This window comes from Pelobates fuscus, chromosome 6, assembly GCF_036172605.1.
Source record: "Pelobates fuscus isolate aPelFus1 chromosome 6, aPelFus1.pri, whole genome shotgun sequence".
Classification (NCBI taxonomy): Eukaryota; Metazoa; Chordata; class Amphibia; order Anura; family Pelobatidae; genus Pelobates; species Pelobates fuscus.
The window spans coordinates 296,917,706-297,058,534 of NC_086322.1; the positions used below are offsets into that span (position 1 = coordinate 296,917,706).

At 43.5% G+C, this 140,829-nt stretch overlaps 1 protein-coding gene across 6 annotated transcripts; it reads left to right on the forward strand.

Annotated features, from left to right (window-relative positions):
- Window positions 1-5,599: 5,599 nt before the first annotated feature.
- Window positions 5,600-66,854, forward strand: KCNQ2 (potassium voltage-gated channel subfamily Q member 2). Of its 6 annotated transcripts, none has more exons than XM_063459555.1 (17): window positions 5,600-6,095; window positions 23,583-23,673; window positions 23,756-23,882; window positions 27,771-27,946; window positions 31,169-31,294; window positions 31,932-32,042; window positions 33,553-33,648; window positions 33,951-34,045; window positions 43,553-43,576; window positions 45,233-45,301; window positions 51,246-51,275; window positions 58,158-58,381; window positions 58,851-58,959; window positions 60,372-60,503; window positions 61,883-61,990; window positions 64,814-64,937; window positions 65,194-66,853. In XM_063459555.1, exons 1-17 carry the CDS (start codon window positions 5,803-5,805, stop codon window positions 65,920-65,922), a joined length of 2,664 nt encoding a protein of 887 aa, XP_063315625.1. In that variant the 5' UTR covers window positions 5,600-5,802; the 3' UTR covers window positions 65,923-66,853. The 6 variants fall into 6 exon arrangements, with proteins under 6 accessions (XP_063315625.1, XP_063315627.1, XP_063315628.1 ...); XM_063459556.1 differs by having other exon boundaries at window positions 5,601-6,095; window positions 58,854-58,959; XM_063459557.1 differs by lacking the exon at window positions 43,553-43,576 and having other exon boundaries at window positions 65,194-66,854.
- Window positions 66,855-140,829: the final 73,975 nt, after the last annotated feature.

Genomic DNA, 140,829 nt, shown 5'->3' on the forward strand with positions numbered 1-140,829 from the left:
CCGGCTGGGGCAGTTACAGAAATATCCCCAGCTGGGGCAGTTACAGAAATATCCCCAGCTGGGGCAGTTACAGAGATATCCCCGACTGGGGCAGTTACAGAGATAGCTCAGGCTGGGACAGTTACATTGATATCCCCGGCTGGGGCAGTTACACAGATATCCCCGACTGGGGCAGTTACAGAGATATCCCCGACTGGGGCAGTTACAGAAATATCCCCAGCTGAGGCAGTTACAGAGATATCCCCGGATGGGGCAGTTACAGAGATATCCCCGACTGGGGCAGTTACAGAGATATCCCCGGCTGGGGCAGTTACAGAGATATCCCCGGCTGGGGAAGTTACAGAGGTATCCACGGCTGGGGCAGTTACAGAGGTAACCCCGGTTGGGGCAGTTACAGAGATATCTCCGGCTGGGGCAGTTACAGAGGTATCCCCGGTTGGGGCAGTTACAGAGATATCCAAGGCTGGGGCAGTTACAGAGATATCCCTAGCTGGGGCAGTTACAGAGATATATCCAAAGCTAGGGCAGTTACAGGGATATATCCAGCCGGGGCAGTTATAGATATATCCCCAGTTGGGGCAGTTACAGAGATATCCCCGGCTGGGGCAGTTATAGATATATCCCCGGTTGGGGCAGTTACAGATATATCCAAGGCTGGGGCAGTTACAGAGGTATCCCTGGCTGGGGCAGTTACAGAGTTAGAATTTACAGTAGGTATTATAATAAGAAGCAAGGTGTGGTGCTGAATGGACAGCTCCCTGCAATGAACACATTGTCCCTCTTATTGCCTACTCATCTATAATGTATAGACTGGAAAGGGCCATAAATGGGGGTCCTGGGACTCCTTTATAGACGCTCCGGTTACAGTAACCAAATTATTTAATCTTACATCTTTGTATATTCCTCACTGTGTCAGGGGCTGAGGATAATATTAACAAATTCACCGGTATTCAAGCAGGAAATGAGCTGGAATAGCAAGCGACAGAGTAATTAGAAGAGTAATTTAAGATGTATGTAACAATGCAGAGCGTCAGCTAAAGACCAGAGGTAACCCTGTGAATCAGCCAGTTCATTCTCTCACCCTGAGAATCTGCCTATTCACTCCCACGATCTTTAGAATCTGTTAATTCACCCTTAGAATCTACCCACTCACCCTGAGAATCTGCTCATTCATCATAAGAATCTGCCCATTCACCCCCAGAATCTGCTCATGTAACCTGAGAATCTGCTCATTCGCCATGAGAATCTATCCTTTCACTCTGAAAATCTGCCCATTCACCCCGAGAATCTGTCCATTCACTCCAAGAATCTGCCCATTCGCCATAAGAATCTATCCATTCACCCCGATAATCTGCCCATTTACCCCGATAATCTGCCCAATCACCCCGAAAATCTGGTAATTTACCATGAGAATCTGCCCATTCACCCAGAGAATCTGCCCATTCACCCCGCGAATCTGGTCATTCACCATGAGATTAGGGTAAAGCCCTAACAGTGAAGATGATTCAGTAGGAACCTGCCTGGAATTAAAGCATTATTAAGCATTTTATTCAGTCATGATAAACCACCAGCCATTCCATGGGTGGCATTGGGCTAGGAGATTTAGTTTTTGGCTCAGGGAGCTGTCCATGGGTGGCATTGGGCTAGGAGATTTGTTTTTTGGCTCAGGGAGCTGTCCATGGGTGTCACTGGGCTAGCAGATTTGGTTTTTGGCTCAGAGAGCTGTCCGTGGGTGGCATTGGGCTAGGAGATTTGTTTTTTGGCTCAGAGAGGTGTCCATGGGTGGCATTGGGCTAGGAGATTTGTTTTTTGTCTCAGAGAGCTGTCCATGGGTGGCATTGGGCTAGGAGATTTGTTTTTTGGCTCAGAGAGCTGTCCATGGGTGGAATTCGGCTAGGAGATTTGTTTTTTGGCTCAGAGAGCTGTCCATGGGTGGCATTCGGCTAGCAGATTTGGTTTCTGGCTCAGAGAGCTGTCCATGGGTGGCATTGGGCTAGGAGATTTGTTTTTTGGCTCAGAGAGCTGTCCATGGGTGGCATTGGGCTAGGAGATTTGTTTTTTGTCTCAGAGAGCTGTCCATGGGTGGCATTGAGCTAGGAGATTTGTTTTTTGGCTCAGAGAGCTGTCCATGGGTGGCATTGGGCTAGGAGATTTATATTTTGGCTCAGAGAACTGTCCATGGGGGGCATTGGGCTAGGAGATTTAGATTTTGGTCAGGGAGCTGTCCATGGGTGGCATTGGGCTAGCAGATTTAGATTTTGGTTTAGGGAGCAGTCCATGGGTGGCATTGGGCTAGGAGATTTGGTTTTTGGCTCAGGGAGTTGTCCATGGGTGGCATTGGGCTAGCAGATTTAGTTTTTGGCTCAGGGAGCTGTCCATGGGTGGCATTGGGCTAGGAGATTTAGATTTTGGCTCAGGGAGCTGTCCATGGGTGGCATTGGGCTAGCAGATTTGGTTTTTGGCTCAGAGAGCTGTCCATGGGTGGCATTGGGCTAGGAGATTTGTTTATTGTCTCAGAGAGCTGTCCATGGGTGGCATTGGGCTAGGAGATTTGTTTTTTGTCTCAGAGAGCTGTCCATGGGTAGCATCGGGCTAGAAGATTTGTTTTTTGGCTCAGAGAGCTGTCCATGGGTGGAATTGGACTAGGAGATTTGGTTTTTGGCTCAGAGAGCTGTCCATGGGTGGCATTGGGCTAGGAGATTTGGTTTTTGGCTTAGAGAGCTGTCCATGGGTGGCATTGGGCTAGGAGATTTGTGTTTTGGCTCAGAGAGCTGTCCATGGGTGGCATTGGGCTAGGATATTTAGATTTTGGCTCAGAGAGCTGTCCATGGGTGTCACTGGGCTAGGATATTTAGATTTTGGCTCAGAGAGCTGTCCATGGGTGCCATTGGGCTAGGAGATTTGTTTTTGGGCTCAGAGAGTTGTCCATGGGTGGCATTGGGCTAGGAGATTTAGATTTTGGCTCAGGGAGCTGTCCATGGGTGGCATTGGGCTAGCAGATTTGTTTTTTGGCTCAGGGAGCTGTCCATGGGTGGCATTGGGCTAGAAGATTTAGATTTTGGCTAAGGGAGCTGTCCATGGGTGGCATTGGGCTAGGAGATTTGGGTTTTGGCTCAGAGAGCTGTCCATGGGTGGCATTGGGCTAGGAGATTAGATTTTGGCTCAGAGAGCTGTCCATGGGTGGCATTGGGCTAGGAGATTGGGTTTTGGCTCAGAGAGCTGTCCATGGGTGGCATTGGACTAGGAGATTAGATTTTTGGCTCAGGGAGCTGTCCATGGGTGGCATTGGGCTAGGAGATTTAGATTTTGGCTCAGGGAGCTGTCCATTGGGTGGCATTGGGCTAGGAGATTTAGATTTTGGCTCAGGGAGCTGTCCATGGGTGGCATTGGGCTAGCAGATTTGGTTTTTGGCTCAGGGAGCTGTCCATGGGTGGCATTGGGCTAGCAGATTTGGTTTTTGGCTCAGGGAGCTGTCCATGGGTGGTATTGGGCTAGGAGATTTAGATTTTGGCTCAGGGAGCTGTCCATGGGTGGCATTGGGCTAGCAGATTTGTTTTTTGGCTCAGAGAGCTGTCCATGGGTGGCATTGGGCTAGGAGATTTGGTTTTTGGCTCAGAGAGCTGTCCATGGGTGGCATTGGGCTAGGAGATTTGGTTTTTGGCTCAGAGAGCTGTCCATGGGTGGCATTGGGCTAGGAGATTTGGTTTTTGGCTCAGAGAGCTGTCCATGGGTGGCATTGGGCTTGGAGATTTGGTTTTTGGCTCAGAGAGCTGTCCATGGGTGGCATTGGGCTAGGAGATTTGGTTTTTGGCTCAGAGAGCTGTCCATGGGTGTCATTGGGCTAGCAGATTTGTTTTTTGGCTCAGAGAGCTGTCCATGGGTGGCATTCGGCTAGCAGATTTGGTTTCTGGCTCAGAGAGCTGTCCATGGGTGGCATTGGGCTAGGAGATTTGGTTTTTGGCTCAGAGAGCTGTCCATGGGTGGCATTGGGCTAGGAGATTTGTTTTTTGGCTCAGAGAGCTGTCCATGGGTGGCATTTGGCTAGAAGATTTAGATTTTGGCTCAGAGAGCTGTCCATGGGTGGCATTGGGCTAGCAGATTTAGATTTTGGCTCAGAGAGCTGTCCATGGGTGGCATTGGGCTAGGAGATTTAGATTTTGGCTCAGAGAGCTGTCCAACGGTGGCATTGGGCTAGAAGATTTAGATTTTGGCTCAGAGAGCTGTCCAACGGTGGCATTGGGCTAGCAGATTTAGATTTTGGCTCAGAGAGCTGTCCATGGGTGGCATTGGGCTAGCAGATTTAGATTTTGGCTCAGAGAGCTGTCCATGGGTGGCATTGGGCTAGCAGATTTAGATTTTGGCTCAGAGAGCTGTCCATGGGTGGCATTGGGCTAGCAGATTTAGATTTTGGCTCAGAGAGCTGTCTTACTGGGATTTCTGTGGTGTCACAGAGGGTTAAATGGAAATATTACATCCTGTTTGCTATGAAGGCCTCTCTGGGTGCCTTATTACTGTACATTGTGTAGGTCTGATGGGAAAGAGGTGTTGCAGCAGCTGAGGTCATCGCATCATTCCGTCTTCTTTGATAAATACCTTCCTTCTCCTCTCCTTTCAGTTCAGCTTGGCGAGGGAAGGGTTAAGGGAGGGCGTGGTTTACCTAGACTGGGCGGAGCCTGAGACCCAGAGAGCTGGCTGCAGAGGATGAATGATGTTCCTTGTTTGCATTGAGGAGCTGCAGAGAATGGAAGCCATGAGCCCCCCCACCCTGAGCCCTCCAATCTGAGACAGACATCCACACTGAGCCCCCCCACCTTGAGATAGACCCCCACCCTGAGCCAGACATCCACACTGAGCCCTCCACTCTGAGACAGACATCCACCCTGAGCCCCTCCACCCTGAGACCCCCACCCTGAGCCCCCCCACCTTGAGACAGACCCCCACCTGACCCCCCCCCCACCCTGAGCCCTCTACTCAGAGACAGACATCCACACTGAGCCCCCCCACCTTGAGACAGACCCCCACCCTGAGCCCCCCCACCTTGAGACAGACCCCCACCCTGAGCCTTCTACTCTGAAACAGACCCCCCCTCCTGAGACAGACCCCAACCCTGAGCCCTCTACTCTGAGACAGCCACCTGAGCCCCCTCACCCTGAGCCCCCCATCCAGACCACCCCCACCCTGAGAGACACCCACCCTGAGCCCTCCACTCTGTGACAACCCCCCCACCCTGAGACAGACATCCACACTGAGCACCCCCCCCCCCAAGCTGAGCCAGACCCCTACCCTAAGCCCCTCCCCCTTCCCACAAGCCACTCCATTTTGATATAAACACCCACCCTGAGCCCCCCATCCCGAGATAGACACTGACGCTGAGCCCCCCACACACCTGGGACAGACCCCCAATTTGAGACCTGTACCTTGAGCCCCCCATCCTGATCCCCAAATCCTGAGACAGACCCCCACCCTGATCCCTTCACTCTGAACCCCCATCCTGAGCCAGGCTCCCATCCTGATCCCCCCCACCCTGCAAACAATGATCCCCCACCCTGAGACAGACCCCCACACTGAGCCCCCTACCCTTACACAGCCTTCCATCCTCAGCCACCCATCCTGATCCAGCCCCCCATCCTAAAACAGCCCCCTATCCTGATCCCCCCACCTGAGCCAGCCCTCCATCTTGAGCCCCTCCACCTTGAGACAGACCCCACCCTGAGATAGCCCCCCCCCCCTTCCTGAGCCCCCCAGTCTGCCAGCCATGGTGCCCCCCACTAGCAGTGTGGTTTTGCGGTGAGACCCCCCATCATGGTGCAGAAATCTCGCAATGGGGGGGTGTACCCCGCCCCCCCCGCAGAGAAGAAGCTGAAGGTGGGCTTCGTGGGGCTGGACCCGGGGGCCCCGGAATCCAGCCGGGATGGGGCCCTTCTCATAGATGGCTCCGAGCTGAAGCGGGGCAGAATCCTCAGCAAGCCCAGGTCGGGGGTCTGCGGCACCGGGAAGCCCCCCAAACGGAATGCCTTCTACCGCAAACTACAGAACTTCCTCTACAACGTCCTGGAGAGACCCCGGGGCTGGGCCTTCATCTACCATGCCTATGTGTGAGTACAAAGAGGGGGGCTGCACCCCATTAATAACTGTGTGAGTACAAAGAGGGGGGCTGCACCCCATTAATAACTGTGTGAGTACAAAGAGGGGGGGCTGCACCCCAATAATAACTGTGTGATTACAAAGAGGGGGGCTGCACCCCAATAATAACTGTGTGAGTACAAAAAGGGGGGCTGCACCCCAATAATAACTGTGTGAGTACAAAGAGAGGGGCTGCACCCCAATAATTACTGTGTGAGTACAAAGAGGGGGGCTGCACCCCAATAATAACTGTGTGATTACAAAGAGGGGGGCTGCACCCCAATAATAACTGTGTGAGTACAAAAAGGGGGGCTGCACCCAAATAATAACTGTGTGAGTACAAAGAGAGGGGCTGCACCCCAATAATTACTGTGTGAGTACAAAGAGGGGGCTGTACCCCAATAATAACTGAGTACAAAGAGGGGGGCTGTACCCCAATAATAACTGTGTGAACACAAAAGGGGGGGGGGGCTGTACCGAAATGATAACTGTGAGTACAAAGAGGGAGCTGCACCCCAATAATATGCCTAAAATAGAATAGAAAAGTTGTGTAGAGCTCCAAATAAACTGGCAATGTCTGTTGGCCTAATTACATGATATATTATATACATACATACATACTGTGCTGGTAGCATGTAGAGGGCCCCAATAATATGACAATTATGCAATGCCAATTGGTGATTCTGAAGAGGGGTGCCAGCCTCAATAATGTGACAAATCTGCAATGCCAATTGGGGAGTATGGAGAGGGCTGCTAAGCCCCAATAATGTGACAATTATGCAATGCCAATGGGGAGTATGGAGAGCAGTTCTGATCCCCAATAATATGACAGTTATGCAATGCTAATTGGGGATTCCGGAGAGGGGTGCCAAGCCCCAATAATGTGACAGTTATACAATGTTATTTGGGGGGCATGGAGAGGGGTGCTGAGCCCCAATATTGGAACAGTTATACTAGTCCACTTAATAGAATGATGGGCGCAGGGCTATGGCAATATGAGTTATGTGATGTAGCTGTTGGTGTGGGTACAGTAACCCCAATATTGTGTCATTACATAATGTTTACATTTCCAGCTTGTATCTCGATAGTCCGAGTCCCCTGTATGGGTAACCCCACATTATAGACTGACACGTTGCTGTGAGCTGCGCTCCTCTGTGTTTGCTTTTATTGGAAGTTGTGTAAGAGAATCGCAAAGGGTTAATCCCATAATACAGCTCTGAATGTAACATTTAACCCTTTTGTCACCGTTCTGGATTTGTGTGGCTGACTTACTGGAGACCAATATAGAAAAACAGAGTAATTTCACATCAAAAATTCTATAGCGCAATATGTGCTGCCACAAACAACCCAAACGCCTGGCGTTTTATGTTAGCTTATATGTTGCATACCTATATATACATAACTATAACCACTTCACTGGCTGGTGTTTGCGTGACCATCATATATTATTAATCCTTTACCCATCATTGGACTACATTTCATAGCACTCTCAGCTAGCCTGCTGATGGGAGTTGCCTTACACTTTGTGCCCCGGTTAATGCTATATTAAGTAGAATGCCCCATCTCTCCATCTGACATCTGTACAATACACCATACATCCCGATTAGTGACATTTACAGACTTTAAGGCTCCATTTGTGTCGTTGCCCAAAGCATTTTCTGGAGTGACTGCTGCTTTCCTCGACCGGAGGCTTTTTTTTTTTTTTTTTATAAATCTCCAGTTTTTCCCACTTACTGGAAGCATCCGTCCCTAGCAATGGATAACCAGATTCTTAAACATTGAGCCAAGATTCCTAGCCATGGATTTCCAGATTCCTAGCCATAGATCACCAGATTTTTCTTAGCCATGGATCACCAGTTTCTGAGCCGTGGAAAACAGACCAGTACCTGCTATGTACAGTATTGCACCTATAGAGAATATCTGTAGCCATCCAAAAATATCCGATTGCCATTGATACAGCAAATCGTGCACATAGCCAGATCTCAGTGCAGCCAGCGACTGATAACCCACCAGTTCACTTCACTTGGGCCCTAAACCTCCTATGTACGAAGACATCTGTGGAATCACTTTCGTCTTAATATTACTGCTTTGTATGGTGTCCAGATCGTGGCTGTACCTTTAATACCACACTACATCTCCGTGGCACAGGGTGGACTATGGTTCGTGCAGTTTGGAAGTAGCAGAAAACATTAATCATTCTCAAAGAAACCCTCCAAACGCCATAACCACTACAGTGAGCTCCCTTTGGAAGTAGTCAAACATTTTGGAACAGTTTGACTTTTCATCTGGGTTTCGCGAGGCGCTACTCCCTACCACCACTACAGCTACAGGAGAACCCTGCTTAGAGCTAGCTCATTGGCTGGGAGTATCTGCTGATCGCTTTCAACCAGTGAGCTAAGCCCCGCACTGCCAAGCTTAGCTCAGGCAGAACACGTCTGGATCTCCTGTAGTTGTAGTGGAGGCAGGGAGCTGCAGTCTGCAGGTAAGATGCAAATAGGACATGCATAATATTCAGGGATATCATTTTTAATATGTGCGGTAATAGCTTCTTGATCCCAGCAGAGATCTGACTGCCATTTTAGGGTCGAGAAGGACATTTATCCTAGTTTGTTGTAAAATTTTAAAACGTGCTACAAACTCGTTTTCCAGCCGTCTTTTGGATCAGCAGCACAAACATGCGAGGAAGGCTGAACTTGATGGACGCAGGTCTCTGTTCAGTTTATGTAACTATGATGTAATAAAAACGCTCGGTGCGCCTTCCCCGATGATGTGGAGGCCAGAAGAACCTTGCTTTTAAATTTTGGCTCCTTGGGAAGTCCGGACAAAGCCAGCAATTTGTTTTACTGTTTCTTTTGACACAATACTATATATTTTTTTTAACTTACCAAGAGTCTCTGTCAGCCGCAAATTGAATTTATTTTTGGGTTCTTCTGGTCCAAATGATCACTGGGAGAGACACACAGAGCGTCTATATTACATCTTCAAAATGGGAGTTCATTCCAACACCAATTACTTTACATGACATAACAATATTATTATATTATTGTTTTACAGCTACACCCCCTATTTGTATACAAGGTATGGTGCTTTTTTGGGGCGCGTCTCCTAGGTCGATGTTTTCTATAGCAGTGTTTGGCTTTATACCATGGGTGGTGGAGGGTCTTTTTGTAAATACGTCCTAAAACAATTCGACTACATACAATAGAGGAGAGCCAGGGTTTGCCTGGCACCATCACCACTGCAGCACACTGCAGTGGTTAGTGTATTTTGAATATTCTTTCAACAACGAAATCCTGCGTTGGTTGTCTACATATCTTGCGTGATGTACAATGAGAACTTAGCAGGCTTTTTCACCAACGTGCAACTTTTTTTTAGCAATTTAAAGTAAGTTTTTCCATTTCAGACCAAAGCTAGCAGTGCTAATCGTTTTGATTTCTGTATGTTGCCATTGATGACCTCAACAAAAATCACTTAAGGCAAATAGAAAAAAAAAACAAAAAAAGGCTAAAATAGGGGATTTGAACTTTTGAAGAATTTTTCCAGTCTACTTTCTGTGGTTTAATATCTCGTTAAGTTAATAAGCCCTATAGCATGTAAAGCCGTCGCCGTGTCACAATGAACTACTCATTGAACATAGCAGTGGAGTATATCTATTAATGTAAACGAAAGCGGTTATTTCTTACATAGTGACAATTTACGTAGATAGTAGTTTTTAAGGTTTTACTGTTTGGTTTGAATGCAGTGTTCTTTCTGATCTCCTTTCACTTTTATATTTGTCTTCATTCAAAAAATAAAAAATAAATTTCAACTGCTCCAATTTAAAAATGAGTAGACACGGATCTTCATGCAAATTTAAATTTCCCATCATTCCCTGATACAAGAAAATTGTGTAAGTGAAATTATTTAGCGTCAAATTCTCTCGGTGGACCTTCTCAGTTAGCAGTTGAGATACCATGTTGTTTTATTAATACATTTTTTTTTTTTAAAAAAAGAGACAATTAATAACAAAAGTAAATTAAACGTGTCAAATTCGCTTTAAATTGAAAAATCAGTGCTAGTCATTTAACTCTTGTATTGCTCAACAAAAAGATCAAAGTGTACAAAGGCTTGTGTGGCACTTCATGGGTTACAAACTGGAATTGTGCTTGGCTGAGATTACAGCTGGGTTAGGTGGACAAATGTGATCTCTTTTTTTACACGTTAAACAGAATATTGAGGAATGTGCGCAATGAATTTATGTCACAGACTTAGACCGGCTGCAGCTATTGAAAATGTCCAGTTCCATCCATTAGCAAAGCTCTAGCGAAAATGTTCTTTCTGATTAATAATGTATAGGGGAAAGGAAACACATTGAGATTGGGTCTCACTTCCATTCCAGGGAGACTCTGAATATGGAGGAAATTGTGTGATTTTTGTGGTAGAATTTAATTTAAAACCAATAAAAGCTAACATCGTAAAGGAATTGAAGAATGCTCAGGATGTGTATAAGGCTAACGCAGTAAAGGAATTGAAGAATGCTCGGGATGTGTATAAGGCTAACACAGTATAGGAATTGAAGAATGCTCAGGATGTGTATAAGGCTAACACAGTAAAGGAATTGAAGAATGCTCAGGATGTGTATAAGGCTAATGCAGTAAAGGAATTGAAGAATGCTCAGGATTTGTATAAGGCTAACGCAGTAAAGGAATCAAAGAATGCTCAGGATGTGTATAAGGCTAACGCAGTAAAGGAATTGAAGAATGCTCGGGATGTGTGTAAGGCTAACACAGTAAAGGAATTGAAGAATGCTCAGGATGTGTATAAGGCTAACGCAGTAAAGGAATTGAAGAATGCTCGGGATGTGTATAAGGCTAATGCAGTAAAGGAATTGAAGAATGCTCAGGATTTGTATAAGGCTAACGCAGTAAAGGAATCGAAGAATGCTCAGGATGTGTATAAGGCTAACGCAGTAAAGGAATTGAAGAATGCTCAGGATGTGTATAAGGCTAACGCAGTAAAGGAATTGAATAATGCTCAGGATGTGTATAAGACTGATTTGGTAAAGGAAAAGTTAAATATTAAAATGCGTCCAAACCTATAACCCCTTCCCTCCCAACCATATGTATACATGGGTGAATATTCATTTTGCATTGCACTATGCAGTATAATACAGATGCCTGGTGTAACAGTACTTACTGTTTGAAGGATTTATGGCCACACAGGCTTTGCAACATTTGTGTATCTTTCTACAAAATCGATATCAGTATTTCTGCCTATATGCAAATATTTAACCATTCCAAAATAATGCATATATCCACTTATATATCCGTAACAGATTTTGTTTATCAACCCCTTAAGGACACATGACATGTGTGACATGTCATGTTTCCCTTTTATTCCAGAAGTTTGGTCCTTAAGGGGTTAAGGACACCACCTCCCCAGTCTGTTTCTTACTATTTATGTGTCTTTTCACAAAACAAAATAAAGATTAAGCAGGCCTATACTTGAGGGTCCATTTGATAAGTCTTAGGTCAAAATCGCCAAGTTGGGAAAACTTTTTTTGTAAATATAATTTTTATTGTTTTATCAACAGTAATTTGCATATTCTCAAGAAATACAGAACATACAGTGCGGGGCTCGCAGGTCCCTTTATATAACTAAGAGGAGATAGTGCAATAGCCATAGAAAATCACAACAGTATGTGAGCACGCAGGCCCCAAGCATCCGAGGACTCGCAGGTCCTTTATTGAATCACATTTCCAGTATAGCAATGGTAGTTTATTGCTGGGGTTTTGGTATTCTCTCCCCGCACTTTCCTTTTTGAGAGTTGGATGTTTATTATAGCCCGGAATTTCAGGTGTGTGTCAGCGCGGGACTCGTAGGTCCCCAGAGGGCCGTGCAAGGGTTAGCGATGGTCTTATACATTTGTGCTTGCAGGCCCCCTACCTCACCTTGTGACACTCTGTCATGTTTGCTAGGCATGTCTCAGATCCCAGGATCCCCACATTTGATTCTCCTAACTGCCGCACTGAAAGAGTCCTGCCAGCTGATCTCTCTGGCTGGTCCCTGCCCCTCAGCCGTCTTCTGAGTGTATGGGTATAGTATAAAGGGGGAAACGGGGTACATGGGTGGATACTGGGGCGTCGGGTAGTCGTCAGTGTCCTGCGTCTTTGTTGTGATTAAATTTGTGGTCCGTCCATGTCATTCAGTACTGTAGCTTGTCAGCAAAGTCTGGTTTCGTCATCGTCAGCAGCCATTGTGTCCATGTGTTTAAATATGATTGGTGAATGCCCGCTGTGCTGGTGTGAAGGTCAGTGGTGTATCCTGGTTTTGTGCTGCCCTAGGGGTCAAGTGGGCCAGTGACTGCAGGCGACAAGGGAGCACTGATCCTCCTGTTCAGCTCCCTCGCGCGCCACAGAGTGATGCCGGGAGCTGGAATATGACATCATATTCCGGCTCCCGGCATCACTCTGGGGCGCGCGAGGGAGCTGAGCAGAGAGCTCACTAATCAGTTCTCCCTCGCCAGCGCCGGAATGTTAGTTAGCCGCCAGGCTAACAAGACATTTGCCTAGGCATTTGGGGGCGGCTTTTTTTGCCGCCCCCTGGAAAGTGCCGCCCAAGGCAAATGAGAGTGAGTATATACACTATTCTATACAATTCTTGCAAAGAGAGAAATACTCCACACTTAAAGTATTACAGATTTCTGAAGTTTGTCATTTTCTTGAATGTTGAACATTTCAATAGAAATCGATCCTTTTATAATTTTTGGCAGAAACACCTTCCTGTCTGTCACAGACAGGGACCTTTTCAGTGAGCTAAACTAGAGCTCAATGGGGAACATAGTAAAGCCGTGATCGAGTCAGCATGCGCACACTTGCAGATCCAGCTCAGAAACATCTCAATGAGAAGCCTCTGATTGGAGTATTCCATGGCACAGAAAATAAAAGCACATTTTCTTTGGGAGTACATCCACTAGATTGTTAAAAAAAATTAATGGGGGGCGGAGCCAGCGCCCAAACAAGCCAGACGTGTTTCGGAGCTGCTCCGCAAACAGGCCCGAGAATGGAGGCATACAAGCCGACACTGCCCGCAGCAGCATATAGGCCACTGTCCTCGGAGGAAGACAGCAGCTCAGCTGATATCTCACCTCAACCGAGGCGGCGAACAGGACCACCACCAACGACCACAGCACAGGGGGACTCAGTACCAGCCACCAGGGCAGATATTAAAGCCCTAGTAACGGAGATCCAGGCCATGTTTACAGCAGACCTAGCTCCAATACGGGACGCAGTGTCCTCCCTCACTACATCAGGGTCAGGGGAGTGCCAGAAACAGTCTCAGGAGCAGAACTCCCTCATTACTGTAGGAGGCTCCTTGCCACTCTCCTTGTGCCCAAACAGGCCAAACAGATGGTAGTGGATTCCTGCTTCAGACTCAAAAAGGCGACCAATGCAGCCCAAGAGGTACCCAGGGATGTCCTACTAAAACTAGTTCGGGACTCCGACCGTGGAGTTATAATGGGGGCAGTCAGAGGCACCCCCACGGTGTCCTTTGAAGGAGCACAACTTGCATTTTTTCAGGACTTCTCCAGACACACCTTATCCTGGCGGAGATCCCTCAAGCCTATCACCCAGCTTCTCCAAGAAAACTCCATCGCATGCAAGTGGGGCCCCCGCCGACTGCTTGCCGAAAAAGCGGGGAAGACACACGCCATATCACACCCTGCTGAAGCGCCATCTTTCCCACAAGCTCTAGGCCTGCCAGTGGCACAGACAAGGGCAGTGGTTCACCCAACCTGGAACGTAGCAGACATTACCCCATTTGTACCCAGAGAGGGAGCACCCGCGGCGGCAGAACCGCCACCCTGAACTTTGGGACTGTACATACTTGTATACCACCAAAAATCGTTAATTGTTACCTTTCTTCACTGTTTAACTATATACCATACCTCTGTAGTAATATTGTTGGCTCTGTAAGCTTAAGGTACAGCGCTAACGTAGAGTAACCATGATCCCCCTCCCCCCCATCCTAACAGCACAGGGTCCACAAGCGACACCAACGCACAACACAGCCGATCTCTGAACACACCGCACACGACTCCAGCCACCTGTACCAGCACCAACATTCAAACATATAGCAAAGCCTTGGGAAGCTAAAGACCCGCTTAAACCCCAAAATAAGCGCCTTGTTGAAGCGTACATATCAGGGCGCACTGCGACCTAGTCACAAGGCGTGAAAAGCCTGTTACCAGCACCCCCCATACCACAAGCCGTAGGTCCACCTACAGAAGAGCCTGGGCGCACTAGTACCCAGCTAATAAAAAATGAGTAGGTCCAGCTAGGTGATGTATGTATAACTGTACTGTCTAAATCATATACCTGCTACTCACAAAATATGTGGTGTTATATGCCATTACTCACAAAAATAAAGAATTAAAAAAAAAAAAAAATGAGTGGAACACATGTGAGAAATACTGAACTTGATTGATGCATGTCTCTTTTCAGCTAAATACTTGTGATTCAATGGAACTATCTTATGAGCGGGCAGCAAAATGGATCTTTGCCCAGGGCGGCAGAATTCCTTGCACCGGCCCTGGCTATATATGTTTTACTTAATTATTAAAATGAGGCCTACTAACTCCATGAGTGACATACCACATACCATTGTGCACTTAATGCTTTGTGTTGATCCTGCACTATTTTGGTTGCGTATGGAGATTACTATTATTGATAAAAAAAAATTTTTGTGTGTGGTGTTGTCACCGTTGTGATAAATGTTTTTTTATGATTCATGCCCCAATCAAAATTTTGATTGTCAAAAAAAAAATGTTAATGTTTAATTCTTACACATTTTCTATGCACTATTTCACGTTAGCGCTATTATATTCCCATTTTTTTAATCTTTTCTTCACACAAGCTATTTAAATGAAAATATGATGGAAGTATCCTTTGTTTCTCGGGGTTAGTGGTAAATCCATTGTATCGTTGCTGTGGTTTGATTAGATAGAGACATACATGCTTACATAGATATGTAATGGACACTCAAATGGCGACTAAAAGATCATAAATATTGAGCAAGCGGTGAGTGTTTATGGAACATCGATTGACATCGCAGTATTCCAGGGCCTGCTCCACACACAATGTACATTCTTTAATTGCTCAGAACGCTGGCTATTTTACATTGAAAGCAGCCTTTTATACATATTTCTCTCCCCGGGGTCTGACAAATCCTGTAATGTTGCTTTTTCCCCTGAATTTGCTGACGCTATGTTCTTCTTTCTAATCTCTTGTCCGCATAGAATATGTCAATACCAGAAGAAAGGCTGCTTTAAAGGGAAATTTTCGTTTCAAGGGAACAGTCACTAGAGATTATAGCATTGGATGAAACCTTGAGAAATCACCTATAAATTGTGTTATCGTTGCCTTTTCATGTAAGGCTCCGACAGGTCACTCATTGAAAAACAGAGAGACATGCCTATTATGTGGCGATGAGCAACGCTTTGTTGTCTGCCGACATTGCAATTCTATGCTTATAAGGGAGAGTTGTCTCAGTTATAAGGGAAAAAGATAAAAATGAAGGGGAGTAGAAAGACGCCCCTCCAACCCTCAGTCTAGAATCCACCCAGGGCCATCGAAGCCTTTAGTATATTCAAGGCCTACAGTATGCAGACATCCATCCAAATCTCAGCCTAAAGTCCATCCAGGGCCATCGAAGCCTTTAGTATATTCAGGGCCTACAGTATGCAGACATCCATCCAAATCTCTGCCTAGAGTCCATCCAGGGCCATCGAAGCCTTTAGTATATTTAGGGCCTACAGTATGCAGACATCCATCCAAATCTCTGCCTAGAGTCCATCCAGGGCCATCGAAGCCTTTAGTATATTCAGGGCCTACAGTATGCAGACATCCATCCAAATCTCAGCCTAGAGTCCATCCAGAGCCATCGAAGCCTTTAGTATTTTCAGATCCTGAAGTAGGCAGTAGCCCCTCCAACCCTGAGTCTAGATTCCGTCCAGGGCCATCGAAGCCTTAATTATTTTCAGATCCTGGTGTAGGCAGTCGCCCCTCCAGCCCTGAGTCTAGAGTCCGTCCAGGGCCATTGAAGCCTTTCATATGTCCAGGTACACTCCTAAACAATTCCCTTATTTTTCATTTATTTTTTCTGTGCGAATTTAATATGGAGAAGGACCAATGCAGATTTTGCAGCGAGCCTTTTAATAATGTGTTAGCAGTGATTCTGTCCTTTCCCAATAAGAAGTTACTCAAAGATCGCTGCTCCTCCTGTAGGGTTAATGTATGTATGTAATGTTAAGTGTCTAATGAACGTTTCCAGTGTATAATGGTGATAGAAACAATTGTGCTTGAATTACAAATGTAGTGTACATAAACGATATACAAGTCAGTACATAGTTTATGAGGAAAAAGTCTATACAATGTATAGATTACAACAGACCATCCCACATATGTTTAAATAAGTATTTCACTATTTTCCCCTTATATTGGGATAATGTCATCTGAAGGGTTAATTGTCAGCATCACTTTTAATGATGAGGTTGAGAATGAAACTTGACAGCAAGTAACCGCCCACAACGCGGATCGCAACTTTGGTACCTGAGAGGCTGCAGCTGATCGAAGGTGGGTTTAATCACCATTATACACCTATATATACTGGAAACTTTAATTATGGAAGTTTTCTCCCCTGACGAAGGTGCCTCTCTGAGCACCGAAACGCGCGTCAGGATTTCCTTATTTTAATCACTTCACTATGCACTGATTTATTTTTCCACTTAGTTATTTATTTATTTTTCTCTTTACGAGGAGGACGGGGGGTTTATTTGGAGATCGGGGGGATGTGTTCCTACTACCAGGGGAATCTACTTAATCGAGGGATACTTGCAAGGACATTTTATTTAAGACATTATATATTAATAACAACCAATATTGTTTGTAGTAATAATTAACTCCACCAAGATACGTTTTTTTTTTTTATCTATTCTTTGAACGTGTTGAGCTAATATTTATACCAAAGTGTTATACTGCATCATTTTATATTGAGAGGTTAAGATTTTCTACCTTTCACTATACACTACCCTTCTCTACTCCACTTAGTGTAAATTTATGATATATTAACTCAGTAGATATCGTCCTGTACTAACGCTTCATTGACCTGTGTTAAGATATAGGTCTTATAATTATGTGCGTTATACTCCTCCATATTAATCTCATTTTCTCCTGTTCTAAGCCTTTAACATCTTAGCGAGTCTCTCCCTTATTTGTCTTTTTCATCCAATGTCTGTTGATATAAACCCACCTCTTTAAGGTCTAAGTGGGACTATATTATAAGGGGCTCTCTTCGGACATAGACATTGGTAACTTGAGAGACTACATGCTTTAACATATCACTAGGATGATAAGCAATAGATTTGTCTATGCTTTACGAATGGCACTAAGTATGGGTAGTACATTTTGGTAAAATCAATAAAGCCGATTTGTTTATCCATCACAAACATCCCTATTACAAATTTCTAGCGAATATATAGTTATCCTCCTCCTCGTCTATGGTTATATGTTTGTTAGTTTAATTTTTTAACCAATTATCTTTTTTTTTTTTTTTTTTTATACTTAATAGGGACTCCTCAAGGGAGATTTCCCCTGATTTTTGCTAACAAATAACGTGTGTTTATGTAAATAGCAGGAGGTGATGGGCAATCATTTTGTTTGACGTATTGTTACAATGTAGGATGTGAAGCATACCTCCCAAGTGCCCCTATTTAGGAGGACTCAAATCCCACCTTTTCTAGAAGCTCCATATTGTTGGTGTGTCTGGGTGTATAACAGAGCTCCACAGCAATAATACTCCCAGTAATGTGTCTGAGTGTATAACAGAGCTCCACAGCAATAATACTCCCAGTAATGTGTCTGAGTGTATAACAGAACTCCACAGCGATAATACTCCCAGTACTGTATCTGAGTGTATAACAGAGCTCCACAGCAATAATACTCCCAGTAATGTGTCTGAGCGTATAACAGAGCTCCACAGCAATAATACTCCCAGTAATGTGTCTGCGTGTATCACAGAGCTCCACAGAAATAATACTCCCAGTAATGTGTCTGGGTATATAACAGAGCTCCACAGCAATAATACTCCCAGTAATGTGTCTGGGTGTATAACAGAGCTTCACAGCAATAATACTCCCAGTAATGTGTCTGAGAGTATAACAGAGCTCCACAGCGATAATACTCCAAGTAATGTGTCTGGGTGTATAACAGAGCTCCACAGCAATAATACTCCCAGTAATGTGTCTGAGTGTATAACAGAGCTCCACAGCAATAATACTCCCAGTAATGTGTCTGTGTGTATAACAGAGCCCCACAGTAATAATACTCCCAGTAATGTGTCTGAGTATATAACAGAGCTCCACAGCAATAATACTCCCAGTAATGTGTCTGTGTGTATAACAGAGCCCCACAGTAATAATACTCCCAGTAATGTGTCTGAGTGTATAACAGAGCTCCACAGCAATAATACTCCCAGTAATGTGTCTGTGTGTATAACAGAGCCCCACAGCAATAATACTCCCAGTAATGTGTCTGAGTGTATAACAGAGCTCCACAGCAATAATACTCCCAGTAATGTGTCTGAGTGTATAACAGAGCTCCACAGCAATAATACTCCCAGTAATGTGTCTGAGTGTATAACAGAGCTCCACAGCAATAATACTCCCAGTAATGTGTCTGAGTGTATAACAGAGCTCCACAGCAATAATACTCCCAGTAATGTGTCTGAGTGTATAACAGAGCTCCACAGCAATAATACTCCCAGTAATGTGTCTGTGTGTATAACAGAGCCCCACAGCAATAATACTCCCAGTAATGTGTCTGTGTGTATAACAGAGCCCCACAGCAATAATACTCCCAGTAATGTGTCTGGGTGTCTAACAGAGCTCCACAGTAATAATACTCCCAGTAATGTGTATTTAAACTACAGTAATACATTTAGAAATCAGTCTGTGGAAATAAGATACGTTGTTCTTCTTATAATTTGTAAAATTATATTTTCTAAAAACATTTAATTATATTGTATAAATCATATTTTAGTTGCATTAAATGATTGAAACAAACATTATAGTTCCATGGTGGCCGTTTAGGTGCCCGGCATTCTTCTGCAGGGCGACGATTTCATCCAATCCAATCTATACCCATTGCAAAAATGCCACACTGCGCCAATCAGACCTTGTGATAGAAATTAAAGAGTTAGTGGCTGAGTGGCAGCCATTAGTGGCATCAGGCACTTGCAGAGTTAAAATGGGGGTGAGGGGGAGACGGGGGGATATAGCACCCAGTCAAAATTATTTAAATGAAGTGGTCTGGGTGCCTCTAGTGTGCCTTTAATTGTTGTTAGTATGTAATCTAAAATTTCTCAAATCAACCCCTTCCCCGGACTACACCCCTAAAATTAAAGTGTCTCTCTTTGCCGGTTTGAAATGTTAGGCGGTATGAAGGAGGTGTAACCAGATTACATACCAGGCTGTGCGTAATTTTTATTTTCTTTGCCCCATCACACCCTGGTGCTCTTTGAATCGTGTTTCATGTCTGAATACAGCCTTATAAAAATAAACTGGTCCTGGCCTGCAGAATTGGATTTTAAATAAAGTTCTTTGTCAGATGTGGCAGATTTGTGTAAGGAAGGGGATTGGACTAAACCTGCTGACGCGCAGTGTTCACCTCCTGCTCCCATCAATGAGTCGCTCGGGATGGCTCCCAAGATATAGATCAGCAGAAATGGCCGGGATTCTGCTCATCACATGCAGACACATTCATGTTCGGCAGTTAAAAGCCTTCTGTAAATTAAGTGAGATTTTATTGCAGCTGATTTCAGATATGCGGCTGTAACACTTCCTACTATGGGGTTTCATTTTCCAAAATCAATCTGTGTTTTATTCCCTCCTGGTCCCCTACATCAGAGATCTGACAGTATACTTCTAGGAACTTAATCTGTGGATCGGGACTGACTGGATACACTGCAAACACCCCAGATAAATAGCGCTAAGTGAAAAATCACCCATTTAACCCCTTAAGGACCAAACTTCTGGAATAAAAGGGAATCATGACATGTCACACATGTCATGTGTCCTTAAGGGGATAAAAACTCACAGTAATGTGCAGTGTGTATGAGTGTATCACAGAGCTCCACGGCCAACAAACTCACAGTAATATGCAGTGTAACAAACACACGGACACTCGTGAAGAAAAATATATAATAAAAAAACTTAGCTGATAGGTACACTGCTTCCCAGGGTTATCTCCCAGCTGATAACCGTATAACAGAACTGTGTAATTGATGGGCTATTTTGGGTATCTGCTAGTATACCTATAAAGAAGGACAAAACATAGTGCAAATATTGCTACAAAACTTATTTAAAACTTTCGGTGATTAATATGCACTCACATATTCCAGGCAAATCAAGCGTGTTATGGGTGCCTCCCCTTGGTGGAAATGGTTTTTTTTTTTTAATATGCAGTGTGTATGAATGTATCACAGAGCTCCACAGCAATAAAACTTGCAATGTGCAGTGTGTATCACATAGCTCCACTGTAATAAAACGCACAGTAATGTGCAGTGTGTATGAGTATCACAGAGCTCTACAGTAATATACGGATACTTCTAAAATTCTTAATTTGGTTAAAAAAAACAAAACAAAAAAAAACAGAAAACGGATGCTGATAAACCCATTGATTATGTGTATAAATCAGTCCAGCATGTTATCTCGTTACATCCTACAAGAAACACAACAACTTCATGGTAACCAACCTCTGAGGAGTAAAGTCCCGTGTGACACAGTTAGTTGTCATAGTGTTGAGCTGCCAATGACACACCGGGATATACATTGTTTTTGCTGCTGGAACTTGTTGGTGAATTGCAGTCTAGAGTTAGTAAATAGGTCGCATTGTAGGTGTTTTTTTAGTTGACCATTAAAAGGACTTACCAGGCCGAAACTGACCCATTCCCTGTAGATAAACCTTTAAATTATAGGTGAAAACAAGCATACTTGTTGTTTCTTCATGTGTTGTAAATCCTTTGGATTTGTGTCTTTGATAATGAGCTCTGCTCACACCAGGAAGTAATCCAGCCAATCAGGATGCTCTCTTACAGTTGGCTGGAGTATTTGCTAAAGGTTAATATAAAGTGGAGTTACCATTACTTGACACGATGATGTCATTGCCCCATAATGCTCAGGGCCTTCAAATGTCCTCTTGAGTGTATGTAAGGAAATTAAGTATATTTGCATAGTATGCCCTAGCTGTGCCAGGACGGGCAGTCATACAATGTATATTATGAAATAAAAAATGAACTCTCAGATGTGACCATTCCGCTTTAACTTATCTGTAGCAAAGTTTATCCCACATGTCCCAGCACAGCTATGCGTTATGATTCCTACGTGTCGGCAGCCTGTGTACCAGCACACCTTCCCTTATCTGTCTGTGCTGTTTTAATGTGTGTTAATCAAGTGACTCAGATTACACAGCTTGTTCTGTGAAACCGCAAATTAATTTCCTTCTGGTGATCTCATTATTTGTTCTCCAGATATCCAGGGAGCTATCTGGTTTTAAAGGCATTTCTAACACGTCGGGTTTACCAGCAGTAAAATCGCTTCATGGTGACAACAGAATGCTGGCCTAAAGGATGCTTAGCATAATAATGTGTGAACAAGGAATGCACAATGTGGCTGAGGATACTGAGAGTTGCTGACAGGTGTCAAGTGCTGAATATTCTGTACTCAAGACAGAGTTATACACTCCGAATGGCTCAGAACCGAATGGGACAAAACCATCTGGCTTCATATGGGGCCAATCGGACTTCAAAATCCGAACATTGTTCATGGAATTCTTCAATGTCCGGATTTTGTAATTCAGAACTCAAATGGGCCAGAACTTGGTCCAGAGTTCATCCAAACGAACACTGGCGGACGGCTAAAATCTGGAGCAAGTAAAATAAATCTGGCCCTGGAGGCTTTAACTCCGGGTCCAGATTAGAAACAAAAATCTGAACTATTTGAATGCTGGCCGAGCTGTTATTGTTTAATTAGTGACATATGTTATTATGGCTTTTTATTTGGCCATTTTTGGGGCTGAAGAAAAGAAGAATGAAAAGAAAAAAGACTTTGTATGGGAAGTAATTTTTTTTAACAGGTGTTAAAGTCTCCCCCATTAATATTTAAAGTAGCCCCCACCCAATGCCCACAGGGACGGGACCTTATCTAGTAAATGGGCAGTAATTGCCCACTCCTGACATGCTGCCATTGGTAAATCTCCGATTCCGATATGCTGTAAATTGGGTCAGATGCTGATTTTACCGAACGCTTCCGAACGAATGTTACAGTATTGGTAAGACCAATCGAATCCTGACTGCACTTGGCTTTAGTAAAGACGCTTATTTATAATGCGGTTGGAATTCAGTCATTTTCACCGGATTTTGTCCAAACCCAGTGTTTAGTGAATACCTCTGAGAGTATTGAGATTGAGCAGATCTCTGTGATTCTGTTCTAAAAGCTTATATTTTAAATCCTGCCATCACTCAGCACTAAGAAATGAACGTATCAGGGAGGCGCAGTGCAATCTGGGATTTTGGCAGCTCGGTTTCTCTGATATGTGCATGAGCTGATCTCTGTGTACAAGGATGGAGTGGGTGGTACTTGTTCAGCTGTCTTTCAGTAGAAAGGGAGAGGTAGGTGCCTGTATGTAAAATGAGTCATATTGTATCAAAATACTTCCAATAACCTTACTTATAATTTAAAGTAAACAAAATAGCTATTCCAGAAGGTGAGACAAATGATCTCTATGGACAATGAATACAGAGTAAGATCTCTATTCTTGCAGAGAACAAAAAGAATATTAGAGGGATACTATAGTGCCAGGAATACAAAGCTGTTTTTCTGGCAGTATAGCTCCCCCTGTCGCCTCGCGCGCCCCCCTCCCAGTGATTAAAGGGTTAAAGACCTTTTATTTACTTACCATATCCCAGCGCTGATATCCCTCAGTGCTGGTCGAAACTCCTCCTTCGTCCTGCGACAAGCGGGCTCTAATGTGCATTCGCGGCAAATGCTGCGCACTCATTAGACCTCCCAATAGGAAAGCATTGAATCAATACTTTCCTATGGGGAAAAAATCTGACGCTGGAGGTCCTCATGCAGAGCGTGAGGACGTCCAGCGTCAGATACCGGACTAGAGGTCCGTTTCAAACCAGGAAGCCCTCTAGTAGCTGTCTGTTAGACGGCCACTAGAGGCAGACGTAGTGCTGCAATGTAAACATTGCAGTTTCTCTGGAACTTGTTTAACATTGCAGCACTGAGGGCAATAGGAACACTGTACCCAAACCACTTCAATGCGCTGAAGTGGTCTGTGTGCCCACAGTGTCCCTTTAAGGGGTGTGCTGTGGGTATAAAAGATGTGTAACTGAATGTGTTGTCTTGTGTCTTCCAGATTCCTGCTGGTTTTTTCCTGTTTGGTTCTGTCCGTCTTCTCCACAATCAAAGAGTATGAGAGCAGCTCGGAGGGCGCACTCTACATTCTGGTAAATGAGAAGTGCTTTCTTTCTGTTGGTGACAGTGTCTCGCTGCCTGGCTGTTAAACATGCTCTCTGATGTATCTTGCAGGAGATCATAACCATTGTGGTCTTTGGGGTGGAATATTTTGTCCGAATTTGGGCTGCCGGCTGCTGCTGTCGTTATCGCGGCTGGAGGGGGCGCTTAAAGTTTGCCCGCAAGCCATTCTGTGTGATTGGTAAGAGAAAGCAATGCACTGGGCGATGGAGTTTCCGTGTGCCAGGAATTCTAAAACCGTTTATACTGGAGATACAAAACATTTGTTGACATATGTTAAAAACTAGCTCATAATAGGCTGTAGGAAAAAGGGACGTTTGAGCTATTCCTGGACTTGAAAACCAAATGGATTGGCTAATACTTATCCTGTGTCCTTATTTGGAAATAATACATAGTAGCACAGGAATCTAGGTTGAAAAAAGTCTCAAGTCCATCAAGTTCAACCGTCCACACATCAGTTTCTCCAGTTTATCCAAAAGAAGACTAAAAACCCAGTTTGAAGCCACGTCCAATTATGACACAAACAGGGAAGATTCCTGGATCCATACGCTGTTATCACCTACATTAACCCCTTAAGGACCAAACTTCTGAAATAAAAGGGAATCATGACGTGTCAGACATGTCATGTGTCCTTAAGGGGTTAAAGGGACAGGCATCTCTTTCAGACAATTGTCTTCTTCAAAGGCTTTAGCTTTGAATGAGACAGTCCCCTCACTCTGCAGGCTGAACAATGCTGGTAAATATGATTTGTTTCATATTTATTTGGTTGTTCTGGCTTATGCTTCCCACACCCTCTCGGGGGGAGGGGGCTACTGATCTAATGTGTAACAGATACAGCAAACATACTGCAATGTGGATGACAACTAAATCGCGCTTTGCTCTGCGGTACAATGTTTGCATCCACTTGCCGAGGGGACTTATCTACGAGGGGGTCCAACCTCATATTTCACATATATAAACGAAAGAATGAAGACATTGTGTCCCATTATCAAAAATATACTGTTGCCAATCTATTAAAAAATATATATATTTAGTTTATTTCAAACAGATTTAAACAATTCATCCTGTATCCTGAAATTTGTCTTTTCTCAGAGCCCCTATCAGCTGAGCACTCTTGTAGGATATAGTATACAAATTGTACTTGTTGCATTTATGTGACAAACTCTCCCCAACTACTGTGGACAAATTGTCTTTGTTTGACAAATCTACTTGATCCCACACCATAAAAAAACCAAAAAATAATTTATCCCATAAAGCAAACATTAATGGCTTAAAGGACCACTATAGGCACCTAGACCACTTCAGCTCAATGAAGTGGTCTGGGTGCCAAGTCCCTCTAGTTTTAACCCTGCAGATGAAAACATAGAAGTTTTAGAGAAACTGCTATGTTTCACTGAGGGTTAATCCAGCCTCTAGTGTCTGTCTCACTGACAGCCGCTAGAGGCGCTTCCCCGATTCTCACTGTGAAAATTACAGTGAGAAGACGCTGGACATCCATAGCAAAGCATTGAGTAATGCTTCCATATTGGCTGTTTAAATGCGCGCGCGGCTCTTGCCGCGCATGCGCATTCGGATCTGACGTCGGCAGAGGGAGGAGAGTTCCCCAGCACAGAGGGAGCCTGGCGCTGGAGAAAGGTAAGTGGCTGAAGGGGTTTTAAGGTAAGTGGCCCTGAGGGTGGGGGGGACCTAATGACTCTATAGTGCCAGGAATATGAGTTCTCTGCCATATAGGAGTTAAATCACTTTGTTTATGCAGGCCAGGCCACACCTTTATGCATGTGACTTGCACAGCCTTCCTAAACACTTCCTGTAAAAAAAACATCTAATGTTTACACTTCCTTTAGTGCACAGTCTGTTTAATCAGGAATTTCTTATCTCCTGCTTTGTTAATATCCTTCTAGAGCAGGGATAGGCAACCTTCGTCACTCCAGATGTTGTGGACTACTTTTCCCATGATGCTCTTACAGCCTTATTGTTGGCAAAGAATCATGGGAGATGTAGTCCAGAACATCTGGAGTGCCTAATTATGCCCACCCCTGTCCAGTGTGTAATTAAAGTTCAATTTACAGAGTAGGAGATACAAACTTCTAAAGTAAGTTAACCCGAACATTTTTTTCATGCATGCTGCATAAACAGAAACAAAAGTGATTTAACTCCTAAACGGACGATAACTGAGCAGTGAGACTGCGGGTGCATGATCTATACACCAAAACTGCATCATTAAGCTAAAGTTGTTTTTGGTGCCTATAGTGTTCATTTAAATCTGCAATGTAATCATTGCAGGGTTAAAGGGGCAGAATATGAAGAGGTCTGGATGCGTATAGTGTCCCTTTAATTGTGCTTTAAATACTCTCACTTTATTGCTGATCTTTACCTGCATGTTGTGTTATTAATTAATGCATTTATTAAAAAAAATTCTCATTCCATTTTATATTTTTTTTGTTTGAGTTCAAGTATAATGTTGTAGTTTTTTTATGATGCATTAGATTATATGTATTTATCATGTTTCCTCTGTAAATGAATGGATACTCTGTGTATAGTAGGAATGAATCATTATTGATCCATATGCAGCTATAAAATCCCGCCACAATGGAACTCGAGTGATCTTCGAAAAAATACGTTGTATACGAAATGCATTGATCTGTGTGAGTCTATAAGCCATTACCGTTTGCCTTATGGGATGAATAGTTTTTAATCTTTTTGGAATAAAGGTAATATATTATTTTAATTGGCATTTGGGGTGAAACTGAGAGGCGTGCCCAACAATGCAATCTGACAAAGTTTATAGTAAGTTTATAAAATGTTCTCCTTCTTTACATGTTTTTTTTGCTTTGTATATTTGTTTAGAAGTGTTTGCTGTAAAAGCCTGATTTTCCTAAATATCATAATTATCTTTAGAATCTGATACACAACCTATTTAGGCAAACAAATACACAGCCTTTTTGTTTTTATTGTTTCCACTGCTGTAGGTAAGCTTTCCTTACTTCAAGTCTCAAAGAATGACCTCTTGTCCTATGTACATTCCTGTTAATAAACAGATGACCAGACAGCTGTTTGTATTGATCCTGTATATATTTGTTTAGGGTTATAATATCCCCTCTTAGACACCTTTTTTCTAAAAGACACAATTTCACATTTTCTAGCCTTTCTGCATAACTCAAATTTTCCATTCCCCTTAATAATTGTGTAGGCTACATTGGACATTTTCTAATTCCCCCCCTTTATTTTCTTTAAACAATGCCTAAATTTGCATCGCATATTTAAGATGGTGTCCTACCACGGTACCCCTTTTTATGCAAGAATGGACATTACTGTCCTTTGGAACTGCTGACCGACATTGCACATTGTTGCCCAGTTTCTTGCTTATAATTATTCCCAAGTCATTCTCTTTGATCCCCAACTCAACCCCCTTTTAGGGAATAAGCTGCTTGTGGGTTCCTCACCCCAAAATGCATAACTTTGTTCCGAGAAATCCTCTTTTTCCTGATAATGTGCCAATGGGTGTGAAATGCATTGGGCATCTTACACCCGCCCCACCCTTCTTGCTCAGCTAGCATTTAGGAATAAAATAACATTTTCCATTATTCAAGGTATTTATTCTCCAGCATGAATTGTACCTACTCCTACCTCTTGACCTTTACCCAGAGTTAATCTACTAAGGCTTCTGACCATATTTAATTCATGTGCTTGTGTTTGATCTCCTGACATTATTTCTACGATGATGTATTGCAGCTGTAGGGGTCTTGTTTTTTCCTCCCATGATAATCGCCTGGTTCGTTTCTGGTCCTCAAGGGCTGTTTGAGAAGCTTTGATCTCTGGTTTTGATGGGAATTACCTTTTATAAAAGTCAGAACAGGATGAGCTTAGTTTAGACCCAGAGTTATTGGAGATGTGGGTCAGCATTGCCTTACACATGGTTGCTGTCACTAAGACATTTTTGTCCAAGATGTTCTTGTTCCTGAATAATTTTTCCAATTCCTGCTGTGCGGTTAGTCTGATGTTACGTTGAAGGTCAAGACGAGGCAATGGGAACCTAAAAAAAAAGTGACCGGTTTCTCTCTCCATGCAGACATCATGGTTCTTGTGGCCTCCATCGCAGTCCTGGCTGCAGGTTCCCAGGGGAATGTCTTTGCTACATCTGCCCTTAGAAGTCTGAGATTCTTGCAGATTCTGCGCATGATTCGTATGGACCGGAGAGGAGGGACATGGAAACTTCTGGGCTCAGTGGTGTATGCACACAGCAAGGTAAATATATTGTTCAAATGCGTATGTGTCTTGGTGACGCCATTAACATGTCTACAATACATGGTCACAAGTCGTCACACACACACAGCAAGATAAATTCACATATTGTAACCACTTTACTCATCCTCTAGAGGCTCTATTTCTGCACAGTCCAAGGAGGGAGTCAATCTGAAAGTCACTGTTTAGGAGAGCTCTAGCTGGGTTTTTAGTAGAGAGCACCATGGCTACGCAGCACTAGTGATGGACTTATCACTAATATTATTGAAGTGTTCTCTCACTATATAGCTTTTTAAAAAAACATTATCGTTGGGAGAAGCTACCCCTCGTGGGTAAAGACCTGCCGAGGTCCTTACTCCTGCTCATACAGGAGCAGAGTTGTGATTAAATTAATGAGCAGGGTTTTTGAGGATTTCTTCTCGGTTTCTTCCCCTCTAACTCCTTTGTTAATCTAGAATTAGACAACTTTCCTAACCTCAACATCTGAGGAAAGGGATTTAGGGGTGATTATTTCTGATGACTTAAAGGTAGGCAGACAATGTAATATAGCAGCAGGAAATGCTAGCAGAATGCTTGGTTGTATAGGGAGAGGTATTAGCAGTAGAAAGAGGGAAGTGCTCATGCCATTGTACAGAACACTGGTGAGACCTCACTTGGAGTATTGTACGCAGTACTGGAGACCATATCTTCAGAAGGATATTGATACCTTAGAGAGAGTTCAAAGAAAGGCTACTAAACTGGTTCATGGATTGCAGGATAAAACTTACCAGGAAAGCTTGGAGGAAAGACGAGACAGGGGGGATATGATAGAAACATATAAATACATAAAGGGAATCAACACAGTAAAGGAGGAGACTATATTTAAAAGAAGAAAAACTACCACAACAAGAGGACATAGTCTTAAATTAGAGGGACACGGGTTTAAAAATAATATCAGGAAGTATTACTTTACTGAGAGGGTAGTGGATGCATGGAATAGCCTTCCAGCTGAAGTGGTAGAGGTTAAAGGGACACTATAGTCACCTGAACAACTTTAGCTTAATTAAGCAGTATTGGTGTATAGCACATGCCACTGCAGCCTCACTGCTCAATCCTCTGCCATTTAGGAGTTAAATCCCTTTGTTTATGAACCCTAGTCACACCTCTCTGCATGTGACTTGCACAGCCTTCCATAAACACTTCCTGTAAAGAGAGCCCTATTTAGCAAGTTCTGTTTAATTAAGATTTTCTTATCCCCTGCTGTGTTAATAGCTTGCTAGACCCTGCAAGAGCCTCCTGTATGTGATTAAAGTTCAATTTAGAGATTGAGATACAATTATTTAAGGTAAATTACATCTGTTTGAAAGTGAAACCAGTTTTTTTTTTCATGCAGGCTCTGTCAATCATAGCCAGGGGAGGTGTGGCTAGGGCTGCATAAACAGAGCAGTGAAATTGCAGGGGAGTGATCTATACACTAAAACTGCTTTATTTAGTTAAAGTAATTTAGGTGACTATAGTGTTCCTTTAACACAGTAAAGGAGTTTAAAGGACCACTCTAGTGCCAGGAAAACATACTCGTTTTCCTGGCACTAGAGTGCCCTGAGGGTGCCCCCTCCCGCCCGGCTCTGGAAAGGGGAAAAGGGTTAAAACTTACCTTTTTCCAGCGCTGGGCGGAGAGCTCTCCTCCTCCTCTCCGCCTCCGTTCCGCCCCGTCGGCTGAATGCGCACGCGCGGCAAGAGCTGCGCGCGCATTCAGCCGGTCGCATAGGAAAGCATTTACAATGCTTTACTATGGACGCTTGCGTGCTCTCACTGTGATTTTCACAGTGAGAATCACGCAAGCGCCTCTAGCGGCTGTCAATGACAGCCACTAGAGGCTTTGGGGGAAGGCTTAACCAATTTATAAACATAGCAGTTTCTCTGAAACTGCTATGTTTATAAAAAAATGGGTTAACCCTAGCTGGACCTGGCACCAAGACCACTTCATTAAGCTGAAGTGGTCTGGGTGCCTAGAGTGGTCCTTTAAGCATGCGTGGGATAGGCATAAGGCTATCCTAACTATAAGATAAGGCTAGGGACTAATGAAAGTATTTAGAATACTGGGCAGACTAGACGGGCCGATTGGTTCTTATCTGCCGTCACATTCTATGTTTCTATTTAAGCTGATGCTGGTTTGCTGGAGGTTTAATCGGAATTGGAGCATTTGAAATATAATATTGACGTTCCACGTTACTTTCACTGATTGGCATCTCACTACTTAGTAGATCAGCCTCTTTTATTTTGACCATCGATGGGCAGACTTTAGGATTAGCTGCAAGTTGGCATACGTTGATTGACCTGGGGGGAAGTTTAACCTCCCACTTAAATAAGTCAGAGGCGGTGGAGTTATTCCTGACGAAGGTGCATTAAGCACCGAAACGTGCGTTGGGCGTTTGATTGTAATTACAGTGTAATATATAGTCCCTTGTGTACGTATGACCCTTCAGCTCAGGTATCGCCGGCATGTCATGGTAGGCAGGTAACAATCACTCTTAAAGGCACTCAAATGCCACTCCTGATTATTTTAGAGATACCTGAATCTCTGAATCTTATCATTGATCAAAGCGCCCACGGAATTCCACAGATCGTTCTCCTGAGACACTGATACCCCACTGTGTGTGTGACTTACACTTCTCCTAAACAGCCGTTTTCACCAGTTTATTTTTCATTTTTTTTATTTGTTAAACAAACGTGTGTAACTAGACAGAATGGGACAGATGTACAGACAGGAGCATTTAGCTAAAAATGGAAAAGGGGGGGTAAGGGCTGCGCTAGAAACTAAAACACAGTAGTAAATATCAATAAAAACCAGACCAAATGGTCACAATAAAATGGTAACAGCAAAATAAGTCTCTAGAAAAGTCTATGTAAAATAGATAAAAAGAGTGCTTTGGAGTGGTAAAAGTATTGAATAAAAGCACCATCGGCTCTTACATGAGTCCTTAAAATGTGTTCTATTCCTGGCACACACATAATAATAATATTTAGTACCTGTCAATTCACCAGTAATGATGACACCAAAAAATGATCATATCCTATCACTCAGCACCACAAACAAATGTGCAGATATTACTAATAATACAAATATACATTTTAAATTGTGTATGGGTTTTTATGCTATGAACCAGAATATTGACATCACACAATTTTATTTAATTTTTTTGATTGTTGGCAACCCTTGTGATTGTTGTTTGCTCTCATTTGAAGGAGCTGATAACTGCCTGGTACATTGGATTCCTGTGCCTTATCCTGGCTTCCTTCCTGGTATACCTGGCAGAGAAGGAGGAGAATAACATGTTTGATACCTATGCAGATGCCTTGTGGTGGGGACTGGTGAGTTCCGATGCCATTACTGGAATAATGCAGATTAATAGAACTCTAAACCTGGCGATTTCGTTTTTATCGTTTCTCTCTTTAGATTTTTAGCCTTCACTTGCTCCTTTAGTAATGCAAACCTTTCAAAACTCTAGTACCACAACCCTGGGCTCCTCAAACATTTCCTCACTTGAGCATTCCATCCTCCGTGTCTCCAATCTTTAGAGCCCCAAACTACTCCAGTCACTATTATCGGCATTCTCTAGATCACAAACCTCATGGTTTTCCTCCTCAAATAAATAAAATGTTGATATACTCACAACAGGCAAGGGTTTAATGACTCCAGTAAAGCATTGGAGTAAGATCAGGTCTGCTCACACTGGCTAGGAGGTCCAAAGTGAAGGTCGGTCTCGTACTGTTAGTAACTTGACAAAATCCTGATGCATTCCTTTATCATACGGCCTTAAGTGCCCCGGGTCAATCCTTCTAACCAATTATATATTGCATTCATGAATCTGGGCCCTTCCTTAGATTTTGTGCAGAATAATAAATATTTGATATTCCTAGTTTAATAACTCATGTCAGTTTAATTTCAGTCATGTTTTTGGTAATGATAAGGTAATTATGTGCATTATTTTCTTTATCTGTTCTCCAGATTACACTCACCACAATCGGTTATGGAGATAAATATCCCAAGACGTGGAACGGCCGACTTCTCGCTGCTACCTTCACTCTGATTGGAGTCTCCTTTTTTGCTCTTCCTGCTGTAAGTATTTCAGGGTCATGGTGGACTGTACACAGATATTAATACATTTATTGCAGGGTTTATAATTCAGTGTTTGTTTGTTTTTTGCACCATTTGGTTTTCGTTTTATATATGTTTTTGGATGTGTATTTATATAAAGGACGCTCTACTTTGTTGGCAGCACCTATTTATTTGTTGGTTTTATTTGCTAATTTTTTTGCTGTACTTTATTTTGTCAATACTCACTGTATATTGAACGTGTGGGCAAGACATTTGCAGGATCAGATTCTTTCTCAAAGTTTGCACTTTACTTTAACTAACTTTAACTTGTCCTCTTGCTCATTTTGACTGGTCCTTGTCCTCCTCCTCAGTTTTTCCGTTCTGTGTCCCCTTGCTCAGTTTTTGCCGGTCCTTGTCCCGTTGCTCAGTTTTTGCAGGTCTTTGTTCCCTTGCTCAGTTTTTGCCGGTCCTTGTTGCTTGTTTTTTGCAGGATCTTGTCCTCTTGCTCATTTTCTTTGACGGTTCTTATCCCCTTGCTCAGCTTTTGCCAGTTCTTATCTCCTTGCTCATTTTGTGCAGGTCCTTATCTCTTTGCCTGTTTTTTTGCCGGTCTTTGTCCTCTTGCTCCTTTTTACAGGTCCTTATCTCTTTGCTAGTTTTTGCAGGTTCTTGTCCCCTTGCTCAGTTGTTGACGGTCCATGTCCCCTTGCTTGGTTTTTGCAGGACATTGCCCTCTTACTCAGTTTTTGCAGGTCCATGTCTTATCGCTCAGTTTTTACAGGTCCTTAACTCTTTGCTCATTTTTTGCAGATTCTTGTCCCTTTGATTGGTTTTTGCAGGACCTTATCCTCTTACTCAGTTTTTGCAAGTCCATATCCCATCGCTCAGTTTTTGCAGGTCCATATCCCATCGCTCAGTTTTTGCAGGTCCATATCATATCGCTCAGTTTTTGCAAGTCCATATCCCATCGCTCAGTTTTTGCAGGTCCATATCCCATCGCTCAGTTTTTGCAGGTCCATATCCCATCGCTCAGTTTTTGCAGGTCCATATCCCATCGCTCAGTTTTTGCAGGTCCATATCCCATCGCTCAATTTTTGCAGGTCCATATCCCATCGCTCAGTTTTTGCAGTTATGGAGCACTGAGATGCTAGATGTCACTTATCTCTTTGCTAGTTTTTGCAGGTTCTTGTCCCCTCGCTCAGTTATTGACGGTCCATTTCCCTTTGCTTGGTTTTTGCAGGACCTTGTCCTCTTACTCAGTATTTGCAAGTCCATATCCCATCACTCAGTTTTTCAGGTATCTCTTTGCTAGTTTTTGCAGGTTCTTGTCCACATGCTCAGTTTTTCCACGTCTGTGTCCCTTTGCTTGGTTTTTGCCAGTCATTGTCCCCCTTAGTTTTTGAAGGTCTCGTTTTTTTGCCGGTCCTTGCACACTAGTGCTTTTGATCAGGTCTCCCCTTCACAGTTCTGTAAGTTCATAAATCTTTCTTTCTGGCATAGTACCAATGTTTTACATAGTGTACTCTTACAGGGAATTCTTGGATCGGGGTTTGCACTTAAAGTTCAAGAGCAGCATCGACAGAAACATTTTGAAAAGAGGCGCAACCCAGCGGCAGGATTAATTCAGGTAAGATATTACTAAACATTGAGCCTATTGGTCCTATCCTGCTTAGCCTGTGTTGGACATTGTGTAGGAGACGCTATGTCTATACCAAGACTCTGCCCACCACTGTCACACAGCAGGCACTCCTTGCAAATGGTCAGAAAATAGTGTTTTTAAACAAAAGGTGACAAGGATTTGGGAAAGTTGATAACAGATCAATTAGAATGAGCTACACGCTTGATAAACTCTGTCTAAAACCAAATATAAATTGACGCAGTGAGACCATTGTATAATTCAAGAGTTTTTCTGCCTATTTTCCGTTTCAGTCTGCCTGGAGATTCTACGCCACCAATCTGTCCCGGTTAGATCTCCACTCTACCTGGCAGTATTACGAGCGGACAGTCACGGTGCCCATGTACAGGTATCACATCACATGTATGACATCATCATTCCATCTCTGACATGGTTTCCCAAGTGCAGTGTGCAGGCAATGCCCCTTTGTGTCATCGTTTAACTATTTTAAGTTGTTTTATTTTAACTATAGTTGTTTTATTTTAATTCCATATTTTTCATTTTGCGTTATTCTAAATTCCTGTTAATTTTGCATTAATTTTGTTCTTTTTTTGTGTGTGTGTTTTCCTTGTTTTCTTTTTTTATTATTTTTTTCACACTCATCCTACTCATCTCTCCCCATTACACCTAGCCTTATATTGTGTCATATCTACACCTGAAGACGGCTTGCACCCAATGGATACATGGTAACTACTTTTTAAATAATGGTGTGATGTGGAGTGTGGTGTGATTTTGCTGAAATCAGGTGATGTTTTTAAATTCATTGAGAATTATACCCACTGCAATATTTGATCCTACTTAACTGCCAAGAATTGTTATGACTGCACTGAGCACTTACAAGGAAGTTAGTTGTCCCTGTCCTAGATCACGGGCCTGCCTAGATGTCATCATCATATGGCACTGAAAAGGTTAGATTTGACTGTGAATGGGCACAAAAAATGTAATGGAGCACTGAGATGGTTAGTTATCACTGTCATGGAGCACTGAGAAGGTTAGATGTCACTGTTATAGAGCACCGAGAAGGCTAGATTTCACTGTTATAGAACACTGAGAAGGTTAGATGTCACTGTCAGAGAGCACTGAGAAGGCTAGATTTTACTATGGAGCATTGAGAAGGTTAGATGTCACAGTTATGGGGCACTGAGAATGCTAGATGTCACTATGGAGCACTGTGAAGGTTAGATGTCACTGTCAGAGAGCACTGAGAAGGCTAGATTTTACTATGGAGCATTGAGAAGGTTAGATGTCACAGTTATGGGGCACTGAGAAGGCTAGATGTCACTATGGGGCACTGTGAAGGTTAGATGTCACTGTTATGGAGCACTGCGAAGGTTAGATGTCACTGTTATGGAGCACTGAGAAGGTGAGCTATCACTGTCATGGAGCACTGAGATGGTTAGTTGTCACTGTCATGGAGCACTGAGAAGGCTAGATGTCACAGTTATGGAGCACTGAGAAGGCTAGATGTCACTGTCATAGAGCACTGAGAAGGTTAGATGTCACTGTCATAGAGCACTGTGAAGGTTAGATGTCACTGTCATAGAGCACTGAGAAGGTTAGATGTCACTGTTATGGATCACTGAGAAGGTTAGACGTCACTGTCATGGAGCACTGAGAAGGTTAGACATCACTGTCATAGAGCACTGCGAAGGTTAGATGTGACTGTCATAGAGCACTGCGAAGGTTAGATGTGACTGTCATAGAGCACTGAGAAGGTTAGATATCACTGTCATAGAGCACTGAGAAGGTTAGATATCACTGTCATAGAGCACTGAGAAGGTTAGATGTCACTATGGAGCACTGTGAAGGTTAGATGTCAGTGTCATGGACCACTGAGAAGGTTAGACGTCACTGTCATGGAGCACTGCGAAGGTTAGCTGTCACTGTTATAGAGCACTGAGAAGGTTAGATGTCACAGTTATGGAGCACTGAGAAGGCTAGATGTCACTGTCATAGAGCACTGAGAAGGTGAGATATCACTGTCATAGAGCACTGAGAAGGTTAGATGTCACTGTCATAGAGCACTGAGAAGGTGAGATGTCACTGTCATAGAGCACTGAGAAGGTGAGATGTCACTGTCATAGAGCACTGAGAAGGTTAGATGTCACTGTTATGGAGCACTGAGAAGGTTAGACGTCACTGTCATAGAGCACTGAGAAGGTTAGATATCACTGTCATAGAGCACTGCGAAGGTTAGATGTCACAGTTATGTAGCACTGAGAAGGTTAGATGTCACAGTTATGTAGCACTGAGAAGGCTAGATGTCACTGTCATAGAGCACTGAGAAGGTGAGATATCACTGTTATGGAGCACTGAGAAGGTTAGACGTCACTGTCATGGAGCACTGAGAAGGTTAGACGTCATGGTCATGAAGCACTGAGAAGGTTAGACATCACTGTCATGGAGCACTGCGAAGGTTAGATGGTACTGTCATGGAGCACTGAGAAGGTTAGACAACACTGTCATGGAGCACTGAGAAGGTTAGATGTCACTGTTATAAAGCACTGAGAAGGCTAGATTTCACTGTTATAGAACACTGAGAAGGTTAGATGTCACTGTCATAGAGCACTGAGAAGGTGAGATATCACTGTCATGGAGCACTGAGAAGGTTAGACGTCACTGTTATAGAGCACTGAGAAGGTTAGATGTCAGTGTCATGGACCACTGAGAAGGTTAGACGTCACTGTCATGGAGCACTGAGAAGGTTAGATGTCACAGTTATGGAGCACTGAGAAGGCTAGATGTCACTGTCATAGAGCACTGAGAAGGTGAGATATCACTGTCATAGAGCACTGAGAAGGTTAGATGTCACAGTTATGTAGCACTGAGAAGGCTAGATGTCACTGTCATAGAGCACTGAGAAGGTGAGATATCACTGTCATAGAGCACTGAGAAGGTGAGATATCACTGTTATGGAGCACTGAGAAGGTTATATGTCACTGTTATAGAGCACTGAAAAGGTTAGATGGTACTCTCATGGAACACTGAGAAGGTTAGACCACACTGTCATGGAGCACTGAGAAGGTTAGATGTCACTGTCATAGAGCACTGAGAAGGCTAGATTTCACTATGGAGCATTGAGAAGGTTAGATGTCACTGTTATAGAGCACTGAGAAGGTTAGATGTCACTGTCATAGAGCACTGAGAAGGCTAGATTTTTACTATGGAGCATTGAGAAGGTTAGATGTCACTGTTATAGAGCACTGAGAAGGTTAGATGTCACTGTTATGGATCACTGAGAAGGTTAGACGTCACCGTCATGGAGCACTGAGAAGGCTAGATGTCACAGTTATGGAGCACTGAGAAGGCTAGATGTCACTGTCATAGAGCACTGAGAAGGTTAGATGTCACTGTCATAGAGCACTGAGAAGGTTAGATGTCACTGTCATAGAGCACTGAGAAGGTTAGATGTCACTGTTATGGATCACTGAGAAGGTTAGACGTCACTGTCATGGAGCACTGAGAAGGTTAGACATCACTGTCATAGAGCACTGCGAAGGTTAGATGTGACTGTCATAGAGCACTGCGAAGGTTAGATGTGACTGTCATAGAGCACTGAGAAGGTTAGATATCACTGTCATAGAGCACTGAGAAGGTTAGATATCACTGTCATAGAGCACTGAGAAGGTTAGATGTCACTATGGAGCACTGTGAAGGTTAGATGTCAGTGTCATGGACCACTGAGAAGGTTAGACGTCACTGTCATGGAGCACTGAGAAGGTTAGCTGTCACTGTTATAGAGCACTGAGAAGGTTAGATGTCACAGTTATGGAGCACTGAGAAGGCTAGATGTCACTGTCATAGAGCACTGAGAAGGTTAGATATCACTGTCATAGAGCACTGAGAAGGTTAGATATCACTGTCATAGAGCACTGAGAAGGTTAGATGTCACTGTCATAGAGCACTGAGAAGGTTAGATGTCACTGTTATGGAGCACTGAGAAGGTTAGACGTCACTGGCATGGAGCACTGAGAAGGTTAGACGTCACTGTCATAGAGCACTGAGAAGGTTAGATATCACTGTCATAGAGCACTGCGAAGGTTAGATGTCACAGTTATGTAGCACTGAGAAGGTTAGATGTCACAGTTATGTAGCACTGAGAAGGCTAGATGTCACTGTCATAGAGCACTGAGAAGGTGAGATATCACTGTTATGGAGCACTGAGAAGGTTAGATGTCACGTTTATAGAGCACTGAGAAGGTTAGACGTCACTGTCATGGAGCACTGAGAAGGTTAGACGTCACGGTCATGAAGCACTGAGAAGGTTAGACGTCACTGTCATGGAGCACTGCGAAGGTTAGATGGTACTGTCATGGAGCACTGAGAAGGTTAGACAACACTGTCATGGAGCACTGAGAAGGTTAGATGTCACTGTCATGGAGCACTGAGAAGGTTAGACGTCACGGTCATGAAGCACTGAGAAGGTTAGACGTCACTGTCATGGAGCACTGCGAAGGTTAGATGGTACTGTCATGGAGCACTGAGAAGGCTAGATTTCACTGTTATAGTACACTGAGAAGGTTAGATGTCACTGTCATAGAGCACTGAGAAGGTGAGATATCACTGTCATGGAGCACTGAGAAGGTTAGACGTCACTGTTATAGAGCACTGAGAAGGTTAGATGTCAGTGTCATGGACCACTGAGAAGGTTAGACGTCACTGTCATGGAGCACTGAGAAGGTTAGCTGTCACTGTTATAGAGCACTGAGAAGGTTAGATGTCAGTGTCATGGACCACTGAGAAGGTTAGACGTCACTGTCATGGAGCACTGAGAAGGTGAGATATCACTGTCATAGAGCACTGAGAAGGTTAGATGTCACAGTTATGGAGCACTGAGAAGGCTAGATGTCACTGTCATAGAGCACTGAGAAGGTGAGATATCACTGTCATAGAGCACTGAGAAGGTTAGATGTCACAGTTATGTAGCACTGAGAAGGCTAGATGTCACTGTCATAGAGCACTGAGAAGGTGAGATATCACTGTCATAGAGCACTGAGAAGGTGAGATATCACTGTTATGGAGCACTGAGAAGGTTATATGTCACTGTTATAGAGCACTGAGAAGGTTAGATGGTACTCTCATGGAACACTGAGAAGGTTAGACCACACTGTCATGGAGCACTGAGAAGGCTAGATTTCACTATGGAGCATTGAGAAGGTTAGATGTCACTGTTATAGAGCACTGAGAAGGTGAGATATCACCGTTATGGAGCACTGAGAAGGCTAGATGTCACAGTTATGGAGCACTGAGAAGGCTAGATGTCACTGTTATAGAGCACTGAGAAGGCTAGATGTCACTGTCATAGAGCACTGAGAAGGTTAGATGTCACTGTCATAGAGCACTGAGAAGGTTAGATGTCACTGTCATAGAGCACTGAGAAGGTTAGATGTCACTGTTATGGATCACTGAGAAGGTTAGACGTCACTGTCATGGAGCACTGAGAAGGTTAGACATCACTGTCATAGAGCACTGCGAAGGTTAGATGTGACTGTCATAGAGCACTGCGAAGGTTAGATGTGACTGTCATAGAGCACTGAGAAGGTTAGATATCACTGTCATAGAGCACTGAGAAGGTTAGATATCACTGTCATAGAGCACTGAGAAGGTTAGATGTCACTATGGAGCACTGTGAAGGTTAGATGTCAGTGTCATGGACCACTGAGAAGGTTAGACGTCACTGTTATAGAGCACTGAGAAGGTTAGATGTCACAGTTATGGAGCACTGAGAAGGCTAGATGTCACTGTCATAGAGCACTGAGAAGGTGAGATATCACTGTCATAGAGCACTGAGAAGGTTAGATGTCACTGTCATAGAGCACTGAGAAGGTTAGATGTCACTGTCATAGAGCACTGAGAAGGTTAGATGTCACTGTTATGGAGCACTGAGAAGGTTAGACGTCACTGGCATGGAGCACTGAGAAGGTTAGACGTCACTGTCATAGAGCACTGAGAAGGTTAGATATCACTGTCATAGAGCACTGCGAAGGTTAGATGTCACAATTATGTAGCACTGAGAAGGTTAGATGTCACAGTTATGTAGCACTGAGAAGGCTAGATGTCACTGTTATGGAGCACTGAGAAGGTGAGATATCACTGTTATGGAGCACTGAGAAGGTTAGATGTCACGTTTATAGAGCACTGAGAAGGTTAGACGTCACTGTCATGGAGCACTGAGAAGGTTAGACGTCACGGTCATGAAGCACTGAGAAGGTTAGACGTCACTGTCATGGAGCACTGCGAAGGTTAGATGGTACTGTCATGGAGCACTGAGAAGGTTAGACAACACTGTCATGGAGCACTGAGAAGGCTAGATTTCACTGTTATAGAACACTGAGAAGGTTAGATGTCACTGTCATAGAGCACTGAGAAGGTGAGATATCACTGTCATGGAGCACTGAGAAGGTTAGACGTCACTGTTATAGAGCACTGAGAAGGTTAGATGTCAGTTTCATGGACCACTGAGAAGGTTAGACGTCACTGTCATGGAGCACTGAGAAGGTTAGCTGTCACTGTTATAGAGCACTGAGAAGGTTAGATGTCAGTGTCATGGACCACTGAGAAGGTTAGACGTCACTGTCATGGAGCACTGAGAAGGTTAGATATCACTGTCATAGAGCACTGAGAAGGTTAGATGTCACAGTTATGGAGCACTGAGAAGGCTAGATGTCACTGTCATAGAGCACTGAGAAGGTGAGATATCACTGTCATAGAGCACTGAGAAGGTTAGATGTCACAGTTATGTAGCACTGAGAAGGCTAGATGTCACTGTCATAGAGCACTGAGAAGGTGAGATATCACTGTCATAGAGCACTGAGAAGGTGAGATATCACTGTTATGGAGCACTGAGAAGGTTATATGTCACTGTTATAGAGCACTGAGAAGGTTAGATGGTACTCTCATGGAACACTGAGAAGGTTAGACCACACTGTCATGGAGCACTGAGAAGGTTAGATGTCACTGTCATAGAGCACTGAGAAGGCTAGATTTCACTATGGAGCATTGAGAAGGTTAGATGTCACTGTTATAGAGCACTGAGAAGGTGAGATATCACCGTCATGGAGCACTGAGAAGGCTAGATGTCACAGTTATGGAGCACTGAGAAGGCTAGATGTCACTGTCATAGAGCACTGAGAAGGTTAGATGTCACTGTTATGGAGCACTGAGAAGGTTAGACGTCACTGTCATGGAGCACTGAGAAGGTTAGACGTCACTGTCATAGAGCACTGAGAAGGTTAGATATCACTGTCATAGAGCACTGCGAAGGTTAGATGTCACTGTCATAGAGCACTGAGAAGGTTAGATATCACTGTCATAGAGCACTGAGAAGGTTAGATGTCACAGTTATGGAGCACTGAGAAGGCTAGATGTCACTGTCATAGAGCACTGAGAAGGTGAGATATCACTGTTATGGAGCACTGAGAAGGTTAGATGTCACTGTTATGGAGCACTGAGAAGGCTAGATTTCACTGTTATAGAGCACTGAGAAGGTTAGACAACACTGTCATGGAGCACAGAGAAGGTTAGACAACACTGTCATGGAGCACTGAGAAGGTTAGATGTCACTGTCATAGAGCACTGAGAAGGCTAGATTTCACTATGGAGCATTGAGAAGGTTAGATGTCACAGTTATGGAACACTGAGAAGGTTAGATGTCACTGTTATGGAGCACTGCGAAGGTTAGATGTCACTGTTATGGAGCACTGAGAAGGTTAGACGTCACTGTTATAGAGCACTTAGTTAGTTGTGGTTAGTTGTGAATATTGTTGTGAACCATTTCAGAGTTTAACCGCTGGAAGAACAGGCTAAAGACATTGAAGAAACTGGTCAGAATGACATTAGTTAGACTTGCAAGCTGAGGAATTCATGCCTTGTTGCCTCTCGTTGCTTAGCAACCATTATTCACCATCAGTGCTGATAGAGCAGATGTGGTTTAGACTTTTGTTCTACTGTTGAACATTAGTAGGTATACAGTAACGTCAATAAAGTCAATAAAAGATATGTCGTAACTCGACAAAGTTTCTGCAACGTCTACCAATGTGGAGAGATAACTCCGGAGCTATACAGTGTCTACAAATATTGAGAGATTTCTGCTAAGAGATAACTGTTGATGTGTTCACATAGTTGCTGGTGTGTAGATCTGAACTGATCCAGGTGAGTGTGCAGAGAATGCCTCCTGTGCTGATGGCTGATGAGGTGTATTAACTTCTGAGTTCCTGGCAGCAAACATTATTGCTTAGACCTTGAACTGTCTTAGTTTAGTGAAATACTGCCTAAATGAATGTACAATGATTGGTACATCCAGCTCAGTAGCCAAATTCTCATACTTTACTACATTTCAGGCAGGCATGTTCAGTGTTTAGAAGGTCCTTTTTGGTTTTTAAGATTCTTGTAGGACCCTTCTTCTTGGGTGGTTTAAGACCCAGATAGCCACTTTGCATGAACCCTGACAGCCTAGCTGCCATATTCCCAGTCATATAGTAAATATGCCCACAGTCTAGAAGCATGTCTTACTTTGTTTCTGGGCATTAATTGACCCTGCTTAACCTGCAGGCAGACCCATGGCTCTACTTAGTGGGTAACATTGTGACTATCTTGTATATTGACAAATATTTTTTTACTAATGATTTCAGTAGAATTGGTGCTTCTCATAAAAGTGAAACAATCACCGTGGAAACAAATGGCATGTCTTGTCGATTGCTCCAATTCTAGATCGATGAAGAGTTGACCCGTTGGAGTGATTTTCCTTCTTATTCTAATAGCCACAAATGTACTGCAGTGTGCAAAATCTCTCCAGCAAAGCACTCTAAGCACCATAACTACTGCAGCTCATTGTTACTTTTATATTGGAATGATTAAACAAACCGGTCTCTCTCAGTACCTAAAGCAGACACCACTTCATTACCAATCCAACCTTAGACTAGTAAATGCAGAAGTGAAACAGTCAAGCCACAGAAGAGGGTCCTGACTTTTGATGCTGGAGAGTCAAACAGTTTGATAAAATCCAGTGGGACCAAAAATCTATTAGCACCATAACCACTACACTGAGTTCTAAGCATGTCCCTTTGACATTTATATATTTGTCAGGGCTAGCATTCTGTAGCTGACATTAGATGACCACTCCCCTCTACTTGAAGAAGCTGAATCTTACGTTTAACAAAACAATTCTCTCACTGTCTCATCTAGATGTCAAGTGAAGATAGGATTTATGGTTTGCAAGGTCTGAATATAACCCTCATCTACTATGTCCCCTGTAGGTTACCCAGTGCTGACATATCTGCTTTTGAGTATCTGCCCCTCATATAGTTTCTATAGATTGCCCACCCCATACCTATCCGCTATAGATTGCCAACCCCATAAATACCCTCTATATATTGCTTATCCCTTATATCTCCGATATAGATTTCTGGTTCCATATGTAACTTCTATAGATTACATACATCATCCCATATTTAATATAGATTGCCTATTCCATATCTACCTGCTATAGATTGTCATTTCTTATATACCCGCTATAGGTTTTCTGTCCTTGCAGGAACTTCAAGATTATTAATTAGCAAATATTTGTGGATAGTTTGTCTCATGAATGAAACACACATTAGTAAATGTCCTTCAGAAGATACCATCTTGCCATCCTCATACTTCTAGGCTGTCACCAATTGTTTGTCTTCCTGTTGTCCACACTGAATCCTAATGAGAGGGTACCCGTTTCCGTAGGATTTCTATAAGTAAATGTTTCTAGGGTGGTCAGAACATTCAATCCATTGCCTGACCACTGAAACCAAAGCCTCCTCAAAAAAGGTTTGATGTTTTCTGTTTTTTCCCCTCTTCTCCCCATTCCTGTTGTTTCGGAGAACAGCTCCCAAGCTTACGGAGCCTCCAGGTAGGCAGTGATTGTCTGTAGCAGTGACTGTCCCCATCCTACCTGGCGTCGTGCTTGTGTTGTATTGTAACAACTGTGGTATGTGTACGCACAAGTATTGCAAACATTTTGTGATGAATCTATCTAAATATTTGTTAATGTAGACTTTCCAAACCATCATCCACCATTCGACATGGCTCACCAGATCAACTTATTTCTTTCCTTGTTCAGATCTGAAAGAAAACTGCTTCTTATAGCATTGCCAGACTAAACAAGTCTCTTTTATATCCTTTATTTTCAGGGGTTCAAAGACAAACTCAGAGATGCCTAATGTTTACTTAAATAAGGCGTTTGGCATCGGAGAATTAGGAGAATATATAAATTAAAAAAACACCCAAACCCTATTTTTTGTAATTGCTAGTAAATAAATGGCTGTTTAGTTGGGCTTGAAGACCATTTATTAGTTGCTTCCTATACAAACCGTCCTTTATTAATGATTTGCTTTGCCTGTTATGCGTATTATTGGAGTATGGGGATTTAGTACCCTTTTAATTGTAGAAATATGGTAAGAAGTAAATTGTGTTTCTTCATAACCTGGTGAGCAACGAGACACAGTCTTGTTCAAAGGAATTAAATACAAAGATGGCCGCTCACTAATTTTGTATTCAGAACTTTTCTTCAGGGTTAATTGTCGGTAATTCGAAGAAAATTTAATTTTTATGCAAAACTAGTTCAACTGAAAACCAAGCTGAATTGGCGGTTTGAACAGAATTTTGGACAATTCACATAACATTGTGAATTGAGTGTGAAACTAAGCTTACTTTGAGATTAGACGAGAGGGGAGCTAGGGTTAATATAACGCCACTGACAATGAAATTACCACCAAGAAGAAACGTTTGTTTAAATACCGTCACAGTTAACACATTCTCATTCCCAGGAGTGGGAACGTAAGGGCGGACAAAAAAACAACAACACATTCACATAACTGATCCTGTGTTTCTTTTCTCACAGATCAATTAACAGTAGTTAAATATTCCGGCCATAAAAAGTGAGCTATTAAAATGAACATATCATATAATGACACTTTTATCTGAAAAAACTGTAAATGTCGACTCTTTTATTTAAAGGAAAATCCTCCGCTTGACCTTTTAACCCTAAAATAACGCCAATACTGACTCGTTGCTAGTTTTATCCGTAACCAATATCAAACAAATTGCAAAACACACAGCCAGACGTGGTAGGGTGCCATTGTTTTGTTTACACTATTGGAAGAATACAGATAACTAGAAATAAGTGTACACAGCGTTTACAAACCCTTTACTGTTCGGCAATGCTTCTGCACGTTGAAATGCAGCTTTGGTTGTGGTGTTTTGTAATCAGTGTTGAGATGTGTTACTGTGAATTCTGATGTATCTTGTTTGTTGTGTTACAATGTGTCTTGTCGGCTTGTGGTTCACTTCGTGGTTGTGGTCCTGTATTTGAGAATCTGCTTCTTGGTCAACCCTGATCAAAACCATCATTGTAAAAAAAAAAAAAGAACATTTTAGTTCTCGCTGTAACATCCCACATAGCTCACTCTCAGACTTTCCGTGTGATATTATCTCTCTGTATATAACATCCCTGATTGCCAAATTCCTACAGCCTTGGTGCTAATTTTGTTTTTTTTGCTATTTATAGACTGATCCCTCCTCTTAACCAGCTGGATCTTCTGAGGAACCTAAAGAGCAAATCAGGACTCACTTTCAGGTCAGATGTGCCGATGAGGGCAGTGATTATTGCGATTGACTTGCAGAATGCCAAGATTTTGTCAGATAATTCCTATGCTCATATTTTCCACTGTAAACAATGTTTCTCGAGACTATAGATAAGCACCAGTTTTTAATTGGTTTTGTTATTACCCTGTGTTTTAAATTTTGAACTTGATCCCTCGTAATAATAGTGAAGGGAAAGCCAGGCATTATGAAATATTTTTGGGATAATCTTGTATTTTCCATTTTGTTCACTTCTTACCCTCTCCTGATTTTTAGTGTAAGGGGAATTTTCGTGGACAAACATATATACCATTTTTAAAAACGTAACTGTAATTCCTTACTGTGCTCCTCAAGGGTGGAATAAATTTAGCCACACCCATGAGTAGAGAGGGAGGAACAACACTGGATAATATGGTAACCTGTAAAATATATGTAAGATCTTCAGACAGGGCACTTCTTTAACCCCTTAAGGACCAAACTTCTGGAATAAAAGGGAATCATGACATGTCACACATGTCATGTGTCCTTAAGGGGTTAAAAACTAGAATGACAGAGCTTTAAAAAGATCAGAAAATCTGTGATAACTTAATTTATTATTATTTCCTTAAATATTACAAAAATATATCTCCCAGGAATTTGGATTATACAATTAGTTTATTATAGAATTAGTTTGCATAAATCATACATTTAAAAAAAAGTGGTTTTTTTTTTTTGTGTACCCCGCCGAAGCGTCCCCACAAAAAAATTGTGGGACATGTAGGTCTTATCTGGATTTTTTAATTTTAATGGCAACATGATTGGAGGGGAGAAACTGCCTCTAGAGGTACACAGTGTGGCTTGGCTTTAACTTATTGATCAGCTTTTAAAATGATCTCAACCTAAAAAAGTTCCAAATGATTTACCTACACAAGTCACCATTACTGGCTATAGGGAGATTTGTAGATAAATAATTTGGGACGTTTTTCTAGCAATATTGAATCGTTTGGAAGGCTCACTAAATCAAAGCCATAGCTAATTTGTTAAATCAGGAAATTACAAAAAAGAAAGATTAGCAAATTTTGGGCCACTAGAGCCACAAAAAAAACAATAAAAAATCTCCAGCTCTATAATTTTCCTTTTTTGGCCTAAAGTTTGCCATTTGCATTGTGAGTTAAATCCCCAGTGGGAGACATAGAAGGTTGATGTAGATCGGCACAGCAACGCCCAAAGTCCACCACACCCCAAACCCAGGCTGTTCCTGGAACCCTCGTCCCACAGATCCTTCCACTCCTGGTAGCAGGGTCTCGAGAGAGAAGGTTTTGCTTCTCCAGGTTGTGGACGGCAGATAGGGGTAACAACCTTCTGGGTTCTCAGTTTAGAAGGACAGCAGTTGTCATGGACACCACCAGCTAGTTGGGTGAGTTTTTGGTTTCGTTGTGAAATTCTGTGCCAGAATGCAAATGCAGCATTAAATCTTATTTCCCATCTTCATCGAGACCCCCCCATCACAGGACTGACTCGGGAGTCATCGTAAAACATCCACATGGATTTTAAGTTTCCATTATGTCACGGGGTCGTACCCTGACTTACAGGAATTGCAAATCATACAAACAGAGGTTCTAAATAGATGTATCACCGGGCCTTAGAGTGGCCGGAGTTAACGTAAGAAAGATAAAGACAGAGTCAGTAATAGCCAAGGTCAGAATTATAGAAATACAGATAAACTGAGTAAGAAGTCAGGTCATTATACCAGAAATACACAAAGTCTGAACAAGCCACGGTCAATGTCAGAATCCATATCAAGAGCGATTTACTATAAACACGTGTTTTAACGTGTATCATGGCAGGAACCACGATAGGGCAAGATAAGAGCCCAAATTAGCATTATATAGGCCACCAATGTCTTTGCTTGGTCCACTTTAAGGGTGGGTGTGATGTCACAGCATTTGAATTAATAAAAGACTCACCATTAAAACGGGCAGCATCTAATATTATGCAACGAAAGAAATGGCTAAGAGGATTTCGGCCGGTGCGAACCAGCAGAGGGAGCTGTTCTCCAGGCCAAATGGGAAGTATGAAGCATTCACTGTTCAGGCTGCATGGCCAAATGGAGCGTTCGGGCTGCGCAACCCGAGGAAGGGGACAGCACAGGCTTGCAAAGCTTTTGGCTTGCACGGCCCTATGAGGGGAGCAGTGTGGGCGTCAGGAGCAGGTAGGTACGTTACATATACAAGAGGGTGACTAGATAGAGAGCAAGCTTTAGATATCCCCCACCGGTCCAGAGGGGGGTAACGGGGCACTAATAGCGTATCACATCGTCTAGCCCATACTGAGCCACAAGATCAGCCACCGCCCCCGGCTTCAGAGCCAGACAGACTTGGCTGCAAGGTAGCTCTTGGCATCTACTTCATGATAAGTCGTGCGTCGCGGTATTAGAATGTACCCAGAGGTACTAGGCCGCTGTCAGGGAAGTATAGAGAAAGCGACTATAAATGTCCAGGAATGCAGAGCTTGAGAATGTTGGGACTTTTTATTTTTCTTAACTACTATGTTATATTTAATATGTTATATTTTTAGATACTGGGATCCAGTGCGATTAAAACTGAAACCAGAAACTGTGCTCTCTCAGTAAGAATCTGTGTCTCCCTAAACCTCTCCCTGAGCCCAGTCCTAATCGCTAACGTTCTATTAATCACATAGAGACACCAAATATTTCAATCAATTCAGAATATTAAATAAACCTAATAAACTCCACACCTGCTACTAACCCCAAATCGGTCTTTATTAACACAAAGCCGCGCTGTATTAACCCCTCCCGACACTGTATTAACCCCCGAGCTGCGCTGTATTAACCACAAACCGTGCTTTATTAACCCCTGAGCTGCGCTGTATTAACCCCAATGTATTAACCCCCGAGCTGCGCTGTATTAACCCCACCCGACACGGTATTAACCCCAAGTCATGCTGTGTTAACGAACCCTGCACCTCACAGCATTAAATACTGCAGCCATAGCAATTCAGTTCGTTATAACAAGGTGTGTTAAAGTGGCCCTATCGCTAATTATGTAACTGCAGATGTTGGCGCAATGGGAGAAGATATCTCTGATAAAATCGCAGGAAATATTGCACAGCGCTGAGCTGGCCAATTTCTAAACTGAAAGATTTAACCTTAAAGCATGGTGGAATGGGGGGTTCTGGGATATTAAAGCTGCACTGTGACCGTCTGGGGATTTTGCAGATTTCGCAAAGACCCCCGGAACGTGACATTGCTGCTGGGGGTCTTTTTCCATTGCGTCCTCTTAAGCTCCTGTCCATTCACCACCAGGAGTTGGCGTCACTGCTGTACTCTCGCGCATTGAGCATTGAGGGGACCTCCATAGACAGAGCCAGTTCCCCGCAGCCACTGGGGACGGTTGTCAGGATTGACACTGTAGCTCCGCCCAGAGGTGGAGGAAGTCCCCACTTTGTCTCAGTATATCTCTTAAATGGGTAAGAATTTCAGTGACATTGCAACACAGTCAATACTAGTATTTCATAAAGATTCTATCTTCATGAAAAAGTAATCTTTCAATGGGGGGGGGGTGACAATGACGCTTTAACTCCTTTCTCCCCACAGTAAAACCGTGTAGGATACACCTCCTATCTTCCTGGGTAAGGAATCCCCTTAGCTAAGACTTCATCTTACTTCCCAGAGGACATTACGTCCCACCCTTCCAGACATCGGCAAAGCAATATGGCTACGAAGGAGATCACAGGACTGTTTATTAAACCATGGCATAGTTATTGGGGAGCCAATGAAATGGGAATCCACACTGAGTTATTCAGGGCTCCAGGATTCCTGCTGCTGGGTGACTGAGACGGAGGTGGTTCTCTCCTAATTTATTTAGCTCGAGTGATTAACCCTTCCTCTCCCTGCGCTATGTATTGTCTTGGAAACAGCACAGCAAGCAGCACACAGAGTTATTCACCAGCAGCGGGACTAGTATCAGAGCTGACTTGGAGAATATTTCCAGTTCAGTTTATTTCGGTCTTAAATTTTAAATTCACTATTGATTCCAGAAACGTCTAATTTTACTGAATAACCCCTCATTTAATTTGCTGAAATGTTTACACCCAGTCCAGACGTGCCCCGATTCCATTGGGTTCCGTTTTGTAGGATGCACTATTAAGAAAATAACACAGCCATGCTATTAGGGTGAATAATTCATTGCACGAGGGACCCGTCGCTGCTCAAGCACTTTCTATGTGGATGCTCTGTTTTAGGCTTTCAATGGTTGCTGTGACTACCATGTATTCCTGTTTCCATAGCAACCCCATTATGTCCCCATGGTGAGTCATGTTTTCGAGAAGTGCAGACAGAGTGACTGATATATCATGTGAATACACCTGATACACCAAGCCTCCTCATCCCTTGCACAAAAGGCAGGATTGTGAGAGTTGTAGTGTGCAAGTAGTCTGTATTAAAGCTTGTCCACCCCTATGCCATTTAAAACAATAAAAATAAAGATATGACAGATTTTCCGACCTTTTATTTTTTTTTAATGCTCTTTCTTACTGCTACGAACCTGCTAACCCCCTCAGTCCCTTGGCCAATGTCCCCTTTTAGTAATTTAGATGGGAAGCTGTTAATGAAAAATGGTAAAGAGCAGTCGATGGATGCTAAACCTTGATAACAAGACATGAAGAGTCAGAGTCCCAGATATGTCATCTGTGCGGTGGGAGAGAGATGGAGCGTGATACAATCTTGCAAATATATCCAGGATGGGATCCATAAACTCCTAATTATAGTGAATGGAAATTCCCGTCACAGAACTTGGCTGTAACTGAGTTAGAGGTTTTCTCCCGAATGAGCAATTATTTAAAAAATTTAGTAATTTGGTTTTAATTCACTGCAAATTAAAATTTATTGAATAAATCCCCTAGTGAAATCTATGTTTTGTAAGTTAGAACTACAGGATATCACCTAAATACAGTGGAGTTAAGCTCACTGGCACAAAGTGCCTCATTGCACTGAGGGAGCTGTAGACCCATAGAATCGTCTACCAGCAAAGGTGTACCACAAGAGTATGGGGGGAAAAAAACAATGCTGTCCTACTTAGAGAATCAAGTCCAGATTAATCGAGGTGCTTTCACATAGAGAATCAGTGCTAGCTAGGGCTTTCTGTCAAACCTTTTGGGGGTAAACTTACTAAACTGTAAATTGCTGAGGATTAACAAGAATTGAATTTTAGGACAAAATGACCTGTTTGGGATAAAAATAAATGGCAGCTGAGTAATTATTATTACCTTTGGTTACTTTGATCTAAAACATCCCTTGTCAATGCTCGGATTGGATTACATTCACGGAGTTACATTGTAATCCCAGATTTAAAAAAAAAAGACACAAGTCTATTGATTTTAACTCTTTATTCTTAATTTAAATTGTTTTCAAATTCTTCGTTTCCTGTTGTTCGGCACACGGAAGGCTCGGTAGCTCATGGTTTGAAATACTAGACTATTAAAGATCCTTAGCAAGTCACAGATTCAAAAACAAGATAAACTTGCAATAAAGTTGTTATGATAACCACACGTTTTGTTTTTTAACTTACATTTTATTGCTTTACTTATCTTTAATAACCGTTTCTTTTTCTGCTAAATATTATTAGGATTTTTGTACATTTTAATTTTAAGGTAATACCCTTATTTCCTTTGAAAGTATGATAAATTCTAACAATATGAGGATCATTGTCTTTCATCTCTTTGAGGTTTAAATTAGCAGCGTTAGAGTATTACTGTCAGAATTTTGCTTAAAGGGAACGTCACCACATTTAACCATGAGCACATCCTTACATTGCCTGCCTGGCTTCCCCCCGCTCATGCTTGTAGCTGACGGGAAATATAGAGCTGAATATTAACAGAGAATGTATCACCTCCTTATCACAAGACATCACATCTAACACAATATTGCTTCTTGTTTTAAGGAAAGACCAGCAGGCTGAGCCATCTCCCAGGTTTGTAATTTGGAGTGCGTCATTCATCCTCCATTACTGTGTCTCCTTCATATTAACCTCTGATTAATCTCCCGGCGGCTGGATGCTCTGCTTTAAACCTTCCATGTAATAAATGCTAATGTCTCACTGAGTGTGTGACGTAATCAGGGCGTCCTGTCCTTCACACTCGCTTCTCATCCAATTCCACGCTTCCATTCTTACCTGCTATTGCCCACCCGCAGTCCCCTATGAATTGTGTGCGCGCATGTATACTGCATCATTCTTCACAATGTCAGCCTGCTCCCCCATCGAGCTGGAGTTGTATTGTCAGTGCGGCTGTTGGCGTCCGTCTGATAGAGGCTGGACAGACACGGTGATCATGTCAACTGGATTTTCTCAGTGTCGATAGGATCTCCAGACCTGTGTGAGTCATGACATCACTCTTAATAAACAATAGTAGTGTCCATTAATGATGTTGCTGCATTGATGATGTCATCAAACTCATTAAGATGGACACGTTGTGATGACGTTAGAAGGTTCCTGCTGAAGTTGTAGTGATGTCATCAGAAGGTTAGTGTTGCAGTGGTAGTGATGTCATCGGAAGGTTCATATCATTGGAAGGTGGTAGTGATTTGATCACAAAATTAAAGCGGCAGTGGTAGTGATGTCATTGGAAGATTTACATGGCGGTTGTAGTGATGTCATTGGTAGATTAATTTGGCGGTGGTAATGATGACATCAGAAAGGTTGAGATAGTAGTGATATTATCAGTTTCATTAACCACGTACGAGCCAATGCCATTATAAGGTAAAAATGTATTCTCTATTTGGTACGTTAGCCCTGGTACCTTCTTCTGTGATCTCCCTCCAACTACTAACGTAACGACAGACTGAAAAGGTCTCGGGGGAGGGGGTATCGGCCGCCTCAACAGAAAAGTAATTGGGGATCGGTTGTGGGGGGTGGGGGGGCGGGGGGGGGGGGGGCGCATGTCATTAAACTGTGACTAAACCAAAGTTACAAACTCTACTGCGTTTTTCATTTTCATGTGTAGATTTATACAGCAAGTCCCAGACAAGACAGATAATAATCAAGTAAAATGTTACAGAATATCATGTTAGACATAAAATAAAAGAATCTCTGGAACTGTGACTACCATTAGACATATCTGCAGTTCGCTGGACTACCAGTAGACAGGCCCAAGATGATGGCATCGCACAGCTTTCTCTGGTTTAGCGCAGGAAATGAATCGGTCGTGCATTTTATTAATAACTACATTCTGTGGCTTCAATTAAATCGCTGTCAGGGTTATACAAAGTGTGATTTTTTTTGGGGGGGGGGCAATGTAGCTTAAAAATTCCCCAAAAATGTAAAATTCACTTTGAATTCTCAAAATGCAGACTTGTGCGATGAATTAGTTGTGAGGTATTCTTTATTCTTTATGTGTTTACGTGTGATTTTTATTTGTTGATTTGTTTTTACAGAGCCGTAGACTTTTAACTAAATCTCCCGGCTGTACTCTTCCAATTTCCACATTTGTAGCGTTTATTCCCCAAACTCCCGGCGGCGGTGAATTGAATTTCCGATGGCAGAATTTAGGCCGGCATTGCTGATCAGAAAATATTCTGCAATCCAGCTAAAGTCCCAGTTTGGCTATTTTAGAATAAATGGTGCCCTTTAGTGAATTACCCTATAGGTGACTTTAGATCTTGGATTCCTTGATTTTTCCCGTCGCATCCTAGTCTTTCAGACTAATATCCCCTCTCCCTGATTTTCAGTAAAGGGCGAACTCTCTGCAGTTGCTGCTCGGGGGAAAATAGGTACAAATTGTCAGAACAAAGATTGCTGCATGTCTGGACCTGTCCCCTAACCCCCTCGCCCCGCAAATTTCCTGGACTAATATTGTAACCGCTTGGTAGAGCTGCCGGAAGTCACTGGATAAAGTATCGGTTATCCTCTGCGGGATATCTCTACATACTGTTATTGAAAACTCTGCTAAATAAAGATTAACTAAAAATATCAATTGCTGGTTTTCAAGGAATTTGAAACTTTATTTAGCTTTTCATTCCTCTGTAGCAAGTTCGGCCATGTTGGTCTAAAATCAGAGAGCACTATAGTACAGGGCTATATTATTGTGGAAATATCCCTGAAGATTACTTTTTTCAGAGACCCACCGGAAAAGTGAAAGGGAGATAAATTGCCCAAAACTCTCCCTCGCGCCTGCCTGCATCTCCCCTTTGGCGACTGGGCACAAGAGTAGAGATTGTAGGATAGTCGATAGAATAACTTTCGCGATGTGGAATAAACCAGGAAACCTCATTGGTAAAGGCTGTGGCAGTTGACAAAAGTTGACGTTAGCATAAAACGAATTATTTCTAGATTTGTCTTGTGATATATTTTTATGCGTTGGAATATCTGTGACATCACAACGCAATCAACATGCTCCAAAAAGATGAATCGATATGAAAGCGACAGTCGTCTATTGTATAAGTGACACAATTAAAGTAAGGAATTCAGATTTGGTGACCTCCTGAGACTTCAGGCAGCTCCACTACTCAAACAGCCCAAAGGTTTTCCTTAGGGTCATTTATTTTCTATCGACAGACAGCAGACACACAGAAGGATTGCTTGAGATATTCAGATGCGTGGAGGCTGGAAATGGTGCAAAACCAGCAAATACTGAATTTTGGTTAGTTTTTTGGGGAGGTCGGTTAGCCCATTGGGAGATATGCGCTCTTAATAATATCACAATTTCACAGATTTTTTTTTTCTAGACATGACTTGCTAAACTTTTTTTAATTCAATGAAATAAATAAAGATACCGCACTCAGAAACATTTGAATATTCAAAAAGTATTTTTATTTTTTATAATTATATATTTTTATGATTTTTAGAAAGATTAAACATATATATTTAACAGCATATTTTAAGTTACTTCATAATAATGTAGTAAATTGTATTATTCCAGTGTATTCCCATACAAATCTAATCTTAGATAGATAAGTTATTACGCAAGAATATCTGGGAAATTAATATAGTCTTGAATTAAGTTACATTTCTAAAATACTGCCGTAAAAAGGGTATACACACAACAAAATACACAAATAAAACACAAGGACATCTATAGAGAACAGGGAGAGCGGACAATTCCAGTAACGATTCTTTAATAATATTGGATCGACATAGAGCCACCTTAGGGATTCGATTGTCGGTATATTACCAAGTAGATGTGTCTATGTCAGGGTTTTATTTATTTGGAGAAACCAATCCTATTATTTATAGTAATTAAACCGGTTTGCCCATATCTTGTTATGGGCATCAATATTGCTGTCTTTAAAATAAACAGCCTTTTCCATTATACTTTGATATTGGATTTGGGCTTTGGTATCTATTAAGGTGTGAGGTATCTTTTTTCTCCAGTTCTCCATACATAATTTGACAGCATTTAAAACATGGATGGTTAAATATAAAGATGGTTTAGCCATTTTTTGGCATATGTAGGTGAGATAAGAATCTTTCTGGGGTCAAAGTGATATTTAATCAAAAAGTAATTTTTATTAGTGTGCAAAAATATGCTTAGAAAAAAGATCACTCCAAAATAAAAATAAATAAAAATCCTTTAGACTATAAATTCTAAACTCTCAGGAATCCAATCCATAAAAAAGTAAGCATGTGTTAAACCTATATCAGCAGCAGCAGCTCCTCACGCGTCATGCGAGAGTGTTGATGCGGGTTGCTTTGGCAACGCTCCGCGGGGTGCAATGAATGCCAGAGCATGGACACGGCAACGCTCGCGAGAGGAGCTGCTGCTGATATAGATTTAAAAACGGAGACTTCTGGGCCCCTCTTCAGAATCCAGGCTGCTGGGCCACCGGACCACCAGGGAAAGGTATTTCCCCCCCTTCCTGACTGTCAGGTAAGAGGCAGGATGGGTAGGATAACATTAATAAAAAATGGTTCATGAGACCTGGTCACCTTCCTACACCCTGAACCCCACACTGTCACCCCCAAACCATGACCCTTCCACACTGTCACCTTCCTGCCCCCCCTACACTGTCACCCCAAAACCCTGTTGTGTGTGTCTGTGTATCTGTCAGTATGCATCTGTGTGTCTATATATCTGAATGTGTGTCAGTGTGTGTGTATGTGTATATGTGCATACATCTCAGCATCTCTGTATTAAAACACCACCATGATATATAAACACACCACTGTATTAAAAAAACAAACCGCACTACACACAAATGTCAACACTACATACAAACACACCCCTACAGTCACTCACACATACTCCATACAAAAACATGCTTACATTCAAACACACAAATGCTACATTAAAAAAAAAACACTGCTGCACTATTTTGCGTTTTTCTTTTTACATTTTAAAGTTAGGAGGGGTGCCAAATTTAGGATCCGCCCCGGGTGCCAAAAGCTCTAGGTACGCCCCTGTAATCTGCTCATACTGATTTATGATGCTCATTGGGGCTACCAGCATTATATGAATCCCCTCTCCACTGGCTATTTTGGTGGTGTTGTAGATTTCGGGCTCTTTTTGTTTGCAAGTATTTCTATATACTTATTGTTATTATTATTATTATCTATTGTTATTATTTATTTATTACTCTACTGATACTAAGAAGATTGTGCCTGCTCTAAACAGTTTTGCAATCTATATATATCTTCCTCTAGTATTAAGACATCGCTTTGTTTCACCTCTCCATTTTGTTTTCAATTATTTTTTTAAAAAATGTCATTATTTTATTTACTACTGTTTTCAATTTTTTTTCCCATATTTTAAATTTTTGTTCGCAATTTCCTTTTTTTTTTTAAACTTATTTTACAATCTTTATTTTCTCCTTTGTATGTTTTTAATTTTAAATTTTTTTGTCATAATACCTTCTTGGAGGATACCCAGAATCACTCTTCAGAGCCTCATATATTATTTCTTTTAAATATTTTTTTCTTTTATGCTTTTTCCATTTTTGAATAATTCTATATGACACACGCACTGTTGTCTTTTTTTGCCTACTCTTTGTGCTATTTGCTGGGGTTTGTTTTCACTTTCATATTTTAACATGTTGTGAGTTAGGCTATCCATTTTGTTCTGAATAGACAGAAGTATATTACATTGTCTAGACTAATTTTTTATTGATTGGATTTCTGAGATTTGGTCTTTCTGGTTTAAATCATTTTTTGCCATGCATCCTTTTTGCACACTAATAAACATTACTTTTTGCATATTCAAATCTTTCTGAGTGCGGTATTTTTTAAGTTTTCTACGTAGGGAGTTTGGGGGTTTACTCACCACTGACTCCTGAGTGCCACCTTATATGTTTTTTTAACGCCTACGAAACAAAAAGTTATTTTTTTTTTAAAGTTGCACCATTTTCTAATGCCGCGATAGGCAAGTTCTGCCTTTCATACGCTGTGCCCAGCATCTATCATGATCACGTCTCAGCCTTCATTCCCAACCGCATCGTCACTGCATACACGGGGCAGTCATGTCTGACTGTGTGGCTTGCTTTTACTAGTCCTGTCTGTCTGTGTGTCTTGCTTTAACTAGTTGTGTCTGTCTGTGTGACTTGCTTTCACTGGTCTTGTCTGTTTGTCTGTCTGACTTGCTTTCATTAGTTGTGTCTGTCTTTTTTGCTAGTTGTGTCTGTCTGTCTGACGTGTTTCATTATTCTTTTGTGTCTGTCTGACTTGCTATAACTTATCTTGTCTATCTGCTTTACATTAATTAGTTGTCTGTCTGTCTTTATTTATTTTATAAGTCTTGTCTGTGTGTCTGTCTGTCTTTATTAATTTTATAAGTCTTGTCTGTGTGTCTGTCTGACTTGCTTTCGTTAGTCCTGTCTTTTTAGCTGATTGTGTCTGTTTGTCTCACTTGCTTTCATTAGTCTTGTCTGTCTTCTAGTTGTATCTGTATGTGTGACTTACTTGTACATGTTTTGTTTTTTTAACCTGTCTTTTTTTGTGTATGGAATAAAAGCATTTTGCTGCGTATCAGTTTGTTTAATTTTTACGTTCTTTGCTTGTGCATGTTAACCAGGCAATCAGCAGATGACATGTTGTCAACTAGAGACAAAACAGCGATTTCAAACTGCCTCACAATGACGTTTTAAATGGCAGATTGCCCCCAGATCCACCAATGCCGAGACGGGAGGTATTTTATTTGAATGGGAGGTTTGTCACAACCAGCAATTTAAAATGCAGTTTTCACAACTCATTAATCCACCGAGAGCCAGAGGAGGGAGCCTCTTACAGATGTTTTTTGGGTGGCTAACAGTTGTATTATATGGAGTAGCTGAAGAGTTGCAATACTGTAATATTGTGGCCAGCCTAAGGCACACCTGTGCAATAATCATACTGTCTAATCAGCATCTTGATATGCCACACCTGTGAGGTGGATGGATTATCTCGGCTTACTAACACAGATTTAGACAGATTTGTGAACAATATTTGAGAGAAATAGACCTTTTGCGTACATAGAAAAAATCTTACATCTTTGAGTTCAGCTCATGAAAAATGGGGGCAAAAACAAAAGTGTTGCGCTTATAATTTTGTTCAGTGTATGAACCAAGTGATATTTATGCGTACCATAGCCATGAACTTCTTGAGATAATTCTTGAAGCAAACTGGCCAGTAAATGATACTAAACCCATTACGAGGTCATTACACATCTCTGTGCTTTGAGAGAACGGACACATTGGAATGGTTAAAGGGTTCTAGAGATAAGTCGGCCACCAGTCGTTCTCCGTTGCTTGCTGTAGGCTAGACTCATGTGTGTTTGCCAAGCTTTTCTGCATCGTGTCCACTCATCGTGTCTTTCTCGGCTTTTTAGTGTATGAAGATGTTCTCTTTGATCTGTCATTTAGTGTCTTTCTCTCTCCTCGTTTGTAACAGCCAGAAAGTAAGTCTAAAAGAGAGAGTCTTCTCCAGCCCCAGAGGAGTGGCCTCCAAAGGCAAAGGTTCCCCTCAATCTCAAGGTTTGCGGCGTTCCCCAAGTGCAGACCAAAGCTTAGATGACAGTCCCAGTAAAGTGCCCAAGAGTTGGAGCTTTGGGGACAGAGGACGTACACGCCAAGCCTTCCGCATTAAGGGGTCGGCATCACGGCAAAATTCCGAAGGTGAGAGAGGCTTTAATCAAATTCTGACTGAATCAAGGTATACGTGCTGTTACCAGTATATTATTTGTATTAAACCAAATTAGGAGCCTTATATGGTTAACAATTTACTACAAAGCAGCAGATTATTTAATATTCTTAGCTGTTTCTCTACTGCAGAAAATGTCCCTGGAAGTCTAAGCTAGGGAGACAGTTCTTACCAGAAAAAAAACGTGTAAACCTACTCTACAAGAAGTAAAAACACCCTCCTAATTCAAGTGCCCGATTATGCGGAGAGGTTTCATTTTTAACACTTTCTAATAAAATATTTGTATACGTTGTCTACAATGTGGGGATAAGGCTTTAGTAATTAAAAGCAAAAACACAACACTAATCAAAGAGCTGGATTGATGGGTGATACACGACTTGTTTTAGACATTGAACCCCCATTAATGAATATTAAACTGATAAATAGGAGCGTTCTTTGCCTCAGCAGCTAGTCTACCAGGAGAAGAAGTTGCAGATGAAAACAGAAATTGCAACTGTGAATTTCTTGCTGACGATCTGACGCCAGGACTGAAGGCCTCCATCCGAGCCGTGTGGTGAGTCAGAAACTGAGGGACCATCATGTTTGGTTAACACAGATTGACAGAATAACGATGCCCTGTATTTAAATAAAATAAAATAAAAGTTACCTGTGCTCTTTCCCAAATCCCAATGTATATTTAAACAAATGGAGGTTATTTCGTTACTCCGATGGCCATTAGAGGGAATGCCCACCTGCCACGTCAAGGCAAACCTCTCAGGTGGGTCCTATGCTAACCGTTCATCTTGCTTCTTTGAGCTTCTGGCAAAGATATCTCTGATGAGACAGAGAGGGGTATTTTTTTATATACACCCCTATACTTATTAACCCTTAATAGGGAACACATAAGACGGGCGGCAGCATTGGAACAGCTGTGTGATACAAAAGTGAATACAAATACAAAAAAACAAACCCTGTGTTCAAACTCCCACTACTCTTGGGCAGCGGCAACAACCATAGTACACATCATCCCCAATACATACAGTAAAAACTAAAGAAAAAAAAAGTTACCTGCGCTCTCTCCCAAATCCCTATGTATATTTAAACAAATTGAGGTTATTTCGTTACTCCGATGGCCATTAGAGGGAATGCCCACCTGCCACGTCAAGGCAAACCTCTCAGGTGGGTCCTATGCTAACCGTTCATCTTGCTTCTTTGAGCTTCTGGCAAAGATATCTCTGATGAGACAGAGAGGGGTATTTTTTATATACACCCCTACATACTTATTAACCCTTAATAGGGAACACATGGGATGTGCAGCAGCATTGTAACCAGGCTGTGTGATACAAAAGTGAATACAAATACAAAAAAAAGTCCTGCGCTCAAACTCCCACAACTCTTGGGTGGCAGCAACTACCATAGTACTCATCAGCCCCAATACATACAGTAAAAACCAAAGAAAAAAAGATATGGCCATTGGGTGGATATAAAAAATCCCCCTCTCTGTCTTATTAGAGATATCTCTGCCAGAAGCTGAAGGAAGCATAGTGGCATGGAAGCTCCAGATAAGTGACCCCAATTAATTCACTTCACTTTGATTTTGTATATAAGATCCGGTAGGGTGCCTGTCTGCTGGGAAATGGCAAAGTGACAGAGCTCATGTGAAGCACATCTGCTCGTGGCGCCAAACGCTCCGTTCCCCTGAAAGATTTACAAAACGTTACAATGGCCACTGTTCAAGTTGACAGTAAAACCGGCAGATGGGTTATTGTCGTTATTATTATCAATAAAGCACCACATCAAGGGATTTGTACTTCTAGAGCAGTTGCCATTGCTAAACGTATTTCCATCATTACTGAGAATTGCTGCCTTGTTTTCTAATGTTGAAGTCACGAGGTAGCGTTCGACCAGTTTTATCACACAATCATTAAACGTCTTCTCTTTTACCAGTTTTATCAGACAATCATTAAACGTCTTCTCTTTTGTCAGCATTATGCGGTTCATGGTGTCCAAACGAAAGTTCAAGGAAAGCCTCAGACCGTACGACGTCATGGATGTGATCGAACAGTACTCTGCCGGACACCTGGATATGCTCGCCCGGATCAAAAACCTGCAGTCAAGGCAAGCCATCAATGCACACCACTTTTTAGACGTATACACACAAACACACAGTATTTCAAGCGGACAACCTGCTCCAATGGTTCTACAATTGTTACAATTGATTAGCTGACCGTGCTGTCTGATGGCCACTTTCGCTGGGTCCTATGTCACGTTAACAGGTGACTGCATTGTGTGCCAGGTCAATGCACACAGGATTTAAAACTGAAATACAGTGAGGCATGTTTGGACTGAATATTCCTGTAGCCCAGAGTCCATCATGCTTTGCTGTACTTTAGTGACGGTGTGCACCAGACAGTAGACCAATAAACATTACTGGTGCAGTTATATCTGCAGACTGGATGAGTCCTTGGCATTGTTCTTGTGTCTCAGTGTGTGGCAGTGTGTCCCGGGTGCGTGGAAACATGTAATGACATTGTGTCTCAGGTTGGAAAAAGGTGAAGGGGATTTCCTGTATCAATGCGTAAAGGGTGTGAATTGTGACTGGGTTTTTAATTACAAAAACAAATTTAAAAATCTTGTTTTTAATAACAAAAAAGGGTGCAATCACCACATGAAGTCACTAGCGACAAATCAGCAGGTAGAGGCAGCAACAAGGACCGTCAAGACAGCCAATTCTAGTAGCTTAGCCAGGTAGTAAGTACTGCTGCCAGTAAGATTAGTGTGGATGGCATGGGCTCTGTATGGGTGAGGGTCAGAGCATGAAATATGGTCAAAGCAGAAGGGGAGAGTCAGAGCATCGGGTTGGTCAGGACAGGGGTTAGGATTGGAGCATGGGATAGGTCAGTGCCAGGGGGTATGATCGGAGCATTGAGTAGGTCAGTGCAGGGATAGGATCAGAAGATTGGGTAGGTCTGTGCAGCGGGTGGGTCAGTGCAGGGGGTAGGATTGGAAGATTGTGTAGGTCAGTGCAGGGGGTAGGATTGGAAGTTTGGGTGGGTCAGTGCAGGGGTCAGAAGATTGGGAAGGGTCTGAGACGTGGTAGCTTGCAGTTTCCGCACCCAGTGCACCTTGCCGTATATGACAGTTTGTCCCTTGTTACTATTGCAGCACCGTGTCTGTCATACTGTGTCTTTGTCTTCCCTTAACCATAAGAGATCAATCGCTCTGTTCTGTGCGTTTCCTTCACTGTTAACCATAGGAATATACGTTGATCTATATTCACTGTTTCAGCCAGGATATTGCCACGTACATACTTGTATTTATAGTCCTACACTTCGAGCCACACCATCTGTGGCTGCCGGTTACGCAGCATCCTACACACTCAATTCAGCCAAGTGGAATATATTTTCAGACTCTATAAATTTTATCCTTTTTCCTTCTTCTCCCCACATTGCTTCATTATATATTCTGCTGGTATTTTTTCTATTTGCTTTTGCCAGGATAGATATGATTGTCGGCCCCCCAGCCCCTTCAACACCCCGGCATAAGAAGTTACACAGCAAAGGATCTGTGCATTCTACCAAAGAATCTCCCCAGTACTCTCCTAGGTTAGGATTTAAGAAAATCGCCTTTTTGTCTGGACTTCTTTATCTCTTTTATTTTGTCTGAAGGCGAACCCCTTCCAGCCTGTGGTTTGTGATGGCATCTAGAAGCTGGGGAACCTTTGGCATTGAGATGGGGATCACAAGTGGGAAGTTTAAGGATTGGCCACAGTCTCTGTGATCCATCACCCACCACGACCCACTTCACCCCAGATCAGCGAGTCATGTCACCCCATGTTCTGCATGGGAACCTGAATTATATGTGGGATCATTTTATCTAGATATGGCCACAGCAATAGTCATCTTGTAGAACGGACAGAACTCCATTTGCAGCCTGGAATATTTAATCCTCAGTGTCAGAAAATATATTGAAAAACAGCTCCTACCCTGAACTTGGCAAATATATAGGGGAAGTTCTGAGGGTGGAGCAATCACCGTGAAAACATAGGGACGTGCGTCCTGATTGCGCCACTCTTAGACTTATTATATGGAAAGTTTTGAAATCTGTCAGAAAGTGCAAGACTGACACCAAATCTAGAGCCGCTAATAAAATAATTTCCAAGAAAAATGTATTGACCACCCGAGGCTGGACCCCAGGGGAGGGAGAGACATTAGGGCTAGTTCAGGGCACCTCATAGAGGTAGGTGAAATGCTGCCTTACAAAGGTGACCCTCACCATAGGTAAGTGTCCATCACACGTGGGTGAAAGGGGTTTGCTGGATCTTTGCTGCGCTCAGAGGAGAAGACAACGCATCCTTTCTTTTACTTTGTGCTAGCCGTCTGGTGGTGGTCATTACTCTGCTCTGGGTGGTCTGTTGATTGCATGCCCGCATGTGGAACAGTGCAGCATGAACAAGATGGCATCGTGGCTGATGGGCAGTATTTTCATGCTTTTTCTAGATTTCGTTTAATTATAATTCCTGTGTCCCCTAAAAAATGAATCCCTCCAGAGCAGCCGCACAGGAATCCAAGGCCAGTTCCACATTGTGGGGTACACGCATTTTACAGCCCCAGTGAGGGTTAGTTGGTCTTGGCAACGAATATATTACTGTAAATATTAAAGGTAAACTTGTTCCTCAAAACTATTTTTAGTTTTGAAAGGAAATCGGGTTTGTTTCTTTTGTTAGATGTATGTTAAAAAACAAACAAAAAAAATAAAAAACCCCACGAGAAAAACTAATCGCTGCCTTTACTATATGACCGGATCCTTCAGCCAAATACATCCACTTAGGGTCAGGCAGTCTTTGAATGTGGCAGGTATTGGGTCTGATGTCATTGCACTGTGCAGGGAGTAAAACTGGGAGGAGCATAGAGACTAACCATAGAGAATATAGAGGTATTCATACAGTGTCCGACCCAAGGTCAGTATATATACGGGTAAAGGATCCTGTCATATACTAAAGGCTGGGATTCATTTTTCTCTTTGTATTTTTTTTTTTTTTTTTACAGATACTTAATTTACCCCCGAATCCATTTCCTTTTAATACTTGATAAGATTATTATTGTATTTAAAATAGTGTTGAGGTGACAGTTGTCCTAGAACCCCAAAATGTATTATACACATTGGTAAGGGATCCCACCTCTCCCCCGGCCCTGAATAGTCCAAGATATGTCAGCCGATTAGATAACTAGGTCAAAATTCTTAAATGTAGGGGCAAAAGTGGCTGAAACTCACCAGAAGGGGCAGTAGTGAGAACTTAATCTCCTTCTGCAGCAAAGGTAGGTCTTCATTGCCCTAGCACTTATTACCCCTTTAACAAGGAGTATAGCATTAAATACTACATTTAAATAATTAAATAGCTGATGCAGTAAGTGTTACTGTGGTCATGCAGGTTACTGACGAACACAGGTCATGCTTCTACAATAAATATGTAACTATCCAGCTCTGGCAACTGGTCACCAGTCTGGTCCATGTACAACACGTGGTTTAAATCAGGGCTGGCACATGGAGCCATGGAGGCAGCCCTGTTTTAAACAAACAGCTCCCAGACAGGTGTAGTAGGCTGTTGCTTTCTGCCTTGCAGTATCCTGGCCCTCCTCACTCCATCTGTCATTGTGTGTGTGTGTGTGTCTGTGTCCTCTCCATCCTGCCTCTACTTAGTGCACGTGTCCACATGGTTGGAGGGAGCCCTGCTGCATCCAGCGTGACTTTGTGAACAGTGGAAAGAGAACAGAAAGGGGGGAATGATCCTTACAAACACTCCCTGCAGGCCATGGAAGAGTTAAACATCGCTCTACCAACCCTTTGTCTGCAAGTTGACGACACTGGTGACAACTTGTCACATTCAATGGCATTAGAGACATTCGGAGCTCAGTTTTGACAAATGTCAAGAGCTACTTACACCTCAATCTTCTACATCCAAATTGCATATAAAATGTCAATTATTTATTTGACTTGCCAGGGCACATTCAGATTGGCCACACGTCACTGGCAGTCTATGTTTGGATGAGCAGAAAGATTGTACCACTGCTCCTTTCTAGCTCTTAATCACCTAGATGTAGGGCACATTGACACTATGAGCACTTCTTGTTCCTGCATTATAAGAAGTGGGCTCTCTGCTCTCCTGTTTAACTCTTCCTAGCATGCCTGTTAACACCCCTCCCCTAAAAACATATCATGTTCATCAGGTTATGAGCTCCTGGCCCTCAAATACAACAAAGGTCCTCTGTAGTGGCACTTCGCAGTTTGTAAGAAAGAGGGCTTCAAAGCTTTGGTGTTGGACTTTTCTCTGGTTGAGAGGGGTGAAGTTTCTCTTGATCCTCCAATAAAACAAATGTTCTGTAGCACTAACTCTTGAACATCTTGGGGTGTGTTTCTGTTCTTGGTAGAGTGGACCAGATTGTTGGAAGAGGAGGCTCAATCACCGACAAGGACAGAGCCAAAGGAACGGCTGAAGCAGAGATGCCGGAGGATCCAAGCATGATGGGTCGACTGGGCAAAGTGGAAAAGCAGGTGAAATGCACTGGGGCTGATGAGCAGGTTGGGTGAGGTAGAATGAGATACATACCTGAAAATGTGTAGCATTTATATATTTTCCTTCATTAATGAGCTATGACAGACCCACAATCTGTGAAAATGTCACCAGTTCCTTAATATTAACCAAAGGAGACCGCTAAAACACAATAAATGTCCTATAGGAGATGTCATTATTGATATGATTATTATTATTATTAGTTCAGATTTGAATTAACTTTATTTTTTTTTCCAGGTTATGTCCATGGAGAAGAAACTGGATTTCCTTGTGAACATCTACATGCAAAGAATGGGAATCCCACCTTCCGAAACAGAAGCTTACTTTGGGGCCAAGGATCCTGAGCCAGCCCCCCCATATCATAGCCCGGAGGAGACCCGGGACCCAGCAGAAAAGAATGTTTGCATCACCAAAATTATCCGTTCCACCAGTTCCGTGGGGCAGAAAAACTTTAGTGCTCCACCTACCCAAGGGACAGGTCCCACTCACTGCCCTCCGTCCACCTCATGGCATCAACAGCAACCATATCACCGGCATAGCCATGGCTCCTCTCCAGTCGGCGATCCAGGCAGTTTGGTGAGAATTCCTCCGCCACCATCGCATGAACGCTCACTCTCCGCATATGGAGGGAGCAGGATAAGTGGAGGAGAGGAAGGGTTAGCCAAACACCGGGACCCTGCAGCCCTTCGAGATAGTGATACTTCCATATCTATTCCTTCTGTGGACCATGAGGAGCTTGAACGTTCTTTCAGTGGTTTTAGCATTTCCCAGTCTAAGGAGAACCTGGATGTTCTGAACAATGGGGCAGTGGCAGCAGGTACTGGTCCCAGTGGTAAAGTCCGCCCTTACATCGCTGAGGGCGAGTCAGATACAGACTCAGACCTTTGTACACCCTGCGGGCCACCTCCCAGGTCAGCTACGGGGGAGGGACCTTTTGGTGACATGGGGTGGTCCGGTAGCAAGTAAGCTGGTATAGAGTTATTTTTGAGACGTGTAGGCACTGAGTGTGGGGGAATTAAACTTGTCTTCTCCCTCAAAGGTGCAGCCACCACAAGGACATTAAGGGTAGAAGCGTGTCACCCTTTGTGAATGAATGAAAATTATTCATCATGCTGAGCTTGTGGTTGGGTGTTCAGGGCTGACACTGCCTGTTTTATTCCCAGCCTGTAATAATGTGGCTGTGTATCCCTTTACCTTTATGAGTTACACATCTAATATCAGAGCTGTGCTTTGATTTAAAGATTCACGTATAGGAATCAAGCCAACACGATGACCAACAGTGCTAAACTCAATATATGGCCCAATCTGTGCCAACGACATCATTTGATTGGCAGCTATCCCATGGTTTATATATTTTTCATTGTGTTTATAGAAAAATAAGGGCAAGCCACGATTATATGTTATAATGTTTTCTTTTATAAACAGAGTTCTTCATTTTAATGTTGTAGACACAAAATACATTATCCTGAAGTCACATTGTCCATTTAATTCTAAACCACTTATTGGCCCTTGGCCCGGTAGCCAGCACAGGAAGCAGAATGCCCTGAATGTCTGCTTTACTAGGCAGACAGTCAATGCTTTAAGATTTACTGGAGAAAAAACAACAAATTGGTGAGCAAATGGTTGAGGAAATATCAGCTGATGCCTTCCTCTGCACCATATGTACTAAAGAACTATCTGTCCAGCGTTCCCCTGGTACCGGGGCGAGATGTCTTGTAATGTCACGGTTTTACTCGATCATTTTATGCTCCACCCACATCCTGCCTGTGCGCACCTCACAGAGCCTTTATTTGTTGATTTTTACAGTGCGTTGGGTGCCTGTTAATGGGGCCTGGTCAGGCTATTTCGTTATTTTTTTTTATTTTTTTTTTTAATTCTTTATTTTTGTAGTGCAAAGAAACATAACAGCAGGCGTGTGGTGCCCCAACGGCAGTCCTCACACTGATTGTCCACATTTCTAACATTGGGGTTTGCATGATTACGTGCACATTTTTAGTTATGTATGACAAAATTGTTCACGTTTTAAACATTACGATAGGTATGTATTCAATAAGAGTAGCTGTGATGCAACTAAATGTGGTGTAAGTCATGGCAGTATGACTAGACTGGATAATGCTATTTCGTTATTTTAAAGGTCTCGTTGATATCTCTCTGTAGAACATCTGTGATTTTTAGAACCAAGATTGATAATAGCCGTGTAATGGTTTCTATTGACCCCCTTGTGGCTGCGCTTCTGAGGGATGAAATGTTGAAATGTTGCTGTTTACACAGGAAGTGGTTGCTGTGGTTATAAAAATATTGTGAACTTTACAAAGCCTATTGGCAACTTAAAGGGACAGCTGGGAGAAAACAGTTTACTTTTTATAAAAAAGGGGGTCCCACGAAGCCCTCAGTCCTTTCTGATTGAGCTGCCGATCTAGACCCTTCCAAACAACCTCCGCCTTTGCCTGGTTTTTTTTTTGCATTTTCTTTTTCGGCCTTGGCTTAAGTTGCACTTTGCTCTCCAAAGAAATGTCTGATATTGCCTTTTATTGTTGGACAGACCAGGCTCGCGCCTCCTGGACACGTGTCTCCCGCTGGGAGGATAGAGGCCGTGCACACGTCAACACGCTGTCTGCATCTTGGGTTTCCAGTACCTGCTGCATGGCTGTATGTGAGATGCTCTGCAGCGTTTCCACTCATGTAACATTTAATTTATACTTTATGTTCTGCATTGTGACTCGTCGGCCTTAATGCAACCGCTGCAAGAAAAGCATGCAACATCTTGCCACCTATTTGCAAACGTCTGTGTCAGGGAATGGGTTAAAGGCAAGCAAAAAAAAAACACAGATACATATAAATATATACACACATTAACAAAAAATTCTTAAAGGAACACTCTGGGCCCCATAACAACTTCATTTGCCAGTAGGCCCCTGACATTGGCTCACATTTAGGGGTTAAACCGTTCGAGAAAGTAGGTGTTCCAGCACGGGATCTCTCGGCCTCTCTGTCCTTCCGTTTGCTCAAATTTTGGAAACTGCTCTCAGACAATATGAGCAAGAAGGACGGAGAGATATGGCACTGGAACACAGACTTTGGGGTTAAACCGTTTGAGAACGGCTTAACCCCTAAACATGAGCAAGCGCCAGGGACCTCCTGGAACCATAACACTTAATCTTGATGATGTTGTTATGGTGCCCAAACTGGTTCTTTAACCTTTAACATCTGGCTGTCAGAGGTGACAGTGGGTCTTTGCTGTGCAAAGTGCCACTGCCCGGCTAGTTGAAAAAGGGTTAAATGTTGATATTTTCAATATGCTGAAATGTCAAGGAATATATTTTTTAAACTGTCAGTTCTTTGAATTGACTGACTGGTCTATTTTACACGCCTGCTCACATTTTATATAGTAGGAGCGATAACTCAACCAGCAGGCATTAGAACAGGTGTCCTGCGGCTCTTTCATAGCTGAGGCTGCATAATGGGTTTTAATGGTGGGTCTGGAGGGTCCCAATCAACCTACAGAGGACTTAGAAAGGACAGGATTCTAAACGGTTTCACATGCTGGGATATGGGGGGAGAAGGAATCAGAAGAAATGATACATCGTAGGTAGGACTGCCAATCCACCAATCAGCCTTGTACTTACAGAATGTAAGCTCTTTAGAAGAGACCAGAATGCCAAACTGCAAATCCAGTGATTGGTTGTCAAGCGGTTCTGTTTGTGCTAGAGGTGCAGATCGCCTGCTGAGGTCTGACATTGAACCTATACTGAAATACTTTGCAGCATTTTATAATTCCAGTCCAATTCATAGCGGAGAGTTTATCCTGGTATTGGGCTGTTGTAATCTCTCGAGTCCTTTTATGTAAAAGATATTTAGGTCTTTATTTCCCCCCTCCAGACTCTCTATTGTCAGTGAGTGAGGGTCAGTACTTTCTCTAAGCATCACATATCAGGCTGCTGCCACTGGTCCAAACAGTTAGGCAGACCAACTGCTGTCTGTAGAATACTCAGGGAACCCAGCAGCTCACACTGGAGGGGGCAATTACCAACATCACAATATAGTTTACACTGAAGGGATATGGACATTGCAACTCTGCAGGTTATACAATTTTAAAGGGACTCTCTAAGCACCAAAACTACGCCATCTTAATGCAAAGACCATGCTCCTGCAGTATGACGAAGGTAAGCATTACCATTTGGGAGAAACAGCAGTGTTTACATTTGTTAGTCAGCATGCCTCTTGTGGCTGTCAATCATTCATATAGCCACTAGAGGCACTTTCTAGTGAAGACTGTTAATAATTAAAGTGGATCTGTAACATATTTTGCAAGGACTCCGAATGTGACATCTCCACATAGGGTCTAGTGACCGCAGGGAGCAGTAGAAGGTGGGTATACTTACCTGAATCTGTCTCTTGCTGCCACTTCCATCTTCTTGTGGATGATGTACAGCTAAAGGTCTAAGAGCCGCATGTCTGAAAGTACAGCATTGAGGTCTAAGTCTACTAGAAGCTCTGGATTTAATGCTTCCATGAGGCTGAGCGGCTATTGCCATTCCAATGCATGATCCTAGACCTAGAAGATTATCAGAATCTAGGTTCTGAGACGAGGACAACACTTCAACCAGGCCCCAATCATCTAAACGAGCGAAGGAACATGCTAACTTTATCATTTCTTTATAACATTAGAGTGTTCCTTCAATGTAATCGACAATGTATCCAAAGTAATTATTTCCTTTAAAAGCTATTATTTTCATAAATCTGATGTCCAGTCCATCCTCTCCAAATCCTGGGAAGGACTGAAGTTAACAGAATGCAGTTGGTTATATAGAGAATTCTCAGTGCATGACATGTAAAGAGGCTCAAATTGTTATGTGAGCTCAGCCATGTATGTAAAATGTACCGGAATATGCCTAAAATGTTAACCCTTTTTCTGTTAGAGGCCATGCGTGATACCCTCTAAATGCTAGCTTCTTGGTCCAGGGTGTGGACGGTTTAACCATGCCTGCTCCCTCATTGCAGTTAAAGAGATATCAAGGTTTTTCAGAGCCTTGCTGAGTGCCTTTCTACCCAGAGAGGGCACCATACCTTCACAGAACGACATTAAACATGTTTGTACAATCTTCTGGCTGTGATTATTATTTTTTTTTACCCAGAGACAGCATCTGAGGCTGTGTTATTCGCTGTTTACTCTGACCTGCAATGTGTGGCATTCATATTCTGCAAGGAGTCTGATAATTAAGGATGTAGTGAAATGAAATACAATTCTCAAAATTCAGTCTAAAGTGACCAAGCTGCGATTGGAACGGAGTTTGGAGTTTTTCTCTATATTTTGCAATTCACAGTTTAGTTAATACACTGGTTTCTGACTGTGGTATGTGGGTGCAGAGTCGCCATTAGGGGGTACAGCCCAGTCTATATAAATACAGTATCACTATGTAATATAGTGCCAAGGAGAAGTGAGATCATCCACCCTGGGTTATTACACATTTGTATATGGGAAGGAAACACTCAGTCGTTCCATCCGCCTGGTCATCTCTCTCACAAGCACCGACTGTCAGACAATTGCCACATAGAGCTTGCAAATAGGTAGAGGTGAAGGCTGAAAGTGTCTAGAACCACTAGGAAATGCTGTGTCCCCTGCTTTGACCAGAGGTATGAAGCAGGGAGGGAAGAATAACCTAAATTCAGCAGAAAAAAATAAATTACATAATTATAATTTAAAAAAAACAATCTGTTCCCTCTCCACCCCAACAGAACACACATACACCCTTTCTCCCTTACACACACACACACACACACACACTATATTCCTATACACATATACTACTTTCCTAAGCACACACAACATCCCTTATACACACACACAAACCACACTGCGTAGCGTTCCCTAACCTTGGTGCTCAGCCAGGCTCCTTAACCAAATATTGTCAACACCCCCAGACGGTTTCCATGGTTATAAAGCCTGCTATTGCTTGATAAAAACACATTATTAAAATAATAGCATCCACTCTATACCCTGGGCAGAGCCGATCAAAGGGTTGGCCTACGAATCCCATGAGACGCTATGAGTTGCGAATCAATCTAAAAAAATTTTGACCAAAACCGCAGTTGCTGAAAAAAAATCACCGACGAGTCCAACCTTTTCCCAAACGAAGTTATTGTACAATAAATGTTATAATTCAGTTTATTTATTGAGTAAATCCCAATACGTCTGACTATTACTTGTAATTCCCAGTAAAACCACGGACACAGCAGAGACCCCTGAAAGGGCAGCAGTTTATTGGCAATTGCCAGATAAGTGCTCATTGTTTTATGGAAATAGCTGAGATCTGTTGTCAATACGGGCTCTGTCACTCATTGTCTATGCATCCAGAGCCTTCCTGGCCGGAGCGGAGATCAGTCAGCTATTCCCATGAAATTGTATGACAGGCAGCCACCGCACGTGTTACCTTTTGCTGATTCTCAAGGTTACCGCTAATGCGATGGACAAATTGCAGGACACTTCTAGCTGTACGGACGTTCACATTCCATTCACGTTCACATGAACAAACTCTATGTGACTCGCTTTCAGATGGTTTATTCTGTTGGGTCTGAAGTTTCCCAGATTCACAGCTAGAATCATTCTCTATGTTATGTGATATCGGGCATTCAAATTCATTTTCAGATTTTTAAGCCACAATAATGACATTTGAAACATTCTCCAGGAAAGATATGTTTTCCATTAATCGGGTTAGGCCTTAACTTTGAAATTCTGTTTGAATTCCTGACAATTCACACCTTAGTAAATACCTGTGAGATATCTGTAGGCTTACTTTAGCATTTGGAGATGTTTTTGAACTGCATTACCCATAATCCTTTCGAGCCTTGAGGTAGTGCCAGCTAAAACGGCTTTGGTCTGTGTGATCATACTGTGCACAGGACCGAATCAGGGAAGTTCAATACAAATCTAACGTATTTCAGCCTGTGTCCCCATACTGTCACTGCGGCCCTTTTAATGCGATTAGTTGGCAGTTGTAGGATAGTGGGCTCTGCCAATGGGGGCCACAGGCTGTGAGAAGACATACACTGAGCAGAATTACACTGACGTTTTAATTACCAGGAATTCTAGGTCCAAAACATTAATTCCCAGCTCGTAATTTACTGTTTAGCAGATAAATCATTATGGCAAGAAATGTCCAACACTAGGGGCCTGGTTTCTTGGCCCCCTACAACATCTGTGATGCATTAAGGTTGGCTGAGCGTGATGGGAGTTGTAAACCTACACTTTGGCTGCTCCAAACCTAATATATAATTTTGTGGATTGATGATTGTGATTATGTGAATGTGGTTTGAGAGGACTTGAAAAGGCGAGTTACCAAAGTTATTTTACATTATATTATGTTGATTGTGTGTCTGTGTAGCTGACTGTGCGTGTCCATGTTTGTATTTGAGTGTATATATGATTGCAAGTCTATGTATCCTTGCATGTTACTGTGTATGTATGTGGGGGGTTAGAGAGAGTTACGATACAGACAATAAATAGAGAAGATGTAATGTGGGTTAAGAGACAAGAGGGGAAACTAACAAGAAGGGTCAGGAAATATCACAAAGGGATGAGTGGCAATAGTGTTCCCTGATGGCAATGGTGTTATCAGCAGGACAATGCACCCTGTCACACTGCACAAAGTGTCCTGGAATGGTTGGTGGAACGTGACAGAGTTCAAGGTGTTTCTTTGGCCTCTAAATTCCCCAGATCTCAATCCGATTGGCCATTTGTGGGATGTGCTGGTACAACAAACCCGATCCATGGAGGCCCCACCTCGCAACTTGCAGGACTTAAAGGATCTGCTGCTAGTGTCTTGGTGCCAGAAACCACAGGACACGTTCAGAGGTCTCGTGGAGTCCATGCCTTGATGTATCAAAGCTGGTCTGGCAGCCAAGGGGGACCTACATGACATTAGGCAGGTGGTTTTAATGTTGTGGCTAATCGGTGTGTATCAAATTGGAATGGCTGCAATTTCATCTATGCAATACCAAAGAATTGCCTCTAGAGGTCAGAAGAGATCCACTTCAGCACAGCTTTATAGAAATTACTTGCCATTTTACGTCTATTTAATCATATATTCAACTTTAAGAAGAACCCATGTTATGGTAAAACAGGATTATGATCTATACACATTAGTTTTGCAGATTTTAGTTATGAAGAAAGGTTAATTGAAATATGTTCAATTTGGAAAAAAAGCCTCTCAGAGGGGTGTGCAGGGCGGACTGGGGATACGAAGCAGCCCTGGAAAAAAAATCTTTGCCAATCCCATAAGTCATTGTGCCATATATTGTCACATGTAATATGCAAGGCTATGTACTGTATAACCACTTCTCTGCCTGAAGAAGTGGTTTTATCAGAGTCCATACAGATGTTCAAACAGTAACTGGACGAATACTTGCAAAAAAAACAATATTCAGGGGTATCGTTTTCATTAGTGGAGTAATAGCTTCCTGATCCAAGGCGACATCTAACTGCTATTCTGAGGTCAAGAACGTTTTTTTTTCTAGTTTGTTGTAAAATGGGAAGCGATTCAAACTGGGATTTTTGCCTACTTTTGGATCAACAGCAAAAACAGTAACTCTATAAGTGTGTAAGTACAGTAAAACTAAAAAGGCTAATTATTAACCCAATCACTCAATGCTATACTGCACATTATTTCTATAGACAAATATCATTTTCTTTATGTTAGAATTGCTTTGTTTAAAGTAAAGTCTGGGTTAAAAACTTCCTTTAAACCCAGAAACTCATAAAGCTAGGCTGATCCACCTTCTTGTGCCCAGCACGAACGTCTTGTTTATGCCGGCAGTCTCAGTCAAATTTCTCTCATAGAAAAATGTTGTGGAGCACATTGGACACAATACAAATACATTGAAATAGTTATTATCAAAAACTGTTATTAAATAATTAAATACGTGATCTTTATATGAATAACATAAACTACTCACATTGTGCTGATACAAGTCCCATAATGTGCCGCTCTGATAGTGTAGACAAGTCAGCAGACTTGGGGGAATTCTTGTTTTTTCTTGTGAAGTTTTGATAACTTTTTTCTTTATTTAACGTTATCTGTTCTTACACAGTGGGCTGTTCTGCACTATCAGGCAATTAACATTGCAGGATAAGATCTTCTAAAAGAAACACACTCTGATAACTGCAGAAAAAGAGCTTCTAAAATAGACACACTCTGAGAACATTGTTGGATAAGACCTTCTGGTGATTAAAGAAACCTTAACAATGATAGATAGATAGATAGATAGATGTATAGTTGGGAGACAGATAGATAGATGATAGATAGATAGATAGATAGATAGATAGTTGGAGACAGATAGATAGATAGATTGTTGGGAGACAGATAGTTGGGAGACAGTTAGATAGTTGGGAGACAGATAGATAGATAGTTGGGAGACAGACAGATAGATAGTTGGGAGACAGACAGATAGATAGATAGTTGGGAGATAGATAGATAGATAGTTGGGAGACAGACAGATAGATAGTTGGGAGACAGACAGATAGATAGATAGATAGATAGATAGTTGGGAGATAGATAGATAAATAGATAGTTGGGAGACAGACAGATAGATAGTTGGGAGACAGACAGATATAGATAGTTGGGAGATAGATAGATAGATAGATAGTTGGGAGACAGACAGATAGATAGTTGGGAGACAGACAGATAGATAGATAGATAGTTGGGAGATAGATAGATAGATAGATAGTTGGGAGACAGACAGATAGATAGATAGTTGGGAGACAGATAGATCAATAGATAGATAGTTGGGAGACAGATAGATAGTTGGGAGACAGATAGATCAATAGATAGATAGTTGGGAGACAGATAGATAGTTGGGAGACAGACAGATATATAGATAGTTGGGAGACAGACAGATAGATAGATAGATAGTTGGGAGACAGATAGATAGATAGATAGATAGTTGGAGACAGATCAATAGATAGATAGATAGCTGGGAGATAGATAGATAGTTGGGAGACCGATAGATAGTTGGAGACAGACAGATAGATCAATAGATAGATAGATAGATAGTTGGAGACAGATAGATCAATAGATAGATAGATCAATAGATAGATAGATAGATAGTTGAGAGATAGACAGATAGGTAGGTAGGTAGATAGATAGCGAGAGATAGATAGATAGTTGGGAGACAGATAGATAGCTGTATAGTTGGGAGACAGATAGATAGATGACAGATAGATAGATAGTTGGAGACAGATAGATCAATAGATAGATAGCTGGGAGACAGATAGATTGATAGATAGTTGGGAGACAGACATACAGACATCCAGTCCATTAACATTGTATTATTAATATTGCCATTTATTTAGCGCCAACCTATTCCGCAGCGCTTCACAATCGTATCAATAGGTTAGTTTAGCAATAAATTAGACAAACTATTACAAAGTTTCACAGGAAGGATAGGTTAATGAGAACCCTTACAAAGTAGAGGAGGTGGGGTATAAAAGCAGCAAGGGGAAGGGGGGACCGGAACCAAGTGACGGGGGGGGGGGGGAGACAGTGGCAGAGATGGAAGGCGAGAGTGAAGGGGTGAGTGGACCCACTAATTAAGTTATGAAAGAGATAGATTTCACTGTTGGGTCACAATGTATTGACTGGCACCGTGAATAGAGAGAATTAATCCTCCCGTGGGATATTTTCACAGGCAGGTGTCCTTTCAAAGACAATTCATTTGTTTACTGGGCTTTGTGTTTGTTTGGTTTTTGCTGAGTGTTTGAATTACTTTCTAAAAATAAGGTACGAGATTACCAGATCTTAATTTGCAAGCTTGGATTAAACAGGACACATTGATGCACAAGGCTACAACTTAATTAGTAATTAACATCTGAGAGAAAAAAAATAAACATCATGTTTCCTGTAATTGTTTTGCACGTGTCACAGAGAGGGATTAAACCGGCTCCAATAAGCACAAATAAAAGGCAGTATAACTGGAATGATACCTGTGGGTGTGATTGGTAATACCAGCCTAGAAGAGGTTCTTAATATGAGATCGCCCCCAAACAGCTACCGATCACAGCACTGGCGTTTCCGATGCCTGGGAAATTCACTGAAATGGGAATTTTCAGATATTTAAAGTGAATTCTACATTTTAGGACATAATGGCTCGATTGGGAAAATTCTCCAAGTCAGCTAGGTATTCATTTTGACAATTTATTGTCTAGGTTTACCCATAATGCTGCATTCCAGTTTTTAATTTATGCAATTCACTATTTATTGAATAAATCCCAAAGTGGAGCCCCAAATTCTAGGCGGAGGGGAGCTAGAGGCGTTTGTATTACAGCATGGATACAGTGTCGGCCAGCATGGAGTGATTTATCATTCAAAGTAAGTTCTCAATTTCTGTATTGTTTCCCTGTATCATTGAGCATGCATCCTGAATATTTACACACACTTGTCAATCTGTATTCAGGCCCCACGGCTGCGGATATTCTGTCTGCGACAATCTGATAGATGGGTAAAACCGAACACAGTGACCGTACCTACAAAAAATGATTCCAGGTCAAATGGAAAGGAGGTTATTCAATAAACATCAGACTGCAGTGAGTTAAAAGCAGCAAAATATAGACAAAATTACTGATTTGGAAAAAATATATAATAAACTCGGCTGTAGTCACGGCTTTTACCGAGCGGTTTTTAGCTCAGCATAATTTCTGATGGCAGTCCTGATTATAATTGGTCCTTTACCGTCAAAATATACACTACAAGCAGTTATAATGAGACGTCCCTAAAACACGAATCAAACTGGTTAATGGGGGCAGCCAGAGAATAAAACCAGGTATTAATACATTCTTGGCTTTACTGTCCGTTAGATAAATATGCTCTACAAGTAAATAGCGCTTTATAGAATAAACTCCATTAAATTGCCCAGTGCAGGTTTTTACGTGTAAGATAACCTCCATTTCTCTGTCTCTCATAAATCACTGACAGAGAGCAATGTATTTATCCCTGATAACTGTTAAACCCATGTAGACGTCCGGGAATTTTTACCTGGGGTACGCATATAGGAAGTGTATAAAAGTATATTCATTATTCTGGAATAACAATCTCAGGGCTCGTTAGATGAACTACCAGCCACTTGTACATTTTAGGTTGAAACTAGAGATGTCCCGAACAGTTCGCCGGGAACTATTCGCCAGCGAACATAGGTTGTTCGCGGTCGCACATATGCGATGTTCGGTCCGCCCCCTATTCGTCATGGAGCTGGGAGGGAGGGTCTGCTGCTGATTGGCTGGAATGTGTCTGCTGACTGTGAGGTACAGGGTCAAAGTTTACTCAATGATGACGAATAGGGGGCGGACCGAACATCCCATATGTTCGCCCGCCGCGGCGACCGCGAACAAGCTATGTTCGCCGGCGAATAGTTCCCGGCGAACTGTTCGGGACATCTCTAGTTGAAACAACTTAATTTAAGTTTTTTTCCAGCTGATCTTTTTTTACCAAAAATCTGAAATTCTCTAGTTAATTCTCCGCTCTTACTGGTTTTATGAATACACTTGAATGTTTTGCAAGCAATGAATTCCGGTAATCATTGATTTCACATCAATTATTCCTGATTATTATGAACACTGTGTACGCTGGATAGTAGCTGCGATCCATTTTTGTTTTGAATTTGTAACACTGTATCATTCCGTTTGATGATCAGAAACTAGCCTGGGGTCTGTGACCTAGAGACGGAGTGGGCACACGGATCTCAGACTGACTGGGATTTGCTCCACTATGAGCCAGTGGAGGTAGAACAGTTAATAGCCTGAGGCCACACAGGAGGGGGTGCAGCCTGGACACAAGGCCCAACTCCTGCATATTTAAAGCTCTCTCAAATTAAAAGGCTGGAACACGTACTGCTTACCTAATGAGTTCAGATCAAGGATAGAGACACTCTTGGTGGCTGTTGGTGACCAGTAGGCCCTCTTGGGACCATCACTGTAAGATGGTATATAAACCCTCCACTTCTCTGTTCCTGTACATCCAGTTGTCTGGTTACAATTACATGTCTGTTAGTCCACCCCTTGTACAGCGCTACGGAATCTGATGGCGCTATATAAATAATAAAATAATAATAATATGCATTACAAATACCACTATGAGTTGGTAGGAGCACAGTAGGAGTTCACAGATCAACAGTCTTTTCTTTTCTTTTAATTCTTTATTTTTGCAGTGCGTATATTAGTTACAGTGTGATGTAATTCCAGTAAAATACAAGTTTAGCAGGCTAAGATTGCCACAAGGCATATGTATGTATATGTGTTTGTAGTATCAGTTAGTTAATAACACGTAGCTAAGATACTGTCATCACTGTACTGACCAGGTGCAGGAATGTAAGAACTGGAATTACGCGTCCCTCTCCTTTGTATCAGATGAGCCACGTGGTTAGACCGGATGGATGAGTTTAGACTCTATTCATTAAATAGGTTAAGGGTATGTGTGGGTGTAGTTAATTGTGGGAGGAGCTACAGTGCTATATAAGGAATGTACTCTATGTATTCAGTACTCAGACTTTGCTGTATTTTGGTGACGCTAGTCCCTCTGAGTCCCGATCGGTGATCCAATAAAGAATCTCTTCCTTCCTGAAGAAACCTGTGTCCATCTCTCTGTGCTTGGCTTCCGTCAGTTTCTCCGGTATCAACAGGCTTACATATGGTACCCCAACGGCAATCCATATGCAGGTTTCATGACATAAGTTACAGTGGGGGGCAGATAAACAATGCACTTTTTTTGGTTTAATACAATAAACATTAATATAGCTAGTTAATAGGTGTCCCTTTGTGGCATAACATGTGAGGTCATACTTGCGATTAGATTAGTTATGCTAATATAACTTTAGAGTATTACACATTTGGTGCTCCAGTTGTTTACACCGCTAGTACATTCAGTTTATGCTAAAGGAGCAGAGATATAAGCTTGGCTAGGAATTTCAATTTACTGCACTGGGGTTAGCATGACACAGGTACAAATGTAGCCCATGGAACAGCGCAGTCAGAGGAGTGGGCCTTGACAGAGCCAGGAGTAGGCAGGGGAGTAACCAGTTAAAGGGGTGTGGTTATTGGTAAATGGGGGTTGGACTATAGGAGTATATTAAGCGGCCATTTTATGACTAAGGGACATTTTAACTAAACTGACACTTACCTGGTAATTGTTTTTGGCAGGTCTGTGTTGGTTTTTTCTTTTGTCTTGCAGATCATGGCATCAATGGAAGAAATCCTGGAGGGAGTGAGAGCTGCTGTGCGGGATAGAGGACTGGCCTGGCTTCACGAGCAACTGGGGGCTCAGGGTCCCCCCCCTACAACCCCTGCGGCGGCTGCACGGCGTTCCATGAGGAGGGCGAGACCGCCCCAGCGGCTGAGCCCGGGCATGGAGCCCGAAGCCGGCAGGCGGAGGAGCCCGTCAGCGGAGTCTGTTGGGGCCCTGGATGAGGTAGCGGGCCCCAGCGGAGTGGATGTACCGCGGCCGGCACCGTCGGTCCGACGCGGTGCTGGCCGGGCGCGGGCAGCAGCTAGGCCGAGGCCTACCACACGGTGTGCGCCCCGCCGGGAGGCGGCAGGCGGGACGGTTGCGGCTGGAGCCAGGACCCAGAGCAGATCGGATGGTGGAAGCAGTGAACGGATGCGGCCCGGTGAGTCAGGGAATGGCGCTGGGGCTGGGCAGCGGGCGGGGGGCAGAGCGGAGGCCTCTAGTGATCAGGCGGTCCCCCTGATGGCAGGGGGAACCCCTGTGCAAGGGGACACATCGGGGGCGGCCTCTAGTGGGGCCAGGTGCAGCACAAGGGACTCAGACGGCGGGTCCGCTCAGCCAGGTACATTGGGGCCGGCAGGGCCCGCGGTTTTAGCGGACCGGAGGTGCCAGGACAGTCAGGCGGAATCCCCAGTTCGCAAGGCGGCCCAAAAGGGGCCAGGTTCAGCGGGTCGGGATAGCTCCCAGGAATCAGCCCAGGGCATGGAGACAGGACGGGCTGGGAGAGCGGGAGGGCCGCAAGGGCGGCTCCCGGGGACCGAGGGGTCCCTCGCGGAGCCCTAGGCCGCATCGCAGCAGGGAGCAGCGCGGCGTCAGTGCCAGGCATGACAGGAGGCAGGCTGACGGGTGGAGGGGTAGAGAGAGGAGCAGGTCAGCGAGCAGGCTTAGCAGGAGGAGATCGGCCTCAGGGGAACGGAGGTGGAGGCAGCGGCGCAGTGCGTCTGGGTCATCAGGCAGGAGCTCGCCAGGTCAGCGGCGCAGCGATTACGGCCGGGAGGGCCAGGCAGGGAAACGGGATATGGTGCGGAACTACAGGCAGGAGCATAAGGAGGTTGGGCGGGTATGTGATCATGTGGACACACTACCCAGGTGTCGTTCTCCTTGCAGGTCTCGCAGCAATACACCCGCGGTCCTGAGGCAGGGCCAGGCTGACAGGAGTCGGCGCCAATTGGATGCTCCGGAGCCAAGCATGGCGGACGGAAGGGAAATGAACCCACGGCCTTCTGCGGCTTCGGGCTCAGGCGGTGAGTCAAATGTTACACCACACGCAGGAACACTATTGACTTGTTTAAAATCTTTCCTAGATTCATGGGCGGGTGGGGAAATGGCTTCACCTCAGTTTGGGAGAGTGTGGACGTGTGAGAAGGGCCAAGGGTTACAAGGTAGGGCCGTGGGCCCAACGCAGGATAGCGAAGTGGGGTTATCTGTGTCCGAAACTAGTAAGGAGTCGGGGGAGAAGGTTGGTATTGGGGGCGAAATTACCGACGCTGCGCGGCAAAACGTGCACGTGTCTTTCTCGGGCCCATTAGGTTGTCATCTAAAAATGGACATCAAGGAGAAAATTTGGAGGGGTGAGTTTGTTGAGGTTTTTTCCTTACTCCCGCTGGAGGAGTTCTTAGACATGAAAGAGGAGGACAAGAAAGACGCGAAGAAGGAGGAGGAGGAGAAAAAGCGTAGGTATCGGAAGATTCCTAAAACATTTGGGAACTGGCTAAGGGCCTTTTGCATCCTGGCCAGCGTGATAGGGGAAAAGTCGCCGGATAAATGCTCCCAATTGTTTTGCTACCTAGATGGGATTGGGGAAGCGTACCGGACTTATGGCGGAGTCGCCTGGTGGAGGTACGATGAACAGTTTCGCCAGAGGTTAGCGGCGAATCCCAGCATGCGGTGGGATCAAATGGACCTTCCCCTCTGGATGCGGCTCATGATGGCGCAAAAGGCTGCGCCCTTTCACGGGACGGCCGGTGCGGCCCCTGGGGGACCTGCATCGGCCGGACAAAAGAAAGGCTTCTGTTGGCTCTTTAACGAGGGCCAATGCAAGTGGGGTACGTCGTGCCGGTTTAAGCACGAGTGCTCAGGTTGTGGGGGCGCACATGGAGCCAGTCGGTGTTTTAAGCGAGGTAAGTCTGCGCCAGGAGGGGGAGCCAATGGAGCGGCGGCCCCCTCCGCTGCCGCGGGGGGCAACTCCGGTGAAAGTAGGCGAGATGCTGCCGTGGCTAAAACAGTACGGTAACCGTCAGGACGCCGAATTCTTATGGCAAGGTTTTACGGAGGGTTTTTCAATACCGTTTCAGAGTAGGGATGTGGGGAGGTTATGCAGTAACCTCAAGTCGGTGGGTGAACACCCGGGAGTTGTGCGGGACAAGTTGCTGAAGGAGGTGCAACTGGGTAGGATGGCTGGGCCGTTCGAGGCTCCGCCGTTGCCTGACTTGAGGGTATCCCCGCTAGGGGTAGTCCCCAAGAAGGAGGCGGGTAAGTTTAGGTTGATTCATCATTTATCATTCCCAAAAGGGGCGTCAGTAAATGATGACATCGATGAGGCCCTGTGCTCCGTATCGTATGCATCATTCGACCATGCTGTCGAGTTGGTTCGGAGGGCAGGGCGAGGGGCCTTGATGGCGAAGGTGGATGTGGAGGCAGCATTCCGGCTCCTTCCTATCCACCCAGACTGTCACCATTTGTTAGGGTGCCTTTTCGAGGGTCAGTTTTTCGTGGACCTGTGCCTACCCATGGGTTGCTCCATTTCATGTGCGTATTTCGAAAAGTTTAGCACGTTCTTAGAGTGGGTGGTGCGCAGGGAAACGGGCGGGGGTACGGTGGTCCATTACCTGGACGACTTTCTGTGTGTGGGCCCGGCTGGGTCCGACAGATGTGCCCAAATACTGCGGGTGTTCCAGAGGTTAGCCCAACAGTTTGGGATTCCTCTGGCTGAGGACAAGACAGTGGGCCCGACCGAGTGTCTGAGTTTTTTAGGGCTGGAAATCGACTCGGTCGTGGGGGAATGTAGGCTGCCGGAGGAGAAGTTGAGGGTGCTCCACCAGCAGGTGCACGCGATAAAGGGCGCTAGGAAAGTTACGCTTCGGGGACTGCAGTCCTTGCTCGGCAGCCTTAATTTCGCTTGTAAGGTGATCCCTATGGGTAGAGTTTTTTGTAGATTGCTGGCTAGGGCTACCTGTGGTGTCCGTCTGCCGAGTCATTACATCAGGGTGTCGGTTGGTATGAGAGAGGACTTGGACATATGGGACCGCTTCCTCACTGAGTTTAATGGACGGGTGTTTTTCAGGGATGCGATGAAGGCATCTGGCGACGCCGGGCTGTTTACGGACGCCTCGGGGAGCGTTGGCTTTGGGGCTTACCTTGGGGGCAAGTGGTGTGCCGAGGTTTGGCCTGAGGCTTGGTCCGAGAGCCCCTTGATTCGGAACCTCGCCTTTTTGGAGCTTTTTCCAGTTGTGGTAGCGGTGTCACTATGGGGCGAGGAGCTCAGGGACAAGAAAGTTATCTTCCACTCTGATAATATGGCAGTGGTACAGGTAATTAACAGTCTATCGGCTTCGTCCCTGCCAGTAGTTAGGTTGTTGCGGCAGCTAGTGCTCTTGTGTATGTCTTGGAACATTGTCTTCCGGGCACGGCACGTGCCGGGCCTGCTGAATGTGGTCGCTGACGCTCTGTCTCGTTCACAGTGGGTGCGGTTCCGGGAAGCAGCGCCGGACGCACAAGCGACAGGGCAGGCGTGCCCGGAGGAGATGTGGCGGCTCGGGACGTTGTGCTTGGGCGATACATAAGGAGCTCACTGGCGCCGGGGACTTGGACCGCTTATACTAAGGTCTGGTGTGAATGGGAGGAAATGTTGTCCCAGGCGGGAGCAGGCGATTCTGCAGCCGGTAGGTTGGACACGCTGTTGTGGCTTCTTTGCAGGTTGGTGGCAGGTGGGTCGTCCCCTTCTAGGGTGGAGCGCTACATGTCTGCGTTAGCCTTCCTGTTCAAGTTTAACGGGTGGGAAGACTTGACGAAACATTTCTTGGTGAAGCAAACTTCAAGAAGGGCAGGAGGTCTGTGGATACGAGTAGGCCTGTGTCCTTTGCCACCCTTCAAGGGTTGGTGGGGTTGTTGAACGAAGTGTGTAGTTCGGCATTTGAAGTAACTTTGTTCACTGTGGCTTTCGTGTGGGCTTTCTTTGGGGCTTTTCGTATTGGCGAATTGGTGAGCGCCAATAGGTCGGGGGCATCGGGCCTCCGGTATGAGGATGTGGCTATAGAACAGGACAAGGTCGTGATTTGGCTCCGGCGCTCGAAGACGGACGTCTTCGGAAAGGGTAAGAATGTTGTCCTGTCCTCGCTACCAGGGTCCCCGGTGTGCCCGGTAGCGTGTGGGGACGTGTTTTTACGGGTTCGCCCGAAGGTTGGTGGTTGCTTCCTGATTCACGAGGATGGGAAGGCGCTGTCGCGCTTTCAGTTCTTGCGAGTTTTCCGCATGGGGTTGACGAGATTGGGCTTGCAGCCCGGACAATTTGGTACGCACTCCTTCCGTATTGGGGCTGCGACTGAGGCGGCGCGTCTCGGGCTGGGGGAGGAGCGGATAAAGCAGATTGGGAGATGGGAATCCATCAGGTTCCGTGCATATGTAAGGCCGGAAAGGTTGGTGTGAATGGAATGTTGTGGATGTGGGAAAAGGGTGCTCTGCCGGTTAACTGAATTTGTTTCCTTTCAGGCTTGGTCGCTTGGCTGGTGGGTCACTCGTTTGTCTACTGGGCGGAGAAGAGGGCCGCAGTTCGGAGACAAGGCACACAACTGGGTTTTCTTCTGGACACAGTGGACCTTCGGTGGTTTGGTTTTCGGGGTTTCAGCTGGCAGAGTATAAGTGGTGAAATTTTTGGGATGTTGTCCAGGGGGTTTGCCCCAGATATACTGTTGATTCACGGTGGGGGCAATGACTTAGGTTTGGTCCCCCAGAAGGTGTTGGTCAGGAGAATGAAGAGGGACCTGGATAGGGTGAGGGCTCTGGTCCCAGGAGTTACAATAGTGTGGTCTGAAATGGTGCCGCGGTTGAACTGGAGGCATGCCAGGGACCCGGCGGCTGTGGCACGTTGCCGTGGTAAAGTAAATAAGGCCATGTCTGTCTTTATTAGGAGAATAGGGGGGGTCCCAGTGAGGCACTTTGAATTGGAGGGCGGGTTGCCCGGTTATTTTAGGCGGGATGGTGTGCACCTGTCTGATGTGGGGTGCGATCTATTAAATTTAGGTTTCCAGGAGGGTATTTCCAAAGCCCTATTTATGTGTGGTGGGGGTCGCTCGAGACATTAAGGGTTCAAGTCTCTTGCTATGGCGGGATAGGGCTTGGGTAATTGGAAGGTAGGAGGAGTATAAATTGGTTAGGCTGGATTAAACTGGAGTGTGAAATGGTTTGTGGGTTCGAGCTCATCGGTGGCTCCGAACCAGGTGGTGTAGGGGGGTCTCGGTACACCCCTACAGTTTAAAAAGTTATGGATATGGGGCCTCTTTGGTAGGCCATGTGTTATGTGTTATTTGTTATTTATAATGTTATTTACTGTTATTGGCGGGGTCATTGCCGGGGGTAATTTATGTACGGTGGGGGGTGGAGGTATATTTACTTTTGTGGCAATGACCCCAATTTGTTACCTTGTTTATAATAATAAATAAAGCTGTGGACTTTTTTATTCCAACAGAAATACGGTGTCTGTAAGTTATTGGGGGGTTGGGGTAAACAGCGCACCTGCCGAATAATCGACTGTGCGCATGTCATGTAGCCCATGGAACAGCGCAGTCAGAGGAGTGGGCCTTGACAGAGCCAGGAGTAGGCAGGGGAGTAACCAGTTAAAGGGGTGTGGTTATTGGTAAATGGGGGTTGGACTATAGGAGTATATTAAGCGGCCATTTTATGACTAAGGGACATTTTAACTAAACTGACACTTACCTGGTAATTGTCCCTCCCACCCTCCCTGTTGTTTTGGAGTTCCCGTTTGGTCACAGCGGCGGGATAGGGCTTGGGTAATTGGAAGGTAGGAGGAGTATAAATTGGTTAGGCTGGATTAAACTGGAGTGTGAAATGGTTTGTGGGTTCGAGCTCATCGGTGGCTCCGAACCAGGTGGTGTAGGGGGGTCTCGGTACACCCCTACAGTTTAAAAAGTTATGGATATGGGGCCTCTTTGGTAGGCCATGTGTTATGTGTTATTTGTTATTTATAATGTTATTTACTGTTATTGGCGGGGTCATTGCCGGGGGTAATTTATGTACGGTGGGGGGTGGAGGTATATTTACTTTTGTGGCAATGACCCCAATTTGTTACCTTGTTTATAATAATAAATAAAGCTGTGGACTTTTTTATTCCAACAGAAATACGGTGTCTGTAAGTTATTGGGGGGTTGGGGTAAACAGCGCACCTGCCGAATAATCGACTGTGCGCATGTCATGTTTGTTGAGCACGCTAATCTAGACCATTTTGTGACCACTTTAACCATCTAATTGACAAATGATTAACTCTGAGTGTTGTTTCCCTACGATTTAAAAAGTTGTGGCATACTATCTGGCAATTCTATTTGGATCAGTGCATCTTACACATAGTAGATTAGGTGCCTTATCTCCTAATAATAATAGCACGCAATAGTAAGAACTCAATAGGCGATTAGCTGCATGCAAGTGCTAACGTGGGTGTCCTAGAGACTCTTCCTCCCTCTGCTCTGGCATAACTACATTGCCCCATGGCCCAATAAAGCAAGTCAATTAAAGTCGCCGTAAGACGGTCTGACTCAAGAAGAAGCGTTTCAGGGAAGCAGGTGGGCGTCCCCAAGGGTTAGAATCGGCTGCGGAATGTCCAAAGCTGTTTAGCCGGTTCTCAACGGGTGCTGGGTTAGGGAAAGTCCCTGTGAGCTCGTACTTGGGCGGCATGGCGGTATCCGGTGGGGATGTTTTCTTCCGCGCAGTGCAGGTCCCCTTTCGGGGGGTCCGTCGGCTGGCTCACTGTCGAGCATGTCGATTTGCCGTGTGCCTGGTGGGTTGTGTAGCCGCCTCTGCAGCCTCTCTCCCCTGTGTGGCGGATAGGGCTGGGTAAGTGGAGTTATATTCCCTGCTCCTTCCGAGGTCTCGGCAAGTGATGCTTGTTTGCGTTTCAAGGCTTTCCTGTGTTTGTAGTTGGGGCTTGGCGGCCATCTTGGGCCCATGCGGTCTGCAGTACGGGCGGGAGATGCAAAGTGCAGGCTTGGTAGCTTGGTCATCGAGGTTGTAGACCGGGATCACCCCCCCGGTCCATAGGGGGGGGGAACGGGGCCGGTACCCCCACGGGTCCGACTCTAAGCCCCGGGCAGAAAGCGGCAGGGCAGCGGCCGTCCGTCCCGCTCGCCTCTGGAGTAGGCCTTGAGAAAGTCGGGTAGGATTCTTCCTCCAGGGGACTGTAGCCTTTAGAGCCAGCCTCGCCCTGGACCCCAGGGCTCTCTGCCCAGCGAGGGCCACCGTTGCCGGCGGGTTTTGTGCCAAATTTTCGCCAAAATATGCCTTTTGCTAGTGTTTGGCTGCCGGAGCTGGTCCTGCATGCGACCAGCCGGCTCGGCGGTCCGGCCCCGCCCCCCTCAACAGTCTTTTCTTGTAAGAAGAAGTACGGTGAAGACGGATATCTTAATGGAATCCGTTATCGGATGAACCCCGGGGCAGCTAGGATATATTGCATCGTAGACACCACGGGCCCCTGACGGCGGTGCCAATGACACTACTTGGATCACCTTTAGGGGTGACCAGAGGAGCTGCTTCCTTGTGAGTGATTGTGGTGGCATCCCATGACATCTTCCATGACAAGTAATGGCAAAAGGTACCTCATATGAGGGTAACTAGAAAATGAATATGGCTGCGGCCCTCACCTATATTTTGAGGTAGATACTCACCGCGTTGTTCACTTAAAGGACCACTATAGGCACCCAGACCACTTCAGCTTAATGAAGTGGTCTGGGTGCCTGGTCCAGCTAGGGTTAACCCTTTTTTCTATAAACATAGCAGTTTCACAGAAACTGCTATGTTTATATTTGGGTTAATCCAGCCTCTAGTGGCTGTCTGATTGACAGCCGCTAGAGGCGCTTGCGTGCATCTCACTGTGAAAATCACAGTGAGAAGACGCCAGCGTCCATAGGAAAGCATTGAGAATGCTTTCCTATGAGACTGGCTGAATGCGCGCGCGGCTCTTGCCGCGCATGCGCATTCTGCCAAGGAGGAGGAGAGCTCCCCGCCCAGCGCTGGAGAAAGAGGAAAGTTTAACCCCTTCCTCTCCATCCAGCCTGGCGGGAGGGGGTCGCTGAGGGTGGGGGCACCCTCAGGGAACTATAGTGCCAGGAAAACAAATATGTTTTCCTGGCACTATAGTGGTCCTTTAACTGGGAATTGAAGAAATGACAAAGATTTTTAAAGTTTATGACAAAATAGTTGAACTAAAAGAATAACCCGAGGTGGAGTTGTTTCTAATTAGCCTAAAATGTAAAATTACCTCTAATTCCTGAATAATTTTAGGGGACTTGTGGAAATAGCGGATTTGAAGACGTTCTCTAACTCTAACAACTTAATTCTAAGTTGGATGTCTTAGTACGGATGTTGCAGTTTGTTTTTTAGTTCTTAGTAAATCTGGTCAGAGGTTCCTAAATTTGTCTGTTCATCACAACCTGTGGTTTAGGAAAATATATTCCTAAAGATTACGATTTGTAAAGGAACCTATGCCAGTATTTGCCCATAATTTCTGTATAAAGCCGAATAAAGAGCCCAAATCTTTCATTCTCTTGTTTTTGCTATTTTTTCTCTGCAATATGTGAGAACATCGCGGACACTTTTAATGGGAGAATTAGTGCGGTGCTGTGGGTCCAATTACTTGTTATATCTTTTGATAAATATTGTAAATGTTATAGATATTTCTTGTGGCAGGCGCTGAATCGTTATATTCAATTATTTAGACCTGAATGTTGTACAAACACGACGGAATCCTTACTAGCGATGTTTCCACACAGGAGACTACGTGATTTATTTCTAAGTCAACACAAGGCCGCCTTCACTGCTAATGGGACCAACGCCATAACTTGTCGGCCTCCTGTGAATATTTCTACCGTTTTAAAAATATTGGCCCAAATTGACAACACTTGGTGCTTTTGACAAACGAGGGCTAAGCATGGCTGTCTCCACAGAGCAAGGATATTCCCGGACACACTACAAAATGAAATTAAAGGAATATTCAAAGCACCATAACCACTACAGCTCACTGTAAGTTGTTTTTGACAATTTACCTGGGACCTGCCACATCCGCTGCTGTGTCAGAAGCTCCTGTCACTGAGCTAAACCCTGCCATTCAGGGCCGTGCTCATTGGCTGTGAGTGGTCAGCTGATTTTCTCAGCCAATGAGCTGTCCTCGCTTGCAATGGCGTAGCTCAATGGGGCTAACGGAATTATGGCACCAAGAGAGACAGCGCCAGGTGTTACTGTCCCTCAGGTAAGTTGGCTGTTCTTAAACGGTTTGACTATTTACTCTGGAGGGTTCTAGGGCATTCTGGGCACAGAGGGATGTTGTTATGGTGCTTAAAGTTGATTTTCGTTAATAATAAAAATGACTCTTTTTGTACAGTTTCAAGAAACAGAAACTTTTCATTTTTCCAAAACCCATCACAGATATGTTCAACTGCAGAAGGAGCTAAGAGTTCAGAGCGAGCGTCTGTACTGCCAGATCCTGTGATATCCCACCATAATTAGCATTGTTTAGAATTATCATTTTATGTGCAAGTTCCAGAGAAGAATTACCGCAGTTTTGTATCCACCGTCCTCCATGTTACTGACCATTAGCACCAGTGATCCATGGTAGCAATGCATGGAATATACAGATCACGGTTCTTGCCGTCTGTGCCACGTGATGCTGTCTGTTCACTAAACATGAAGGTTAGATGTATAGAAGGGGTCGCACTTACCAAATATAAACCACAGCGGGGGTCTAATGGACAGAAGCGACAGCAATGTGGGATTGATAAACATTGAGGTTAGACTTGGAACTGGGAAACGTTGATTAGAATTATTAATTATTAACAATGTTTTCTTAAGGGAAGCTTAGATATGGGTGCGGTGCTCGCATGTGAATCATTGGCCCCATGGTTCCTCCATAAGGAGTATTGCATTGGGCCTTCGTCGGAGACAGCCACACCCCCTTGATGACGCCATGGGAATCCCACTTGTGGTCCTCGCCAGAAACCGGTTGAAAACCCTCACCATGGGAATCACGCGACATGCGCAGTTAAGTCTTCCAAGCAGCGACTGCACTTCCTGCAGCGTCACCTTATACGCGATTTGAACTGACGCCACCTTTGCCCTAAGCACGGCCAGCTTGTCAGATGGTAAGCGACATTCCTCGGCCACTGAATCAATTTCTAGGCCTAAGAAACTGAGACAAGTTGTTGAGCCAACCGTTTTTTATTCTTTTTATACTCCCCCTAAGCCCATCCCTACTAACCCCTTCTCACTTACTTCCTATGCCTGCCCCCAGCTCTGTCAGGGCCCATTTCACCTAATATGTGAATCCATGGGCTACAGGTCTAAAGGGATACGGACTTTACAATGTAACTGCTGTCTGTAGAATACTCAGGGAGCACAGCAGCTGACACTGGAGGGGGAATTAATCAACCCCCCCAATATCTTTTACACTAAAGGGATACGGACATTACAATGTAACTGCTGTCTGTAGAATACTCAGGGAGCACAGCAGCTCACACTGGAGGGGGCAATTAACCAAGCCCCCCCCAATATATTTTACACTAAAGGGATACAGAAATTACAATGTAACTGCTGTCTGTAGAATACTCAGGGAGCACAGCAGCTCACACTGGAGGGGGAATTAATCAACCCCCCCAATATCTTTTACACTAAAGGGATATGGACATTACAATGTAACCGCTGTCTGTGGAATACTCAGGGAACACAGCAGCTCACACTGGAGGGGGAGGGGGGGAATTAATCAAACCCCCCAATATCTTTTACACTAAAGGGATACGGACATTACAATGTAACTGCTGTCTGTAGAATACTCAGGGAGCACAGCAGCTCACACTGGAGGGGGGAATTAACCAACCCTCTCCCCCCCCCCCCCCCCCCCCCCCAATATCTTTTACACTAAAGGGATATGGACATTACAATGTAACTGCTGTCTGTAGAATACTCAGGGAGCACAGCAGCTCACACTGGAGGGGGCAATTAACCAACCCCCCCCCCCCCCCCAATATCTTTTACTTTAAAGGGACTTCAAAACTCTGCAAAGTAGCGTACCACTTTAAATGCCAGAGGTGCGGTGACAGAGTGGAGCTGTGCTTTCCCTGCAGTGATTATGTAAGTTTTTGTACCCTCCGGGGAGCAGGTGACAAACTCAGTCATGTGTCTGCGGGTGACGTGTGACCTGGGTCACTGCGCATTCCTCGGAAGTGGCTTTCATCCATCTGACCTCTTTAATTTCAGTGCTAGCAAACTCCCCTAGAAATCAGCAATCTATTTGAGAAAACTCTGAAGAGGTGACCTAAATCTGCCTTCTCCTCGATTTTCTTTAGCAGGAAGGGGGGGTGAAGTAGCATTTCATAACGTTGAAACCTTTGCGTTTAATGACTTTGTGGGGGACTTGCTCACAGGACACGATATTTACATCAAATTTAATGTGAAGGGAGTGACCCAGCAAACTGAGAGCATCCAAAAACTGCCAAAATTCTTCACACTGAGGGCAAGGGGTGAAATCCCTCTCTCAAGCGTCTAATTATCTCCCTGTTTGTAGATGAGATGGTGACGATATCTATGAAAATGAAAAGTAAGTTAAAAGAAAGCAGACTAAACAGTTCAGTCATCAGATTATTATTGTCGTCTTCAGTGCCGTAACAGTGAAACCCTCAGGGATGATAATTCTATTCCTGGCAGGGTACATTCTTCCAAACTTGATACTTGGAGTTGGGTAAATGGTGATGACTGTTAATCAGTTGCAAATGAGCACATAATATAATGTGACCTCAAAATACATGACATATACATAGTCGCCTTTCCGGCATATGCAAGATAAACCCAAACCCCCCCACAAATACTTTATTTGGGAAAATTGTCACAGCTTTATTAATAAATAAATAAAGTTAAAATATTTTAGGGTCATTGTCACATATTAACATAACACATCCCCCCCCCAACTCCTTAAACAATACTACGCCAGACAATGACCCACAACACAATAAGTAAAACCACATTAGTTATTGTGAGGTGAACCGGCAGGACCCACCAGGAGGAAATCGTCCAAGTAATGCACTACCGATGTGCTGCCCGCAGCCGAGGCCACAGTCCAGTGCGAAAATGTACTGAAGAATTCAAAGAAAGCGCTAAGAACGTATTCATGTAATAAGCCCTATCAATTTTAAAATCCATCCACCGAAATGAAGAAGGGTGTGGAGAGAGAAGGCGAAAAGCACACTCAATGTCAAGCTTTGCCAACAAAGCCCCCTGGCCCGCTTGTCGGACCAACGCCACAGCATCATCAAACAGCTGTTAGTGGACCGAACTAAGGGTTGGGACAATGGCATCAGGGTACACTCAGACACATTACTCCCAGTAATGTGTCTGAGTGTATAACAGAGCTCCACGGCAATAATACTCCCAGTAATGTGTCTGAGTGTATAACAGAGCCCCACAGCAATAATACTCCCAGTAATGTGTCTGAGTGTATAACAGAGCTCCACAGCAATAATACTCCCAGTAATGTGTCTGAGTGTATAACAGTGCTCCACAGCAATAACACTCCCAGTAATGTGTCTGAGTGTATAACAAAGCTCCACAGCAATACTACTCCCAGTAATGTGTCTGAGTGTATAACAGTGCTCCACAGCAATAATACTCCCAGTAATGTGTCTGAGTGTATAACAGAGCTCCACAGCAATAATACTCCCAGTTATGTGTCTGAGTGTATAACAGAGCTCCACAGCAATAATACTCCCAGTAATGTGTCTGAGTGTATAACAGAGCTCCACAGCAATAATACTCCCAGTTATGTGTCTGAGTGTATAACAGAGCTCCACAGCAATAATACTCCCAGTAATGTGTCTGACTGTATAACAGAGCTCCACAGCAATAATACTCCCAGTAATGTGTCTGAGTGTATAACAGTGCTCCACAGCAATTATACTCCCAGTAATGTGTCTGAGTGTATAACAGAGCTCCACAGCAATAATACTCCCAGTAATGTGTCTGAGTATATAACAGAGCTCCACAGCAATAATACTCCCAGTAATGTGTCTGAGTGTATAACAGAGCTCCACAGCAATAATACTCCCAGTAATGTGTCTGACTGTATAACAGAGCTCCACAGCAATAATACTCCCAGTAATGTGTCTGAGTGTATAACAGTGCTCCACAGCAATGATACTCCCAGTAATGTGTCTGAGTGTATAACAGAGCTCCACAGCAATACTACTCCCAGTAATGTGTCTGAGTGTATAACAGAGCTCCACAGCAATACTACTCCCAGTAATGTGTCTGAGTGTATAACAGAGCTCCACAGCAATAATACTACCAGTAATGTGTCTGAGTGTATAACAGAGCTCCACAGCAATAATACTACCAGTAATGTGTCTGAGTGTATAACAGAGCTCCACAGCAATAATACTCCCAGTAGTGTGTCTGAGTGTATAACAAAGCTCCACAGCAATACTACTCCCAGTAATGTGTCTGAGTGTATAACAGTGCTCCACAGCAATAATACTCACAGTAATGTGTCTGAGTGTATAACAAAGCTCCACAGCAATACTACTCCCAGTAATGTGTCTGAGTGTGTAACAGAGCTCCACGGCAATAATACTCCCAGTAATGTGTCTGAGTGTATAACAGAGCTCCACAGCAATAATACTCCCAGTAATGTGTCTGAGTGTATAACAGAGCCCCACAGCAATAATACTCCCAGTAATGTGTCTGAGTGTATAACAGAGCTCCACAGCAATAATGCTACCAGTAATGTGTCTGAGTGTATAACAGAGCTCCACAGCAATAATACTCACAGTAATGTGTCTGAGTGTATAACAAAGCTCCACAGCAATACTACTCCCAGTAATGTGTCTGAGTGTATAACAGAGTTCCACGGCAATAATACTCCCAGTAATGTGTCTGAGTGTATAACAGAGCCCCACAGCGATAATACTCACAGTAATGTGTCTGAGTGTATAACAAAGCTCCACAGCAATACTACTCCCAGTAATGTGTCTGAGTGTATAACAGAGCTCCACGGCAATAATACTCCCAGTAATGTGTCTGAGTGTATAACAGAGCCCCACAGCAATAATACTCCCAGTAATGTGTCTGAGTGTATAACGGAGCTCCACAGCAATATTACTCCCAGTAATGTGTCTGAGTGTATAACAGAGCTCCATAGCAATAATACTACCAGTAATGTGTCTGTGTGTATAACAGAGCTCCACAGCAATACTACTCCCAGTAATGTGTCTGAGTGTATAACAGAGCTCCACAGCAATAATACTACCAGTAATGTGTCTGAGTGTATAACAGAGCTCCACAGCAATAATACTCCCAGTAGTGTGTCTGAGTGTATAACAAAGCTCCACAGCAATACTACTCCCAGTAATGTGTCTGAGTGTATAACAGTGCTCCACAGCAATAATACTCACAGTAATGTGTCTGAGTGTATAACAAAGCTCCACAGCAATACTACTCCCAGTAATGTGTCTGAGTGTATAACAGAGCTCCACGGCAATAATACTCCCAGTAATGTGTCTGAGTGTATAACAGAGCCCCACAGCAATAATACTCCCAGTAATGTGTCTGAGTGTATAACAGAGCTCCACAGCAATAATACTCCCAGTAATGTGTCTGAGTGTATAATTGTGCTCCACAGCAATAACACTCCCAGTAATGTGTCTGAGTGTATAACAAAGCTCCACAGCAATACTACTCCCAGTAATGTGTCTGAGTGTATAACAGTGCTCCACAGCAATAATACTCCCAGTAATGTGTCTGAGTGTATAACAGAGCTCCACAGCAATAATACTCCCAGTAATGTGTCTGAGTGTATAACAGAGCTCCACAGCAATAATACTCCCAGTAATGTGTCTGAGTGTATAACAGAGCTCCACAGCAATAATACTCCCAGTTATGTGTCTGAGTGTATAACAGAGCTCCACAGCAATAATACTCCCAGTAATGTGTCTGACTGTATAACAGAGCTCCACAGCAATAATACTCCCAGTAATGTGTCTGAGTGTATAACAGTGCTCCACAGCAATTATACTCCCAGTAATGTGTCTGAGTGTATAACAGAGCTCCACAGCAATAATACTCCCAGTAATGTGTCTGAGTGTATAACAGAGCTCCACAGCAATAATACTCCCAGTAATGTGTCTGAGTGTATAACAGAGCTCCACAGCAATAATACTCCCAGTAATGTGTCTGACTGTATAACAGAGCTCCACAGCAATAATACTCCCAGTAATGTGTCTGAGTGTATAACAGTGCTCCACAGCAATGATACTCCCAGTAATGTGTCTGAGTGTATAACAGAGCTCCACAGCAATACTACTCCCAGTAATGTGTCTGAGTGTATAACAGAGCTCCACAGCAATACTACTCCCAGTAATGTGTCTGAGTGTATAACAGAGCTCCACAGCAATAATACTACCAGTAATGTGTCTGAGTGTATAACAGAGCTCCACAGCAATAATAATACCAGTAATGTGTCTGAGTGTATAACAGAGCTCCACAGCAATAATACTCCCAGTAGTGTGTCTGAGTGTATAACAAAGCTCCACGGCAATACTACTCCCAGTAATGTGTCTGAGTGTATAACAGTGCTCCACAGCAATAATACTCACAGTAATGTGTCTGAGTGTATAACAAAGCTCCACAGCAATACTACTCCCAGTAATGTGTCTGAGTGTGTAACAGAGCTCCACGGCAATAATACTCCCAGTAATGTGTCTGAGTGTATAACAGAGCTCCACAGCAATAATACTCCCAGTAATGTGTCTGAGTGTATAACAGAGCCCCACAGCAATAATACTCCCAGTAATGTGTCTGAGTGTATAACAGAGCTCCACAGCAATAATGCTACCAGTAATGTGTCTGAGTGTATAACAGAGCTCCACAGCAATAATACTCACAGTAATGTGTCTGAGTGTATAACAAAGCTCCACAGCAATACTACTCCCAGTAATGTGTCTGAGTGTATAACAGAGTTCCACGGCAATAATACTCCCAGTAATGTGTCTGAGTGTATAACAGAGCCCCACAGCGATAATACTCACAGTAATGTGTCTGAGTGTATAACAAAGCTCCACAGCAATACTACTCCCAGTAATGTGTCTGAGTGTATAACAGAGCTCCACGGCAATAATACTCCCAGTAATGTGTCTGAGTGTATAACAGAGCCCCACAGCAATAATACTCCCAGTAATGTGTCTGAGTGTATAACGGAGCTCCACAGCAATATTACTCCCAGTAATGTGTCTGAGTGTATAACAGAGCTCCATAGCAATAATACTACCAGTAATGTGTCTGTGTGTATAACAGAGCACCACAGCAATAATACTCCCAGTAATGTGTCTGAGTGTATAACAGAGCCCCACAGCAATAATACTCCCAGTAATGTGTCTGAGTGTATAACAGAGCCCCACAGCAATAATACTCCCAGTAATGTGTCTGAGTGTATAACAGAGCTCCACCACAATAATACTCCCAGTAACGTGTCTGAGTGTATAACAGAGCTCCACAGCAATAATACTCCCAGTAATGTGTCTGAGTGTATAACAGAGCTCCACAGCAATAATACTCCCAGTAATGTGTCTGAGTGTATAACAGAGCTCCACAGCAATAATACTCCCAGTAATGTGTCTGAGTGTATAACAGAGCTCCACAGCAATAATACTCCCAGTAATGTGTCTGAGTGTATAACAGAGCCCCACAGCAATAATACTCCCAGTAATGTGTCTGAGTGTATAACAGAGCTCCACAGCAATAATACTCCCAGTAATGTGTCTGAGTGTATAACAGAGCCCCACAGCAATAATACTCCCAGTAATGTGTCTGAGTGTATAACGGAGCTCCACAGCAATATTACTCCCAGTAATGTGTCTGAGTGTATAACAGAGCTCCATAGCAATAATACTACCAGTAATGTGTCTGTGTGTATAACAGAGCACCACAGCAATAATACTCCCAGTAATGTGTCTGAGTGTATAACAGAGCCCCACAGCAATAATACTCCCAGTAATGTGTCTGAGTGTATAACAGAGCTCCATAGCAATAATACAACCAGTAATGTGTCTGAGTGTATAACAAAGTTACACAGCAATAATACTCCCAGTAATGTGTCTGAGTGTATAACAGAGCTCCACAGCAATAATACTCCCAGTAATGTGTCTGAGTTTATAACAGAGCTCCACCACAATAATACTCCCAGTAATGTGTCTGAGTGTATAACAGAGCTCCACAGCAATAATACTCCCAGTAATGTGTCTGAGTGTATAACAGAGCCCCACAGCAATAATACTCCCAGTAATGTGTCTGAGTGTATAACAGAGCTCCACAGCAATAATACTCCCAGTAATGTGTCTGAGTGTATAACAGTGCTCCACAGCAATAACACTCCCAGGAATGTGTCTGAGTGTATAACAAAGCTCCACAGCAATACTACTCCCAGTAATGTGTCTGAGTGTATAACAGTGCTCCACAGCAATAATACTCACAGTAATGTGTCTGAGTGTATAACAGAGCTCCACAGCAATAATACTCCCAGTAATGTGTCTGAGTGTATAACAGAGCTCCACAGCAATAATACTCCCAGTAATGTGTCTGAGTGCATAACAGAGCTCCACAGCAATAATACTCCCAGTAATGTGTCTGAGTGTATAACAGAGCTCCACAGCAATAATACTCCCAGTAATGTGTCTGACTGTATAACAGAGCTCCACAGCAATAATACTCCCAGTAATGTGTCTGAGTGTATAACAGTGCTCCACAGCAATTATACTCCCAGTAATGTGTCTGAGTGTATAACAGAGCTCCACAGCAATAATACTCCCAGTAATGTGTCTGAGTGTATAACAGAGCTCCACAGCAATAATACTCCCAGTAATGTGTCTGACTGTATAACAGAGCTCCACAGCAATAATACTCCCAGTAATGTGTCTGACTGTATAACAGAGCTCCACAGCAATAATACTCCCAGTAATGTGTCTGAGTGTATAACAGTGCTCCACAGCAATGATACTCCCAGTAATGTGTCTGAGTGTATAACAGAGCTCCACAGCAATAATACTCCCAGTAATGTGTCTGAGTGTATAACAGAGCTCCACGGCAATAATACTCCCAGTAATGTGTCTGAGTGTATAACAGAGCTCCACAGCAATAATACTCACAGTAATGTGTCTGAGTGTATAACAAAGCTCCACAGCAATACTACTCCCAGTAATGTGTCTGAGTGTATAACAGAGCTCCACGGCAATAATACTCCCAGTAATGTGTCTGAGTGTATAACAGAGCCCCACAGCAATAATACTCCCAGTAATGTGTCTGAGTGTATAACAGAGCTCCACAGCAATAATACTACCAGTAATGTGTCTGAGTGTATAACAAAGCTCCACAGCAATACTACTCCCAGTAATGTGTCTGAGTGTATAACAGAGTTCCACGGCAATAATACTCCCAGTAATGTGTCTGAGTGTATAACAGAGCCCCACAGCGATAATACTCACAGTAATGTGTCTGAGTGTATAACAAAGCTCCACAGCAATACTACTCCCAGTAATGTGTCTGAGTGTATAACAGAGCTCCACGGCAATAATACTCCCAGTAATGTGTCTGAGTGTATAACAGAGCCCCACAGCAATAATACTCCCAGTAATGTGTCTGAGTGTATAACAGAGCCCCACAGCAATAATACTCCCAGTAATGTGTCTGAGTGTATAACAGAGCCCCACAGCAATAATACTCCCAGTAATGTGTCTGAGTGTATAACGGAGCTCCACAGCAATATTACTCCCAGTAATGTGTCTGAGTGTATAACAGAGCTCCATAGCAATAATACTACCAGTAATGTGTCTGTGTGTATAACAGAGCACCACAGCAATAATACTCCCAGTAATGTGTCTGAGTGTATAACAGAGCCCCACAGCAATAATACTCCCAGTAATGTGTCTGAGTGTATAACAGAGCTCCATAGCAATAATACTACCAGTAATGTGTCTGAGTGTATAACAGAGCCCCACAGCAATAATACTCACAGTAATGTGTCTGAGTGTATAACAGAGCTCCACCACAATAATACTCCCAGTAATGTGTCTGAGTGTATAACAGAGCTCCACAGCAATAATACTCCCAGTAATGTGTCTGAGTGTATAACAGAGCTCCACAGCAATAATACTCCCAGTAATGTGTCTGAGTGTATAACAGAGCTCCACAGCAATAATACTCCCAGTAATGTGTCTGAGTGTATAACAGAGCTCCACAGCAATAATACTCCCAGTAATGTGTCTGAGTGTATAACAGAGCCCCACAGCAATAATACTCCCAGTAATGTGTCTGAGTGTATAACAGAGCTCCACAGCAATAATACTCCCAGTAATGTGTCTGAGTGTATAACAGAGCCCCACAGCAATAATACTCCCAGTAATGTGTCTGAGTGTATAACGGAGCTCCACAGCAATATTACTCCCAGTAATGTGTCTGAGTGTATAACAGAGCTCCATAGCAATAATACTACCAGTAATGTGTCTGTGTGTATAACAGAGCACCACAGCAATAATACTCCCAGTAATGTGTCTGAGTGTATAACAGAGCCCCACAGCAATAATACTCCCAGTAATGTGTCTGAGTGTATAACAGAGCTCCATAGCAATAATACTACCAGTAATGTGTCTGAGTGTATAACAAAGTTACACAGCAATAATACTCCCAGTAATGTGTCTGAGTGTATAACAGAGCTCCACAGCAATTATACTCCCAGTACTGTGTCTGAGTGTATAACAGAGCTCCACCACAATAATACTCCCAGTAATGTGTCTGAGTGTATAACAGAGCTCCACAGCAATAATACTCCCAGTAATGTGTCTGAGTGTATAACAGAGCTCCACAGCAATAATACTCCCAGTAATGTGTCTGAGTGTATAACAGAGCTCCACAGCAATAATACTCCTAGTAATGTGTCTGAGTGTATAACAGAGCTCCACCACAATAATACTCCCAGTAATGTAGCCAAAGCACAGCTTAGCGGAACAGGGCCTTGACAGGGGTTAGGATGCGGGTTAGGAGGAAGCGGCCAGGACTGGTGGTTTGTGGGAAAAGGAGGTTTGGCTATTTAAATAGGTAGCCATGTTGTAAAGATCACTTTGAATCTCCTACCTGGTTAAGTTTGTCCCACCCACCCTCCCTAGGTCTGTATGGGGCTGTGGGGTATCCCGTTTTGTCACAGCGGCGGGATAGATGGCCTAAGAAGAGGAAGGAGGCTCCCCAGGAAGAACGTGATGGACTGGAAACATTGTGGTCATTGGTGGTTGGTAGGTTTCGAGTCCTGGAGGTGGCTCAGAACCTGGTGGGGTAGGGGAATCCGGGTATACCCCTGCCATGGTTAATTATGTTGGCACTTTAAGTTATTATGTTAGAGTAAAGGCAAAATGCTATATATTATATATATTGGTGTTATCTATGTGGGGTCATTACCTTTTACATTAAAAGAAGGATACGGATGTGAGGGCGGAGCATGGGGGGCAGTGACCCATATTACATGTTAAGTTATTATATATTATTATTCTAATTGTTATTTTGGAGATTGTTTAATAAAGCTGTGGACGATTTAACCCATATTCCTTAGTGTCAGAGTGTTATTGGGAGTAGGTATATGGGGGGTATTTGTCCTAGATTCCGACTGCTCATATGGCGACTATACACCGGTCATGTGTCTGTAAACTACAATAAATGTGTTTAGAGTGGAGATGAGATACATTGTTCTTATTATAAATTACATTTTAGTTCTATTAATTGTTATTAGTAAGAGAACATCCCCGCCCCTGGCCACACCCTCTCACATCCCTAAAATGAAAGCCTCCCCCTTTTTCCGTGTAAAATGTTGGGGGGGGAAACAAACCAATTAACAAGTAACCCGGCTCCGCTCTAACCACGAAAAATTCTACATGTTATTATCCAGCTGTGCTATTTATCTTATCGCATTCCAGTGACATTGAAGCTGGTTACTGTATAGAAAGTGCTGGGGACTTATTTACAGCAATCTTTTTCTTATTCTGCTTTTTTACCCCGTGGGGCAGATCTGTCTCTGTTTTTACTCCCTACCAAGGTTCCATTAAACCTTTCAAGACAAGACTCTTTTTTTCCAGTCCTCAGACTTTTGTGGTTTCTAGTTATGCATCTGACCCAGACCCAGCCAGTGACTGACACATCGTACGGTAAAAAACTGCTTTACGATGGACAATATCTCATTTATTGACCGCTCGTTTAATACTAAATAAAGTTTTACTGCTTTAGAACGGTAGACAGGGAACAGAGACATCAAACCAAAACAGGGTTATTTACTAAAGTTATAAGTCCGTTATCTGGAAGTTTAACCCCTTAAGGACACATGACATGTGTGACATGTCACGATTCCCTTTTATTCCAGAAGTTTGGTCCTTAAGGGGTTAAGGTCCGATTAACTGGAAGCACAGCTGACTTGGAGAATGTTTTCCAATTTGTCCATTTTTACCTTAAATTTGAAATTGATTTTGAATTCTCTCTTTAGTGAATAACCCTATAAGATCGCTCCTGTTTTCATACTGATGTGCAGCACAGGAAAGATGATGCCCTGTGGTATGTAGTATTCACATGCTGCAGGATGGAAACCCATTAATTCGTGAAAGCCATTCCTGTGAAACGCAGGGTGTGATATTTTTATAAAGATAATTTTATTACCTTCAGAGTGATATATAAAGTCACGTCTTACCCAGTTTTTATTATTTATTAGTGATTATCAGTAGGCCAGACAGAAGAAATGCCTCTTATAGCAGGATTCTGCAATAAGACAGAAGTGGGGAGAGTGCACCAGGTAAATGCTCCCCCCAAATCCTGCAATATTGTAGCAATATAATCTACTATAGATAGTAATATAATATGTATAACATAGGTCTGTGAACCCCAGTGTTTGTCAAGGTTTTCTATGCTATATTGGCAATTTGCTCATTTTGGTTTTCCTCCCCTGTCCCACTACTGGGGGGCCCCAGAGACCAGCCCCCCATTACGGTCCATTTCTGACCTGCATACAAATAGCTCTGACGGGCACGTGTGCCAGTGTGACATGCTCGTTACACAGTTGGCATCACCGTTTCCTTGAAACAGTGTGTTTTACACTGGTTTTACCACCAGAAGGGAAAATAAAGATACCCTGGTGGCAGTTGTGGGGGTGAATCGTCTAGGGGCGCTGCACCCCGAAGTTATTTTTCAACCAGGATTCAGATTTTAATAAAAAAAAAAAAAAACACTTAATAAAGCTGACACTATATTCTATTGATTTTAATGAGAAACCGACCAGTCAACGCGCGTTATTCTGTTCACAGAAATACCGGTGGATGTTGGTTTGTCTTTCTATAGTTATGAGTGAAAGTCAAGAATTGAATGCAGAATATTTTTAGGCGACGTGAATCTGCTTGTGAAGTTTTATTTTTATTTGTTATTTAACCAAATAAAAGGGATTATAATGATTTTTCTGAACAGTAAATTAATCAGTTTTATTTTCTAATTACTTTACCTCGACACATCGTCCCCGAACTGGTGCAGGACTCATGTCAGATGCAATCATTAAATGCACTCTAAAACAAATGGCAGGTGGTTTGAGATTCGCTGCCACAGATCTCCGCTGAACACTTAGAAACTAAGATAAGGTGGGGTGGCATATAGACATTGTTACGGTTTTATTGGTAAGTATAAAAGTTTTTGTAAATGTCAGGTTCACTCTAAATTAAGCGTGGGCGCATAGTTTGTTCCTACGCATAGCCTATAATGCACTGGATTCAGGTTTCCCGGGAGATGATACAATCCGGTTCTATGTTATGTTTTCCTCTAAGAAAAAAATTTAAATTGCCAGCCCTCATACAGAAAGACACCTTACAGATACAGACGGTAGCTGACAGCTCTCCATCGAATGAGCCTCCCGCTGATCCTGAATGTCTTCAAACTTGTCACTAAAGTGCCATATTTTATGCCATTCAGCGGCGCTATCAAAGGGGATTCAGTAAACCGTGAACTATTGAGAACTGACCAAAACAGCCAAGCTGGAAATCTATTTACCCCCCAACATGGCTGATGGCATCCGTCCATAAAAAAGGGCAGCCCTATCCGTATAGGCTAATCGTTAGTATGGCGTGATTGCCCCACGTTAACAAGTTTCACACAATAGATGGATGCCCCCGTGCACTTTGCCCTGTCTGATCACGTCTAATGATGGGGACTTGATTTCTGGTGTCCCCAGAGGCGTGACATCAGAGCACAAGCCAGAGATGAGAGTCTGAACTAGGGACTGTCCCACCAAATTCAGGGCTGTTGGAGGTATGGTTTGTATCCCAATCTGGGCAACATCAATCAGTATTGGGGGGCGTCTGCCAGCCTTATTTGAATGACTTGGTAAAAATTCCATTTCGGCATTAACATCATAAAATTCAGATTTCAATTCAGAATATTAGTGTTGTAAAGATTGCTTTAATTATAAAAAAAATATTTTCTGGCTGGCTAAATAACAGGGGACCCGAAGATCTCTTTGGCTAAGCGTTCTGAGAGTGGCGGTACTCCATCACTAGAATGCGAGCCATGAAGGGGGTCTCGTCCTTGACTCTAATTCTCGTCATTACTAAAGACTAACTAAACGTTCACAGAGAACCAAGGAAATGGCGAACAATAAACCCTCGTTCAGGCACATCTCCGGAGAAGCTTCACAAAGAGCAATACACGCAGATGGAAGCACTCACGAGAATGCTTTCGAAGTGACAGGCGTCTGATGGCGTCGGAAGCCATTATTCCCCAAAGAAGCGGCCCCCACAACTCGAACTCAGATCACCCTATTGTTCACATCATCATGTAATGAGTGATTATCTTGGGGAGAGCTCGTTAACCCTCACAGTGCTAGAGGACTCTGTGACCGAGAGAGCTAATTGCATGTACCCAAGCCTTCCATCAACAGGTGGATTAGCCAAAAAAGACCAAATCATAAGTTAACCCCATACTAGACAGGGCTGCCTGAGCCAACATCTTCTCAGTTATCATTTGTGCATTAAAAGTGCTTCCCTGGAGAAGGAAGATGTCTGATCCCGTCTTAAAAAATTATTGATAGCAGCCCTAAACAAGCAAATAGGGGGGATGGGAAGAGGGGGGTCCTGTCAGATTGGCTCATTATCTGAATGACGCAAGTATACAGAATAATTATATGATATGATTTATAAAAAGTGGCGGGGTTGTATTCACTCCACACTCTTCTCGTGTTTTCTGTTTGTGCAATAATTTTCCTTTATTACCCTGTTTGTGCCCTATCCTAAAGATTTGCCCTGCGCCTCTTATTAGTCGTTTTAAATAGTGTCGCTGTATGTATGAAAAGAAAAGGTTTACAAGTGTGATTTTAATTGTTTTTATTTATTTTCTTTTTACGCCGCAGTCAGAACTACAGATTTCTCTGAAACCGGTAAGCCGCGTTCAGAAATTAGTGTGAAAGTGAATGCAGTACAGTTCATCCGTCACCCTGTAAATGCACGTTCATTTGTATGAAATGATGCGCTGTGTGTGTGTTTTTTCAGACAAAGACAGATAAATGATTTTAATTCAAATAGAAAAAAAAACAAAAAAAATAAAACACCACAGATACTTTGCTGGAATTTCAAATCCTGCTCTTTCAGATGTATCGTTTCCAAGACATGGCTCCACCCAGAGAGTGTCCCCATTTATTGGGGTCTGATTATAGATTGTATATGTTTCTATTCTCGGAGTAACGGGGTGGCTGGACGCATTGGGTAGAGCTGAGAGACCCACCATGGTTTCCAGACACAGGCCTTGCAGACATTGATGATCTGCAGTATTTAAAAAAGATTTAAACCGCGCTGTATATCATTTACTAATATGATAAAACATAGGAAGAAAAACAAGATAGTGAGCCTAAGGTTAAAGCTAGTACACTGTCATAGGTGGTAACCCTAAATAGAAATCGAAATGAATAGACAAGAAATAGTGTACCTGAGGGGGGAGGGGGGAAAACTGGGAAAAGATAAGCTCTAATTAGAGTGTCAGCTTATAACCAAAATAAAATAAAAAATAAATACATTTTATTAGTATATTACAAACGTGCTTCTGTACAACAAGTGGGTGGTCTTATTGGCAAAGTCGTAGAAAACGGTCTCTACAGAAAATCCGAGGAGAGGAATTCTAATCGCAATTGCCTCCGGGAGGGAGGGAGAGGTGAACTAAAGTTGTTTATATACACCGCAACAAGCCGTTTAGTTCACCTCTCCCTCCCGTATTCATTGTCAGTACTTCTCAGGTCTGTCTCTTACTGTTTCAGTCCCTGACAGACGTGAGCAGGGCTATATTTACACCAGTATTAGATTTGGTTTACATGATTCCCCAACAGGTTTCATTGCTACCTTACAGCAACCAATAGTATCATATTCGACATCGGAAATTGCGATTAGAATTCCTCTCCTCGGATTTTCTGTAGAGACTGGTTTCTACGACTTTCTATTTTCTGTTTTGCCGATTTTAGACCACCCACTTGTTGTACAGAAGCACGTTTGTAATATACTAATAAAATGTATTTATTTTGTATTTTATTTTGGTAATAAGCTGACACTCTAATTAGAGCTTATCTTTTCCCACTTTTTCCCCCTCCCCCCTCGGGTACACTATTTCTTGTCTATTCATGATAAAACATATATTCATCTGGTAACGTAATTTATAACAATGTATCTTATTTACACAGACTGATTTCTAAACACATTTATTTAGTCATTTTAAAGTGACGCTATCATCACCCAGGTCACTTCATGTCAGTGATGTATCTCAATGAAATGGTCGGGGTGCAGTGAGCCCCTAGTTATATTCCTGCAGGGTAAAACATTGCCGGATTGAAATGCCTCTAGTCACACAGGCAGCCAACTGAGGGAAGCTCAGCTATTTCAATCAGATTGTCTCATAGAGACCGTCTGCCTGGTGCACAGTGGCATTTTGCTGCACATGCGCACTAGCCTCCCCTATGGGAAATCATTGACTGACTGACTGATCTCAGCCAAGGAGGCGGGGACCGGCCGCAGAGAGAGCAATGCGACGTGGGAAAAGTTTTATTTTTTTATTTTTATCCGTACAGTGAGAAGCAGTCGCTTAAAAAGGGTGACATGGACATGATGGCATTGGGAAGTATTGTATTCCTTTAAAGACACATTACTGGGAGTATTATTGCTGTGGAGCTCTGTTATACACTCAGACACATTACTGGGAGTATTATTGCCGTGGAGCTCTGTTATACACTCAGACACATTACTGGGAGTATTATTGCTGTGGAGCTCTGTTATACATTCAGACACATTACTGGGAGTATTATTGCTGTGGAGCTCTGTTATACACTCAGACACATTACTGGGAGTATTATTGCCGTGGAGCTCTGTTATACACTCAGACACATTACTGGGAGTATTATTGCCGTGGAGCTCTGTTATACACTCAGATATACCAACAATGTGGAGCTCCTGGGAAAGAGGGACATTAGGAGAGAAAAGAGGGACCTGGGCCAAAAATAGGGACTGTTCCTCCTAAATAGAGACACTTGGGAGGTATGGTTTTCTATAGAATTAACCATTGCGTTGAAATCTGCAGCACCGCCTGAAGCATCTTTTATAAACCATCTCTAATTAATCCCTTAAGGCCGAATGATGGAATGTTATAACAAACTTGCCATTTGATCGCCCATGAAATGCCTACTGTTGTCTGACTGCACAAACAGGATATTTCATATGGCCATCGCATTTTACGGGTCTGATTGTGATGGTTAATTCAATGAAAGTTTCAGAATTTAAAGGGACAGTCTGGCTGTCCTAGATGCTGAACTAACCCTTGTTAATTTTTCCTTGATTCCCAATCCTCGGGTTCTGCCCTGACCTTGGCGGAATCTCGTGTCTGAAGACGAGACACTGCCTGTTTTGTGCCCAGTGCTGGTCGGGGTGTGACGGGCTGGCAATTCTTCTCCTCTGGGGCCGGCTGTCACATGTGCTCAGCCGGAGAGACGTGACGGGCCCTGCGTGATCATCTAGCTGTGATTAGCTGTCCTTATTACCATACGGTTAAATATGGAAAGAGGTGTCTGTGCAGACAGATTGGATTAACTCATTCATTACCCCAGGGCACCAGCTGTGCCTTGTGTCAAAAAACTGTTCCAATAGAATGTTTAAAATGTATGTGTTGGAGGAGTTTTCTCTTACATGTCAGTATATCTAATATTCGCAGGTACTGATTAATGTCATATCGTTACTCTGTGACTCCAACATTCTTCCATCAAGCCGGGGGATAAAAGGGGAGCTCCTGTATGCTGTACGTCACGTGTGGAGATTGGGTATAGGGGTACTGGCCCTGGGCACTGGAAGTGGGGGGAATTCGTTTGTGCCGTGTGCAGGGTTGTGGGTTTATCTTTAAGATGGCTCTATGCCTGAATTATGGGGGTGAATAGTCTATGGGTGCTGCACCCCATTTTGTGGGGGTGGATCGTGTAAGGATGCTTTGGTTTTAGGGTAGATCATTTGGGATGAATTGTATACAGGTGGTATATTGTAGGGGTGCTGTTCCCCGTATTGTGAGTGCGTATTGTTTAGGGGTGCTATGTTGTGGGGGTGCATTGTTTAGGGGTGCTGTGTTGAGGGGGTGTATTGTTTAGGGGTGCTGTGTTGAGGGGGTGTATTGTTTAGGGGTGCTATGTTGTGGGGGTGTATTGTTTAGGGGTGCTATGTTGTGGGGGTGTATTGTTTGGGGATGCATTGTTTAGTGGTGCTGTGTTGAGGGGGTGTATTGTTTAGGGGTGCTGTGTTGAGGGGTTGTATTGTTTAGGTGTGCTGTGTTGAGGGGGTTGTATTGTTTAGGTGTGCTGTGTTGAGGGGGTTGTATTGTTTAGGGGTGCTGTGTTGAGGGGGTTGTATTGTTTAGGGGTGCTGTGTTGAGGGGGTTGTATTGTTTAGGGGTGCTGTGTTGAGGGGGTTGTATTGTTTAGGGGTGCTGTGTTGAGGGGGGGTTGTATTGTTTAGGGGTGCTGTGTTGAGGGGGTTGTATTGTTTAGGGGTGCTGTGTTGAGGGGGTTGTATTGTTTAGGGGTGCTGTGTTGAGGGGGTTGTATTGTTTAGGGGTGCTGTGTTGAGGGGGTTGTATTGTTTAGGGGTGCTGTGTTGAGGGGTTGTATTGATTAGGGGTGCTGTGTTGAGGGGGTGTATTGTTTAGGGGTGCTGTGTTGAGGGGGTGTATTGTTTAGGGGTGCTATTTGAGGGGGTGTATTGTTTAGGGGTGCTGTGTTGAGGGGGTTGTATTGTTTAGGGGTGCTGTGTTGAGGGGTTGTATTGTTTAGGGGTGCTGTGTTGAGGGGGTGTATTGTTTAGGGGTGCTGTGTTGAGGGGGTGTATTGTTTAGGGGTGCTATTTGAGGGGGTGTATTGTTTAGGGGTGCTGTGTTGTGGGGGTGTATTGTTTAGGGTGCGGTGTTGTGGGGGTGTATTGTTTAGGGGTGCTATGTTGTGGGGGTGTATTGTTTAGGGTGCTATGTTGTGGGGGTGTATTGTTTAGGGTGCTGTGTTGTGGGGGTGTATTGTTTAGGGGTGTTGTGTTGTGGCGGTGCATTGTTGTGGGGATGCTGTGTTATTGGGGTGTATTGTGTTGTGGGGGTGCTGTGTTAAGGGGGTGTATTGTGTTGTGGGGGTGCACTGTTTAGGGGTGCTCTATTGTGGGGGTGAATGGCATTGGCCATTACTGTATATCCTTTATTGATGTGACTGACAGCCCTGACACCGAGCCATCTCTCCCCATTTTTACCTGGAACCAAAGACTGGCACGGCTCTGAGCCATATGACAAACTGTGTGCGGCAGACAGAGACAGGGGGCATTGTGGAGCCCATTTATCAAAGTCGGACTCCCACTAACTAACACGCTTTAATGGAGCTAATTAATCTTGGAATTTAACACAGAAAACATCTGTTTCAGAACATTTAACTCGTCCTATCCTGTCACCTACCTGACCACTAAGTATTTGCTTTCCTCCATATCAGGCTGATTGTCCACAGCACCTCCTACCACGCTTACCTACCTACCTACCTACCTGCTCATTGCTCGGATTTAACCCCCTGACTACCAGAGGTCTGTGCAGCATTACACGGAGCTGGGCTCTTCACGTCTTGTGTTATTCCGCAAACTGTGTCAGAGATTTATCACGCAACTGAATAATCTGCCGCTTTCCTGGGAAATTACCGGTGCTGATGGCGTTTTCCACTATTTATTATTTTTGTGTCTTTTCTGAGATTTTTTTTTGTATTATTAATAACCAAGTCTATAAAATGAATTTGTTAAATTGTGGGCAAAACCTCTGGCTGATTCCTGCAGTCACGTTTCGGAACCTTTTTCCAACGCGGAGCGGTGTGTGGAGCAATTGCTCAATAAATATCCCCAGGGCGATCACATCTCAATAATTATTCATGTACAGACGCACAAACCGCGTACGCAGTTTATTCACTTAACAACAAAATCCAGGGAATTAAAACAGAATAGCAAAATGTAGGTGAAAACAACCGATTTGTAAAAGATCTCCCCCTGTGTTATAGTCAGAGTTTAGGTATCTTAGGCTAAAAATCGCATCTATGTTTTCAACCTATTGTTCCTGTAAGTTTATTTGTAATTGTCCTATTTATAGTTAAATCCCCTCTCATAATATTGTAAAGCGCTACGGAATCTGTTGGCGCTATATAAATGGCAATAATAATAATAATAATAATTCTTCACTGTTTGGTGAACGAACTCCTGTGTGTTCAGATTGAGCTGACTAAAAGACTTTGCGACCCCCGGGTGGAAAAGCCGCATCTTTTTGACTAACATCGAAAGTAATTCCCTTGTTTGCCTGAACGGCGTACAGAGCGAGACATTGTCACGCGTATGGGGATTGCAAAGTGATGGCATTTGGTTTTTAGGGGTCCGTCTGTTTATTTTTATAGATACATAGACACAATGCGCAGGGAAATAAGAAAATGCTTCTATTGTACACCAAGGGCTAACCCCCATGGTTTAACGCATGAAAAGTGCAACATTTTAAAATAAATATTTCATTTATAAACGGTTCCAGCGGTTGATATAAAAACAAGACTGAATCCAACATCGGGTGTCTCTCATTGTAATCTTTGGGTCTGATCTTATCCCATAAACCTCTCTCCATCTGCAATCTAAGGGATATAGGTTTCACCTACCAGCATCAGTTCCAATTGCCAGATCTGATGATTGGAATGGCTAGATAACACTGTTGAAAAATACCACACACATTCCCAGACAAACACACACGATACACATTCTCAGCTACATATACAATTCCTAAACAAACAAAGACACACATTCACAAACACGTGTGATAGTGTGTATCTGTTTAGCAGAATGTGTATGTGTATGCTTGGTGTCTGTGCATACCTCCCAAGTGGCCCTATTTAATAAGGACAGTCCCTATTATGGCCCTAGATCCCTCTGTCCCTCTTTTCTATCCTAATGTCCCTCTTTTCTCAGAGCTCAATATTGTTGGTGTGTCTGAGACACAGCCAGTGCCGCATTAAGAATTTCATTTGAAAAGCAATTTGATGGATGACCACTGTCTGTACATTGTAAGGACTTTGAAAGTAACAATGTAACGTAACAGGAGCCAGTTCATGCTTAACCCCTTAAGGACCAAACTTCTGGAATAAAAGGGAATCATGACATGTCACACATGTCATGTGTCCTTAAGGGGTTAAAAGACAAAAAGTGCATATATAAGAAAATCTCAGCAGTAACCCATTTTAGGGGTCCTGCTCCCTGCTGCCCCTTGGAGTTCGTGAGACGCAGTTCTTACCATGTTTGCTCACTGGCGTGGGCTGTATAACACCTGTCGTGTCACCAGTTCAGTACTCTGGCTATAAGCTAATATTTAGAGATTACAAAAAAAAAAAAAAAGGATTATATTTTTTTTCATAGATTGAAATTCAGTCATTTCTCTGTACTGTATCGAGAGCAAACAGACTCTTCTATTTTTTTCATGTTAGTTCAGAAATCACCATCTCTGAGCTTTTAACAGCGTCTGCCCCCCCTCTCCCCCCCCACAAGCCTCCCTATTTTATCAATGTTATCATTTATTTATCAAGAATGAGTGTTTTTCAGCTCAGCGTGTTGGGAAAAAAATGACAATTTACATCATCGCTCTGCCGGAGATAAAAAGATGTAGACGATAAGCAACTACAATTCCTATCATTCTCAGCCAGCTCTTGGCCACGATCACTATTAGTGACGTGTGACGTGTTTATAGGTGCCGTAACGCACAGCACTCCGGAAGCTGTTAATATAACTCCATAAGCCCTCCCATTTGCGCTTTAATAATATTATAACAATATTAATCCTTTTCCTAATTTTGCTCTTCTGGCTATTTTTGTAGATAACTCCATAATTTTCTATCTTTGCATGGGATTGACATAAAGATGCCATTTATCAAATAAAGGCACTGTTGGCGTTACCTCGCTCTACTCTGCTATCATTAAATATTATTGATAGTCATACATTTACATTAAGGGTACCATCTTAGGGAGTTTTCTGCTAAACTGCTAAAAGAGCAAAATTAAGAGAAGCCCTCAAAGAACTCCCTAACTGGCTATCGTTGTGTGGAATCGCCTTATTTATGGGTACCACATTAGGGAGCTATCTACTAAACATCTGAACGACCAAAATTAAGAAAGCTATTTGTTTCGATCCGTTGAGGGTTTCATTTTCTGAAATTCGACCAAATTTGATTGGTTCCAAAATGAATTGTGCATGTTTTAGTCTGGATCACAAAATGATACTTTCATGCAAATTAAACTTTATATAATCCTCCGGAACAAAGAATTGTGCACCTGCTATAAATACTTGCGCAGTGCTGTAAAAGTTAATTTCACATTTAACTAAAATCTTAAGACGAAGTTTCAGACATTTGGGAAAAAATTGGAGGGACTTTGGCCTCGACTTTAATATTTTTGGATTCGCTTTCCAGATGATTTTTTTCAAAATATTAAAAAGTCTAAAAATATTACCTTTTTTTTAAAAAAAAAAAAAAAATTGTTTTTTAAAATGTTAAATCATTTGAAAAGCTTATTTGAAAATTAGTAAATCGAGGCTTTAGTGAAAAGGCAAAATGTCAAAATCATGCACCTTGCCACTGTTTCACATTAGGCAGAGGATCGTGAGAGTAGTAAAATGATTTGATTAAAATGCCTTGTGTGTGTGTGCCTTTTCACAACACAGCTTTGATGGTAGTAATTTGTAATCCGTTTATAAATAATTGAGAAATCTGTATTAAAATGGGCACTTTTTATAAAAGTGAGAGTTTGTCAAGATCAGATATTTTTGCTGTAGTTTTGCATCAGTTCATTTTGTTTTTGTTTTGTAAATAAATCTGAGGCTGTTTCTGTGATAATGTGGACAAGAAAGCAGGTTGGTGACGAATTATTTTTTTCAATAAAAACATAAATTGTACAGCTCTACTGAATATGTTGCCGCTATGTAACTAACATTTGAATTGAGTGATTTAAGGGTATATCTGGGGAGAGATTTAACCCCCCCTCTTCTCCCCCTGTACCTCACAGGGAATGCAGAGGGAGAGAGCAGATGGTGAGGTTGATCTGTGCGTAGAAGGTGAATTGTAAGAATTTCCACCTTCGTTACAGTAGCTGCGATGACTGTTCAGAGAGGATAAAAGCGCTCTCTCTCTCTCTCTCTCTCTCTCTCTCTCTCTCTCTCTCTCTCTCTCTCTCTCTCTCTCTCTCTCTCTCTCTCTCTGCATGGGGCCAATCTCGCTCAGAATCCACACGCATAGAAACCACTGAGGACAGGATGAACGTTTAAATTATCTCCCTTCAACCTTGTGAGTCCCTCAGTGGTTTGGAATACAAATTCAGCACAGACGTTATGTGGAGCGCAGGTGTATCCAAGGGATGGTTTATAGAGGGAGCACCTGTCGGAAAATGAATCCTATATTTCATGGGTAAGAGATGGGATAGGTAACACTGGTGGATATGTTCACTTTAAGCCCTGACGATGATTGGCTACTTACCTGCAGATTATCAACCTGGGATTCATTCACGTTAAGGGTTACTCCAAGCACCGTGAGCATCTCAGTGATTTGAAGTGGTCCTGGTGCCTGGAGTCTGTATGTGCAGCATATCACTCTGAAATTCTACGAATAAGGAGGTTAACCCCTCTGCTGCTGTAACTGGGTAATATCAATTCTGTGCATATTCCTATGCTGAGAATTGCATTTGTTGGCGGATAGTGGTCATCTGACTCTCTCATCCAATGAATGGCTGGCGGGATTGACTTCTGCAGATCAGCTGAAGCCGAATGTTGCCTCTGGTTACTGTGCGATCCTAAGTGCTCAGCGGTTTGTCCCATTAGTGGGAAACAGGGCCAGAGTACTCCTAACATCATAACCACTAGAGTGGGCTTTCCATCGGGATATGGTGGCTATGGTGCCTGGAGTAACCCTTTAATGGCTTTCTCTTTCTGGCGATGATATTCCCACCTTGTAAAAAGATACAGTCAGGGTTACTCTCTAAAGTGTGATTTGTAGAGAAATTCAATTTAATGTGTGTGTGTGTATATCAGTGAGTGTGTGTGTGTGTGTGTGTGTATATATATCAGTGAGTGTGTGTGTGTGTGTCAAATCAATGAGTGTGTGTGTGTGTCAAATCAGTAAGTGTGTGTATATCAGTCAGTGTGTCCGTGTGTGTGTGTGTGTCAAACCAGTAAGTATGTGTATATCAGTCAGTGTGTCCATGTGTGTCTGTTACTGTTTGTCTGTCAGTGTGTGGGTGAGTGTGTGTCAAATCAGTGAGAGTTCATTCGTAAAGCTCTATCCACTACGATCTGGGTAGTTGGGGAGCCCAATACATTCTAATACCTTTTAGAGTTTAGATTGCAAGCTCTGGTGGCTATAGCTGCAGAGGCCAGGTGTTGTCTGCACTATTGTATAAAAGTTGTGACGGTGGAAAATTGCTTGTTACTTCCTCAGCTGGAAATTGTACGAGACTTGAAAAATCCAAATTGCGCTCTGACCTTCGTGGCTGGCTGGCATCCTGTACACACACAGACTGTTCCTGTATTGGGGAGGGTGGTGTTTTGTTATTATGCCCACATTGATCATCTCTCTGGGTGTCCGTGCCAGCCTCCTCACCTTGCCAGTTTTCTGACATGTTGAATAACTAGGATGATGGTTTAAGGTAATTATCACAATGTGGCAGGCTAGTCAGACAGCGGTTTCTGGCACAGGATTCACAGTGCACATTCTGCTATACTTTGTTAATAATACATTGTCATTCAGAATCCCTCTCTCCACCCATCAACTGTCTCTCTCTCCGGTTCATTAACTCCATATCTCTGCACTAATAGTCCAAAAGGGCGATACCGACATCTGCTGCTGTCTCAGCCTGCGCAGTGGGCGTGCAATTTGAAGTCTAGGGATCTTAGAAAGTCACGTTGACTTAAAGATAGGTTTGGTGGGATTTTGGAGAAGGGTTGGCCTCAGCCGGTTTTGCCCTTTCATCCACTAACCCTGTGTTCCTCCCTTGGATTCTAACTATTTCTTTTTAAAGCACCGAAGTTAAAACCACCAAGGGGCACACTCTACATATTTGGCTTTTAAAAAGTTGCAGATCGGACATGAGTTGTATAAAGTCGTTCAGGTTAAATGAAGTAACGCTTCTTCAAACTGAAACTGGGAACCAAGGGCCAAATTAATGGGGAATCAGCACTTCAACGCAATGTGGAATGGGGCATATTGTGAGACTAAGTGAAATTTATTCCATTCAACTGTCCTATTTACCAAAATGTATTATTTCTTGCTAAAGGGGGTGGGCATAAAGCATTGTGGATCAAGTAAGGGGAGTCGGACTGATTAGTAATTAGGGAGGTGACTGAGCAACAGGGCGGAGGAGACAGATTTATTTGGGTTCTTAAAGGGGGTACCTAGAGCGGTGATTGTGGATATGGAGCTAGACTGACCGGGCATCAGGGAGGGGAAGTCTTATTGGCGATAAAAGAAAGGAAACCAGACAAATTGGGGTTCAGGGAGGGGGGGCCTGGCTGATTGGGAATCAGGGAAGTGCAGCCTAGCTGATTTGGGATGTGGAAGTGGAGTCAGATTTGAAAAATCAAGGAGAATGTAGGAAGAAGGGAGTCAGGTCTCTTGGGGATTTGATAAAGAAGAACCAGACTGATTAGATATTGGGATTTTAGGTGGAGTTTAATGGTTGTGATTCCTATTGGATGCCAGATTGGTTGGGATTCCTGAGGAGATTTGGACTGGATGGATTTCCTGCGGGAGTTGGACAGGTTGGGTTTCCTGGTGTGAGCTGTACTTGTTGGGATTTATGGAAAATACTCTGATGGGAGAGTTGGAGAGAAAGAAGCCCTCTGGTAGGAGAGTTGGGGGAACTGGTCTGGTTAAGTTTACAGGAGGAGTTGGACTGGTTGGATTTCCTGGTGTGAGCTGTACTTGTTGTGATTTGTGGAAGAGACTCTCTGATAGGAGATTTGGAGAGAAGCCCTCTGGTAGGAGAGTTGGGGGAACTGGTCTGGTTAGGTTTACAGGAGGAGTTGGACTGGTTGGATTTCCTGGTGTGAGCTGTACTTTTTGGGATTTGTGGAAGAGACTCTCTGATAGGAGAGTTGGAGAGAAGCCCTCTGGTAGAAGAGTTGGGGGAACTGGTCTGGTTAGGTTTGCAGGAGGAGTTTGACTGGTTGCGATTTCAGATGGAACCCGGACTGCTTGTGTTTCCAGGGGGCAGATATTTTTTGACACCATTTTGGTTGAGGAGCTGGATTGTTTGGGTTTGAAGAATGGTTTGGGTTCTAGGAGGGGGAGCCTGACTGGATTGGGTTTCAGGGGGGAGCTAAACTGGTTGGAAGCTGGTCCTGGTGGGTTGTGTAGGGTCCAGCAGGTCCGTCAAGCTCTGAATAGGATTTATCTTGGCTCTGATCCTGTCACAAGCTCTGCCATCCATCTACAGCAGAGGATGGGATAACTCTGAGATGTTCCATTCGGTGCATATTTCATGGTTTTGATCTGCCGGCGGCTCCTGAATGTTACTAATTGAAAGCAACATCTTCAGTCTGTCTGTCTCCTCGCTGCCTCAATGCCTCCACCACTTGGAAAGCGATCCCGTGTGGTCGCTCACAACAGATCTGGGCTAATTGGTTGTGTAAGCTAGCCCTGGGTTCTGGGTGTCCCTCTGTCACACGGGAGCTGAGTAATTTAACGTGGCAACGTCATAGGAGATGTTCCCTGATTCATCCAGAGGGCCTGACTTTGATACTAATATCTCATAACCCGTGCAGTAGCTAGAAAGTGGAGGTTGGGAGGAGGTTCTGGTCTCAAGTTTCCTTTATCTTGGTCTGATGTCTGTTCCAAGCTCCCATTACACACAGACAGGGCCAGTGAAAAACGGCTCATAGAACAAATCAATCTGAACTGCGGCAGAACCTCATCTTCCCTTTTATATTGTCGTATGTCACGAAAGTTATCTTCAAGAGTGCAAGCTGTTTTATGAGCTAGTCATTAACAGAAAAGACCACTCTAAACCAGGTATTGACCAAACAAATGCCAGGCATTTCTAGAAATAACTAAACCCCAAGATATAATCTTCCATTATATATTAAATGTATGTCCAGTTTATAAACTAAATCAGGCTACTTCTAATGGCCGCCATGTTTGACACAGTCCATTCTTAAAGTGCCTGGTCATTATGGATGCAGATTAAATATCTGACTTTGTAAATACGTGTACATAAACCGTTTCCTTATTACATTTGGTGCCACTGGCTATATGGTTGGACGGTTACTGCCCTGCCCATTAGTTATACCCAGATTTCCTCCATCCTCTCTGCCAACGAGAATACTGGATATTGAATAATGCATAGATCAGTGGTTCTGTACCTCTCCTAAATATCTCCTATCCTAAATATCCACATTCTTCAGTTTTAAAATTAGCTTACTGACCTATTCTTCAATATATTTTATCAACACAATCTGTAAAAGCTCTTTATTACACAGTCCTTGTGCGAGAGGGGTCTCTGGTGCAACGTTGCGGCAATAAACTATTTGCTATGAGCAGTTTTCTATTGAAGTGGCAAAGACCCAATCTAGCTTTTAAGAACCATTACAATACAGCATAGCCAATTTAGCCATTTATTAAATGAAATGGACTGTGTGAGATTAAAAGGAAGTGAATTTCATGATCAAAACAGGCAAATTATTCTTCCACTAAATGCAGGCACATGGAACGAGCGCTATGACCGTCCCATTATAGTGTGAGTGACCCCCTGTGATTGTCCACTTATTGTCTCATTATAAGTCGAGTGAGCCCTGTGATTGTCCGTGTATTGTCCCCATATATCGAGTGACCCCTGTGATTGTCCACTTATTGTCCCCATATATCGAGTGACCCCTGTGATTGTCCACTTATTGTCCCCATATATCGAGTGACCCCTTGTGATTGTCCACTTATTATCCCCTCATAATATCGAGTGACCCCTGTTATGTCCATTTATTGTCCCCTTTTAATACAGAGTTACCCCTGTACATGTCCACTTATTGTCCCTTTACAATATCAAGTGACCCCTGGGATTGTCCACTTATTGTCCCCTTATAATATCGAATGACCCCTGTGATTGTCCACTTATTGTCCCCTTGTAATATTGTGTGACCTCTGTTATTGTCCCCTTATATCAAGTGCCCCCTTTGATTGTCCCCTTATAATATCGAATGACCCCTGTGACTGTCCACTTATTGTCCCCTTGTAATATCATGTGACCCCTATGACTGTCCCCTTGTAATATCGTGTGACCCCTGTGACTGTCCACTTATTGTCCCCTTGTAATATCATGTGACCCCTATGACTGTCCCCTTGTAATATCGTGTGACCCCTGTGACTGTCCACTTATTGTTCCCTTGTAATATCGTGTGACCCATGGCTATCTCTATCTTGTTTTACAAAGACGTGAGCTTGTTCTTTATCTCCCTTTTCCTGCATATTCTGGGAAAGGATCTCATATAATCTAGGTCACATTGTATAGCCTGGATGTAAATGTAGTCAGATACACAGCCTCTCCAGCCCAGAATGTGATAACATGAAACATCCCTTCCTGCCAAAAAAAAATGCTTGAATACAAACAAGTCTTGTGATTTATGAAACAGGTGATAAACTCCCATTAAAACTGACCCAAGCCTGCTGGAGCTCGGCACAGGAAGGATCTGTTCATTTTTCACCATAATAGGAACCCAGATTTTGTATGATGTATTTCAGTTGTTGCCATAAATGTAATAGTTTTGGAGGGGAAAGGGGGGCTATAGGTGGTTCCCTATGATGCTTATGATCGGCAAAGTCTCTTGAGAGTTTTAGTCCTAGAAGAGCAGGGAGGATTATACTCTGTGTGTATGGTTAAACTGTGTGTGTGTTTGTAGTGTGTGTGTGTATATGGTTATACTGTGTGTGTGTGTGTGTTTATAGTGTGTGTGAGTGTGTATGGTTATACTGTGTGTGTGTGGTTCTAGTGCGTGTGTGTCTGTGTATGTGTAGTTATACTGTGTTTGTGTATGGATGGTTATATTGTGTGTGTGTCGGTGTGTGTAGTTATACTGTGTTTGTGTATGGATGATTATACTGTGTGTGTGTGTGTGTCTTTATAGCGTGTGTGTGTTTGTAGTGTGTATGGATGGTTATACTGTGTGTGTGTGTGTGTATAGATGGTTATACTGTGTGTGTGTGTGTGTGTGTGTGTGTGTGTATAGATGGTTATACTGTGTGTGTGTGGTTCTAGTGCGTGTGTGTATGTGTAGTTATACTGTGTTTGTGTATGGATGGTTATACTGTGTGTGTGTATGTGTGTGTGTGTAGTTATACTGTGTTTGTGTATGGATGGTTATACTGTGTGTGTGTGTTTATAGCGTGTGTGTGTGTTTGTAGTGTGTATGGATGGTTATACTGTGTGTGTGTGTGTGTGTGTGTATAGATGGTTATACTGTGTACGTGTTTGTGTTCCCTCAATTCAGAAGATGAAGAAGCCAGAGGTTGGGTGTCTGTTTGCTGCTCTCCATGGTCCTGCAGCCTCAGATCTCCTTCCAGGAGCTGGAGATGAATTTTGTGCTGAATAATTTGTCTCGTTATATTCCTGTGGCTGCGTACAGATGTGCCCGTGTGATAAACTCCACAGCTAGCCCCGGTTTATCCCTCTGAGTGAAGCCGAGATTATTATAAAGATTTAACACTTTTTTAAAGAGAAACCCTAAACCTTGTCAGCAATTCTGTGCTTTTACTTAATGGAACAATTATGCCTCAATTTCTATTCAGTTAATATGAAAGAGTACATTTACAGTTATTCAGGAAAATCCAGGTTTGCTGTTATCACTGCAAGAAAACTGGACTGTATTAGTAACTGCACAGGGTTCGGATCGACAGGTTCCCCACCTGGTCTGTCCTTCCTCGGTGCCAGGTGTGTGTGGGAATGGGCAGGTATTTACACCTGAAAGCGCTCTCATGTTTACAGGCTGTTACAGTAACCTCCACATACATTAAAACATACAGATTGCTTTTCATAAACATGCTAAAAAACAAAGGAATGAATTGACAAATTACCGTCACCATTTAAAACCAGTTGTGTTGTGTTGTGTAGAAGCATGGATGCTATGCAAACCATGAAGAGCAATTAGAAGACAATACGAAAATCCAAGAATGTTTGTTGGAGAGGAAAAAAGTTTATAATGAAACATGATTTAAGCTCGACACTAAAAAACAATCCCAATGTCCAAAGTGGTCCCGTATTTTGAAGTCCAAGGGAAATTCCATATGCGCTCATGCTTAGTCCAGCTTGCCGCTTTGCCTGGTTTTGTTTTTCAACTCTCCTGTGGTAGCTGTCGGTCACTTCGGCCTGGCAGCAGACCTGCTCTATGGAGCGAGAGAGATGTCTTATTTCCCTCTACTGCGAGAGGGCGCGACTCGTGGGTGATGCAGAGATGAAGGACTGGAGGGCCAGCAGGTTTCAGCTGGGCTGTTTTCCCCCTCCAGGTGGTGGCCTGTTGGAGAGCCCAGTGCTTGTACCAAATATCTCCCCTGAGGTCCAGTGTGCCTCTGATTGGGTGGAAGTAATGGGGGCTCTGCTGCAGGACTAGGTGGGAGCCACATCCTCTTGGGGTCTGAGGCGAATAGTTGGGTCCTCATGGCTGTCACCCTAGTCAACAGTTATTCTGTAATAGTATGTATGTATTTTGTCAGTTAACCACTGGATGTCTTTTTAATTAGTTTATTAAAGTAACCAGTCATGGTTTTCACCTTCCAATCAGGTAGAGACAATAGAGAACCTACCCCTTATGTGTCCCTCTTCCTACATTTCAAATGTTGAGAGGTATGCAATAAACTGAGCTGTAATAATACAATACGTTTTTTATAATACATTGAGCTGCAATAATACACTGAGCTGTAGTGATATAATAAACTATAGTAATACAATAATCTGTAATGATACACTGAGCTGTTATAATACAATGAGCTGTAATAATACCCTGAGCTGTAATAATACCCTGAGCTGTAATAATACAATGAGCTGTAATAATACAATGAGCTGTAATAATACAATGAGCTGTAATAATAAAAAAAACACTTTAATAATACAATGAGCTGTTATAATGCAATAATCTGTAATGGTATGAGCAGTTTAAATAATATACGCTGTAATAATACAATGAGCTGTAATAATATAATGAGCTGTTATAATACACTTGACAGGAATGACACAGGGATCCAATACGCAGAGTGCAAATAGGAGAACGTATACCGGGCCTTAGAATGGTTGGACTAACGTAGGTAAGGACAGAGAATAGTCAGGGACAAGCCAAGGTCAAGGGAACCAGAAAACAGGTAAGTGAATAAACAAGCCGAGTCAAAGGGAAGGAGAACCCAGAATAGTCCAACCAGAGCCAAGTCAATAACCAATAAACCAAACCAGAGTATGCACCAAACCAATTCATTGCATGCGATCCCTTTTTATAGTTTGGCTCTTTAATTAATAGCCACGCCCCCAAAACGTCCGAATTCGACCGCTTCGGCAGGCCATGACAGCATGACGTCGGCGCTCATCACGATGTGTTGGCGGGGTGTGGGGAAATTACCTGTTTTTTCTATGTTATGTTATTACTATTTAATACAAGCTGTGGACAATATTGACCCATATACCCTAGTGTCCGTGTTTTATTGGGTTAGGTATGTGGGGGGTTTTGTCCTGATTCCGCCTGCCCATATGGCGACTATGCACCTGTCATGAGCGCAGTGTCTGCCCTTGGTTTCACTGTGCTTTTAATCAGAAATGATTTGTTTTCGCCCCAGCTTTGAGTCCCTGTAGTCCGTTACTGACTCTGAGGAATCCCTTTCATCTTGTGAATAATACTGACGAGAAACCACTCCGTGAATTGATTGATTGATTGAGCAAACGCCTCCCAGAATGCTTCAGTTTTAAATATTAAGTGTTTTAGAACTGGACATTTAGATAGTTTTAATACACAAACCTTGACGGCCCATCTCTCATTTGTTCTCCAAGTATATTAAAGCATTTAATATTATCCTATTTCTTTAAGAAAACAGATTATTAGAGAAAAGGGATTTGAGGATAGAAATTAGCCTTATATAGCTGTCTAGTATGGTATTTGGTACATGGAAAGTCGGCACAGCTGAGACGGTTTGCTCCTCCTGCAAATTATTTTGTTAATGTTTACAGTAGGTACACTAATAGGTAATTTTCTGGAATATATTAGGGGCACCATAACAATTTGTAGGACCCATTGCCACCTGTCAGTCACACAAACACTTCTAATTACTTGCACTCACATTCAAAGCTAGCCACCTACTTCAATCTAATTAGCAACAAATGAACGCACACACCTACACACACCTACACACACACTAAGAATATAGATGCCCACTAGAGCCCTCACCCAATATGGCAGCCCTGCAACGTGCCCCACCAAAATGGCAGCCCTGGAACGTACCTCACCCAAATGGCAGACCTGGAACGTACCTCGCCCAAATGGCAGCCCTGGAACGTACCTCGCCCAAATGGCAGCTCTGGAGCATACCTCGCCCAAATGGCAGCCCTGGAGCTGGCCTCGCCAAAATGGCAGCCCTGGAACATATCTCGCCCAAATAGGACTTACACGCCTTATAATTACTTGCACTCACATTCAAAGCTAGCCACCTACTTCAATCTGATTAGCAACAAATGAACACACACACCTACACACACACTAAGAATATAGACACCCACTAAAGCCCTCACCCAAAATAGCAGCCCTGCAACGTTCCCCACCAAAATTGCAGCCATGGAATGTACCTCGCCCAAATGGCAACCCTGGAATGTACCTCGCCCAAATGGCAGCCCTGGAATGTACCTCGCCCAAATGGCAACCCTGGAATGTACCTCGCCCAAATGGCAACCCTGGAATGTACCTCACCCAAATGGCTGCCATGGAACGTACATCGCCAAAATGGCAGCCCCGAAGCTTGCTTCACCCAAATGGCAGCCCCGAAGCTTGCTTCACCCAAATGGCAGCCCTGGAGCTTGCCTCGCCCAGATGGCAGCCCTGGAACATACCTCGCCCAAATGGCAGCCCTGAAATGTATCTCGCCCAAATGGCAGCCATGGAACGTACCTCGCCCAAATGGCAGCCCTGAAGCTTGCTTCACCCAAATGGCAGCCCTGGAGCTTTCCTCGCCCAAATGGCAGCCATGGAACATACCTCGCCCAAATGGCAGCCCTGAAGCTTGCTTCACCCAAATGGCAGCCTTGGAACATACCTCGCCCAAATGGCAGCCCTGGAGCTGGCCTCGCCAAAATGGCAGCCCTGGAACATATCTCGCCCAAATAGGACTTACACGCCTTATAATTACTTGCACTCACATTCAAAGCTAGCCACCTACTTCAATCTGATTAGCAACAAATGAACACACACACCTACACACACACTAAGAATATAGACACCCACTAAAGCCCTCACCCAAAATAGCAGCCCTGCAACGTGCCCCACCAAAATTGCAGCCATGGAATGTACCTCGCCCAAATGGCAACCCTGGAATGTACCTCGCCCAAATGGCAGCCCTGGAACATACCTCGCCCAAATGGCAGCCCTGGAGCTTTCCTCGCCCAAATGGCAGCCATGGAACATACCTCGCCCAAATGGCAACCCTGGAATGTACCTCACCCAAATGGCTGCCATGGAACGTACATCGCCCAAATGGCAGCCCTGAAGCTTGCTTCACCCAAATGGCAGCCTTGGAACATACCTCGCCCAAATGGCAGCCCTGGAGCTTGCCCCACCAAAATGGCAGCCCTCAGTTAAACGCCTCTAATTGTCCTGCAGGGTAATAGCCGTGGTTATTTTATTTCACAACTTTGGATTTTACATATAAAGAGACATTAAAATGAAAACAAAATACCCCAATACTATGGGGGGAAAAGTACAGGAAAAGTAAATTTTATTAAGAATATAACATAATTAGTTCAGTTAAATAGAGTCATTTCAAAGAATTACTGTCGGTTGTAATTTACTAAGCTTGGTTGGGATATTAGGACTCCCCAACACTAGGGTAATGTGAATGTCCATATAACGTCACTGAATCCCTCATATTCTTCTTGCACTCTGTATTTGATTTGATTTATATCGTGTGCGCTCGTGTACCGCTAGTACACAATGCACGTTCTATATTGTTTAACTAAAACATCTTATTGTTTTGATGTGTTTTTTTTTTTCTTTCCTGTCAAAAACACTCTATTAGACCTATGGCCAGTGGCACTAATGAATTTTCGATCTGCTTGGGCCCATTTCTTTGTGTGCCAGCCCTCTGACAATTGAAAGGTTAATGCGAGCAATCCCGAAGCCGCAGAAAAGGTAATTTCTAGCGCCATCTCTGCTTAGCATGTACAGTTTCCATCTCGATTTGATGGCGTGAAGAATTGCACAGACACTGGTCTCCCTGGGATCTAATAAAAGGTCCTTCGTCAATATTGCAAGAAAGTTGGGGCAATTAGGGCGACGGAAGTGCGGCTGTCCACAGATCCACTTAGACGTGAATTCCTCCGACACTGCGCCAGCTTGTGACAGATTTAATCAGAGATGAAATCATCTAAACACCTGCATGCCCTGCGCCCCCCTCTTCATCCCCCCCCCCGCCCTCAGCGTGATTGTTCAATTTCCTCACTGCTCACAGCTGGTGCTTCTTCAAACTCCAAACTCAAAGAAATACAAGATTATGCCTTCAAGGTTCGTCCCGCGCCAAATCTCGTCCTCCGTGCTCCCGCATAGATTGGGAGAAAGCACTCCATGTCATAAACGCAGAGACAAAATTCATTAAAACTCGGTTTTTCACAGTGACGCCCTGAATTGCCAATAGCTTATTAAAAAGATATACAGATTTAACTGGAGGGGCTTATGTTATGGAGTGCGTTTTATATGGGGACTACAAGTGAATTATTTAATGCTGCATTCCAGCGGCTGTTGGCAGGTTTGGGTATTGAATTTAAAGAGGAGCAAACTGTGAACCCTTCTTAAAGAGAAACTGTCACGTGCGAAATGCTGACAGTGCGAGATGTGTTTTAAATTCAGGCGTAAACAAAAAAAAATACATGTTTTTATAACTACATTTTGACACTTTCTACAAAGGCCCTTATTTTACTTACATTAACACTGACGCTTCCCTTGATAACTAAAAAAAAATAAATAAAAATAACTCCAATTTAACCCCAGTCTTTATTGACTTACAGTTGTGCGTTTCCCAGCATTAACTCTGTTTTACTTCAACTGAGCCTCCGCTCACAGGAGAAATTTGTTTTGTCAATTGCCATTGTGTGAACATGAGGAATATTAACAGAATTCAAATGAGACATCACGATCTATCCAACAGATTCACTCAGCAGAGGGAAGGAGATTTTATTTGCACAAATCAGAGAGGGATTTAACCCCTTTAGCTCTGTATCTCATTACAGTGAAGAGTCCGTATCTGCGTTTCGGGGTTCTAGATTAGCACAATGAATGTCCAATGGGAGACTCGTAGGATAGGGTTCTACCTGACGGACATCGGGGAAGCGCTGTGCGCCTCATTCCCATAATATCTGTCCTGATCACAACTCAACGCGCTGTCTTATTCCCACTATCTTACCCATCGGAAATGCGAATTCAGAACAGACTGGCACAGAACGTAACACACATCTGGCGTTGGCAGAATTCAATAAAAACATTTCATAGTTGAAATAAAAACTCCATTAATTTTGTGATCGTACTGCGAGAACAATCAAAGGAAAGCAAACCCGATCTTTTATCTGACAGCCTTTACTGAGTGCGTGCCAGGCGGCTGCCTCTTTGAGCAGAGTGACACTGAGTGGCATTTGGGTAAGACGTGCGCCCTCTGCAGGCAGTCACCGGGAAGTACAGCACACTGACACTGTCAAGGAGAGCTTTTGAAGCTAATTAATATTACTCTCTGCCATATGCCACGGGGCTGTACAATGGATGAACTAACGAGCACAGAATTTACAGAAAACAAATTGTACACAGAGAAATAAAAGGTGACGAGGACGGACCTTGCTCCAGCTGGTACACGTGTCAGATAATGAAATTAACATTCCATTTCAGCTCTTGTTAATTAACAATTAGCGTACAGAAACTCCTAGTACAGGCCTCCAAACTGTCTCCATTTCGGTGGGACAATCCTGACTTTCTGGTCCTGTCCTGCCTTTCTGACTTAGTTCCCAGTGACACCAGGGAACTGTCCCCAACAATCATAGCACAATGGCACCATTAGAGTCGCTCAAACTATGTTCGGGGCGCTCGGACCCTGCAGGGAGACTTAAACAGCGCTTCCTGCAAGTCCTGCTCCCAGTGGGCCGGCCTGAGTGATGGACAGGAAGTCTGACGTGTAGTCACACCAAGCTGTCCTGTCATAAACTCGGGCTCACCTGCTCCCTTTTTGGGGCATGTTCACCCACTTTAGGGCAAAGCCAGTGTCTCGATTGCGTGACTGGCCAACCCCCTTTACGCTCCCTCCCACCCACCGACGTCCTGCTTCTCGTGATGCCGGACTTGGGAGGTTTGTTTACTAGACTTATGGCCAACTTTTCTCAGAATTGATTGGGTGCCTGTGGCAGGGTCACAGTTGGCAGCAGCAGTAAAGAGCGCGGCTTTGTGAAATCGTCAGTGGACTCCGCGCTTTACTGTAAGGGCTTATTGACCACACTCAAATTGTAGTAAAATTACCATTCTTGGACAGTTATTCATTATTTTAACCTAAAATCTCTTTCAGATTTCAATTTGCTGTAATTCGGAATCTAGTGACTACACCCCGTAGTCTGAGACCAGGTGGCAGAGAAATGCAATAACCTGGTAATACTTCTCTCTGAGGGTGCCAGGCTGTTGTGCCAGGCTCTGCCAAGTTGTCTCCTCCATGAACCCCAAACACTGACCAGCCCCCCCCCCCTCGCGTTGGAAAAGTCGTGCTAACCCCAAGTGCAACTTCAAAGCATCGAGCTTGAATCGCCTTGAGTAAAGAGAGACAAAGAGAAGGCGTCCAATTATTTTGCTTCAATATTCAGTCTGACAGCTACCTGTCCCAGTGGATGTTACTGAGAAGAACTACAAAGAAACTGGTTATTTTACTGGTTTGTGGGAGGATTGTATCTGTACAGTTAAATTTTTTTCCCATCTCTGAGCTGAATAGTTCCCTGCCTCAGTTAATAGAGATTCTAATCTATCACTATCCCACCACTGTAATGTGAAAAGGGCCCCTGTCTGGTAGTTCAGCGGTGCAGGCTGGATGATGGGAATTGGGGTCCTGCCTGGCAGTTGAGAGGTGCAGGCCGGATGGTGGGAATAGGGCTCCTGCCTGGCAGTTGAAAGGTGCAGGCCGGATGCTGGGAATAGGACTCTCCTGCCTCTCAGTTGAAAGGTGCAGGCCGGATGCTGGGAGTAGGACTCCTGCCTCTCAGTTGAGAGGTGCAAGCCGGATGGTGGGAATAGGGCTCCTGTCTGGCAGTTGAGAGGTGCAGGCTGGATGACGGGAATTGGGGTCCTGCCTGGCAGTTGAGAGGTGCAGGCTGGATGATGGGAATAGGGCTCCTGCCAGGCAGTTGAGAGGTGCAGGCTGGATGATGGGAATAGGGGTCCTGTCTGGCAGTTGAGAGGTGCAGGCTGGATGATGGGAATAGGGCTCCTGCCAGGCAGTTGAGAGGTGCAGGCTGGATGACGGGAATTGGGGTCCTGTCTGGCAGTTGAGAGGTGCAGGCTGGATGATGGGAATAGGGCTCCTGCCAGGCAGTTGAGAGGTGCAGGCTGGATGATGGGAATAGGGGTCCTGTCTGGCAGTTGAGAGGTGCAGGCTGGATGATGGGAATAGGGCTCCTGCCAGGCAGTTGAGAGGTGCAGGCTGGATGATGGGAATAGGGCTCCTGCCAGGCAGTTGAGAGGTGCAGGCTGGATGATGGGAATAGAGGTCCTGCTGATACCGGAGAAACTGACGGAAGCCAAGCACAGAGAGATGGACACAGGTTTCTTCAGGAAGGAAGAGATTCTTTATTGGATCACCGATCGGGACTCAGAGGGACTAGCGTCACCAAAATACAGCAAAGTCTGAGTACTGAATACATAGAGTACATTCCTTATATAGCACTGTAGCTCCTCCCACAATTAACTACACCCACACATACCCTTAACCTATTTAATAAATAGAGTCTAAACTCATCCATCCGGTCTAACCACGTGGCTCATCTGATACAAAGGAGAGGGACGCGTAATTCCAGTTCTTACATTCCTGCACCTGGTCAGTACAGTGATAACAGTATCTTAGCTACGTGTAATTAACTAACTGATACTACAAACACATATACATACATATGCCTTGTGGCAATCTTAGCCTGCTAAACTTGTATTTTACTGGAATTACATCACATTCCCCCCTTTGATGCCTCTGATATTTCACAATTACTTGATGCATCACTTAACCTTGGTTTGCATATACCTCAGGTTACCATGAACCAGACCAGACTTATCTTATGATGTGAATCTTTTAACACTCATCTTCCTGCATTGGTTCTCCTTGATCTAGAGCCTTATACTTATATATCGCCATTATCTGTGCAGCAGCCTTCCTCTCTGCTATACTTCCTATCAGGCTTTGCACAGACCTAACTACTAAGGGTATAAGACACGGTAGGAGTAGACACAACAGTAAAATCAGTAGGACTCCACCTACCACTGCCTTAAGCCCTCCAAACCACTCATACCAGCTACCAAACCAACTACTTGGATTGTACCCTTTCCATACCTGAGTAGGCACATGCACTAGTTTAACCATATGGCTAGTAAGCTCAGCTATTGCTTGCCCTTCGTCATCTATTTGAAGACAGCAATTGCTCAGGTTAAACTTCCCACATACACCTCCCTCTACTGCCAAAAGGTAATCCAAGGCTAATCTATTTTGGTACACTGCTGTCCTCATCCTGGTATTATGCTTCGCTAGAAGATTGAGTGCTTGTGAGGTCTCATTAGTAATAATCTCAACCACCGCCTGTAATCTTATAATACGGTTGAGCATATAAATTGGGGTTCTATAACCAAAGGTACCATCTTCTGCCCACGTGGCTGGCCCATAATAATCTATGATACGCTGGGGAGGCCATTCATTATCTTCCCAGGTGCCTATCTCTAAGGGTCCCCTTTTCTTCCTATGATTCACATCATACACTTTAACACCTAAAGTCTCACCTGTTTCAATCGGTAACAAGAAGAAGGATGGTTTGAGCATACCCAACACACATGCCCCTTCCCAGTCCTGTGGCAACTCCGAATAGGCTTTCTTACCACAGATCCAGTACAAATTTGCTGGGGCTCTCCAGGTAGATGTGATGGATAAATCAAACCACACATCCTTTAAACTGGCATATCTAGCAAACGGGTTAGATGGTTCTGAGACATTTGAAGCCGACCACCAAGTTGTATTTTTAGTATCATCATCATAAGCTTTTTGCCCTAGACAAGTTAATTCTCCTACAGAAGTATTATACATTATTCCTTTCCTTGCTATGCAAACATAACCTATGATGGAGGTCTTTAATCTCCACTCAGATTTACCTCTAACACTCAAATGATAATCGGCTTGTGTAGATATTAGTTGGTCAACTGCCTCAGAACCGGACATTAACTCCTTTGCTTCCCAAGGCCATTGGTCTCCCATGTTAGTACCTCCACACACATAGCAGTTGGTAACATTAAGACTACCGGCAATACTTTCAGCTAGGTCAATGAACAGGTTTTTAGCGTTATGGGGGATCTTATTATCTATACTCATCTCTTCATAAAAGGAATGGTATACTTGATGAGTCTGGGAGGATACCGTATCAGTCTCTATTCCTATAAACAATAATGTCCCAGGATCTAAACCCGTCCCGTATATCTGAAACCCAAATAAATTTCCATACTTATCTAGGAACTTGTCGGGGTTATTAATAAGTATATGGACTGGGTTGCATTCCATAGACTTACAATAAGGGCTAGTCGGCAACTTAGTCACTATCATGTCTTTATCTACTGTCTGTCCCCAAGTCGCCCACCCCACACAAGACCAATATGGACAAAAGTTATAGTCTTTATTTGGGCATCTAGGACTCACATATTTGTTTTTACTACTGGGACAAATATATTTATCATTAGACCCATACGTCCTCTCCCATCTAAGATCCCCACATACATTCCACGGTTTTCTACCACTTGATATCGCCTTACATGCATCAAATAGCAGAACACCCGAAGAATGTACGGATTCTAACACCGTCTTATTAATTAGGGTCCCCTGAGGATCTCCATTCCTGAGAGTCAACCAAATTGTACGAGGTTGATACTCTGGACTGAAGCACTTAGGTTCTCCTACTCCTAAATGGCACACACTATAGTCTATATTTAGGTATCTACATCTTGATACCTCTCCTTTACATTCGTATTGTGAATGCCAAATTAGGGTTTGGGAAATATGGTTACCTGTTCTCGTAGTCTTAATGCATACCTCACAGCTAGGAGTGTCGGTACCTCTACCTTCCTGAATATAAAAACACATATAAATAAACACAATCAAAAGCACATCTTTCGCCGTCATCCTCAGTCTTCGTCCGTGCGATGGAACCTCAGCTTCCAGGATGTGAGGGCTGCAGGGAATGGAGTTCTGCTCGTCTTCACAGGTGTCCCTTCGAGACTTTCCTGGCTTATACACTATGTGTTGGTAAGCGGACAGGCTTTATTATGGCCTTCTCACTCACACCTGTAACAATAAAATTTGTAATCCACAATAATTCCTCGTTACTCCGACTGAGTAGTGCGTTTCAACCGGATCTTGCAGGGATTCTCTGGATCTGCTGTAATTTGCCAAGAATCGACTGCTGCTGGTTTAACCCTGGAGTGATGTATCCACGGAGTTACTTCGGCTACTTTTATCGCTGTAGGGGTAGACAAAAGAACAACATAAGGACCTCTCCACTTGGGCCCTAACGGTACATTATTCCACTCTTTAATCCACACTTGGTCTCCTGGATGATAACTATGAACAGGGGGATAAATATTCACAGGTAATCTATCTTGTACCCATTTCTGTACCTCCTCCATAGTCTTACCCAACTCTACAACCTGCTGCCGGGTAATTCCTTCTCCCAACTGACTCAAGTCCCCCCTTAAGTTACCAAGTACGGGAGGTGGTCGCCCATACATGATTTCAAAAGGAGAGAGGCCCATCCTTCTGGTAGGGGTACTGCGGATTCGCAATAAAGCTATGGGTAAGAGAACGTTCCACTTAAGTTGGGTTTCCTGACACATTTTAGCCAACTGGTTCTTTATAGTTCTATTCATTCTCTCTACCTTACCAGAACTCTGGGGTCTATATGCAGTATGAAGCCTCCACTTTATACCAAGCATATGAGTCAGTTGTTGTAGGCACTGATGAACAAAAGCTGGACCATTGTCCGATCCTATAGAACAGGGTAGTCCATATCGGGGTATTATTTCTCGTAGCAGGAATCTTACAACTTCTCCTGCTTTCTCTGTACGAGTAGGACATGCTTCTACCCAGCCTGAATAGGTGCACACAATTACCAACAGGTAACGATGTCCACCCGATTTAGGCATTACTGTAAAGTCTATTTGTAGATCGGACATGGGGAGTCCCCCCATAAACTGGACTCCTGGTGGCTTTACTGGTCCTTGTCTTGCATTATTCTTAGCACACGTTACACATCTGCGTACAATGGCCTGAGTCAAGTTGGACAATCTTGGTATGTAGAAATGTTTCCTGAGAGATTCTTCAGTACTGTCTCTCCCAGAATGTGTCCCGTTGTGATAATTTTGGACAATTTCTACCGCTAGTGATGCTGGTATGACTATTCTTCCATCTTCTAGCTGATACCACTTGTTCTCCAAATACTTTCCCGGTTCAGTCTTTAACCACTCCTCTTCTTGAGCTGTATAAACTGGAGTCCATTGGGACAGTGGAGTTGGTATAAGAGCAGCTATATGCCCCACATACTCCTGTCTTCCTGATTCAGCAGCACGCTTAGCTGCACTATCTGCCATCCGATTTCCCTTGGTTACATCACCATCTCCTCTCAGATGCGCTCGACAATGTATGATACCGACTTCTTTCGGCTCCCACACTGCTTCCAATAGTTGTAGGATTTCAGCTGCGTACTTGATTTCTTTGCCTTCTGAATTCAGTAGTCCTCTTTCTTTATACAAAGCTCCGTGGGCATGAGTGGTTAAAAACGCATACTTAGAGTCCGTATAGATATTTACTCTTAAACCTTCAGCCAATTGTAACGCTCGTGTTAGTGCTATTAATTCTGCCTTTTGTGCTGATGTTCCTTTCGCCAGTGGCCGAGCTTCTATCACCTTGTCTATTGTTGTCACTGCATATCCTGCATAGCGGATCCCTTCTTTCACATAACTACTGCCGTCGGTGTAATATTGAACATCGGGGTTCTGGATGGGAAAATCACGAAGATCTGGTCTACTTGAAAATACTTCATCCATTACTTCCAAACAATCATGTTGACTTTCAGTAGGTTGCGGCAAAAGGGTAGCTGGATTTAAGGTGTTTACAGTCTCTAAATGCACTCTTGGGTTTTCACACAACATTGCTTGATACTTGGTCATACGGCTGTTACTAAACCAATGATTTCCTTTGTAATCCAACAACGTCTGTACTGCATGTGGGACTCGTACATAAAGTTCTTGACCCAGAGTGAGTTTATCGGCTTCAGCTACTAGCAGGGCGGCTGCAGCTACGGCTCTTAGACAAGGTGGAAGTCCGCTGGCCACTGCATCCAGTTGCTTAGACATGTAGGCAACAGGTCTTTGCCATGATCCCAAGTACTGTGTCAATACTCCCACAGCCATTCTTCTTTGCTCGTGTACATATAAGTAGAATGGTCGTGTGTGATCAGGTAGACCTAATGCTGGGGCACTCATCAAAGCCTTCTTCACATCTTCAAATGCCGTTTGCTGTTCTTGGGTCCATAAGAAGGGGTCGTGCCCTGTACCTTTGATGGCTGCGTACAGAGGTTTTGCCAGTATCGCATAGCTGGGAATCCATATCCTACAGAAGCCTGCTGCCCCCAAGAATTCTCGCACTTGTCTTCTATTCTTGGGTATTGGTATTTGGCAGACAGCTTCTTTTCTCTCTGGCCCCATAATCCTTTGACCTTCAGAGATATGGAATCCCAGATACTTGACAGTTGGCAAACACAACTGAGCCTTCTTCCTGGACACCTTGTATCCTGCCTTCCAGAGAATATGTAGTAGATCGTGCGTTGCTTGCTGACATTTTTCTTTTGTAACTGCTGCTATCAACAAGTCATCTACATATTGTAACAATACACATTCTCCTGGGATAGACTCGAAATCCAGTAGATCTTGACTTAGAGCTGAACCAAATAGGGTAGGTGAATTTTTAAACCCTTGGGGCAGTCTTGTCCAAGTCATTTGGCGTTTTGAGCCCGTTACAGCGTTCTCCCATTGGAAAGCGAAAATACATTGGCTTTCTGCGGCAATTCGGAGGCAAAAGAAGGCATCTTTGAGATCTAAGACTGTGAAGTAAGTAGCCCCGCCCGGAATTAAAGCAAGCAGGTTATATGGATTGGGTACAACTGGATGTATGCTAACAACCGCATCATTGACTGCTCTTAAGTCCTGTACAGGTCGATACTCATCTGTACCGGGCTTTTGAACAGGCAGCAATGGGGTGTTCCAGGGGGAAGTACAGAATTTTAGGATACCATACCGTATGAACTTATCCAGATAGGATTGGATGTTCTTCTTAGCCTTCTGCGGAATGTGATATTGTCTTAGGCTCACTGGATAAACCCCATGTTTCAGTTCAATTTTTATTGGTGGAATATTGCGGGCCAGTCCTGGTGGGTTGTTCTCTGCCCAAACTCCTGGTATGTTAAACAATGTCTCATCACTCCTAGGGTTTTGGCTAGTCAACACTGTATAAAGTCGCCACTCTTCTTCCTTTGGTACGGATAAAGTCATAATACCTGAAGGTCCATTAAACTTTAAGGATGTTGTTCCATTTGGTAGGAACGTAATCTGCGCTTGTAATTTTGATAGCATATCACGTCCCAGCAATTGGACTGGACATTCAGGCATATAAAGGAATTGGTGTTTTACTACGTGGCCTCCCAATGTACAGAGTCGACTTTTAAGAACCGGTTTTTCAGCACTTCTTCCAGTTGCTCCTATCACAGTAATAGTCCTTCCAGATGGAGGAGCAACTAGATTAGTCACCACTGAATGTTCAGCACCAGTGTCGATCATGAACGCACTCCTTTTCCCCCCTATTGATACATCGACCATAGGCTCCGCTCGACCAAGGGGGATGGAGCCCGGTCGGTATCAATAGTCCTCCATGACAGTGTCAGCCAATCCTACAAAGTCCCTACCTTCTCTATCGCGGGACCTTTGCGCTGCTGGAATATACCTGTCTTCCCTAACACTTCCTCTGTTCCCATTACTCCCTCTATAACCATTACTCCCTCCGGGGCCTCCTCTACCTCTCGCTCTACCTCTAAAGTTTCCGTAGCCTGCCCTGGGTTGGTCTCTCTCGTACTGCTCTCTTTGCGGACATTCGTTCCTCCAATGCCCTTCTTCCTTGCAATACGCGCATTGATCCCTACTCAAAGGCTCCCTACTCCATCTATTATTGCCTCTATCTGGGCCCCGTTTATCTACGCCTGCGATCGCTACCGCTAGCATATCAGCCTTTTTACGCATCTTGCGCTCTTCCTCTTTCTTACTTTCTGTATCCCTGTTCATATAGACCTTATTTGCTACCTCCATTAGTTGGGTGATGGACATACCTGCAAACCCTTCTAACTTTTGTAGCTTGCGCTTAATATCTCCGTATGCTTGGCTGACAAAGGCGGAGTTAACCATTTGGGAATTGTCTGCGTCTTCCGGATTAAAGGGGGTATACAAGCGGTATGCCTCCAATAATCGGTCATAAAAGACACTGGGCGCTTCATCGCTTTTCTGGATCACCTCAACTGTCTTCGACATGTTAATGGCTTTCTTTCCTCCGGCTTTCATGCCAGCAATTATAGCGTCTCTATAGGCTCTGAGTTGAACCATATCAGCACCATTTACGTTCCAATCGGGATCGGTGTTGGGATAGTGTGTCGCGGCCCATGCTGCTGGATTGGCTTGGTTCAAAGCATGGGCTCTATCCTCTAATGCTTTAATGGCTGCTTGATTTATTCTTGTCCTTTCCTCATTGTTAAATAAAGTCATTAGTAACTGCTGGCAATCAGCCCATGTCGGATTATGCGTCTGTACTATTGAGGTGAACAGATCAGTCATAGCTTGTGGTTTCTCAGTATACGAGGAATTATGGGTCTTCCAGTTTAAAAGATCGGTTGTGGTAAATGGGACATATACGAAGACTGGGTCAGCGTGTGCCATTTGACCTGCGGCATCGATATAAGCTGACCCGGGATTCAGACGAAGAGGCATCTGATAGTGCTTTAATTGTTGGGCACCAGTCAACTGTCGGGTTTGGATGGGGCTACGTAGAGAGGCGTCAGTCATGGGTTCCGGTCGGGGAGAGATAGGGTATGGGGATGTGGGAGGTCGGTTTTGGGAAAAGGTCGTAAATAAAACACTTCGAGCCGAGCTAGATGAAGCTTGACCGGAAGTCTGAAGTGGCGCCAAATCAGGATATTCGTTTCTAATGGGGGTGGATTCTGGTTCCGGAAGGGGAGATTTAGTACGAGGGGGGGTGGATCCTGTACTGGAGGAGGAAGCGGAAGTGGATGAGGGTAATGAGGGGAGGGGTGCAGGACTTCCTGCGTTTGCGTCACTTCTTCTTAACGGAAAGTAAGGGGGCGGCAAAGGGATCTCGGACTCAGGGGGCGTGTCCAAAATGGGCCTAACACCAGTCCTAGTGGACGAGCAAGTCCTAGCTACCATGAGGCGACACTGCTCCTCGTGGCATGTCTGGAGCCATTTTGGCGAGTCATTTACGGCCTGTCTCCAACAGTCAATATAAGGAAACTGGCCGTAAAGTTCAGGCCTACCCGATACAGCCACGTGTAAGCGCTGTACCAGAGTTGGATCCAAACTGCCACGTGGCGGCCATGCCGCAACCAAAGTAGGCCACTCCCTAGTACACAAAGTGACCAAACGTACAGGAGACATCTTTACCCCAAAATCACAAACTTTGAATCCCTTTTTAAAATTCTTAACCATACATCCTAAGGGATCCGGAATCGTTGACTGCGACGCACCCATACTTAACAATGGAACGTCGTCGACAACGAATACTATACACGCGTACTATTCAACAGTCACACCCGTTTCCTCTGGCAACAGCACCACGTGGTACGGTTACCAAGTGAAACGTACACAATAACAATAAACACTCAGGGAATTCCCGTACACACACAGCTGTTACACCAGTCACTATATAATCAATATTATGCCCTTTGGCGTAACTATACAGTCACCCACGCTATAATTCTCTATATACGAATTACCCGTCTATAACACACCCCAGTAACATCGTCTTTTACAAATAGCGGTTACAGTACGGTTAGCATAGGTCAAAGCACAAGTTAAGGTCACAATACAATTATTAGTGGTTATGGTGTTAAACATGCAATGGACGACAATGATTAGTACTTATTATATAATGTCAGTAAATATACAGGGTTATGGTACCGTGCACTATAATACAGCAACACACTATTAACACTCTCGCTAGACGGCTGAGCTCGCGCTATCTAACAAGATATACACTTTACTAAAACAATCGTTAACACATTTACAATTCCCAACTAAACTATTGGCCAGTACCTTGAATGGACTACCTAAAACTATATACACCCGTTTTGGTTAGCCACACTGCCCAATCACCACATATATAGCGAGCTAGAGAACCGAATTTACACAGGCGCCTCTTAGTCGCACTATCAAAAGTCTAGTGGGTTCCAAATTTACACGCCTTCCCACTTAGCCCAGATAGGATGAGAACTAGCGAACCGAATTTACACAGGCGCCGCTTAGTCTCCCGGTCCCTCCGACCTAGCGAACGTAATATACACCCTAGAACGCTAGTCTAGACAAGACACCGGTGTCCGGCTAGGGCTATTTACACCAGGACCCCGCCTGACTAACCAAATCAAACGGTCTGACTAAAGAGCGTTCGATCGAGCGGTGCGCCTTCGCTCCTTCCCTCCGACAGAGGGGGCAGATACACAGATTCAAAACCCCTTTGGGCCTACCGCACAATCGGTATACCCCTAGTGGGTCCTGCCGTCTAAAACAGCAGTTGTCTTACCTCCTCGTTCCTGAACCTGAGTTCACACTCATCGACGGGGACACCCCAGCACTTCTCACGTAGAGGCCGATGATCTCCTGGACAACAGACCAGTGGCGCCGAGACGAAGGGAGGTCCACGCAGAAGTTCAGGGGTGCAGCCGTAGAGAACGTGGGCAAAGATAGACCGTCTCACGCCTCTGCCTCTCAGCTACCGTTGAACGATGAGCTTCCCGGCCAATGCACCAAATGATACCGGAGAAACTGACGGAAGCCAAGCACAGAGAGATGGACACAGGTTTCTTCAGGAAGGAAGAGATTCTTTATTGGATCACCGATCGGGACTCAGAGGGACTAGCGTCACCAAAATACAGCAAAGTCTGAGTACTGAATACATAGAGTACATTCCTTATATAGCACTGTAGCTCCTCCCACAATTAACTACACCCACACATACCCTTAACCTATTTAATAAATAGAGTCTAAACTCATCCATCCGGTCTAACCACGTGGCTCATCTGATACAAAGGAGAGGGACGCGTAATTCCAGTTCTTACATTCCTGCACCTGGTCAGTACAGTGATAACAGTATCTTAGCTACGTGTAATTAACTAACTGATACTACAAACACATATACATACATATGCCTTGTGGCAATCTTAGCCTGCTAAACTTGTATTTTACTGGAATTACATCACACTGCCAGGCAGTTAAGAGGTGCAGGCCACATGGTGGGAATAGGGCTCCTGCCTGGCAGTTCAGAGGTGCAGGCTGGATGGTGGGGGATGGATGGTAAGCAGAAAGTGTTTGGTGTCGGTGTACAATGCTTGCTGGGCCATATTCATCATCCATCCCTGAAATGGTTACCTGTGCAGGTTGCAGATCACATGCCGTGAATTCTCAGGTTAGGTCCTGCAAGTGCTGTCTTAACCATTTCACTCCAGGAATAGCCCCATATATCCGTTTTTAGAAGAAGCCCTATTCCTACTGCTGCCCTGGAGAGCTGAGCCGGTTCACAAAGAGTCAGTTCTCTCCATGGTGATTGAAGAACAATCAATGAATTTCTCGCTGCTCCATCATCTCTCACAGAGTGTCCTAGAATCCATTAGTTCTGAGCACAGAGAGGGCAATGATTGGTACTGAACACCCCGCACTCATCTCACATTTATTACAGACACAATGTAACCCAGAACATACTGTGCCATGTGCCCCCTCTAAACTGCAAATCACTATAATCTGTCGATATAGTGTATGTATATTGTATTTAGTATTATTTATATAGCGCTAACAGGTGTACTCAGCACTTTACAGGTTACATTACAGTAGAGGGAGGTACAGTAAGTGCAGTAGGTATACAGTGTATGTATATTTTATTTATACAGCGCTAACAGGTGTACTCAGTACTTTACAGGTTACATTACAGTAGAGGGAGGTACAGTAAGTGCAGTAGGTATACAGTGTATGTATATTTTATTTATATAGGGCTTACAGGTGTACTCAGCGCTTTACAGGTTACATTACAGTAGAGGGAGGTACAGTAAGTGCAGTTGTGGTGGAATCTCGGTAAAAATAAATTTAGTAGGCCGAGATTACCACGTGGCATGTGTACGTGCATATGCTGACGTATCGGTCGGTTGGTTGCACGTGGCAAAGATACGATCAGTAGTGTACGGAGCATGTGCGAGAATACCGGATATAGTATTCCCCTCCTCCATTGTGCTGGACAAGCCATGCGGTCAAGCAGGAAGTTAGTTCTTGTTCGTTTTGATTGGTTATGAGAATGTGCGGGTGGAGCTTAATATGGGAGGAGTTATGTGCCTATATAAGGGGCCTGCACTATTGTCCGGGGCTCAGAACTTGTTGTATTTTGGTGACATTAGTCCCTCTGAGTCCCGATCGGTGAACCGAATAAAGAATCTCTTCCTTCCTGAAGAAACCTGTGTCCATCTCTCTGTGCTTGGCTTCCGTCAGTTTCTCCGGTATCACAGTAGGTATACAGTGTATGTATATTTTATTTACATAGCGCTAACAGGTGTACTCAGCACTTTACAGGTTACATTACAGTAGAGGGAGGTACAGTAAGTGCAGTAGATATACAGTGTATGTATATTTTATTTATATAGCGCTAACAGGTGTACTCAGCACTTTACAGGTTACATTACAGTAGAGGGAGGTACAGTAAGTGCAGTAGGTATACAGTGTATGTATATTTTATTTATATAGCGCCAACAGGTGTACTCAGCACTTTACAGGTTACATTACAGTAGAGGGAGGTACAGTAAGTGCAGTAGATATACAGTGTATGTATATTTTATTTATATAGCGCTAACAGGTGTACTCAGCACTTTACAGGTTACATTACAGTAGAGGGAGGTACAGTAAGTGCAGTAGGTATACAGTGTATGTATATTTTATTTATATAGCGCCAACAGGTGTACTCAGCACTTTACAGGTTACATTACAGTAGAGGGAGATACAGTAAGTGCAGTAGGTATACAGTGTATGTATATTATATTTATATAGTGCTAACAGGTGTACTCAGCACTTTACAGGTTACATTACAGTAGAGGGAGGTACAGTTAGCGCAGTAGGTATACAGTGTATGTATATTATATTTATATAGCGCTAACAGGTGTACTCAGCACTTTACAGGTTACATTACAGTAGAGGGAGGTACAGTAAGTGCAGTAGGTATACAGTGTATGTATATTGTATTTATATAGCGCTAACAGGTGTACTCAGCACTTTACAGGTTACATTACAGTAGAGGGAGATACAGTAAGTGCAGTAGGTATACAGTGTATGTATATTATATTTATATAGCGCTAACAGGTGTACTCAGCACTTTACAGGTTACATTACAGTAGAGGGAGATACAGTAAGTGCAGTAGGTATACAGTGTATGTATATTATATTTATATAGTGCTAACAGGTGTACTCAGCACTTTACAGGTTACATTACAGTAGAGGGAGGTACAGTTAGCGCAGTAGGTATACAGTGTATGTATATTATATTTATATAGCGCTAACAGGTGTACTCAGCACTTTACAGGTTACATTACAGTAGAGGGAGGTACAGTAAGTGCAGTAGGTATACAGTGTATGTATATTTTATTTATATAGCGCTAACAGGTGTACTCAGCACTTTACAGGTTACATTACAGTAGAGGGAGGTACAGTAAGTGCAGTAGGTATACAGTGTATGTATATTTTATTTATATAGCGCTAACAGGTGTACTCAGCACTTTACAGGTTACATTACAGTAGAGGGAGGTACAGTTAGCGCAGTAGGTATACAGTGTATGTATATTTTATTTATATAGCGCCAACAGGTGTACTCTGCACTTTACAGGTTACATTACAGTAGATGGAGGTACAGTAAGTGCAGTAGGTATACAGTGTATGTATATTTTATTTATATAGCGCTAACAGGTGTACTCAGCACTTTACAGGTTACATTACAGTAGAGGGAGGTACAGTTAGCGCAGTAGGTATACAGTGTATGTATATTATATTTATATAGCGCTAACAGGTGTACTCAGCACTTTACAGGTTACATTACAGTAGAGGGAGGTACAGTAAGTGCAGTAGGTATACAGTGTATGTATATTTTATTTATATAGCGCTAACAGGTGTACTCAGCACTTTACAGGTTACATTACAGTAGAGGGAGGTACAGTAAGTGCAGTAGGTATACAGTGTATGTATATTTTATTTATATAGCGCTAACAGGTGTACTCAGCACTTTACAGGTTACATTACAGTAGAGGGAGGTACAGTTAGCGCAGTAGGTATACAGTGTATGTATATTTTATTTATATAGCGCCAACAGGTATACTCAGCACTTTACAGGTTACATTACAGTAGAGGGAGGTACAGTAAGTGCAGTAGGTATACAGTGTATGTATATTTTATTTATATAGCGCCAACAGGTGTACTCTGCACTTTACAGGTTACATTACAGTAGAGGGAGGTACAGTAAGTGCAGAAGGTATACAGTGTATGTATATTTTATTTATATAGCGCCAACAGGTGTACTCTGCACTTTACAGGTTACATTACAGTAGAGGGAGGTACAGTAAGTGCAGTAGGTATACAGTGTATGTATATTATAGTTATATAGCGCTAACAGGTGTACTCAGCACTTTACAGGTTACATTACAGTAGAGGGAGATACAGTAAGTGCAGTAGGTATACAGTGTATGTATATTATATTTATATAGCGCTAACAGGTGTACTCAGCGCTTTACAGGTTACATTACAGTAGAGGGAGGTACAGTAAGTGCAGTAGGTATACAGTGTATGTATATATTATTTATATAGCGCTAACAGGTGTACCCAGCACTTTACAGGTTACATTACAGTAGAGGGAGGTACAGTAAGTGCAGTAGGTATACAGTGTATGTATATTTTATTTATGTAGCGCTAACAGGTGTACTCAGCACTTTACA

Coding starts and splice junctions, on each gene's coding strand:
- KCNQ2 (XM_063459555.1), top strand. CDS start 5,803: ATGGTGCAGAAATCTCGCAATGGGGGGGTGTACCCCGCCCCCCCCGCA. Junction 33,649..33,950: donor CAGCGGCAGGATTAATTCAG/GTAAGATATTAC, acceptor TTTCCGTTTCAG/TCTGCCTGGAGATTCTACGC. Junction 45,302..51,245: donor AAATCAGGACTCACTTTCAG/GTCAGATGTGCC, acceptor TCTTGTTTTAAG/GAAAGACCAGCAGGCTGAGC.